Source organism: Ixodes scapularis, unplaced genomic scaffold (genome assembly GCF_016920785.2).
Source record: "Ixodes scapularis isolate PalLabHiFi unplaced genomic scaffold, ASM1692078v2 PGA_scaffold4__175_contigs__length_147842914, whole genome shotgun sequence".
NCBI lineage: Eukaryota > Metazoa > Arthropoda > Arachnida > Ixodida > Ixodidae > Ixodes > Ixodes scapularis.
The window spans coordinates 12,066,655-12,210,833 of NW_024609879.1; the positions used below are offsets into that span (position 1 = coordinate 12,066,655).

The window sequence follows — 144,179 nt, forward strand, 5'->3', positions numbered from 1 at the left end:
ATGAAGGTTCTACCAGGTTCTACAAAATTCTCTATAGACTATTGCAAGCAAGTCATCTGGCCGCAGTCATGTTTCTGCTTATGCGGGCAAGTGCGTGCAATTACAAGGGTGCCAAAGGGCAAAGCTACGTTCACGCGCACGTCATCAAACTTGGCGAAGCCAAGACTGAAAGCAATAGTTCTCTTTTATCCTCGCAATTCCACCACGACCGAGACGCTTCTAAACCAGTGGCGGTTCGTGCGTGTAAGGTCATGAATATTTCAACCGGATATTGTTTCATAACCCCTTCAAATTGTACAACCGAAGGCCCTAGTTGAATCTCCAACTGTACTTTTCTTGTGACGTTTATGCTTCCTTGCCCTGGTGACGTGGACAAAACTGACAGGCTTGTAAAGACGGTACGACCGGGAGTTGCTTGGGACGTAAGCGGCAGTTCATGTTTGTAAACTGTAAATTGGTCTATTGAAACGGAAGCAGGGAGCTTATGTTCGACAAATGTTTCGTTACTCCTAAAAATAAACGGAAGTGGCGGAAGTGACGATATCGCGTTTGATTGGTTAGAGGTTCAAATGACGAAAGTTACCTATTTTCGCCATTTGACCGTCCAACCAATCAAACGCGATATCGTCGCTTCCGTTTCTTTTTAGGAGAAATGAAACATGTGTCGAACATAGCCCCCTTAAACTACAATCAGAAGCATGCTTGCAGAGTACTTACAAATAAAACAGCGATCTCATGTAATCCGTGATAGATGCATAATCCGATTCGGGCAGCACAGAACAATCCACAAACACAGTGTCGAAGATGAAGGCGGTCGCTCACATTCAGCGGAGGTTTCGCGGTCGCCGATGAGCACCTCTGTCGCGATAGATGCGTAATCCGATTCGGGCAGCACAAAGCAACACAAACACAATGCCGGGGTTGAAGGCGGTCGATCACATTCAACGGAAGTCTCGCGGCCGCCGATGAGCAGCTCTTTGTTGAAACGCGTCCAACAGATACAGCACAATAATTCCATGGACTCCGACGAAATAAACGAGCATTTCCGAAAAGCTGGCATGGATGTATTCCGACCGTTCACGACGAAAAATCACGGCCGCGACTCAAACGCACGAAAAACAGGAATACACTGACGGGCGCCCCCCTTTTTGTAAACCGGACCTACGTCGCCCCTACAACTCGCCATAGCTTGGCATACTGCAAAGACTACGGCCCCAGTAGCCTATCAGCGCGTCAGAGCGAATCACGTGCCAAATTTTCGTCCAAGCGTCCTTGTCCTACGGAGAGCGGTCACGCGTTTCGCGCCACCCCTCTGATTTGCTAGAAGTGGCCTTCGCACTCGCTCACAGGAACACGAAGACACAAAAGAAGGTTTCGAGGCTTATCAGAAAACGAGGTCAGAGGGGGTTGGACAAAGCCGCTAATCTCCCTCTGCTGCTTTGTGTTGCCACCTGCCCTGCCCAGGGAAGGTCGCGAAATCGGACTCGCCGGGGCTTGCTTTGCGTAGTACAACCTTGAGCGCCTCAAACTGCCACTCCTGTAGACGCGCGTGATCTGGTGCGGACCGCGAGATCACAAGATAAATACAAAAAAACATTTTTAACGCCGCCGAAGACGCGGCTTCACGTGTACCAAAGAAAAACCGGAAAAAAAGCGTCGGGAAGCTAGATATTTTGGTGTCATTACGCAGAGATAAGAGTCGCGTCCCGGGGGGTGCCATTAATCCGGCACTTTCGATTGTCTTGCGAAATTGTTTCTTCAGAGCTACACTCCAAAATAAAGTATCAGTGAAGGTGTTATAAGTAGTGCGAAACCCAGTCAGGTGAGTTTGTAATATCCGAAATGAGGGCGCCACAGTTTGTTCAAGTCTTCAGCTTAAAATGGCTTTCTCAGGTTAAAAGTAAGCAGATTCTATTTCGGTTAATCTTGCTTTGTATTGTTTTTTTTAACGTCCGATTTTAGGTAGTCAAGCAATAGAAATACCTCGCCGGCATAGCCGACTCTTGACAGTCAACCAAAAACGGCGCCACGTACGGTATGTCAGGACAGCGTCGGCGCGACCCACCCCATTTTTCAGATATTGGCTAGACCAAAATAATATCGACACAATCTTTCCGATTAAATACCATAACAGCTCAATAGTGTGTGCTGCCTAGGTTGTATATTTACACGTCTTCATTCTTTTTTTTTTGCGAGCGGAGATGTTTTTTTTTTGTTTTGTTTTTTTATAATCAAGGTTGAACCGATAAAGCTGATGCACGCGCGAAACGTAATTTTAGGCTCGTGTCGAACGAAGAGCTCAATAGGAGTTGCGAAAACTTTTCTCTGGCGCTTCCTAATCATACGCGACTCCGTGTGGCGATTAATTATACTCGATGTTTGCACCGCCGTACATCAACAACAGTTTCACCAAAGCAATAAATATTGCTTTGTATTGTAATAAAGCAATAAATATTGCTTGCATTGTAAACGGGTGATAGGACCACGTCAAGCAGAGATCTGCCTTTTGTCCTGTTACCCTTGACCTAGTGTCTAAATAAAAACCAATTCAATTCAATTCAATATGAACGGCTATGAAATCATGGGTGTATTTGACAGCATCACCATTACGCCCCTTTCACACCGTGTGGATGAAGGGCGTAAATGTCGCCCATACGCCCTTTTTACACAATTTCAGACACCATCGCTGCAAGTGGGGCGTAAAGAGGGCGTGTAAAGGGTGTAAAACGTCAGCACACCCTTTATACACCCACCGATATTCAGAAATCGTGTAAAAAGCGTGTAAAAAGGGTGTTTTTCCTAACATACACCCTTCTTACACCCTTTTTACACGATTATGGGTGTTACAATGTTTAGTGTGTACGTTGAACAGACTGGGAAAAAGGTCGAATTCTAAGGAATCAGATATAAATAGATTAGTGATGCGCTTTTAAAACTTTTATATTTAGTGTATCCCTTTCCTTTGTGCTACGTACGCGGACCGTACGAGCCATCGGTACGAGCCATGTTCCCCGACCGACGGAGAGCAACCCGACACCCCCGATTTCGCAAGCGGGGCCCCGGCGGAGTTTCCCTCTCCCGTCTCTCTCCTGGCTGAAACATAAGCAGCAGCGGATCACCGACGCTCTTCGGCACGCAGAAGATGCTCTGTGCTGGTTTTGACTTGACGCCTTTCTTTCGCTATAATAAACACAGTTAACCGCACCTTGACTCAGCCACCGTCACTCATAAAGTAGTCACTTCAATGGCGACGAGAACAACGATATCGAAGCCCTCATCCAGATGCCCAACATCTGACAAGGCAAGTCCCGACGGTATGTGATTTCTTCTCGGAAAGAACTCTAAAGTGAAAGAAAGATGGCGACTATCGGCACCGCCCCAGCGTACGACGCGGAAGTGGAGCCATGGGCGAACTACGCAGAACGCTTGGAGCAGTTCTTCGTCGGTAATCGGATTATCGACGACAAGCAGAAGACCGGGATCTTTCTGTCTTGCGTAGGACCGAAGACCTACGGGTTACTTCGAAGTTTATTGACTCCCATAAAGCCAAGCACAAAGACCTTCGAGGAGCTCCTGGGGACCCTCAACCAACACTTCTCACCGAGACCATCCGAAATAATGGAACGGTATAAGTTCAATAGCCGCTCCCAGCAAGAGGAGGAAACTATTTCGGAATTTCTGGCAGCTCTCCGGAAACTCACCGAGTTCTGCAACTTCGGCGACACCCTCGACGTCATGATCCGGGATCCACTGGTCTGTGGTGTGCGCGATGTAGGAGTGCAGAAGAGACTGCTGGCAGAGTCAGCGCTGACCTTGGAAAAAGCAACGCGCATAGCACTGGCGGTGGAGACCGCTAGCAAGAATGCTTCGGACTTGAGAGGAGAAGGCTCGGACCATCCCCAAGTCAACAAGGTGAACGAACGAGCTGTGAAGAATAAGCATGTGGGACGCTTTCCGCGAAACAAAGCACCCCAGTCTCAAGGGCATCAGCACAAGAAGTGCGGACGATGTGGCAACAACGACCACGACCCAAAAAAGTGTCCTTTTATGTCAACTGCCTGCTTTAAATGCGGAAAAACGGGACATCTTGCAAGGGTGTGCAAGTCGCGCTCTCAGGCAAGTGGTTCGGCACGCCATGGTCAGGCCAACGTCATCGCTGCAGCACAATCGGACCCCGCAGAGGAATTGGATCTTCGCGCGATCAACAGCGTCAGTGAGCTGCCGATGCACAAGCCATGGACCATTCCGCTGAATTGGAACGGAATTCCTGTGAACATGGAGGTCGACACCGGTTCCCCAGTATCAGTCATTTCGGTGAGTGTTTACCAACAACACCATCAGTCATGGCCTAAAATGACCTCTTGCCAGACGAAGCTATCGTGCTACCTGGGATCCCTACCAGTTAAAGGAGTTCTCCACATGACAGTGGAACACGAAGGACAGTGTGCAAAGGCGTCAGTCTACGTCTTGGACTGCAATGGACCGAGTCTGTGCGGCCGCGACGTAATTGGAGCGCTACATCTACTCCAGAAGATCAACTTCGCCGAGGCGGAAGACCGGGTCTCCGAACTCAAGACGAAGTTTGGCGAGTTGTTCAAGCCTGGAATAGGCCCAATGGAGGGACCACCAGTGCACCTGCACCTTCGCCAAGACGCAAGACCGAGATTCTTCAAGGCAAGATCTCTTCCCTATGCGCTGCGAGACAAGGTTTCAGCTGAGCTCGACCGTCTTTGCCAAGAAGGAATCCTGTCGCCGGTGACACATTCTGAATGGGCGACTCCCATCGTGCCGGTGATGAAAAAAGACGGTTCCGTGAGAATCTGTGGGGACTTTAAGGTCACACTAAACCCTGCCTGTGACATTGAACAGTACCCTCTCCCAAGAATCGAGGACTTGTTCGCATCACTGAATGGCGGAGAATGCTTCTCGAAATTGGACCTGAAGGATGCGTACCAACAGGTTCCCCTCGACGAGTCGTCAAAGAAGGTGGCAGTAATAAACACGCATCGTGGACTCTACTGCTACAACAGACTGCCCTATGGAATCGCCTCGGCCCCGGCGATATTTCAGCGCAGGATGGAAGCACTCCTACGCGACCTTCCGGGGACGCAGGTGTTCCTCGATGACATTCTGGTGGCAGAACGCGAGGAAGAATTCGGGCGAAACTTGGAGAAAGTACTCCAAAAACTGCACAGCAGCGGTGTTCGTCTTCGAGAAGACAAGTGCGAATTACGGAGGCAAGAGGTAACCTACCTTGGACACCGAATTGACCGTGATGGGCTACATCCTGAAGAACAGAAGCTAAAGGCTATCAAAGAAGCGCCAACACCAAGAAATGTGCAAGAGCTAAGGTCGTTCCTTGGAGTCTTCACGTATTATAGGAGCTTCATTCCCCGCATGTCAACCATGCTCAACCCCTTGTACGACCTACTCAAACTGAATGCGAAGTGGCACTGGGACACGGCCCAAGAAACAGCGTTTCAGGAAGCAAAGAACGCAATCCAGAACTGCGGATTTTTGGCTCATTTCAACCCATCGAAAGAAGTACTGCTGGAGTGCGATGCATCGCCGTATGGAGTGGCAGCGGTGCTTTCTCACCTGATCGATGGCATCGCGAGGCCGATTGCGTTCCGCTCCAGGACCTTATCGCCCGCTGAAAAGAACTACTCGCATCTCGAAAAAGAAGCTCTTTCCTTGATCTTTGGTGTCACCAAATTCAGAAATTATCTCCTGGGGAGACAATTCACACTGGTGACAGACCACAAACCCCTTGTTGGACTCTTCAGGGAAGACAAAGCTATCCCAGCAACAGCGGCTAGCAGGATCCAGAGGTGGGCTCTGACACTTGGTGGATACATGTACAACATACGCCACAGGGCTGGGAAGTGCAACGGTAACGCCGACATGCTAAGCCGGCTTCCACTGAATGATGGAAGTCAATCACCGACAAGCCCAGAGCAAGTGGCCTTCGTAAAGCAACTGGAAACAGGACCACTTTCGGTGAAACAATTCGCGGATTTGACAGCTGCGGACCCGGAGTTGAGTAAACTTCGAACGACTATCCTGGAAGGATGGCCAAATCAGCCACAAGATCCCACTCTCGAACCCTTCTGGACCCGTAGAGCGGAGATGTCGGTGGAGGAAGGACTTGTGGTGTGGGGGAGAAGAGTAGTAATTCCACGAAAGGCAAGGCGAGCGGTGCTGCTGGAGCTACACGACGCCCACTCTGGCATGGCTGCGATGAAGTCCCTGGCCAGATCGCTCTGTTGGTGGCCAAACATGGATCGCGACATCGAGAACATGGCCCGCGACTGTCATCAGTGCCAGCAAGCGCAACCTATGCCGCCCTCAAGGGAGCCACTGTCGTGGCCAGCAGCGACCATACCCTGGTCAAGAATCCATATCGACTATGCGGGGCCAGTCGACGGACAAATGCTGCTAATTGTAGTAGACAGCTACTCTAAGTGGATTGAGGCTGTTCCGGTGAAGAGTGCTACTTCAGAAAAGACCGTAGAAGTAATGCGAGGACTATTTGCTCGTTTTGGAGTACCATACTGTATCGTTTCGGACAATGGCACTCCCTTCACCGGACAGCCCTTTAAAGATTTCACATCCCAGAACGGCGTGCGTCACGTTCGAACTGCACCATATCACCCACAGTCGAATGGACTCGCCGAACGGGCTGTGCGAACGGTGAAGTCGGCGCTGAAAAAGATTTCCGGCAAAGACTTACAGACAAAGCTGGACCGCTGGTCGCTTTCATACCGGCGAACACCCAACAGCACGTCAGGAAAATCTCCGGCAGAACTCTTGGTAGGACGTCAGATACGTTCGAGATTGGACCTCATTAACCCCGCGCGGCTGGAGAAAAAGGAAGAACAACAACCTCAGATCACCGCTGACAAACGACTTCAACCAGGAAGAACCGTGTTTATCCACAACTACGGATCGGGTTCCCGTTGGATTCCGGGAGTCGTAAAAGAGACGAAGGGAGCGCGCATGGCAATCGTTACTACACCAGACGGCGATGTTGTTCGACACGCCGACCAGATCAGGCTGAAGATTCCGGAAATGGAAACACCAACTTCTGAGGACGACACATGGATGGACGACGTCGGCATTCCCGAGGCGCCAAACATGCCAGCGCCAAGAGGGTCAACTCGTCCGAGACGGAAACCTTCGCGCTTTCAAGCCGCTTAATGTAGACCAAGGGTGGAGGAGTGCTACGTACGCGGACCGTACGAGCCATCGGTACGAGCCATGTTCCCCGACCGACGGAGAGCAACCCGACACCCCCGATTTCGCAAGCGGGGCCCCGGCGGAGTTTCCCTCTCCCGTCTCTCTCCTGGCTGAAACATAAGCAGCAGCGGATCACCGACGCTCTTCGGCACGCAGAAGATGCTCTGTGCTGGTTTTGACTTGACGCCTTTCTTTCGCTATAATAAACACAGTTAACCGCACCTTGACTCAGCCACCGTCACTCATAAAGTAGTCACTTCACTTTGTAACTAGTATCTCCTTTCCCTCTTTGAGAACGGTGTAACCTTGGGGGGCGGTTTTTTCGTTGAGCCATTCTATGTTGCTTGATGAAAGATGTCCTGTTTCCGTCCTCGTCCTCTTTGTTTTATTCTTGCAAGTTTCGTATCTATTAACCAACATGCTCGTTTTAAATTTTAAGAAAACGGTCATTACCAAAACGTTGTCGTGGACCTGTTCCGGTCGCTCAGAATGAAAAAAATTGCGGTGGCTTAGCTCGGCTATGCCAGGATATACGTAGCGTGAGCTTATGCACACAAATGAGAGGCGCTACCAAGCGGCTCCGGCGCAGCGTCAGACTTGGCTATTGCGCAACGGAGATGCACAGCTGGGCACGCGGCGGCACCAGTACGTCTGCCGCGGCTATGACGTCACTCCTCTGGAATGTGCAGACCGGCGAGGCGCGCGCGGTGGCGGAGGAGAGCGCGGCGGCGGCGGCTCCGGCGCGCCAGCTGTGCGCCGTGTGACGTCACTGCTCCTCGCGCTTGCGCAGCACGGCTCTTTGGGAGCCACGCGAAACTGCTCAACCTCGGCCGCTGCAGCTAACGCTACAAAAATGTCGGCCACGTCTGCGAGATGTAAAAAGATGCAGACCACAGAAGATCACATTTTGTAAACCGTACCTTCGTGGTCCCCTACCCATCGCCATCGCCACTTGACAAAACGGCGAAGACTACGTCTCCAGTGAACCCATCAGCGCGTTAGAGCGAGCCATGAGAATACAAAAGAATTTGGGAAGGCTCAACAAAAGGCGAGGTCGAAGAGAGATGAACAGTGCAGCCAATTTCTCCCTGAGGCTTTGTGTCCTTCCTGGCTGGAAGTGAAGAAATTTCATTTGGCCTACATTTTTTTTTTAAACTCGGTTTCTAGTTATTCACTACATCGAAATACTTCGCCAGCATAGCCGATTCACAAAGGATACTCTCGAAACTCAAACAAAAAGGGCGGCGGGAACCCAATATTAGGATGGCGTCGACGCGAAACATTATATACATCACAAATATCGGCTGGGTCAAACTGATATTGGCACAATCTTTCCGATTTGACGCCAATATCGGCGCAATACTGCGTGCTGCCTGGGAACGTGATGGACGGCTAATTGGTGTCCCCGTTCCCATGACTGACGAAACGTACATCGACAACAGGGTTGGGCAGTATCGCGATACCCTATTGAAAAAGGCCAATATGAACTCGGCTTATTGGAAATATTGTATTCCAACGAAGATGATGGAAACCAATAAAAACTTATTGTTATCCGATTAACCCAATACGCACGATGGGAATTCATATCGGAGCACAATATCCCGATATAGTATGCGGTTATTGGTATACAACAGGATACTGGAGCACAATATCCCGATATAACTTGCGGTTATTGGTATACAACACGATATCGGAGCACAATACCCCGATATACTACACGGTTATTGGAATAGAATACGACATCGCGTGCATATTGGTGACCGACATGGACATACTGTACGGCCACACGATATACAAATATTGGTCGTCGATCATGGGACCAAAGGAGAATACAATATGATATCGCGTGCATATATCTCAGAACGCGGGTACCAAGTTACCAACATGCATTACGTTGGCATATCCACACGGCAATACGCGAAAAATATATTGGGTGTGGATACACACATAACATAAACGTTCTGCGTTGCGAACACATTAACATTGATCGACAGTGCAAGTATGTACAGCTGTTAGTACGACACACAGTACACACAGCCTCGCGCGCTTGAAACTAGACAACCACCAAACCATTCAGAATAACTAGCCGGAACACCCGCCGCGACCTACCTTTTAATGTGAAAACCCAATAACGACGTGCTCATTGGAGCGATCGTTTTCCAACAAATGTTTATTGCAGTTGTAATGCAACAAAAGTTGATCGCCAAACGATAAACCCAACGTACCGGGATACAATTCGATGTTGCAACACACCATCGCAATACAACAAGAAATTATCGGTGTTGGGACACGACCACCACATCGGATACGATATCAATACGAAGTTACCGACGGTGAGAAATACAACATCATGACACGATATACTAGTTACCGGTGTTGGGACCGAAATCGAACGCTATACGTGACAATGTCGGTACGCACGATAAAATAATGAGGGTGAATAGGTTTGACAGGTCACGCGCATGTAGTTTCTTCTTACGCGCACATTTAGCGATATTGACCCACCTTTCTGGGTAATCCTACGTGGTACACAAAATCCACGACGACATGCGAGCACATTTCACCCACCACTTTTCGTCGCCTGTTTCGCGAGATTCACACAGTGTCCAAAAAACGACGTGAAAAATACGTGCACTTGCGCCATCAAACGATACGTTATAGCCTCGTTTCTCGAGAAAACAGTTTCCATCGCCAACACGCGCGCGCGCGCGCGCGCAAGCAGTTTGGACTTTGAACTGTTCGAACTTCGAAGGGAGCGAGCAGCGAGCCGCGAACCCGGCTGGCCCGGCGCGATGCCGGCGTGCTGGCGAGCCTGCGAGCCGCCAAGACGAGCATGCGCAGTGCGCAGCGGGCGGCTGGCGGGCGGCAGGCGGGCGGGCGTCGGTTGCGCCACTGTCACCACTGTGTCTGTGTCAACGCCTGTGTGTTGCGCGACCCGGCCAGCCTGGCCAGCCGGCGTGGTTGGCGTTCTTCGCACTCTGTACTCGTGGGCATCGAGCGAAACCTACACACTTTCAATTGCTCCGAAAGGTACGTATACACGACTCTATCACTTGCAGCATTGAGTGCTTTGGCGTACGCGGATCAAAGTAAACACCGAAGGACAGAAAGGAGACGTGAAGTTTTTAAATCGAGGCCTTTTTGAACGCCTGTGTCCCCTGTTGAAAACCTCTAGCTGTGCTCTGTTGCAGGCGTCATTTCGACTCCGTGTGCTCCAATGTAACGTCAGTCACTGTTCACACTCGGCTAGCTTTGCCAGTTTGTTATCTCATGTGCGAAATAGACGTAGAAACCTACGCCGCGTCTCTTTCGCATACTCAGCCTCCAGCCCCCTTCCTTCCGGCGTGCTTTCTGCCGCGCCCGTTCGGCGCATTGGATTCGCGGGCGCGTCAGGCTCGTTCGAAGAGGCGTTGTTTGAAGCTGACGCGTCGCCGAGGTGTTACCGGAGCTTCTCTTTAGGAAAGTCGCAATCGACGCTCGGCGGCTCGGCTCTGAGCTTGTACTTTCCTCCTCCCGGGTATACCATGAGTGCCGATGAACGAATTTGAAAAAGCGCTAGCGAGTGACTTTGTGACGCCGCCCAACTGTCCTTCTATCAACGGCGCAGAGCAAATGATGTACAGAAAAAAAACAACAAAAAAAACACGTTTTTTAATATTTTGTTGGCCATGTTTCACCTCAACATAAAGTGAATCGCGGCTGTACGTTGGTTGACTCATTACTGTGCCTAGATTGTAACGGAACCTTTTTGGTGTGATCTTATTCTGATATCGTTATATCTCGCCTTTTCATCTTGGCTGCACACCTCTGGACGACATTCTACACATTGCACTCCTTGTGGACATGTCGCTGGTGCTTGAGACTAATTGGAAGTCACTGTTTGCTCACTCCTTGGTGCACACATTTTATGTTCAACATCAGTTATCTGAAGGAGGCTCCATGAAACCCTGGAATTTGTTTAGAGGTACCTCTACATACTGTGTTAGAGTGCTGTTTTGTGCGTTGTAGGTTCGCACAAAACCAAATTGCACCTTGTAATATACCCTTTGACTGTTTACTACAATTAAAGTTGCAATGAAACATTGGCCACGAGAGGTGACTCGGCCAACGTGTCCAACAAATTCCTCACATAATTTTCTCCATGGGTCATTTTGGATGTTGACAAATTTTCTTGTGAATAATGAGTGTTATGCACATACGTTTCTTCTATTTTTCAGACAAGTACTTCAGTTAGATAAACCCCAGCAAAAGCAGCAAGAGAGTCTTGTAGGGTCACACCAAGGATAACGGCATTCCTGCTCGAGTCCCGGGTCTTCTCACCATACTTCACTGAGCATAATGGTACATTCCCTTTCCTTAACTTTGTGGGAGCCAAGGGTGAAAGACGACGCAGAGGGCACGTGACAGGCGGTCGGCGGAGAAAGAAGTCACGAGCTGGCGCGAGACAGTGCGTGCTGAGCGAGGCTGGAGCTGGGCAGGAACATCGGAGCCGGGCTGCCTGGCTTGGAGCGGTCCACCAGCGAGGTTCAAACCGGACCGGTAGAAACGGCGAGTCCTGGCCATCTAGCCTAGGCCACGACGATCCCGGGGTGGTTCCGCAGCGAGACTCGGGCAGTGATAGCCCGGGACAGCCAGCCTACGCAGCGCTGGCATGGGAAGGACGATCCGCAGGCCTGGACACTGACTCCGACTGTGAGCTCTTATCGACGGACGACAACAAGGGTCGGCGTGCCTGAACTGCTGGCTCTGAACGACGGGCAACCGTGAGGTAGTAAACTTATTCGCTGTCTTCTCGGTGCTGTATGTCACTCCCTGGGTGACGGGCGGAGCGCATACCGATTGGGCGGTGATTATTAGTAGCTAAGCGAACTCCATAAAGAAACCAGTATTAAAATGGCACATCCAACGTGGGGCTCGTTCGGTATGCCTCTGCTTCTAGTCGTCCCCAGGGAGTCTCACGGATTCGTTGAGCGGGTTGTTCACTAACGCCAACGATGCCCGTTGAGACAAATATGTTGGAATTTTGGCGACTTGTCTCATGGCAGAGCTCAGCAGGTGTCTCCTCGAATCAAGTACCTAAAGGGCTCGAAGAACGAGGTTGAATACACGCTTTCTCGGGTACCCTAGAATAGTGGTTGGCAGGAGACGGGGAGCGCGGTTAAGATGTAAGAAAGTCGTCTCCAGAGGCAGAGGAGAGTCACGGCGTGTTCGCTGGAAGGCAGGATAACGAGTGGCAGGAGGGGAAACAGCCAGGACTCATTGCAGATTTAGGATTTAGGCTTGGGGGGATGCGTTTGGCAAGTAAGCGCTTGTCGAGGCCTGGAGTGCAGATGGGTTTTTGACAGTGGGTGTTGGAAAAATTGTGGAAATGGCAGTTGACACCGGGAACACTGGCAGAGAGATTGTGAGCGGGTGTCGGGTAAACTGGCGGAAATTGCGGTTGGCACCTGGAACGCTGGCAGGCGAGTTAATAGGGAGTTTTAGAATAGCGCACGCTAAAGCCTTGCGTACGCAAAGAATAGCGTCGTCGCCACTGCGCATGCTCCGAACGCAAACCAGGTTTTGCGCATTGCGTGCGCAATTTTAGCGCACGCTATTTCTCGGAAATAGCGTGCGTACGCAAAGAGTCTTTGCGCTTCTCCAAGGAGGATTTGTGATGGGAAGTTGGCTAAAGCCAAGACGAGCACAGTTGAAAAAAATGGCGGCTTCCAGGATTATGTCGGCGGCTGCTTTGGCGGCGTCGTGAGTGCGACGTCGGCGGCATCCTCGCGACTGCAATTTTCAATACGGGACGACATTGTACTCGGTTTGGCAGAGATCACCGGCAACTTGATGCTTGCGACGCGCGAACATTTCACGGCGAAGGAACGATGTGCAAAGGTCAGTACACGAGACCTCTCTTGCCGAGGCGACGCAAGCGGACACGACCGGTCAACCGCTCGCGTCGCGTTCTCATGTTTAAACAAATTAAAATGCTACTCTGGACCAGAAAACTCGTTTTCTTTTAAAGTTGCATCATTTCGTGTGTGAAATAAAAATTTGACTATCTTGGTGGCGTCGCAAGCGCGAGATGCTTAGGCTTTTGCGTCGCGGCGGAGAAACGCTATTCTAAAACTCCCCTGCGTCGCGTGCGCTAATAGAAGCGCTAAATTTAGCGCTGGCGTGCGCTAAAATTGCGTACGTTATTCTAAAACTCCCTAATGAGCACTATGATTTGTAACTGCTGGGCCAAGACAGCTAGTTTCTTCGCGTCAGTCCAACAGTCGACAAAAGGCGGAGGGACGACTCTCCCTTGAGGGGGGTCGTTCCAAGAAAGCTACGAATTGATTTAGATGACTCTTTCTCGACTTCGCTCTGGCCGGTCGTGGCACTGACAGCAAGACTTTTAATAAGTTATGTCGCGTCACAGCCTGGCCGGGGATGCGACGGTAGACATTTAGGTGGCTTGTAGCTGTCCAGCTTGCCTTGAGGTGTGAACGGTTGAAGCGGGCTTGCTCGCTGAGCGTGAACGGTGGAAGCAAGCCTAAGGCCCACATCAGACGGGGCAATTTCCCCCAGCAACTTAACGTCGCAACACCAGCAATACGGGCCGCCTGCGTTCACACGCTGCAACCGAATTGCTACGACTTGCCATCATCATCATGAAATTGGATTTTTCTTGCACTATATAGACGCACAACTACGTGCTAAAAACGTGTTTTTATATCTTTGACTGGCATTAATACTCACTCATGTTTCTGAAAAAGTTTATTTCCAAAAACGATCCATTTGAAACCAGGACCAAGTCTTCAGCTGTCATCCTCACCACCACAGGGGTGTCACGTGAAAATATTGCGTCCCTGATTGGCTGCTGCCGCTTCAAACTTTTCCAGTTTGTTCGAGTTGCGTGTCTGTTTTAAGCCGAACCTGATCTCAGAAATTCGTGCTGATCTGGGAAAACCTAGGGAACTACCCGCCAGCAACCTCAAAATTGCTAGAAAAGTTGCCCCTTCTGAAGCGGGTTTTAGGGAACTGAAATCAAGGGCAGTGGAGCTCTGGGTTAAAACCCACCTGGAGATGTTTCTTTTATTTTTGCCTTTTTTTTAGTATACAGTATATATATATATATATATATATATATATATATATATTTATATTTATAAATAATACTTTTTTTTAAGTTTTAACGTATAGACGCATAATTTACACACTAATTCACATTCAGAAGTGCTTTTATTCACACACTGTTGCTCCCTAGTGCTTGCAATAGCTTCTTGCTAAGCTATTGCAAGCTCTGCAATGGGAGGGGCATCTTCCCACGCTTTGCAGGCTGTAAAGCTGTGGCTTGCACAGCTCTAGCAGGTCGCACCTCGCACACTGGCTCCATCATCAAGCATAGGGGCCGCATGAGTCGCGCCACACCGTAAGGCTATATACGGTCGGATCACAGCACCTGGGACCATTCGTCGCTGCATTCAGCTGTGGTATGGTGGCATGGTCAGGGCATGAAGCAGGGGTACAACTTGGAAATGCTCTACTTCATCACATTTGAAGCACATTTTTTTTATTACTTTTGTGTCGAGTTGTCAGCATTTTAAGGGTGAGGAAGCAAGCAGCAGCGAGAGCAAGGAAAAAATTGAAAGCCGCTCTTATTGAGAATTTATTACAAGCACTAGGAAGCCGAGGAGTATTCTTAAAACGCTTCTAAAGCTGAATTAGCGTATAAATTATGTGCTAGTGCCTCAAAAATAAAAAAAAAAACCATTTAAGTATAATTAATAAGGATAAAAATATACACCAGGAGGACTTCAACCAGAACAACACAGTCTGTAAATTTGAAATTTGACACCATAAACCGCTTGGCCACCACCCAATTTTATTTTTAGGTCGTTTATCGAGGTATATGAATTTCGTTTGCAGCTGTCGGCTGCAAGAGAGACAGCCTTATTTTCATTTACTTTACTATTCCCACCAAATATGGCAAGTGACCAAGAATAGAACCTCATTTGTCGGCCGAGGCACTGTGCTTGCATCAAGGCAAACTAGCCTGGCTTGGTAGGCTTATATTTTGTTTCATCACCCGTTTAGGATTCTGCTGTCGCTCATCAAAAGAAAAAAAAAACTGACTAAGTCTGACTTATTCTGGTGTGCAGGTACCCTTGGCAGTAAACTCTGCTAATTGGGGCAAAATATATATTATACATTTTTTAGCAAATATGCATTGTTTGAGCAAAATGAGCTACACTATTTGACTAAGGTTAAACAGAACGAGCCTCTCCACCTCGGTCTGTTTCCATCTTTCGCAGACACTATTTCCTGGTTTTTGTGGTTTGTATCAGACTTTTGTGTCTCTGACCGGCCAAAGCATCTGTGTTAGACTCAGACTGGTTTCTTTAGGATATGTGCAGGTATTCTTCGCAGCAAATGGCTGCCAATCATGAACACGAGTTTGTTCTCGGCCACCAAGAGCAAGTATTTTCAAGGTGAGCTATTGCCTGCCTATATCTTATTTATTTATTTATTTGGTGATACTGCCAGCATTCTGTGGAACGCCCAGGCAGGAGGTGTACAAAAACAATATTCAAAGACAAGCGGAAGTAGTACAAACAAGATGACAGCGCCACTACTCAACAAAGTGCGAGAGTAGTGCTTCAATAAAAGCATCTAATGATCTCAAATCAAAACACTTTCAAGAAGCTTATTCCACTCACACGTGGTTTTAGGAAAAAAGGATGCTTTGAACATAGTGGTTCCACACAATGGTTCGACAAGTCTTAATTGGTGTTTGCCTCTCATGGGCCATGTTTCGTTAAATGAAGTGTAATCACAGAGACGCAGTCGCAAATTACCCTGTATCATATTATAAAGAAACTTCAGCCGTCCTGTTTTTCTCTGGGATGCTAAATCACTCAATCCCGATCTTGGGTACAAATCTGAAACTGATGACATAAAACCATAATGGTTGTACACAAACTGCAATGCTTTTTTTTTTTTTTTGCACAGTCTCTAACATATTGATTGACAGCTTTGTATGAGGGTCCCATACAATACATGCATATTCTAGCATTGGTCTTGTGATGGTTTTATAAGCAGTCAGTTTAGTTTCAGGTGAACACAGGTTAATATTTCGTCTTAAAAACCAGAGCTTCCGCATTGCTTTACGAGCTATAAACTCAATATGTGCACTCCATGACAAATCAGAGGTAATTAAAGCTCCGAGGTATTGATATTGGTTAACAGTATCGAGTGGTACTCATTTGATAGAATATGTAAAAAAACAAAGGGTTGTTCTTCCGCGTCAAGGCCATTTGAACACACTTTTTACAGTTTAGAACCATATTCCATTTTATGCACAATGCATGAACCAAAGATAGACATGAATTTAATTCTTCTTGATCAGACGGGTTGTTTACCTTAGCAAATAAAACACAATCGTGAGCAAAAAATCGGCTTTGTACATTGGCGTGGTGTATCTTTAAATCGTTAATAAAAATTAAAAACAAAAGTGGCCCAAGGACCGAGCCCAGGGGCTCGCCCAAGAAAACGGGTGACTCGGGGGAAAAAACAGTCAACACTAACACACTGCGTTTAGTGTTTCATTCCCCTTGGATGCCATTTCCTATGTGTAGTGGTCTTGCATTAGTATTTTTTGTCTCCGTTCTGCAAAAACACCCAAGTTTAATTAAGACCGGGTTCTTTCTTATACATGCAGGTCTTGGTGGCAAGCACCAGCCAATCAAGGCCAAAAGTTTGCTCTTTGCCGCTCATCGCAAGTGTTTTCAAGGTGAGTGATTGATGCCTATTTGAGTTTTGTGTTTTATTCCTCACAGACACTCTATTTCCGGTCTTTATATTGGTCTTGTGTCAGGCTTCTGTGTCTCTGTCTGGCCAAAGCATCTGTATTATACTAAGACTGGGTTCTTTAGGATATGTGCAGGTATCCTTCGCAGCAAATGGCTGCCAATCAGAAACACGAGTTTGTTCTCGGCCACCAAGAGCAAGTATTTTCAAGGCAAGCTATTGCCCGCCTATATCAGTGATGTGATGGCTGCGCCAATTGCGCGAAACTGCACCAAGGGGCTAACCCTGCTACATTTTGTCAAAATATGGGTAATCTGCGCCGAGCCTGCGCCAAAGGGCCAATTTTGGTCGCCTTTCAAAACCGAAACTAAACTAAGTACCGTAACTGAGCATGCATGAGCTAGGCGGCACAAACGGCCGCCCGACACAAAATATCCTGAATCAATCGTCCATGGTTTTTTTTAATGGTCTTTTCCCGCCATGCCGTCTCTTCTTTCACGCTCTCGTCATCTCGTGAACAATAGTCTCGTCTCGCGATTTTTTTTTTTTTAACGAGAGATGTTGGCGTGTGTGTGTGCTGCAACGCTAGCGTGCTGGGTACCAGTCATGACGTGGCACTGTGAAACGAAACTATGTTTTGGCGCGGCGGGAGTTGCCTTTTGAGCTGAAGCTCTCGCTCCTGAAATCAACGGCCACACGACATTGCAGATATGGAGCTTCCTAAACTGAAACATAAGGACCGCCGCATGTTCATCAACATTCATGTTCTTGTTTAAAACATATGCTGCTTACCTAGGTTTCTCTTGGTGGGCTTTCTTTCGAGAGGGACCCCGGTACGTGAAAAATGTGTTCTGAAGAAAAGTTGAAGTGATCTAAAGCAAAGAAGGGAATGTCCGCACGCTGAACTCGCAGAGAACGCTTGTTTGTCTCGAGTTCAGTCGTTGCACAAAGCGACCCTGGCTCGCGATGTCTTGCATCAATGCGCTCAGGTTCTTTTTTTTTCTGTGTTTAGCTTGTACCTCGCCTGCCCACCTTGCAAGCACGCGGCGCTGGACTCTTTTTTGTCGCATGCTGGGCAGTCACATTTTGCATAGATTTTTGGCAACCAGTTGGGACGGAGCGGAGAGGCATGCTTTCGGTTTCGATTAAACGGCCGTTTCGCTCGCGCGACAAAGCACGTGCACCTGCAAGCCTGCGGGAGTTGCCCTCACGTGCATGCAAACCAACGATGCGAACATAATTGCACGACAGAGGCACCAGCCGGGACGCTTGCAATTCAGTGTTTTACATTTAATTACTTTTGACGAAAATCTGGCACGTCGGTAATCAGTAAAACGATGGCAAGCGGTTTTTCGGAATTGCTTGGCAATGCCTTCAGCACTGTACACTTGTGGGATGTCGCAATGTCTCTTTGGAGACATTAAAAATGGACATTCAATACTACCCTAAGCTAAAGCGAAGCTTGCTCCAGCTTTGCAGAATGTTTCGAAAACCAAAAAGAAATGTGTCATGTCATTGGCATTTCAGTTACATCTTGAAAGACTCCCAGGTGGCCAAACTTGACCATAATTGGTTTATTTCGGCGAGCAAGATTCCCTTCGCGTGTCCAGCATTTAAAACAAATATTTTTATTTTTATTAGAATATCTGCTTTAAAAGCTACTTTTGCTGCTCCAAGACACTGTTTTGGCTGCTCCGAAAGGTGCTCCAAAACGGCTTAGGCCAATCACATCACTACTATATGAGTTTCAGCATTTGTCAAGGAGCGCAAAAATCAAAGCCCGGGGGTTGGCCATTGCAAAAATGTTGACTCGGAAGCGCATAGGGAGGAAGCTTTACAAAAGTATCCACCTGCCTCTACGAGTGAAACCGAAACTAAGAATGTGGGTTCCATTTGAAAAAAAAAAAACATTGTCAGCCCGAATTAACTTGGGGGCGGCACGAAGCAAACAAGCCACGTTACAAGTAGGCTTGGTTCAGGCTTTTGTAGGGGTGGTCGATGACTCTGTGTTTTCTAAAAAGTTATCTTTTTCTAAAAGTGTGGTGGTCGAATATTCGGGGATGGGCATTGAGTCGGGATGTTAAGGCAAAAATTTCATCCACATGCCGGGATTTATGTGCCTTGTCCCCCTAGCGAGGGGGGCAAGGCCTTCAAAATTTTAGGTTCGCAAAATTGGTGCGTCAGTATTGACGTCTTATTTTACATCAGGCCTCTCATTTTAAAACTCACTATAAATGACATGTCTAAAATTCGTTTGGGTGTACTTCCTTCCAGCAAGTATATGGTTCTGTCTTAAAAGGTCTAATCTGATGTTGACTGCACCTCAGGTCTCCACCGACAATTCATCAGGACGAGACCCAACCGGGACATTAGGGATGAGTGGCTTAAGCAAGGAAGGCTACATATACGACAGCTTCTTGCGGACAAGAACCGAAAATAGATAGACGGTGGATGTTTCATTAGCTATGCCTTTTGGCATGCACATTCTGTTTGTTATGATCGAAGATTCCTGCAGAGTTCAATTTCAACTATTGTAAAAAACCGAGCATGCGCTCAGATCGCAGAAGCGCCTACCCTCTGATTCGAAACGATCCGCAAATAAGCAAAGGGCATACCGGACACCCATACACCTGTTTTGAGCCATGCTCAAAATATTAAAAGAGCACATCCAAGCGCCAGGTGCTTTGGCGTCTTTGCCACAATAGCACCGGTTGCAGAGCTGACAGACCCGTGACTGGCACAAGCCATGGCATGGCCTTTGGGAACCAGGGAATCGAGATTTAAAAAGTAGCACAGAAATTGGAGGCGGGTGGTGAAGGTGGGCAGAGTTAACAGAAAACAAGGATGAAGGAAGTTCGTCGCATGAGGCATCTATGTCCCGTGCATATAATTTTGAGAGTGCTGTAGTTGGCTACTCAAAAAAATTGTTACTTGGATGTAACTAATCGCAAATCTCTTGCAGTTTCCACGACCCACAAGCCAGCAGGCGCCAGTTCATTCTTGTTCAAAGGTGAGGATTCTAGATTTTCTAGATTGCTCTGAAGCAGCAATACTGAAACCAGACAAGCGGTACGGCATATTTAATTGACGGAGCCCAGAACGACTGGGGACGCTTTCACTGAAGCTTGTTTTGCTGCACTACACGCTTGTATTGCAGCAAAACAAGCTTCAGTGAAAGCGTCCCCAGTCGTTCTGAGCTCCGTCAATTGTTGCTGTAGGCGGCAAAACATGTGCCAAGTTTTGTCACAAGAGGCATATTATGCCACGCACATGTAATTTTGATTTTATCCGGCTTAGTGTGCTGTAGGTGGCTCGTCAAAGAAATTGGTACTTGGATGCAACTAATCGCAAATCTTTCTGGCAGTTTCCAAGGCCTAAGAGCCAGCAGGTCCCAGTTTGCTTTTCCTCAGAGGTGAGAATCCCAGATTCCCGAAGCAGTAATACTGAAGCCAGACGACCGGTACAGCATTTTTAAATGACGAAGCTCAGAACGACTGGGGGCTCCTTCATTGAAGCTTATTTTTCTGTAAGACACGCGACCGCAATTGACGTATGCCTAGTTACGTCGCAAGAGGTTATCTATGTCTCGCGCATGTAATTTTTTTAATCTTTCCGACTTAGTGTACTTGAAGGTGACAGCGCAGGAAAAATCGAACTCACACCAGACACTCAGGAAGACAAGCACACGCGCTGAACTTACAAATCTTGTGTATTCAACTGCTTCATTTTTCTCTTCAGCGTCTGGGTTGACTTTTCAGAACGTGATAAGTAGAAGAAGTAGCACGAAATACAAAGGAAAATTCTAAAGAGAAGGCAAAAGAACAGTAAAAGAGAAGACAAATGAAGAAACGGAAAAAATATCTATACGAAACACATTTACAAATTGTCCCTCTCTCTCATCGCTATCATTTAGATAGGAATTGGAGCTCTTTGGTCGACAGCGCTATAGAAGGACTACTTACACACTTGTCCTTCAGCTGTGCTATCCTTTCCGCTTCCATTATTTCTCTAGTCAATGCGTCTCTACTCCTACCTATTACAGAACAATTTTCAAAATGTGCTATAGAGCCACAATCGCGACAATGGATTCCCAAGTGTCCAGCTACGACTTGGTGGGTGTTATAAAAATGCTCTCTTAAACGATATTAGTCAAATATTAGTCTCTAATGTTCTTTCTTGTTGTAAATCCTGTATAGATCCACCAGAAATCACTCATGAGCTCTCCACAGAAGGTTCCTTACGGTTCCTGGACCTCAGATTAATTTTTTCGGAGCATCATGTATGTTGGTCATACAAACCGAGAGGGAAGAAACCTCTTAATTTTCAGGCAGCACACTCCAAGCTTGTTAAGCGAGGCATTGTTAAATTATGTCTCACCAGTGTGCTTAATAAGCCTTGTATTCATTCACTTAAGGTTAGCTTTGATGCTCAAATCGCCAGGTTAAAGTCAACAGGATATCCTAGTGCATTACTTACAGCCGTTGCAGAGGATTTATTAAAGAGAATAAGATGGGGCGAACGACCTAAACGCAATACAGAAAAGAAAAGGACGGCCGTTGTTCTATATATACATAAAGTTTCGCACAGTCTAAAAAAGATAGGTAACTGCATTAACATTAATGTTGATTTTTCAGCACCAAATAAGCTTCTAAGCCTGTGCAGGAAGGTAAATGACGGCACACCGGGAAGTTGGTTGTTTGAAAAAGCACCAAAAGAGCTTTGTAAATTGTACTGAAGGAGTCGTATATTCTGTCCCACTCTCATGTGGTAGAGAGTATGTAGGCTAGACTGGAAGGTGTTTGAATCATCGTTTAAGAGAGCATTTTTATAACACCCACCGAGTCGTAGCTGGACACTTGGGAATCCATTGTCGCGATTGTGGCTGTATAGCACATTTTGAAAATTGTTCTGTAATAGGTAGGAGTAGAGAGGCATTGACTAGAGAAATAATGGAAGCGGAAAGGATAGCACAGCTGAAGGACAAGTGTGTAAGTAGTCCTTCTATAGCGCTGTCGACCAAAGAGCTCCAATTTCTATCTAAATGATAGCGATGAGGGAGAGGGACAATTTGGAAAAGTGTTTCGTTTAGATATTTTTTCCGTTTCTTCATTTGTCTTCTCTTTTACTGTTCTTTTGCCTTCTCTTTAGAATTTTCCTTTGTATTTCGTGCTACTTCTTCTACTTATCACGTTCTAAAAAGTCAACCCGTACGTTGAAGAGAAAAATGAAGCAGTCGAATACACAAGAGTTGTAAGTTCAGCGCGTGTGCTTGTCTTCCTGAGTGTCTGGTGTGAGATTAATTTTGCTGCGCTGTCACCGCCAAGTATGGTTCACCAACTCGCCCAAGCTTCCATCCTATCGACTTAGTGTACTTTACGGGGCTACTCAATGTAATTGCTACTTGAACGCAACTAATCGCAAATCTCTCTCCCAGTTTGTCCCAGTTTCCACGGCCTACAAGCAAGCAAGCACCAGTTCGTTTTTCCTCAAAGGTGAGCATTCCAGATACTTTAATTAGGTGCACGGTGTAAGATAATACTCTTCAGGTGAGGACAGCGCGCTCTTGGCCACGGCCCGATGAAGTTCGCTCTTCACACTCTCTCACTTTGGTTTCAAGCAACGCCAGCAGGTGACTCGTCGACCCGTGGGCACGTTCAAGACGGCTCGTGCCGCCTTATGTACCACACGCACAGAGCTCCAGCGAGGTTGTCACACGTGCAGAAAGACCATGGTGTACCGGGGTGTCATGACAACGAGATAATCTTTTTTTGCTGTCACACAGTTCCGCCGTTTGGCCGCCGGTGACACTGTCAGTCGCGGGCACGGTGGCAGCCGAATGATGCAGTCTTTCGGATGCCCATCGAACGAACACTATTTGATTCCTCGCGCCGCGCGTTCAGCCCCGGCGTGTCCTCACCTAAAGAGTGTATCTTTCACCGTGGTTAGGTGCAAAGCAGGAACTGTGAAGCCAGACGAGCGGATAGGTGTATTTAATTGACCGAGCTCTGAATGACCCGTGGCAGTGGAATGGAAGCTTATCTTTCCGCAATCAAACACAGACATAATTTTGAATCTATCCAGCTTAGTGAAGATTTGCTACTTGTTGCAAACTAATCCCAAATTTTTATTTTGCAGTTTCTATATGGCTACAGCTAGCAGGTGCTGTTTTCATTGAAAGGTGAGGATTTCACGTTCTGTTTTCAAACAGCAAGTTTTTGAATGAGGGTCCTAAACAATTAACTTTCTTTTGCAGTAAATGCCAGATCCTCCAGTTCAGGAATATGTTAAATATATTTGCTATGGATAAGCCCAGTGTTTTGCTTTTTTATTCATAATTTGACAACAGCAACCTTTTTTTATTTTATCACTCAGAAATACACACAAGAAGAGACTGCGTTGCGGAGAAATGCTGCGCTGAACGTGATTTTCCAACTCGTGTATAGTTTTATTGGTAGCCGATATAATATATTGGATTCCAATATCCATAATACGCTAAGTACACTGGAATCGTAAACCCTTATTGGATCCCCATAGACACATGGGGATCTAATAAGGGTTTATACGGTATTGGATTCCAATGTTTTGAGCGTATTATGGATATTGGAATCCCATAACAAACCCTTATTGTAATACAATACAATAAATGTAATGTTTTCCAATACACTGTCCATATCGTATTGCAATACAATAAAAAGATATTGTTTACCAATATCCATAATACGTTGTTTATATTGGGGTTTTCCAATAGGGTACAAGCTTGTCGGAATAGTATATCGAATACTTTTTGCGTCTTTTTATTTCTGTGTCGCGATAAATTTTTTTCAGTAGGTGTCTATATTTAAGCTTCGGAATACACTTTTCGTGTATTTGTTGTATCGATATATAAAATCAAGGGCCAATCTGTCTCGTTAAATTTTTTTAGGAATAATTGACCTCCACACAAAAGCTCAAGCGACAGTTTGCTTTGTACATGCGCTTCAACGGGGTGGCCCGTACTGTGAATAGGAACTTGATGCTATGCTCGAAAGCTTACCATAATTTGTATCGAACATTGAATGCCGAATGTACAAATCTGACTCAAATTGAGGCACGACTCCACTTCCTCAAGGAAGGCGTGAGGGCCGACGCTGGGCCAATCGCGAGGACGGATAAGCAGCCTTGGCTGCCTATCCTTCGTCACCTTTGGCCAGTGCCGGCCCTCGCACCTTCCTTGACAAAGTGGAAGAGCGCCTCAATTGAAGCGTGGTTTGTGAATTCGGCGGTAAGTATCTGTAGGATTCGTGAACCCCTTCCCTATTCTGCGAAGATAACATGTACTCCGCGGTGCTTCACTTGGTCCACTATTCTGTTGGTTCAAAACGTTGAAGCCAGTGTGGGCACAAGTTTTACCAGCGTACATTGAACTCCCTATGCCCATAATTTCGATTAGGATAAATGTATGCCTTTATGCCGACAAGAAACGTGTTTATTTTAGGGCGACGTATTGAAAGGACTACAAAAAAGGCACTTAAATCGAACTAGAGGGACCCGATCTCTTGGGGTGCAAGATGTCTGAGAACTGTGCTCCAATCTCAACGGAATGTCCAACTATAGTGAAGACACGCTTAGATGCCACAGCTCTATGTAAAAATCAAGCTCCCAATTCTATGCTCAAATTACTTGATGCTGAAGAACGCCCCTTTTTGATTCAAGTTAGATCTCACGGTTAGTACGCGATATTTTTTTTTACTTGAGGGTTTACTTTTTGTATTCGAAGTGCAAACAGCGCCTACTGAACCTACGCTTTACTACACTCTAAAAAAAAGGGGGAGCGCGGCTTAGTCCCCTCGGGTGCTAACGGGGAGGGGAGAAAGAGTGGCAACCCTCCATTAGTCTCTCGCACTAACACCGTTGGGACTAACCGTTACAGCATTTTAATTGCAACTAGAGGACCAACTGTTAGGCCCTTGCAATTGGTCCCCTGGGACCAACTGTTACACCGTTTAAATTGAACCCCGAGGACGAGCAGTTAGGCCCTTGCACTTGGACCCGTGCGACTAACTGTTACACCGTTTCAAATAAACCCCGAGGACCAACTGGTATGCACTTGCACTTGGACTCCTGGGTCTAAACGTTTTGCCGTTGGATTTAGACCCCTGGGACTAAAGGTTTATCCTTTACATTTTGTCCCGATCCACAAATCTTCGAAACGAAATTGTGCAGTTCAGGTTAAATGTAGCTTTATTGCCTCGTATATACACATCGCTTTTAAGGACGACTGAAGTCGAAGTTCCTGAGTGGTAGAATCCACGATAAGGCCGAATCTCGAAGAGTGCACTTGCGTCGACGACGGCTAGAACAGTTGGACGTCTGTCCGAACCGGTCGTTGTCCAAGCACCGTTTATTGGGGCACCGGGAGCTTCTTGCCAGTTTGCGAGGAATTAGGACTATTACTAACAGGGGCAGCGTAAAATACCCGATCGCTCAACGAAAGTATGAGATATAACACACGCATAATAAAATAACAAATAGGTTAAAAAAGTGCTACAATGGTTTACATCTAACATGCGATCTGTTGACAGCAGACCAGCGCAATATTAGAATTTTAGTAGACCGTTCGCTGCGAATTACAGAACCAGCGCGTGCGTGCTCAAACTATGCGTCAAAGTGACGGCACGATCTCCCGCCATTAAGGCGAAAGTCTAGTGTAGAATTACAGTGTACTAGAATATTTGGGAAGTGTTGGGACCGGAACGGCTCGGCAACGGGAGCTCGTGAGGGCGCGTGTATTGACAGTTCGTGGCGGCGCTGTAGTCGAGTTATCCGGAAAAAATCGCGCAGCTCGCCTTTTTATTTTTTTTTCGCTTTGAGCGGTGCACGTGTCGGTACCACCATTTTATACACTCCGTCTCACCTTATGTTGTACCGCAGCGAAGGCTAGAAGCGCGAGCTCATAACGTTGGCCGCTGCCCTTGGTGCACGAGAGCTTGTGCCGCCGAGATGTGCCCTAAAGCAAGGAGCTCGCGCATGTAGCCTTTCCTGCGGTAGAACACAAGGTGAAACAGAGTGTAGGTAGGGTTCTGTGTTTTCGGATAAAATAAGAAAAACTCGGAAAAACACCCGCCGGTAAAATTTTGGTCCATTCGGATTTATTCGATAAACTCCGAATTCCAATGTACCAAACTCTTCTTTCCCCCCGCCCCCCTCCCCCTACACACACACACACACACAAAAGCATATTACAATTAATGATTTAATCAGCGGCCCGTAGAGTCAATGATCCTGGGACAAATGTCACCACACTTTTGTTTCAAATTTCGGTCAGGACAACAGGTCATTGCACTTTCGGGTCACGACAAAAGTCACTGTTTATGTTTTCAGTTTGGGTCATACTCTTTGTGCTTTAGATGAAGGAGAGGTTGTGTTTTTGTAACAGTGAAAGCTATGGACCATAGAGATTGCATGAAGTGGGGAAGAGGGACAGTTGAAACTTCTCTGTTACATACTTTTCCTCTCTGCTTCGCGCGGCCGCGTGGTAGGTTGATGGAATAGTATGGAATGAACCCAAGCTTCCCAGCGACTACCTCCAGGAGTTTATTCATTTAAGGTATCGACATTTATTGAAGCAACACTTGTGCCCAACTTTTGTTGTAGGAGAAATTAGTATTGCCAGTAATATAATTGCAGAAACGCCAAATACAACTGAAGAAAATATTAGTGAATACAATCGTGTTTTTCTTTTTCTCCAGCATACGTTTACACCCGGATATAATTTATTTATATTTGATAAAAAAACACTGCAAAATTAAACTCCGTATTTTGGAGAATCGGGAATCCAACAAAAATAAACTCCGATAAACTGCGAATTTTCGTCAAAAAATAAACTCCGAAAAACACCCTCCGAATTTGACGAAAAATAAACTCCGAAAACACGGAACCCTAAGTATAAGGCACATGAAAAAATCGGTATTTTCCAATCTTTTTTTTTTTTTTTAATGCCGTAGGCAAAGGGCTAATGAACGGTTTGGTGGGCCATGTTGCAATTGCAGCTTTAAAGGGAGCCATTATTCAAGGCATGCATGCGAACAAACAACGAGCTTTGCGCGAAAGCGTCAAGGCGCTCGTTTTTGTTGTGTTTGTACGTCCCTTCTCGTTTTCTTCCTCAAGCTTCAATATCTCTACCAACCCGCTCGTTCTATTCTGAGATATTCATCGCTCAAATTGTGCCTTTCTTCGCTTAATTAAAAAACCGCGCGCTGAAAGTGCGAATGAGGTTGTGCTGATATTGACGCGTAAAAGAATGACACAGTTGTTTCTATCCCCTCGTCACTAACTCGACAGCGTGCCTTCGGTGGACTCGCCGGCGCCACACATTAAGACGACCAAGTCACTATTGTACGTATTATTTTCATAATGCGGTTCCTGAATCAAGTGAAGAAAGGTAAACATTTACGATAAATTTCGCGAACCTCGCTGCTTTTTCGCGAATTGTCGAAATTCGGTTTGCCTTTATTAATGACTCATTTTAAAACTGGAATTGCACCATTGCCAATTAAGCCGTTAATAAACAAGGTAGCTAACAGATTTTGGTTAATTATTCAACAATGCAATGGTTATTCACCCATTTATTGTCCACGTAGCCCTAAAGATATAACGAAAGACGGCATCCACATATCTTCCACATCCTTTTTTTCTTGTAAAATCTGTAAAGTTCTGTAAAGAATAAAACAAAAACACCCTGTATGTCTGCGTGAACCAGATACGCCCCCTGAGGAAAAATGGGTCTTTCCCTTCGAATACCCAGCTCAGGCGAGACTTACCTGTTCGTCAGAAGGCAGCTGTCGGTTATATGTATTGTTATGAGCGTGTAGGTTTCAGATGGTTTACCCTCAAGAGGATAATGCTCTGCATATTGTAACCATGTATGCGCTGCACATTGTAACCATTATTTCAATGCCGTGCTGTAAACTATTACAGCTTTTTCCTTGTCTGATCTACGTGTGCTCATGCTTTCTGCTCAAAATGATGTGGAATTGTTGCTTGTTTTCTTTGAATCTTATAAAGCATTAAGGGCCGCCCACACTAGCGAGAAAACGCGCGTGGCACGCCGATCGCGGCAAGTAACAAAATGTCGCCGAAGCACAGTCAGCGCCACGAGCGCGTGCAGACACACGCCCTTTATCTTGCCGCTTAACCGATTTATCGGCGCGCCGAGCGCGTTTTCTCGCTAGTGTGGGTGGCCCTTTACTTGTTCAGCCCACATTGTCTCAGATTTCGGACTTAAGTTCAATGTTAAAACGCGTGATAAAATTGTCACGGCCTATAAGCCATTTCTTACAAGTGAGCGTCGGGTGGTCCTCGAATGGTTGTGGAAGCCCTATTGGAAAAACGTACAAGAAACAAACCTGCTGCTTGTACAGTTCTGGTATGACACCAACATAATTTCTTGTTATTATGTATGCAGCTAGTTTGGTTTGGCGTTCTGCATAACTGGAGATACCGGCACCGCTATGGCTCCGGGTCTGTCTATACTGGCAGTCAGTTTGCTTGCCGATATGATTCGGTGTGGCTGTTAGGATTTTGCGTCCGATGACGTAGCGACCGCCATCTTTCCAACAAAAACGCTTATACCACAAGACCACCGGTATAACCAAATCATACATGCAGAAAGACGACCGACATATTCCAACAAAAACGAACATCGTTCACCACCGGTATCGTTACATACACAATGAATGTCGAAAAAGAACATGAGCCGCGTTTACATGAATGCAACTTAGTCGCATTGAATCCAGTTGCCGCATACAATATGCGGTCATGCAAACGGCATAATGCGCAAAGCGCGTCGCATTTTGGAACGGGGAGGATAATCGCAAGGCGCTCGCTGCGGGAGCGAGTGAATAGCTGAGAACATGGCGGCGGCCAACCTCGTAGGCGGCGCAGAGAGAGGTCCCGCAATTTTTTTCCCGAGAACAAACGCAAGCTTTTATTGCGATCATAAGTAAGCGGAATATAGCAGAGCTGCTCGGTGAGGGCGGCTCCGTCCAAACCATTGCGAAGTACGACTTGCGCGTCCGAAGGGGTCACAAAGGCTTCGGTGCAAGCACGAACGACACCGAGAGCTGCGAGCACTGTAGAGCACTGCATGGTAGCGCAGAACGAGCAGCTCCTACCTCGGTGCCGTTCCTGGCTGCGCAAGAGCCTCTCGGACTCGGGGTCCGATTGGTCCGGACGCGATCGGCGACGTCTGGCGCGGCGAAACGCGGAGGCTTCCTCAAAGCGTGCGCACACACGTCGCCTCTCGTTCAGAGTGAACCGGTGGCCCAGCCTGGAGTCCTAAACGCCTTGGTCTTGATGCTTATTCCGTCTCGCAACTTCTTCCACAGCACCGAAGACAGCGGGCACGATCTTTACTTTCGCCGAATGCGTCGAAAGGCCTCCACGTGCGATGCACCGGAAAACGCGGTGCGGCTGGTGCCGGAACGGAACTGCACAACTTCGAGCTTTGAGTCAGCGTGCACGGCAACAAACCGATCGTGACACCAAGCCGCGGATACCGCATCGCCGGTCGACAGCAGCAAACGGCCCGTTGCTCGTATCGTGGGCCGAGACTCGTACTCGGCCAACTTGGCGTCTTTTCGTGGTCCCTCGCGTCATCGCAACCAGCCACAAACCCGACAAACCCACCAGCCCGAAACCGTAGCAAACGTAGCCTGCGTTGGAGAAAAGCGAAACCGAAACGTAAAGCTTCCGCCCGGTGGCTTCCGCTGCCGCGCCTTTTCTAACTTCTCGGCTTCCACTTCCGGTTGTCGCGGAGATGACGAACAATGGCGAAGATAGAGTGGTGTGTGGGGTCGTTGGCTCATTTACGGTTACGGGACAGATGTTTCGCGGTCCGTTTCTACTGCGTCTCTGGTTCTAAACTCGACGGCGCCTCTCATAGTTCAACCAGGTGTGGTCGGCCTGGGTCAGCGGGGCCGGCTCGCCTCGTCCGATTGCCGGACCGCCGGCGACTTCCGAAATCTTTAGGCCTAGGATCCGAAGGTCTCCGTGAAACGGTAAGCGAATCTCGTCCCGTTTTCGTTCTACTTTTAAATTACGTTAGGTGTGTTCGTGACAATTTTGAACTAGAATAATTGTTCTTCATTGCGGTTTGTCATTTACCGAAAATGTAAATCGAGCAATGAACGAGGAGCCATGCGTGAAAACGATGTCTGTACGATGTTAACTTCTACCTGGGCGGCTAAAAAAAAAAAAAAAAGTCAAGACTGGTTACGGTTGGATGCGAGGCTGCTCCCAATGCAATGGTAAGCACTTAATGCGCCTTTCTGGACGGCATGTAAGCAATATAGCGATCAACGAGACGAGTGACGGCGAGAAGCTACGAGTGCCGGCGACGAGCGACGAAGATTTCTCACTGCCGCTGCTTGCGTCCCTCGGTTTTTGGGTTTCGAGAAAACGTCGCTCATCGCCTTGGTCGCTTGCACCAATCGCTTTCATAATGTCTGTCTCGTCGCGCGGCTGACTACCGTATTTATTCGAATATAAGTCGACCTTTTTTTTTTTTTTTTTTTTTCGGAAATCGTGATTAAAGAATTTCGACCTCCATTCGCGACCAAATTTTGCGACCCTACCGGAGGCATGAAGCTATCGAGTCACCAAGCCGGCTTGCCGTAGAGCCGCGCCGCTTCTTGTTTCAAAAAGCTTTTGGTAAACAACAGAAATGGCCCGCCCGCGGTGGCTGGTGCCGCTATCGCGCGCACCGCTCGTACGTCGGATTTCGCCATCGCGCCTCTAGTGTTCCCCTTGCTGGGCAATGGGGAAGGAGAGGAACGCGATGCGCAATGCACTTTGCCCTCCATCCTCGCTAAAAAAAAAAAAGATGTTGTTTTTGTTAGTTGCTTGAGGCGGCTCGGCTCGCGTGTTGCTCATGGCGACACGGCGGCTTTGCTTGCGTCTTTGTAGCTTCTTTCCTCGCTTCGCACCTTTTTTCGTTTCTTGTCATTTTACAACGGTGTCAGTGAAGTATTGTTGCGAATTTGCGAGGATGTCTACGAAGCTGACGAAGCTTCGGACGACGATGACATGCCCAGAAGTTCTGACGGTGATTAAGTTTTTGGCATCACCCCGTGATTTAGCTGAGAGTGATGTAAATAAAGGTTTGTTTCTTTCTTTTGCTCAAAATGTCCCCTGTGTTAAAAATACAAAAAAAAGGTCGACCTATATTTGAATTATTTTTTTTTTAATTTTATTCTCGGTGGGTCCAATAAATATGGTTCGACCTATTTTCGAGTAAATACAGTAACTTTAATTCTTATTTTGGGTTACGTCGGACGCAACTCGAATGGTTGACAGTTAGTTACGTTGGGCGTAACTCTAATTTTTATTTCGGGTTCCGTCTGAGGTAACGTTAGACACTGCGTTACACTTAAGCAAAATAGGGGCTGCTGGTTCATCATATAAACCAACCATTTGTGTTTAATTAAAACGCATCACTGGCCTAAAAAAATACTGCTATCCTAGAGTTTATGCTATAGGAATGTAGCGCTTCAGATAAATTTGTTAATTTTTACTTTTAGTCCCTGCCCCGCCAGATACAACATCAGCCTAAAGCAATGTTCCGGATCTCTTTCCAAGACCACAGGCGGGTCGTCATTCAATCCAGGAGTCGGCGGCGTCTCATGGGCGTGTTGCTGGTGCTTCTTACTGGATGGTGCTACCGAGGGAAAAGTGGTCGTGCTTGGGAAAGGCAAGTATGGCCGCCGTAAGTATACATATTGTTTTTACCTTTGCTCGAACCTACTTTAAAGAAATGCACAGTTCGCATGTGTGCATCTCTCAATGCTTCTACAGTCGGCTGTTATTATTTGGAGTGCTCCAACTCTGTCAGCGCTAGTTTCTCTAGATCATGCAAATGGGATGCAACACTAAACCACATATGCTCTCGCAACAAACAGTGCTGTGCCGAAGCGCTGTGGAATTTACTCTAGCTTTATAATGCAGCACAAAATAAATGACGCCAAGTATAGCTACTTTTGTGACTCCGTTTTACCAAAAGCTCTGCCGAAACAAACTTGCCGCCTTATAGGTAGTGCAAAAGAACCTCGCGTGCCTAACCCGAAGAAGGAAATTTTTTTCATAGGTCAATTTTTTCTTACACGAATACCTTCAGCCTCCTTGAAATGTTAACATCATGTGACACACGGAAGTACAGTAAACCCCTTAATGTTGGCGAACCTTTAATTTTCGCGGCCTTTAATTTTGTGGAATTCAGTGGCTTCGATTATGTCCTCTGTGACCGATTCGAGAAGAAATAGGGGCCACGAAGATAAGGGGGTTTTACTGTACGTCGGAGGAAAGAGGAAGTCACTTTTGTTTGTATGCAAGAGTAAAACCAACAACAACAATTATGGTGTTGACACTTTGTGAGCCTATCTGTGTCTATTGGATGATATCAATTTTGTTTTAGTTCGTTAAACCTTGTTGCCTGTACATTGTGGGATGTCGTCTTCAACACGAGCAGTGGTTTTCCTCTGAAGCAGGCAGCATGGATGCGTGCCGCAGCACAACATAGTTCATTTGCAGGTGGTACCGCAGGTTGAAGGATGGTTGGCACAATATGGCGGAATCACAATTCAATGTTCTACCTCGGGCGTAGACAAGATTTGCTTATTCTAAATTATTTTGTCTAAAAATCTGGGATTTGCGATGAATGTACCCGCATGGTTGGAAGGGCCAGACAATCCTTGTGAGCGCTTTGTTTTCTAGCCTCTCAGTCCTGAACCCACTCACGCACCACATGTGTAAATGTTCCGATAGGTGGGATCACTTATTTGGAAAATGGTGAATGGCAACTGTTATCTTTATCAGAATTCTGTATTATGGTCAAAGTTGGACTGCATATTTGCAATACTTTTTCTCACTTAAAAATATGTCATACTAAAAATATGTAGAATAGCCGATGACAAAAAGAGAATGGCTGGGCGTCCTCCAGTACGTTCGTGTGCTTTTCACCCCACTTTGGACAGATGTGCTCGCTCCAGGCTCATGAGGCGCTGAAACGTCATCGAAGGTAGCAGACGGGCTGGTGGTGGAACAACGGAGACTTCTCCCTGCCTTTCTCATGCTGTCAGTCAGCGTGTACTTCTATACTCTAACTTAGCTTAACCTGCACAGAGCTGAGGAGAATAGGCTTTGCGAGTGCCCTTAATGCATATGCATTTGTACAGCTGAGGCACTTTCTGAATCAAGAACAATGTGTATCTTACCTTTAAAAACACATCATTTTGGGGGTGCAAAAGGAATTATTTTTGTTTGTATTGTCTTATTACGCATCGCAGGCACGTAGCCAGGGGGAGGCCCATAGGGCCCGGGCCCCCCCCCCCCCCCCCCGAAATCTTGAATTTTGCATGAGTCATCCTCTTCCCCCTCCCCCTCATACAGCATTTTGTCATGAATGGGCCCCCCCTGAAACAAAATCCTGGCTACGTGCCTGACGCATCGACTCCTTCAACTTAATGCGGAGTCGACCTACGCTGTTGAAAAATTTAATGCCTGCCAGGTAATTGTTTTGCATTTAGTTAATATATCAGTATTCAGTTAGGTATCCCAAGTCATTAGTCGCTGAGATGCACTCTCTCTGTAAGTCAGTCATGTTTAACATTCATAAAACTGCTTGTCAAATAATGGCACTGTCGAGGACATGTACTCGGCTCGAGCAATCGCTGTGCACAAGCTGGTCGTGTGGATACAGGCAGCAAACATCCCGGTTGAAACGTCCTTCCTCGCAATGTAGCTCAAGACTAGGTCAGGGTCCCACTCACAAACGTCTATACTTTGCAGCTCTTTAAGCTGGACCATTTTTGACACTACAGGCCATTGCAGCAAAAACAGTGTGACACATGATTATAAGCTCGACGTACCGTGGCATCTAACTAGAAGGTCACATGGCTTGCAGCTTCTGCCGTGGTTAACTTTAAACTGAGATAGTTTGGAATAATGCTCTCGGTTTTTAGTGTTGCCCGGCACGGTTAACAATTTGGTGATATAGTGCTGCAATGAAAAATCTGCATTCGTGACTGTATCACCTTATGAATGCATACTAGCTATTAAACTCTCCATTCTGCAGAGAAATGAAATGCACTTTGCTTCCAATTGCAGCTACTTCTGGAACTTCATGGTATGAAGCACCTTATGGCTGCAAGCTCTGACCGATATTGTTCTCTGGTCTGCGCAGGCCCATTGCAGGGAGTCACTCCGAGAGCCTCACCAGTGTTCCTGCCCGTGGTCGTTCTAAATTTTTTTGTTGTGGGTATGCATCCTTTCTGTCTTTCCCTTAATTGTACTCGGGCGTTTTCTTTTCATTATCGCAGATTTGCCTCAAAATTGGTTCAGCACACAAATGGACGCTGTACAACTGTATCCCACATATGTTGTTCAAGATAACTTTTCGTTGCGAAAGTTAGATTTTTTTTATGAAGGTTAGTCTTTTTTTGTTTTTATTTAGAAATTTATGCGAGTTTCCATGGGCAACACTAAAACGTTATGCCAGGAGCAAGGGCAAGTTTACTTCTCTGATTTGTTCTCAACTGATTGCAAGAAATTTCGTTAATGTTCTGAAACCTTCTTTCAGCGCTTGCTTTGCAGCATAAAAAAAAATTATACATAGGACATACTTTGTTTTTTAAACTGCTTTCTTATTCTGCAGGTCTGCCTGCCATAGATGTCGCACTACTGGAGAGTAGGCGAATTCGATTGTTGGTTTTGCCATTGCTTTTTTTTTAGCCGTTGTCTTAATAGTTCTTGTAAATTTAGAGATTTTCCTAAAAAGTAAGCCGGGAAGAATATTTAGTTTGATTAGGTAGCTGAAAATAATGACTTAGTGCCCCTTTGTCAGTAAAATAGATACTGTGTGCCGCTGTTAGTGTCAAGCCTAGATCCTCGCTTTTTTGGCATTTTGCTCAGAGCAGTACCCATTTTTATTCATTAGCCTCTTGGTGCACCAACTAAACTCTTTCTATCCAGGAGCAAGTGAGTGTACCAGACACCTGCCCTCTGCTGGTACACTCTACCCTCACGTTCAGCGAGTGTATGGACTGGAGTTGTATCCCCAGTCGACACTCGCTGAGCACGAGGGTAGAAAAATCTTTCCATTGCAGCAGAGCCATTATGGGGAGAGTCTGGCAGTCTATGATTTCGCTGCCGTAACGTCTCCCTTCCGAGGGAGCTAATCAGTCCGCGGCACAGAGCAAGAGGTGTGAGCGCGTGCGCATGAACTCTAGGCTGCTCCCAGCTGAGCGGGGAGGGCCGCCATTTTCATTCATTCGCCCGGCATGGGATCGATATTCAAATTTCAGATCTTTCCTTTTATTTGGCAGGCTCCGGCAATAAAATGATATAGTGTTATTCCTCGGTGGCTTAAAAACCTAAAGAAAGAAGTTCCTTCATGTTTGAACGCAAACTTTTATTCAGGAAAAAAAAAAAAAAAGAAATAAGCCCGTAGCAGACGACGCATAGCCTCAACAGTGCTCCGTGCCGACAGCTTTGTGTCAAAATGGCGGTCGTCTCGTCTTTGCTGCCTTCTCTCTCCCTCCTTCGGCGCTCTTCTCTCTTTCCTCCTCTCCGGCGCCTTCGTCACCACACCCACTGGCTAAACTCTCCCACTATACGGCTCTGCATTGCAGTAGTAGTTTTATTTATAGTCTTTACAGTTGAATGTGAATATTTGACAGAAATCTCACAGGTTGGGGGAAAGAGGGTTAAATGAATGCATTTGATCATTCGCCTTAATTCGGTACCCATCATTTTAACGCCTACGTGGCCTTGTCCTGGGGGGTGACTATGACTAAAATAAAAGGATCTATGTGCTGATCACGAAAGAATATGCTAGCCATTCTAATGTAGCTCTGCCAAGTACTTGATTGTGATTTGTTTTTATTTTCAGCTATTGGGTGCCTCAAGATCTGGAGATCCTAGTGGCCACAAGCTTGGACTCAATCTTCTTCTGTGGTCTGGCCAGGACCATGGGGGAGGTAGTCCGAGCAACAAGAGCATCGCAGTATCTCCCTGCCTGTGACTTTCGATCAGCGTCACGACGGGGGAGTCCTCGTGCCACCAGGTGTTAGGTATGCCACTTGAAATAAGCATTCTTCTTACCTATTAATAGAACAGCAAAAGCACTACGAAGCCTAAAATGCAAAAAAAAACATATTTAAATCTTGGGTTGGATGGAGTTCCAATTACAAAAAGGAGTCTGCAGACATGATTAACATGTGAACTTAAAGCCCGCGGATGTAGGTTCGACGGTGTCACAGAAATAACTTCCCGCAGATGGCTTCGCTAATGCTATACCCTAACAAATTCTTAAAATAATCATTGTGTTACATTGGTGTCATCAATCTTATGTACCTACCCCACCCAGCAGTCGGGAGATGTGAAATATAAAAAAATGTGAACTTGCACATTGTCAGCTCTGCAAAAATAATATATTGAACCGAGCATAGCACGTTCAACTTAAGAAAGCAATTCAGTGCAGGCCTCGTTTTGAGGTTCACATATGTGTTATTGCCCTTCATAATGAAGTAAAACCTGTTTAAGCTGTAGCCCACTACAGGCTTTCTATTTGTGTTAAAAAGTGTTATGGCGTTTTAAACAGCTCGCTCTAAATATTTTCTTGAAATACGTAGGTTTATGGAAATTATTACGTGGACGTTTGCAGACAGTCATGGTGAGACCAATCTTTAGTGCCAAGTGTGCCACTTATTCAGAGTTGGTTGAGTCTGTAAATATTGTAGGTCTCAAATTATATTTTTATGGTATGCGATGGGCACAATCATCCGTAATGACTAGCTCTACCTAGGGGAACTTTATATGTTTCCTACGGCAAGATGGTTTCGCAAAACTAAGTATTTAGTTTATTCAACTCTTGCGCTAACCTTATCTCTAGAAACTTTTTATATTCTTTACGATGCTGAGATAGGATTCTGGAAGTAGTTTTTCTAGAACTACGCTAGCCATTTCCAGTTCATCATTTTTCTCGCAAAGCATTCGAGAGAGCCAAACCCTGTAATATACGGATGGAACTCGCAGAATGATGCGACTGGCAGTTTGAAACATTCGGCACTGTAACAGTAATAATGACATGTCACTTGCCTATGTAATGCTCATTGTCGCAGATCAAACTGCTTTTTCCGTCTACACTAATTTTCAGTGGACTCATTCAGCGAACTCGCACCCGAGACTGCAGCGCTGGGTTCTGCGAAGTAATTTGCATGAATATAGATGCAACAGGTTTCTTTGAGTGTGCGGCTAACACGTATTCTTCATATTGAATCTGCTAACTGTATTCATGACCATGTCCATAATTGTATCCACATTCCAGCTTATTTTTATTTTGACACTTGAGTTTTCTTCAGTACTTTTCTCAACATCTGTGCTTGTTGAGCCGTACTCAAGTCCATACATCTTGTCTTTCGCAATTACATTAATATATAAAACTGTTGATGCCGAGTGAGAATTCAAGGTACCAAATCTGTCTTGTGAGTTAAATAAGAACCAATAAAAAGCTTTACAAAGAAAGTTTTGATAAAGGATGCTGTATGGTCATTAGAATAGCACATGCCATGCTAAAAAAAATACAAATTCTTGTTAGGTATGCAAGGATGACAGTGCTGTGCTGTTTCTGATGTGTCACAAAAAAATCAGTGCCATACTGTGTTCCTTATGGAAGTACAAACTGTTGAATTCGAAGCCCAGAAGTTTCATTCAAGAATGTTCCTCAATACAAATGTATTAAAAGATCTGAGCCACTGACTTATACATGACTATGTGGCGAACATTCATTTTCATGTGCATTATAGTTTACAAGGTCTAGTCTGCATTGATTTATTGCATTCATGCTGAAACTGGGAGGGGTTCTCTGGGTATGAATAAAGAGATATAAATTCTTGAAATCAAAACATTTGAGAACGGACAAAAGGAAGGATCTGAGAACGGTATCTTAGGTTTTCTTTTCTTTTTCTTACAGTATGTTCACTTTATTTCACCTGATGCATTTAGTTTTTAGCGCAGCTCTTTGGACCCGTTTCCACGTTTCGCTGCGTCGCTGTCGGCCTAAACGCCCAACTGAACTTGGTAGGAAATTGAATTAATGTTGCGGTCATGTGACGTTAATATTTCCGCTAAGTCTAGCTGAGAAACTGAATTTTTTATGGATGACGTGACACGGTCATGCGACGTCATTTTCCCCGCTACTTTTAGCGGGAAAACTGCATTTGTGTTGAGGTTATGTGACGTCAATTTCCGCGCTAAATTTAGTGGGAAACGTAACCCGCTAAATTTAGTGGGGCAATTTTCCCGCTAAATTCAGGGAAATTTCCCGCTAAATGGGAGGGAGCAGAAGAGGAGGAGGGGAGGGGGAGGAGCCTCCCATCCTCCTCTTCAAGATCTGTGCTCATATTTCATCTCACGTCTCATATTTCATCTCATGTTTATTCAACTTTTATATTGCAGGTGCACTTGCAGCACAAATCTGGGTTGTGCTGATCCTCTACGCACAAGTTAGGAACTCCTGAGTGGCAAGAGTGGGAGTTCGGTCTGACAGCTCAAGGGACACCATTGTTCAGTATTGAATTTTTAATTATCTTTTGAGCAAAGTTAAGCTTTGCTGCTTGCAGTTCTTCTAAAAATAAATACCTGCAACCAAATTTACCAGGTCACAACATTTTGCCTCTGCTCTTAGTGCTCCTGGTGAGCCTCGGATAAGAGCTTACTGGTGTGCAAACATCATGCTTGTTTGAAACCACTCACTGATGTAGACTAGCTGACATCCAGCATTCCAATGAAACGCTGGATGTCCACAAGTCTTTCTTGAACAATGCGAGCGGGAAAGGAACCATACAATCGTATCGTATTGGGGGATATTCTACACAGTGTTTTTTTGTATGTTATACTGACTTTTTTAAAGAAGCCATAAAAGCTACATTTACGCGGTCTGTGCACGTGAGTTGCATGGCCAGGGCGGCATAGTATAAAAGGCTAATTTGTAATGATCAGTCGGCTTATTACAGAGATGTGCCAGACTTCTATTAGAAAACTGGATGGAGGTTCATTGTAGCGTAGTTTTATCCCGCAAGCCTAAATATCCCGTTCGTTTTCCACAAAGATATAACTAAACGTGAGAAAACACAAAAAGAAACCTCCTACCAATAGTGACATCGTAAGAAGACCTTTCGGCCGCCAAGCGTTTGTCGCTTAAGGGCCGCACGTCCAGTCGCAAGTTTTCTAGGTATATTCTCCCGCATTGGCACCAGTCGTGACACATTTTACTGCCCTTTTAAAAAATGACATGTGCGTGCATAGCTTCGATAGGCGCTGAAGATGCGTGAGCAAAGATTTCGAAAGCTGCTTTTGTGATGTCGCTCTCTAGGGAAGGGCTTTCACAGCGCTTTAAAAATGACTCTATGCAGCCTCGATTCATCAAATTACCAAATAGTTTTGATATTTGAGATTCTGGAGGTCAAATGAAGTTTTAAAAGTGTTTTCTCAAATACAAAACCGCTTCAGCCTCTCTTGAAGTACAAGAATTTTTGATCAGTGAAAATAGACCCATGGTTCCAATTAGAAACTTGCTAACCGTCATCAAAACACACTAAATCAACTTTCTTTGTGAAGATATAAGACAAGAGAAGCATTTTATGGCATTCTAAAAAAATGGTCAATTTGGACGCGTTTCCAGACTTCGGTTTCTTACCAGAGCGCATCTTTGCACCTGCGGTCCTGCTGCCCGGTGGCCGCAGTGCGAAGCCACCCCCTCGCCTCCCTCGTAGGATGGAGGGAAGCAAGGCGCACGTGTGTTTCGCGTCTAAGCCCCTGGGGAACAGGACTGTGGGCGTAGAGATGAGCTCTGATAAGAAACTGAAACCTAGAAACTCGTCCAAATAAAGCGTTTTTACAGAATGCGTAAAATGCTACCCCTGCATTATATCCTTCTAGAAAGTTGATTTTGTGGTTTTCAATGACTCGGCAAGTTTCTAATTAAAACCATATTTTCATTTTCAATAATTAAAAAGTTATTTAACAAATTGTATTTAATTATCTGACTGATTGTTACGATTAGGCCCCTATACTATGTACGCCTGGCCATATAACTCTCCTGCACAAACCGCATTAATTTAGCTTTCACGACCTTTCTAAACATATATGTAAAGCTTAAAACTAAATCGCCCTGTACAACAGCGACAAGGCGAAGCCAGCATGTTGGAGCCATATGGCTCCACCATGCTGGTATTGCCTTTTCGCTGGTATAGGATGTCCCATATTACGTCATGCATGTATGGTTCCGTCCGCCTACATGGTTCCGCCATAATCCACTACGCAGGTATAGGATGTCCCATAATACGACACGCTTGTATGGTTCCGCCCACCTGTATCGTTCCGACGTAATCCACTATACTGGAGCCGCGGTTTCGCTTGTATAGGATGTCCCATATTACGGTTATGCTTGTATGAGCCTTTTCCATCATCTTTCCATCGTCGAAATTTTCCAACAGGGAGCCATGAAGAAAGGAAAGATTCTCACCTCTTTGCGACCGTCGCTTGGCTGGTTCGTCGTATAAATGAGCACAAGAATGAGTGACAAGTGAGGCGACCTGATGAAGGTGAAGAAAAAGAAGACGGGCAGAAAACAAGACTAACAAGTTAACCTGGGGTATTAAAAACATACTAAAACAATCTCGGACTTTAGTATGTGCTGTTTCGTTTTATTATGAAATAAGATAGGAAAAATAAAAAAAACTGCTTCCGAGTTTTAGATATTCCTTTCAAATATCTAATGTTCGGCCTTTGCGACCAAGGAAATGGGCATTTCATTTAAAATGCTCACCATCCGACAAACCGAAAGTCGCAGTTATTTCTGCGCTGAAACAACTTGCAATCCGTTTCTTCAAAGTCGCAATTCTTTTTATGTAAAGGAAGGGTAATGTAGCTTGTAACGTCCAATACATTGAAGCATCATGTTGCTAACGATTGTGCCGGAGCGTAATTGATGCCGCACTACGGCCGCTGGCAGGCCGTAGCTGTATCAGAAATCCTATGTGCACTCCACCAATGCGGCACCAAAGATTAATATTTTCGCGCGTACAGCGGCGCATGCGCACACCTTCTGGATAACGCGCCGGTGTCGACACCTGTCGCGATTAATAACACGCGCTTCAGGCGAGCCCCTCCGGTCCCAACACTACCCAAGTATTCTAGTACACTGTAGTAGAATCGAATAAATGTCTCCGTTAGTGTCAGTCCTTACACGCAGCGAAGCGCTGATGTAGCACTGCTCACATGTCGTGAGCTACTTTTCGTCTACCATGAGCAACAGTTTGGCGGTGCGATACAAAGCTGGTGGTCGCTCCTGTCAGCACGCGCTTAGCGCAAGGTCAGCGCTATGCTTGTAGCGCTCCGCTGCATGTGTGGACAGGCCTTTATGTTCAAGCTAGAGTTGCGCCATATTTGTGGGTGATGTCTAGAGCGCACGCTGTGAACGAGCTCACATCAATAGGCTGCTAAGACCGGCAATCTTGAGGGTGCGGAATGCCCGTTAAGGTGTATCCGCACGACGGACCAAATTGCTGTTTCGGTCCGCGGGCCGCGCATCACGTGATCTTACGTCACCGCTTTTCGAGGTCCGCCGGCGGTCCGCGGCCCGCGCTTGTGAGAAATGCCAAGCGACATTTCTCGCGCGGACCTTGGCGGCGGACCGCAGCGTTTTCAGTATAATTGAAGTGCTAAGTCTGGCAACAAGCTGACTTTTGTTGTTTGAATTGGAATCCAAATCCAAAGTCGTGTTCTTTTGGCGCCAACTGTTGAAGACGAAGAAGACGGACCTTTTCTTGTACGACGATGGCGGCATGGTGCGACGATGCAACTTTTTACTTCATCGCGCTCGTGGAGCAATTCCCCGCTCTGTGGGACAATAGATGCATGCCCTTTTCGGTTCACTTAAGTCCTCCTCGTCCTCAATAGTCAACGCCAGGGCCACCGCGGCCAAATGTCTCTTTCGCTCAACCTCCATCTTGGCTCCTTACAAATAGCCTCAAAGCAGCTCGCTGCATGCGTTTGGCGGAGCTGTGAGGTCGAGGGTTAGTGAGTGAGTGAGTGAGTGAGTGAGTGAGTGAGTGAGTGAGTGAGTGAGTGAGTGAGTGAGTGAGTGAGTGAGTGAGTGATTTATTTGCACTTAAATTGGTGCGCACACGGCGGCGTGCCAGGCAAAGCAGATAGGCAAAAAACCCTTACGCGTGTGCGTCTGCCAGCCTGCGCCGTGTGCGTTGGGAGTTATAGCACTACCCAGGCTTTAGAAGCGTTAAAATTATGATGGAAGTGATGATGGAGGTGGTGGTGATGACGATGATGTTTCTGATGACGATGGCGACGGTGATGATTATGATTCAAGAGGAAGAAGGGGTGAGGGAGTGAAGATCATGATGGCAGCTGACGCAAAGGCATTAGTCTAGCGAATACCTTGCAAAGTTCCCGGGATTCATCGTGTGATGTGGGCAGAGGGCTACGAGAAGCTAATGGTATGGTCAAAAAGTCTCTAATGGCGGCAGGCAGCAGGGATTCGGTGTGACGAACAGTCCTGCCTCAAAGAAGTTCGGGCTGACCTGATCTTCTACCGAGACGTACGGCTGCCGATAGGCTAGTCCCCGAAAGAGGACTCTTTCGGGGACCAGCCAATCGGTCCGCGGCCCGGTCCGTCGTGTGGATACACCTTTACAAAAGAACTGTGGAAGCTCGCCATCAGCACGCGCTCAGCAGTCGTGCACACAGCTATGGCCGCAAGTGAATACTTCCTACAGACTCCCTACGGGAGCCAGAGTTGCGCGTTCATGCATGGCATGTGGATACAGCTCCTCACGTGACTGAATTCGACGAATAGCAGCGCCGCGCGTTCGAGGCGCGCGGCGCGCTCAAAAGCCGGGGAACGTATGCCGGGGCGCGTGCGACGTCTACTTTGCTGCACGACACTTGATACGGCTCCTCACTTGATCGGATAGCGGCGAATAGTGGCGAGGGCGGCGCGCGACACGTGGAATCAAACGCGCAACTCTGGCTCCCGTAGGGAGCCTATAAAGGAACTCTAGGTCAAGCGATCCTGCCAGGGTTTGCAAAACACAAAAAATAAGCCATCGGTAGAACTGGCGTTTCGCTCAATACGATTGAATATGAGGTCTCTGTGCTGCATAAAAAAAAATCAGCAACCATGGTGCCAAAAAAAAAAAGAGCATGGCGCGCGCTTTGCAAGCTAGAGAACGCACTGGAAATAAAACACTTCCTGAAGCCTCAATTAATGGATACACCATAAACAGAAGTGGTTCGACATATCTTAATGGAGTTCCCTTGTGACTTAAGAACAGATCAAGTGCAGTCCTTTAGCACCGCGAATCCAAACCGGATCCCGCCATGATTGGAGACGACACAAGAAGAAAAAAACGGCGACCAGCCTCCGACGAAGGCTGTATTTCAACTTTCAACTTACTATACACCAACTCAACTCTGTGACGTCACGGCTTGGTAGTGGCACGTCGGGCGCACTTCCGGTCTGGGGCTGTGGGCAAAAGTCCCCATGCCAGAGGTGTATCCCTGCGTTGTTTTGAAAGGAACCAGACAAAAACCTGCGTTCTCGTCAAAATGCCGGGAGTGGAGCCGTACCAAAAGAGTCGAGAAAGGTTTGAAGGTCAGTTTTCACGTGCTCGGTTTCTCCGAGAATCCGGATATCTGCCGTGAAAAAGGAAAAAGCAGACGCCGTCGCACAACGATTGCTTGGGCGGGAAGCACTTTGGGTTGAATTCACGGATACTTCGACCGACCGCTCAGTATGCAACATCACATCTTGCGCCATCTATGGCAAAATAGGGGCGGCCCGGCGGCAGTGTTGATTGTAGCGCCATGTATTGAGGCGGCGGAGAAAGGGATCCTATGCTTGAGCGCAGAGTGGGCGCCCAGATAAAACATGAATGTTAACGGCTGTTATACACCTTTTCCGCGTAGTCGTCGCCATCTTGCGTGTTGCAGCGACAGCCGCGCCGTCTGGCGTACGGTTGTTGTGCGCCCATTTTGGTATGCTGAGAGCAGCGTTGTTCCTAGCTCCCGCGTTGTCCCCATTGGCAACGTGCATCGTATCTTCATTGTTTTCCCTTTAGTGAGTTCTTAATTTGTTTGTTATTGAAAGTGTGAATTATTCTTGTGTTCTGGCGTGTTTATTCGCCTTCATGGCGCCCGTTTTTGCGCCAACAGCGCCGAGAGGTTCGTCGCCAGCGTCGCCGGTAATCGAAATCGGAGGCATGCTCACTTTTCCTGAGGACGTTTACCAGTGTTTACTCTTCGCGTGTTGTTGTTTGTGAAGAATGACAGCCTTCTGTGAATGGCTAACGGAGGGTTTCTATGCGCGAGCGAGGGCGACCCTGGGCATAGAAGTATCATCGTTTAATCGTAGAAATACTCACAATGGGAGTTGGCGACGCGGGCCGAACGGTTTATTGTAATAATAATAATAATAATAATGTTTATTTTCCGTCTCTACTTCGTATGACGCCCAGATGCGTCGGAACTATTCAGGAGATGGGGGTGAAAGGGGGGGGGGGATGACGACGACGATTTTGCGCCCACTTTTCGTATTGTTTCCATTAACATATTCTAACGGGCGTCGCTACCGAGCAACACACAAAATTATAGTGCACATCCTCGTAGGAATGAACGGAATGAAAAACAAAACTTGAGTAGCCAATAACAATCATTACACCCAGGGTCTTACATTTGCACAAGCTGCAAAATTCGTTCTACATTTGACTTGTCGAGGCCTATTACTGCACTTGTCGATGTCCGTTTCTATACTGCCTATTTGCTTTTTTTATGTGCTGATATTGCATCGCTTCCCCGCTGATATCAGCGGGGAAGCGATGCAAAGTGTATACATTACAGCCGCATTCTTTTTGCGACTTCTTGTGTTCGGTGCACAATTTGTCGCGCGCTATCTTCTGTTTTCGGAAATTGCTGCTGCAGCCAACGACTGCGCAGTGGCAGCCCGATGGCCAAATATACGCGGACGTGATACATCGACGTATTAACCCACCTTATTACGACTCACTTCGCTGTCAAGGGCTTCAAAACCCATTTAACGCGCACCACTTCAGCATCTTGCCAGCCGGCTACGCCTGCTCCCGTATACCGGAAGTGTTAGAACCGGAAGAACTATTCCCGCTGTACGCCGAGTCGCCGAGTCGAGGCTACGCACGTTACGCGCTGGGTCGAGGTTAGACGGAAAAGGTGACGTCGTCGAGACTCCACCCTCTCCATTTTACTCTTACCCTTTGTACCTTTTCTTTTTTTCGCTATTCCGTCGCTTTTTTTTTTTCGCTTCTTCGCTCGCTCAGACGCCGAAAGCGCGTTACAATAGCCAAGGTTACGGGCGGGCCGGCCTGGATGGGCTCCCAAGTAATGTTCTTCTTAAACGTTCTGTAAATTTCCAAGGCCGATTTAGTCTGCGTGCCTGCTTACCATCTTTCCCTCTCAGTTTATTTAGCTCTCTTCTTAACATTTATTTTCTGATCCGCTTCCCTGCTATTGTTCACATATTTAGATCTAGGTTTTCTAGTCCGCGTTCTCCATTTCGTATCGACGGTTTTCACATGTAAAAAGCTAAGAACTCTTCGTGCCCATTGTTCTGCATCTATTGATCTCAGACTATCCTCAAATTCTATCATGCTGCTAGCTTCCTTGTCCTCGGCAAGGAAGCCAGCAATACAGCGTATCCGAAATGCACAGCTCCATCTTGTGGAGCGCCGAAGGACATGCTCCGTCTCACCGGTTGCCTCCGGCGCTGGCGAAGGCCAGTGCGCGAAAGCCAGGCGCCCATGCCTGTCCCTTTGCCCGCACTCAATGCCAAATTTCGAGCTCGAGTCTTTGTTCGCCATATTGGTTGCAGCGAGAAACCAGTGACCGGCGGGGCGACCAGCAGTAGGCGTCGATTGTTTCCGACAAGGCTATGAAATTGACAAACAGCATAGAAATCTCGACGCAACAAGGATGGGAGCGCACAGATTGTTGCCAGACGTTCGAACAATTTCGCATGTGATTCATTAGAAAACGTAACACAAATTTAGCTAATATAAAACTCAGCGCGCAATAGAATCATAATATTTAAAGTCAGAGGTATATGGGAAAAAGGGATGGTGCCAGGGCTGTCCTTTGGCAGCGAGGTACATGAAGTCAGAGATTCAATCAAAACTGGAAATTCGCCGAAAAATTGTGGGCAGTTTGGCAGTGGCAGCGCATGGGAAGGCACCAAGTGAGGAAGTACGGAAGAACATACAACTTTCTAGCGCGGCTGGAAGCAGGGGGGACAGAGGAAGATATCAACTTCCTTTCGCCTGACTGTGACTCAGTCTCAAACCTGTCTCCCTGTAGGTTCGGTTTCGCGGTAAGGCAAACAAAGCTTGTCCAGAGAAAAATTTACGCCACACTGACCACAAAAAAAAAAAAAAAATTAATAATAAGAAAAACGCGTTTTTTTTTTTTTTGTACCTATTTTTAATGTTTCTTTTAGCGATATTCCACGCAGCCGTGAGGTAGTTACAGAAATGAATAAAGAGGGGGGGGGGGGGGGAATTGGCTTAGTGGAGTGGGGTGAGGAATCAGGTATTTTGCGTTTTCAGGCAGGGCGGCGCGATCTGCCGCCGCTTATAGACCGTTCCATTAGGGTCATAGCAGAGAGGGTAAAAAGAGAAAAAAATGCCCTCCCCCTCTCGCCCGCAAGTCGTCTGCTCCGCCGAGTGGGCAGTACCTAGCATCCGGCTGGCGCACAAACTCTGTTTAAAATCGCGTCATTTTGGAAATTTCAAGCGCGGATGCGCAGATTTCGGTATGCCAGTGTTTGTGTATTACTATGCTAGATAAAAAAGACTAACAGAGTCCAATTGCGCTGTTATATGCGTGCAAATAAAAAAAATAGGGAAAACTGTGTCAGACTGGCCGGTCTCTCCGGCGAAAAGTGTATCCGGTGGCTGTACCTTTTTTTACTATACAAAGTTTGTACTGGTGTAGGCCTTTAGCCACCATGAGTGGATGTCTGAAATAATGAATAAAAACGTGCTCTTCTGCCGCAATACCCGCCGTAGTTGAGGGTAGTACTGCCGGCTGACTCAACTGCTATTTAAGTAACGGATATGTTATCCGTTACTTAAGATATGTCAGTTGATCATTTACCGAACTAGAACAACAGAGAGCTCAATGCTGAATTTGGAGTAGCCATAACTATTCTAAGAACTCGATCCACTTCACAACGGCAGCCACGAGCGAGAGTTCGATGTTCCGAACAGCCCGCCGATACAGCCCAAAGATGGAGAATGGCAACCTCCCGTTTTGTTGTCTGCTAGCGGGGTCGGGCGCGTGCCCTCTCTCTCGTTTTACCCCGCCGAACCCGCTGAATTGACCGTTTTCAGAGTTTGGTCACGATCGTGGCGCGCCCTCGCGGGAATCGCTCGAAACACTTTTGGTGGCTCCGGGAACGTCTCTCCGTCGTCCGCGCCAGGCCTGGCTTGTCTCCCGGTCCATGTGTTTGCGTGTGCTCTCTGGTGGTGTTGTTCCGTCCTTCACCAATCTGAACGTGTCTTTCTGTCGTCGCTTCGCGTGCATATTTTCTTCGAAATGGCTGAGAACGACCTGGTGGATTAACAAAAGTCAATGTCTAGGATACAGAGGACCTCGTTCGTTTTTATACCTTCAAGGATGGATAGACCGCCGACGCCGCATCGGTTCTTACCATCGACTCGGAGCCACTTCATCGTCACTTCGGTGTCGCCTCTTGCAAGCAGCTAAAAAAGGGGTCTGCTTTCAAAGCAGAGTCGCAGAGTGTTATGTAAGGAAAGTAATGGTGAGCAGCTTGGATATTGACTTAACCATCCACCTTGTGCGGAGCTTGTGAGCTCCGTTTATGAGGCCCGGCCACTACAAACGGCTGATTTTACTCTCGTTGATCGTTATGTTATTCAAGCTTATCGCGTCCGTCACTTCGCCGTCTTGTGTGCCACGCGAGGGCACGGGACATTGCCGTGTTCGGGAATGTGTAAACAAACTCGGACGGTACGAAATCCGGGCCGTCTTGATATCGCGAAGGATTGCCTGCACCGCCAAAAAGCAAGGAACGGTATGTTAGAAACAATCCATCTTTGAATTCGGCACGTTTAAGAACCTTCGACAAAGTGGGCCCAGCAAACAGTGGGGTTCACGGTTGGCTGCCAAGAAATTTCATCAAGAGTCTGTCTCCGTAAGGCTTAAATTCGTTTCGCTCGCTTTAAATGTTTTGTCAGATTTTTTTTTTTTTTTTTTTAACATGGCAAGACGCGAATGTGTATAGCGCACGCCTGAAGAACGGAAAGCGTTATGTTGTTATTTTTCAATTGAGTACCGGGCACGCATGATTACGTCACACAACCTCGTTTGCGCGTTTACTATTAACAAAAAATGTTCAGAGTGCAGGCGAGCTGGTGTAAGTTTAACATGATGGAAAACTTGATATATGAATACATGAAAGCTTGATGGAACATCGAGGACAGGGACGGAAAGAGTATTTCTTTCAAGAAGTCCTGTGTCCGTCCCCGTCCTTGATGGTTTATCCTTTTATGTATTCGTATCTATTCAGCAACACGCTCATTTTCAATTATTAAACCTGAGACTGAGGTAGGAAAAGGAAAACGCAAATAAAAAAGGGGGGCAACGTCTCAAAAGACGTTGCCTGTTCATTTTCTGTGTCCTTTTGCGTTTTCCTTTTCCTACCCCAATTTCAGGTATATCATCATGTTCACGTTTACTGTATTTTAGTTAAAAGCAGAATGTCCCGCCGTCACATTGATGATCCAGCCACCTGACAAGGGGGACTCTCGTCATAGGCTTTTGAAAGCAGGGCAAAAAGGGCGGGGTGTTTGACATCGAATGCTTTCGTGCACCACCCGCCAAAGGCTACAAGAACTTTATAAAATTTGACATTTTAACAATGTTTGCTTCTATTTGTGCAACCTTCTGCTGCGCGGTGGTGAGGCATGACGACTATGAAGCCAAGCCGCGAGAATACCGGAGGAGTCAAGCATAACCAGCACTGTCTGAGCGACCGAGCGGGCGAGAGAGCCATCAAAAATGGCGCCTTTCCCTTTCCTTTCCTCTCTCAGAGCCGGCGCATTCGCCCAGCAATCTCTGAAAAAGGTCAATTTCCCGGATGTATAGAGAGGGCGCCGCTGTCGAACAAAATGGTGCCGCCCAGAGAGCGCTAAATGGAATGGTCGATAGAGGGCAAAGCCGTTAACATCCATCCGTTTATTTGCAAGCGATACCTGCCTGTCGACGCACTGCGGAGGTTGATAAATTATATTGGGGTGACCATTTTCGCTTTCTGTGTATTCGCTACGACTTGTCTCTGTGTGCCGAGACCGCTATGTTCCGGCCGCCGATCACTTGTGCTAATTGTTTTAGTGTGAACTGTACATGCGGCCAAGCTTATGTAGAGGAAACGGACAGATGTATCGACGACAGGGCAAGTGAACACGCACTGCCAGTCACAGAGAGTGTGAAGCTCCCAAATACATCTTTTTTCAGAACTGGGATCTACCTAACTTTAAACAAAACGAACAAAGAAAGGAAAAACACTTTCCCAGGAAGAAAAAAAGTATTTCTTTATTTTTATCGCCACAGAGATTTTGAATTAGAAGTGTTTCCGAAAGACGTTCCGTTTTTTAAACGGCGGCCTTAAAATAAAAGTAATTTAAAATCATTAAAAGCAACGTGAATATGGCGAAAATTTGTTTTTCTTGAGGAGAGTTTTTGTTTCTTTGTTTTTATGTTGGTGCGTTATTTAGGGGTTCTATCTTGGTGAAAAAGAGAGGAAGAGCGTTATCGGCTGTTGATTAGACATGAGATCACATCTTGCGCATAATCAACGATTGATAAAGTTTTGACTGGTTCACGAGTCAGGAATTGGATAAAATATTGTTGGAATGTATTATCAACATATAAATCGCGAGATAGGTCTTGTGACCTATGATGCGTTTGCCCTTAGTACTCGTTCATCCACCGGTCAATGTCAGCTTCTATACGGCAGCAGGACGACATTCGAATGCAAACGAAGCGCGGGTTGTCAGTAACTTATAACGTGAAAAAGCAGACGGTAACAATTGCAGCCTGCCTCCGATCTCACTTCGTCGCGGCGCCCTTATTGTAGCAGATGGTAGGAGACGATGAACCATTTCCCTGTATGCTAGCAGACAACGTACGGTGTTTTCTTGTTTTGTTTCGGACTGCGAATGGCTCTTCGTAGCAGAAAAACAGCGTACTTCACTCGCATTAGTAGACGAGCACTCTAGGAACGATTTTTCACTCGCCTCACGAGAGGCAAATTAGATCTCACCATCCCGGCGACCCAGCACTTAAAAGTTTTTCAGGGGTGCGTTCCTTTCCCCTCCTGACTTTGGAAGAGCTAAGATTATTGGGAGATTAAGAAACAGGAGAGAACGAAAAATATATCGATAGACTGATTGATAGACTGACATTTTCGGTGTCCCTGAGGACACTAAAAATATCAGTCTATCAATCAGGTTGGCAGCAGCGACGGCACAGGGCTGCGACGCTGAAAACTGCTCATCTTTACAGATAGCCGATTTCTACTCCAGCGTATCCGTTGGCATCTCCCCCTGACAAGCGACAAGCCCGTGGCCTCCGTGACTGCGCTCTTCAAACCAACCTGCCATTGGACGCCGCCGCCGGACGTCCAGCTGCTCTTCCCTACAAAAGAAGAGTGCATCTGGTCCTCTAGTCAGTTGGCAGCAGCGACGGCACAGGGCTGCGACGCTGAAAACTGCTCATCTTTACAGATAGCCGATTTCTACTCCAGCGTATCCGTTGGCATCTCCCCCTGACAAGCGACAAGCCCGTGGCCTCCGTGACTGCGCTCTTCAAACCAACCTGCCATTGGACGCCGCCGCCGGACGTCAGCTGCTCTTTCCTACAAAAGAAGAGTGCATCTGGTCCTCTAGTCAGTTGGCAGCAGCGACGGCACAGGGCTGCGACGCTGAAAACTGCTCATCTTTACAGATAGCCGATTTCTACTCCAGCGTATCCGTTGGCATCTCCCCCTGACAAGCGACAAGCCCGTGGCCTCCGTGACTGCGCTCTTCAAACCAACCTGCCATTGGACGCCGCCGCCGGACGTCCAGCTGCTCTTCCCTACAAAAGAAGAGTGCATCTGGTCCTCTAGTCAGTTGGCAGCAGCGACGGCACAGGGCTGCGACGCTGAAAACTGCTCATCTTTACAGATAGCCGATTTCTACTCCAGCGTATCCGTTGGCATCTCCCCCTGACAAGCGACAAGCCCGTGGCCTCCGTGACTGCGCTCTTCAAACCAACCTGCCATTGGACGCCGCCGCCGGACGTCAGCTGCTCTTTCCTACAAAAGAAGAGTGCATCTGGTCCTCTAGTCAGTTGGCAGCAGCGACGGCACAGGGCTGCGACGCTGAAAACTGCTCATCTTTACAGGTGTGCATTTATTGTTTTGTTACTTACATCAATGAGGTGTTACCGTCGCTGCTGCCACAGCTACTATTGCTTCAGTTCAGACTGTCTGCTTTTTTTTATTTTGTTGGCTAGTGATTTAACATGTCGAAGGAAATTTCAAAGCTACTGAACGACCTGAGGGAGGAACTTCAGCAGGAGTGGAAGGCCTTTAGGGTGACACTGAAGAGAGACATTAGAGGTGACATTCGGCAACTGCGGACTGATATCAAAGAAGCCAAAGAGAGTATGGACTTCATGAACCATGAATTTGAAGACACGAAAAAAAAAAATTAAGGAAGATCTAGACGAACATGTCGCACTTAAAAGACAAAATGCTGAACTGTCACAGCGGTGCGACGAAATGAAACGACAGTTGCAGAACTGCCAGGAACGACTGACCGAAACAGAACAATACTCAAGAAACGCAAACTTGGAAATCAAAGGGACCGTGAAACGTGACAGTGAGGGGCTTCTAGATTTGATGGGAAAGCTAGGCGAGTTCATCGGTGAACCGATCGTTCAAGCGGAGATCGCGGCGTGCCACCGGGTGCCGACCCGCGATGTTGGAAAGTCTGACATCGCACTGCAGTTTACGAACCACGCAAAGCGCGACGCCGTTCTTTATAAAGCTAAAAAGAAGCGTCTCTCAAACGCCGGTATAGGCCTTGACACAGACGCACCTATATTTGTTAATGAACATCTTTGCCCCACTTTGAAGCGTGTTCTTGGAAAAGCGATCGAAAAAAAACGTCAGTGCAACTGGAGTTACGTGTGGGTACGAAACGGCAAGATTTTTGCTCGTCAAACGGAAAACTTTCCCCTTGTTCAAATTATCAATGAGGATGACGTCGAGAAGATTCGATAGGTTGTCATTGCTACTTTACAGCATTTTTTTTCTTTATATTTTATGGAATACATCGAGCTTGTTTTGCCCGATAACGTAAATCAGTGCCTACTATCTAGAGATGCTACTCATGTCTTTCGTTTAAATGCTCGTTCTGTAAAAAATAAACATGATTCAATCGTATCATTTTTGAATCGTTGCCGCGTATCGTTTGATATTTCAATGTTCACGGAAACCTGGTATCAGCAGGACGCTGACATGCTTATCTTGCCGTGCTATACTTCGTTTCAGCTTCGGTCCGAGCGTGGCCGATGTTATGAGCCGAAGGGCCAATCAAACAGCGCGAAAAGCGCAGCGTCATGGCGTGCTCTCTGCGCTTGATAGGACTATCCGGCGTAGGAGCACGCACAGAGAGACGGCGGATACCGGCTGGTTCTATCAACTGCAGAGAGCACGCCATGACGTTGTGCCTCTTCCGCTGTTTGATTGGCCCTTCGGCTCATAACATCGGCCGCGCTCGGACCGACGCTGAAACGAAGTATACAAGCATTTCTTTCTGAACCGCAAAGATAGGCGCGGCATGAAATAAGACACCACGTCTTATTTCATGTGAAAAGTTCTATTGCGTGTGAATTACTTGAGGGTTTTTCTTTAATTACAAGCGACTATGAAGTATTAGGCATAAAATGTGGAAGTAACATTGTGACTGTTTTGCACCGCCCACCTTCGGCGGATTTAGGGAATTTTATTTCGTTTCTTGAGAACTTTGTGGAATACATATCAGTAAATAACTACCGCCTGATCCTCGGGGGCGATTTCAATGTAAATATATTAGATGATTCCCTTGAAACAAGAACGCTCAGTAATACGTTAAATTCTATGGGATTTCATAACGTTATTTCATAGGCGACCAGAATTATATTATCTACGCCAAACGCCATTGAGCTATTCATAACAAATGTTTCAACCAAAGTAATAGTGGCCGGTACCATTAGCTGTGACATCAGTGATCACGTTCCAATTTTTTTGTCGTTATTTAAACATCAATTTTTAAAGGATAATACGAAGTCCACGGTCACTTTTCGACAAATGTCAGATAAATGTTTATTGGCATTTAGGAACGCAATCTTAAACTATGCTTGGATGCCTGTTTTCTCTGAGTTAGATGGAAATAATGCATACAGTAAATTTCTAAACATCTTCAAAGAGCTCTATAACACACATTTTCCGTTCAGAACTATAACTGTAAAGAAGAAAATAAGAAAACTTTGGGTTACCCCAGTGCACATAAAAATGATGTAAAAGAAAGATCGCTTATACAAGGCATTTTTAAGATCAAGAGACCAAGGCAAGTTATCTAGTTTCAAAAAACTTAGGAATGAATTAACGTCCGAGCTCAGAAAAGAAAAATCGTCGTACTATAAGCAAGTATTCAAAGATGTCCCTAAGCAACGCCCAGATGTTGTTGGGAAAAATATTAAAGCGCCCATGAAACGATTTTTGGGTTGGGATAAATCATTTTAGATTGGGATTTTACTAATAGCACATCGTTCAGTGGACCAAAAGAAAAAAAGTGAAAGCCGTTTACAACTCCCTGTAACGCCGAATTGGAGCGCAGCTCTTGAGGAGGAGGAGGGAAGGGTACGGGGGGGTGGGTCAAGTGACCTCGGGGGGCGGGGGTCACGTGACCTTGGGGGTCACGTGACCTTGTGGGAGTCACGTGACCTTGGGGCGTCACGTGACGTCGGGGGGGTCACGTGACCTGGGGCCACGTGACGATACCGATGACGTCATCAGTAGCGTCACTGATGACGCCATCAGTGATGATGATGACGATGCGGATGCCGGTGACGTCATCAGTGATGATGACGATGACGATGCGGATGCCGGTGACGTCATCAGTGGCTATGACGTCAACGGGGGTCACGTGACCTCGGGGGGTATCCCCAGGTCACGTGACCCCAGGGGGGGTCACTTGACCTGGGTAACCATCGTGACCCTCGTGAGGGTAACCCTAGTAACCCTTGTGAGGGCAACTCTCGTGACCCTCGTGAGGGTAACTCTCGTGACACTCGTGAGGGTAACTCTTGTGACCCTCGTGAGGGTAACTCTCATAACCCTCGTGACCCTCGTGAGGGTAACCCTCGTGAAGGTTACCCTCACGAGGGTTACTAACCCTCGTAACCCTCGTGAGGGTTACGAGGGTAAGTAACCCTCGTGAGGGTAACTCTCATAACTCTCGTGACCCTCGTGAGGGTAACCCTCGTGAAGGTTACCCTCACGAGGGTTACTGATCCTCGTAACCCTCAAAAGGGTTACCTTCACGAGGGTTACCCTCACGAGGGTTACTAACCCTCGTAAACCTCGTGAGGGTTACAAGGGTAAGTAACCCTCGTGAGGGTTACAAGGGTAAGTAACCCTCGTGAGGGTAACCCTCGTGAAGGTAACCCTTTTGAGGGTAACTAACCCTCGTAACCCTCGTGAGGGTAACAAGGGTAAGTAACCCTCGTGGCCCTCGTGATCCTCGTGAGGGTAACCCTCATGAGATTAACCCTCGTAACCCTCGTAACCCTCACGAGGGTTACGAGGGTTGCGGTTACGCCGACGCCGACGCCGACGCCGACGGCGACGCCGCTCAAGCCGGGAACGGGCCCCTAAGAGCTGCGCTCTAAAAAGGTAGAAAGTCAAAAGCCTGACTTTCACTGCGAAAATTTGAAAAAAGAGCGGACTATTTCGTACCTCCTCCCCTTCGCAACCTCTCTGCCTTTTCACTGTGATACATCCGCGGTCCCAAAAGCGCGTTATCGGGTCCAAACTGACGTCACACGCAACCGGACCTCACTTATTCTCTTCACCCCTAAGCTGACATTGTGGTGGAAGCCACGCGCTTGCCGGACCAATCAGCCACCTCCCTTTCATCACCTGACTTCATTCTCTGCAGCCACATTTGCCACGCTCACGTGGCAAGTGTGGCTGGCCCAACGAGCACGTAGCTTCAACAGCACTGTCAGCTTCGGAATGAACGGGGTGGGGAAAGCAACTTTTGTCTGAATTTTGAGCGACGGACTAATCTTCTAGGGGAAGAATGGATGTGTCCGGGATTACACAAACGAGAGTGCGAGCAAGAGGGGACTCCCCCTTTTCGTCTTCTTTAACTGTTTGGTGGAATGCGCGATTTATGAGTTGAGGAGGAAAGCGAAACAGGAAAAAGTTGGAAAAGCGTTTCATGACCCCTTTAAGGAAGTCTTAAATCGCAATCAGGTTTTCTCTGGTATAGGTGAATTAATTATAGATGGTCAAGCTATGTCGGGTACGACTTTGGCGGAATGTTTTAATAACTACTTTTCATGTACACACGAGACTGCCTACAATGACGACGCAATTTCGTTTGCCAAACGTGTCGATGAAAGTTTTTTTCTGAATCCCACCGACGAACAAGAGGTATTTAACATGTTTTTAGGGCTTGAGAACAGCAAGAGTATTGATATAAATGAGATACAAATAAAACCAGTGAAATTTGTAATGGACGTCATCGCGCCATGCCTCGTACACATATGTAATTTATCTTTATCGTTCGGACATTTTCCTGCAAGTATAAAGTTGGCGAAAGTCGCAGTTATATTTAAAGGTGGTAATAAGCATATTATAAGTAATTATAGGCCTATTTCTGTGCTGCCTGTTTTTTCCAAGGTACTTGAAAAAATAATTTTTACGCGCCTTGACAACTTTTTTGCAAAACACTGTGTGTTTACCGACTCCCAGTTCGGTTTTCGTAAAGGTAAGTCTACAGAAGCAGCATTGTTATTTCAAAAAGAAATTATTTTACAAATGATAGAAAGAAGGCTCATTACTTTAGGCATCTTTATTTATTTCAGCAAAGCATTTGATGTCCTAAACCACAAAATTTTACTTCAGAAATTGAATCGTTACGGTGTCCGTGGCACGCCACTTGCTTTACTTGAATCCTACTTAAGTAATCGTAAACAGTCTGTTACTATCGATGGTCATTGTTCTTCTTTCCGAAATATTCGCGCTGGTGTACCACAAGGAAGTATATTGGGACGCCTTTTATTCAATGTCTATATTAATGACATTGTAAACATCGATGACGAAGCACAGTTCATTATGTACGCGGATGACACCAGCTTGTTTCTATCTGGGGAAGAAGCTGATGTATTAGCATGTAAAGCAAATTCTATTTTAAGTAAGTTTTTTGTGTGGTCTGAAACAAATGGGCTCAAGATAAACAGAACGAAAACCAAAGCAATTTTCTTTAGATCAACAAATAAGCCTGTTTCTATAAATAATACAATCAATCTTGGTACTTCCTGAATTGAACTTGTAAACCAGCATAAAACCTTGGGTGTAATTTTTTCAGAGCACATGACGTGGGATAACCATATAAATTATATACTTGTAAAACTTTCACAGGTGGTTGGTATTATGGATCGCTGCCGTAATATCCCAGTCCCGCTTAAACTATTGCCATTTTCTGTGGGCCACTACGACCAAAACAAACCTTAATAACATATTATTGCTCCAAAAGAAAATTTTACGTTATATTGGAGATGTTTCTTATTATGTCCACAAAGAACCATTATTTTCCAGATTTCACATACTGCATATAGAATCCATGTACAAGTACCGTTTGCTTTATACAGTTTGTTTTTCCTCCCGAGCTCTTGTAGAATTTTTGTATGCAATTTCACATCTTAGAAAGCATGAATGTGTTGTTAGCACGCGTCACACAGTTTCATGGGTCCTCCCTCGGTCTCGTACAAATTATAATTTTCAGTCCTTACATTATAATATACCTCTTCTGTTAAACAAGTGTATCAATAACAACATAAATATATATACAATAAGTAAGAGAGCCCTTCGTTTGTACTTTTCTAGCACTGTAAAATTTTAATGTGTCATTCATTTGTTGCTGCTGCCAATGTAAAGGGATCCCATACCTAGTCAAGCTGTTTTTAACAGTGTTTTGTATGGGCTTTCCCACCAGAGTTTCTGAAAGATAAACTTGATTTGATTTGATTTGATTTGATTTGACACCAAAAATGTGGTGTCCTCAGGGACACGGCAGAGAAAAAGAACAGGACCATTCCAGTCAACGTTCCAAATCAGACTTTAATAATGAAAAATATATGCCCTTCATCATAACATCGCACGTCATCAACAGTTGTATCAGCGAACCTTTTTTTAATAGGAGGTTTTAATTCTTACGTAAGGTGCCCGACGCGGCGGATAACTTAAAAAAAAGGAATGTGCGTTCAAAAGTTTCGCAGCTTGTTGTTACACCTTTCAGTTGTTATTTATATTTCGGCCTTTCTAAGTCTACGAATATGCATGCGAAATTAGCATGCATGCACCATTTTTTAATGTTTTCGTTTGATAGAATACAAATATAAAATTTTCATCAGTAAGGGAGAACACCGAAAATAATCTTACGAGAAAGAGGCTAAACCCTCGTTGACTCGATTATTTGTCTTTATTTCACAATATGTAGAAAGGGACCAAAAGACCTTGCCTCTGCTTCGAAAACCAATGGCGAATCTATAGCGAGCGCGCTCTGAAATGACCTTTGAGTCTTTTGCACGAACATGCACTTGTAATGACAAATCTATTCACATCGAAAGCTATTAAGCTGGTGGGAAAAATAGCTATGCGTCAAATCGCACACAAAACATTGATGCTTGTGAAGATACTTATTCGTTACCGTTATTTAAGTACCTATCATAATATCGCATAATAGTATGCGACAACACAAAACAATACAAAGCGCACAAACGTGATTACGTACCTTGTGCGCGAAGAAAGCGAATGCCAATTACGCAGTTTTCACACAAAAATATACGCACCACGCCACCTTTAAAATGAATTTAACTAAATTCAAACACATGATTGTTTCCACGGGATATGCAAAAAGGTGCCTTCAAATATTTATTTTTGTATATTCCGGCTATGCACGAACTCATCTCTGTTACGTCACGGCGCGGTGGTGCCGCGTCGGGCGCACTTCCGGTATGGGGCTGTCGGCGGATGTCCCAATGCGAGACGTGTATTCCCGCGTTGTTTTGAAAGGAACCTGACAAAGAACTACCCTCTCGTCAAAATGCCGCGACTTCAGCTGTATCAAAAGGGTCAAGAAAGGTTTGAAAGTCAGTTTTCATGTGCTCGGTTCGTTCGAGAACCTGGATATGTGCCGTGGAATTGGAGAACCAGACGCCTGCCGGACCACGATTGCTTCGGCGGGAATCACTTTGGGATGAATTCAATGATAATTGTAACCATCACAGTTATTTGTTTCGTTCCAAAATAAAAGCCGGAAAGCCATCAAGTTGTAGGACCACCTGCGGATTGCGTTCAGTGCGTATTCGAGTTCGAACGGCCGCCTGATCGTTCGAACTGTCGTCTGTTTTTTCAAATGCTTCGGTTTGTCGTCTGCTCTTTTAGACGACACCGGCCCGTAGACCGAATGTTGGCACGGTATTGCGATAACAAGTAAGTGCAGGCCTCAAAATAATTAGGTTTGAGGGTTGGTAAGCAGACTCGATGTAAACAGTAGATACAAGGAGATGTTGATCATTGCAACCAGTGGCCATCACCGACTTGTTATACCTGATTCACTTGGTCCGATTCTGCCTGCGATCTTCAGTATCGACGTCGACCATCTCAGCTATGGTTCACGCTGTCGCAGCCGGAGTGACTTCGCGACTGATAAATCCGAGTGAAATCTCATCACGCGAATCAGGCTTTAGCGTACATTCTGTGGCGTCCACACGAAATGAATCGCTGCATGTCACATCGTTTACCCGAAGTTTTGCAGTGTAACAAGCCTCGGTAATTTCGCAAAGTCCGCTCAAGTAGTCAGGCATTGCCAAGAAGACGTAGAATCAACAATTGAAACGCGAAAAAGGGCAGGTGGACTCATACAGACGCCGACAACATCGTATTTGAAACGTTTGTTTATGGGCGACGGCGAGCTTCTTGTCCACGCTTCGTCGCGCATGCCCGGCACCGGTGGCGTCCGTAAGGGGCGCTCCGGTTTGTTTGTAAACATGAGTTGGTGTATTGAAGTAAATATAACTGAGACGAAGGAGTTCTCTAGCCTTGTTTACGCTCCATCATGCTAAGTGGCTAATCATAATTTCCTAAAGCAAACCTCATAACCAAATTTTTATTTTTTTACGTTTATGGGTGAAAAAATTAAGTGTAAAGTTCGTAAGCAACACAAACGTATACAAGAACGGAGTGAACACAGAAAAAAAATGGATTACAAGTCTAAACTAGCGCCGCAAAATGTCGAACATTCGTGAGGCGTTCAGGGAGATGTGGTCAGGAAAGCGATCCTGTTGCAGATCAGAGGCAGAATATAAACCATTATTTAGATTATTTTACAGTTACGAGGTGTTCTCACTTCATTCAAAATTAAACGCCGGTGGTTATATCTTCCCTATAAAGGTGACGTGCACAGTTTTTTTGTTTTTTTTTACATTGAGTCATTTGTGAGTCTGCCACCACGATTCAATGAAATATCAGTTATTTAGCAAAAAAAAGAAAACTATCGCGCTATCTGTTGATATCTCTGTACACAACACAGCTACCCGCCAACATTCGGATGGTTTATCAAACATTAGCAGATTTATTATTTATGTCATTCAGAAACAAAATGGGGTCTCACGACTCAGCCTTGAAGTATTCCCAAGTGACGTCAGCTAGATGGTATTGAAAGCCATTCGAGATTGACTACTCTTTTCTTAAAGATAAGTGCTTATGATTCCATCTTCAAACTTTGTCGTAAGTTTTATAATTTTGGAGCTTAGAAATTAAAGCCAAGTGATATGTTTTTAGGCCTCATGCATTTTAGGAACAATTAAATGCTCTCAAGCCCCCTGTCATCATTCGGAAACGCAGAGTCAAAGATAATTGGTAGAGGTTATTTCTTTATTTATTTATTTATGCACATACCTACATCGCCCAGGGGGCATTATTGAAGGGGGTTACACGAAAGAAAATACATGAGAAACAAGTGAAATAACAAGAAAGGCTAAAATAACATAGAAGTTCCAGATACCTATTGGAAACAAAAGTTTTGTAAAACTGAGAAGAACATGTTTTAACGAGAATTGACAATTGAGCTGTCCAGACGATTCCACTCGGAAATAGTATGGGGAAAAAAGAGTGGGCAAAAACATCCGTTCGGTAGTTAATTTCTCGAACTTCATATGGTGATCCGTTCTTTTTGATACGTAATTCGGTGCCTGCATATACATACATTTATCGATTCCGGGTTGGTCGTTATAAATAGCGTAAAATAGCTTTAACCGTAGAAATGTTCTTCGTTGGCAAAGGAGACTCCAATTAAGTAGGCTTTTTAAGTTAGTGATGCTCAAACGAAAATCATAGTTACTGGTTGCAAAACGGGCTGCACGGTTCTGGATACGTTCCACTTTATAAATTAAATTTTGAAAATGAGGGTCCCCATATTGCACATGCGTATTCCAAAATTGGTCGCACATTTGTTGTATAGAGCGCCTCCTTAAAGGACACTGGCGCAGTTTTGAAATTGCGTTTAATGAAGTTTAGAACACCGCTCGCTTTATTAGTCACGTGGTCTATGTGCTTATTCCAGGTCAGATTCTTAATTCTTAACGCGATCAAGGAAGTGATGACCCAGATGATAGTTCGGTAAATGAGGCTTACGCTTTCTGGTAAAACTAATAAAGCAACACTTTTTTTTGTTTAAACTCATTTTCCACTTGTCACACCACGCTAAGAAAAGATCCAAGTCATACTGGAGGGCCGCAACATCTGATGCATTTAGGACACTACGATACATGACACAGTCGTCTGCATAAAGCTTTATACTAGACGTTATTCTGTTTGTGATATCATTTATATAGACGAGAAAGAGCAATAGCCACAAGACCGAACCTTGAGGGACCCCTGTGGTTACGTTGACGTAAGATGACATTACACCGTTAATAATGACACACTGTTTTCTGTCTGATAAGTAATGCTCTAGCCACCCAAGAACATACGTAGGTAACCCCAGAAAGGACAATTTATGTAAAAGAAGAGCATGATAAACGGCATCAAAATCTTTCTGAAAATCGAAAAATGCAGAATCAACTTGTAAACCTTTGTCGTAAGAAGTCAAAATGTCGTGGGTGAACTCACTGAACTGGGTGACACAAGAAAGGCCAGACCTAAAACCATGTTGGTGAGGTGTGAAAAATTTGTTAGCTTGAAGATGCTTCATAATGTTAGAATAAATAATATGTTCCGAGGTTTTACAGCATACACTGGTGAGAAAAATAGGCCTATAGTTCATGACACTGTCTTTAGTACCGGATTTGAGTATTGGAACAACATTGGCAGTCTTCCATTCACAAGGGAGTTCACGGGCTTCTAAGGACTTATTAAACAGTATAACCAAAAAAGGGGGTCAATGCACGGGCACAATTCTTCAAAACATGGTTAGAAATACCGTCTGGTCCGGGCGCAGCCCCCTGATTTAGACAGTGAAGTAAAGAAAAAACACCGTTTTCTGAGATAACAATTTTGGGCATAACCTCAGAGATAAGACTCCGCCGCGGCTGGCATAGCCCAGTTAAATGGTTGTGAAAAGACCGAATCAAAATACGCGTTGAAACATGTCGCCTTTTCGAGATCGTCAGAGACAGTGCCCTGTCCGTCAGAGATCGCGGGAATACCAGCGTTGTCTTTTCTATTAGATTTTACATACTCCCACTCTTCTTTTGGATTACTCACCAATTTTTCTTTAAGGGAAATAAAAAGAAAATGATGTTGCTTCTTTCATTTGTATCTTTAAATAAGAGCCTGTCCTCTCGAGCCGATCGCGTACGTCACCGTGCTGTGTTTTGCGGCAACGTTGATACAGCCGACGTTTCTTATTGATAAGTGAGCGCAGCTCTTTATTTACCCAAGGCTTATCAACTCTACGTTTTCCGGTGATAATTTTGGACGGTACATGACGATCAACTAATTAAGCAAGCTCGCTCTTGAAAAGATTCCACAAAACTTTAAACACAAAACTTCACGGCACTGTGCAGTAGTTGTGGGATTCTGAAAAGTATTGAGAAGGGGGGGCGCCCTTAACAAAATGCTGTATGAGGGGGACGCAGGAGAGGAGGCACGAGCAAAATGGAGAAAATGGAAGAGATCGGGGGTGGGAGAGGGGGGGGCAAGGTCCCCGCCCTCCTTTCCTTCTGGATACGTGCCTGGTCTAGGCACTGATCCGTAAGAAACACTGCACGTGCCAGGTGCCCAAATCTTCGAATTCGCAGGACTGCTCGACAACGCCGGCTGTGCACACAACACCCACGTGGCATGTCGCCTCTGTTGAGGTTGAGAGGTCAGCCTCCGGTTAATTAGCACTTCAGATGGACGGATCATCTCCCGAGGACGGAATAAGATACCTGGAGCTTACTAGGAATTTTTAGTTGGGCAAGTTGTTACACCTTAGATTCGAAAAGCGCCTAAGAACAAAGACAACCGGAAGATTTGGACGAACATACATACACTCTCAAACAAAGCATACTCTCATGATCAAACTTCTCGGGAGATGAATTCAAATTCCGTATCTGATAAAAAGGTTGTCGTTGAGATTTTGGGAAAGTATAAAACAAAACCGGATAGAGAAATATTTGGGGCTTCTAAAAAAGGGTGATGGGCAATGGGGCGTGCGTCAGCACATTGTCAATCCTTTGATCAGTTAAGGAATTTGAATTCAACTCGTAAGGAGATTTATTGAAAGCGAATGGTTCGCTTAAGAGTGTATATATGCTCGTCGTTTTCGAATAAATACTTAGTTAACGTTAGCGCATTCCTTCTTCAAATTATTTCTTTTTTTTTTCTTCTTTTTCGGATCTTTTCGAATTCAGGATGCAAAAGGTATGGTTTCATACGCCGAATAAAGATGCCTGCGCTAAGGATGGTATCTCAAGTCGGAAAACTTTGACCGCGCTCCTGACCTTGAGCCTCCGTCTATTAGATGCACGACAAAGTAAATTAGTGTTCTGAAAAAAAGAAGACATTAGCTTTCTGCAACACCTATCTGCTGAACGATACAAGTTAAGTTCTGCAAAAAGCATAATCACAGCCAAGGCCACCCCGACATTCCAGATCAGAAGAAAAGGCCTCAGGTCGTTAAGTTTGAGAACTATTTCCGAAGCAGCCACGACACAGCTCTCCCGACGGCATAGAGTCTTGAAATCTCTCTGTGAGCGAGACTTCGTGTAGACTACTGCCTCTACTCTACATGTCAACGTGTCCTTGACTTCCACAAAGAAAACAGGCGACCGTCTTATTTCAGGCCCCGTGAGGTATGTCAGCTGCAGCTTATCAGCTTCGACGTAACCTTTTTTCAGAAGCCCTTGTTGTAGAGCTTCAAAGCTCTCAGGGTCTATTGTTGAAATGAGGAACGTGTCTTTTTTATTGTTCTCAATATTTATGGCGTTTGCATTATCCCCGTCATTACTAGCCACGAAGCAATTTGAGCCTGTCTAGATGAAATCCTGAGACCGGATGAGGTTCTCGTAGCCAACGTAATCGACGATGTGGAGAAGATGAAGGTAATTAATTAACAACACAAATACGATACTATTTTTTTAGACGGCATCGATTCCCGATATGAATGTAGAGGTTCAGCCTGAAATGGCAAAGAAGTTAGAGGTGAGTTGATTTGACCATTGAAAATGTGGGCATAATCAAAACCGACAATTTCATGGCGCAAAAAACGAGTCGGGACGACTAAGTCGCAAGAATAACGCTTTGGAAACGAAAGCCTTGCAGCAGAAGCGATGCCGAAATAGGGGATAAAAAAGAGAACGTACCCGGCGTGTCGTTGAGCAAACTCTTGTTGATCGAAATAATTACCTCGACAAAGGCCACAAGCGATACACGCAGCCCGATTCACACTTCCCGTGAAAATGGCAAGAAGAAAACAGCTTTCTCTCAAAACACGTTCGGGCCTTGGAACAAAAAAGGGTATTCAACCGGCTGCAGCCACATTGCTGCAAGCAGATTCCCGTGTCCAGTACGCACATAATGCTAGCTTTCCTTAACTATATAATTTATCTCCCAATGTAACTTTCGATTCATTGAGCTTGACGTGTGCTAAGCGATGCTTCCGTAGTTTTATTCTGACGTCAAAGTTTTGGTAGTGAGCGAGAAACTGTCTGTCCCAGGTGATAAATATTTGACTTCTATTGAGAGGTTGTGTCTTGGGGAGACATGAGTGCCCATATTTGCCACGTTTAGTGCAGGATCTTTTATAGCGAGTACGTAATAATTATTCCGTAGCGTAAAATCGGAGAATTTTAGATCGTTCAGCAGGATGTTCAAAAACTCACTCGTAACTCGCATTGGATGTCCACGCTTCGGTTGAATAGCGCTCATTTGAAGTTATCGCTGGCTTTAGTAAATTCTGGCACAAACGGAACTCTCTTGTTTATGCCACTCAATAGAGGTGTGAACGTCACTCTTTCAACATGTGTGAACGCTTTCATAAAATACTTCGAAAACATGCTCGGGAATAATTCTTTTAAAACAAAATCATTACGTTCAATAAAAAGAAAAAAAAAAACAGAACGTAATTTCTCCTAAAGGCATTGCATTTTTTTTTTTTAAATCACATGAGGTAAGCTGGGCTGTCCCGTCAGTCCAAAGTATAAGTCTATCTGGCAAAAAATCCTCAAACGACTTGCACATACTCGCGTTTTGCACAAGGCATTGCTGCGGCACAAAGATGTCCAGGGGCTCGTTTTCTGTGTTAAAGGATGGGAAGAAGTCGTTGAATAGGTTCGATAAAATGAAGGGTTTTATGTTAAAGATATTATTTGATTCGAGTGCACTTATTCCTCTTGTCTGGAACGTAGCTGCGATGACCGTCACCAGTTGAACTGTTCGTGGCCTCGAAACACTCTTGGTGAACGTGTCAAAGGGCTCCAAAGACGGCACGACTTCCAGGGGAGGAGACACTAAAGCGTTGCTGAACTGTACCAAAAGTTTCTAATATCTGATGATGCCTAGAATATTATGATATGGATTGTATCAGCGCAAAAGATTTCTCACTCATGCGCTTGGACGGCACGAAGTAGACTCCCCATGTGAATTCGATGAAACTATAGTCGAAGACTGTTTCAAAATTCAGTGAGAGGAAAAGAAAGGCCGGGGAGAAGGAAGCAGGCGGAATGCTGTAGCGGGGAAATGTTTCCTCCTCTCCTCTCCAGCAGTCCAACTTCTTTCTCCTCTCCATCCTTCCCTTCCCTTGCCCTAAACTCTTCACCTGTCACGGACTATAAGTCTTCACTGCACCTAGCATATAGGAGGATTCCCTGTGCCCCACACTATTTTTCGGTTCAACTTGCGATGAACCGCCGAGGACGCTACGATCCATCGGAGCCAATCCAGTTCCGAATGAATGTCACGTGACCTTCAGCAAGGAAACAACGACCACTGATTTCTATTGTAGTAGGCTGGACCGCGGATCGGGAACCCGCCGGTGGCGCCACCGGCGGCCATTACATGACACCGGGCAATACACGCAAGTTTTTTGAAAAACACACGAATGTGGAATATTTAAGCTTGTATGCTCTACTTGAGGGCGAGTATATTACGGTGTGATGCGATCATTATATCGAGCGTTAAAAGGTTGAATCTGCATTTTCGAGCGTTGGAATGCCAATTAAAAATCAAACGTGCCAGAGCACCTACGGCTGAGCTGGCAAACTTGCTCTCGTAGTAAGGTAAACAAAGGAACTTTCCATTAATAACACCGACCTCGGAGAAGCCCAAAAGTTGATGAATGTAGAAACAGTTCAATGTTGACAGCGGCTTTCGGGAGTGAGCGAATTCCGAGTAGCAAAGCCCTCAAGCTTGTCGTCTTCTAAACCCAACTAGCCGAAACCGCCACCGACTCCGCGGTAGTTCTAGGTAACTCTCGTCTTATTGAGTTGCACTGCATTTATCGCCCAGCGGAGACACTCTCGACCACAAAACATTTATTTATAAGAGCTGTGGGGGCTGTCAGCTTTAATGTTTTTACGCATGCTATCCGACAGGCTTGCCGAAAAGCAGCCACACTGTTCCAGTGCCGACAACAGCTTAGAAACGGGGGAAACGGCGCTTTTTCTCGTTTTTCCCACAGAGTCCCATGCATGTGATGGTGTCAATTAATGGCAGCCGGTGGCGACACTCAGCCCTAGTTGCCGAGGACGCGGTCCGCAATCCAGCCTTCTAGAATAGACATCAGTGGCAAGGACGCACGAAGCCGTTAGTCACGTGCTACGTTCACAGCCTTAGATTGGCTCGGACAGCTCGTGGCGTCCGGTGCGGTCCATCGGAAGGTGAAACGAAGTATAGACCAGTGTCCGCGCCAATTCCAGGGCGCCGCCATGTTTATCTACGCTCGCGCCACCACGCGGAGAGAACTGGCAGGCAGGAGGGGGGGGCTGCGTCGGCTGCGTTGCTTTGGGGAGCTGGATGCGGCAGGCTGTCCGAATGCACCGGCACATCGTGAACGATGTCTTCACGAGAAGCCTCCGCGACCCGTTCTACAACAGATAAGATATCGTGAACATTCGAGAACCCATCTCGATCAAGAAAACAAGAGAAAACCTTTCTTGTCTTAAATGTTCTCGGTGTCTGCTGACCCTTGACATCCGCGTTTCAGTCCGGGTTCATTGCGTAGTAAATATTTCGCTACCGCTTTCTTGTAGCTTTCAAGTGCTTGATTGTTGGCTTCTTGTATACATTACATTCGTGGCACGTTTGAGACCGATTTTCGCGATCTGCTTGCCTTTCTGCGGCAGCGCGGCTCTGCCGAGCCGAAATAAGTGGGAGGCGTTCACTTGATCGAACGCCGTTTTAGCGAATGAAAACGAGACCACGAAGTTACATCGAATCACTAGCGAATGGGTCTAGTTACATAGACAGCTCGGATTAGCTTTCTTTTGTAATGTGGCGCCTTGTCTGCCGCTGCGAAGCGACGTAAACGAGGGCTCCAAGTACCTTAGCACGCGTCCCGTCCCCCCCCCCCCCCCCACACACACACACAAACACACACTGCGAGCGTCTGGGTTCGAAACTATTAATTGCCAGTTCTAAAGGATGGTACTTACTTGAAGTGGGAGCTGGAATTCCACGAAGTACCAGGAGACACTTACTATCGGGCAACGAAGCACGGTGCCTGTGGGGACTGAGTCTCGGAACGCTACTGATTAATATTGTGACAGGCGATCAGTTATGATAACAGACGAAACTTCGACTCGTTTGTTCAGAAGTTCGCGGTGATATTTTATTAGCCCTCGTTATAGCACACCAAGGATCTTAGGCAGTGAAATTCACATCACGCAGGCTCGTCCGTCGTAGTCAAATGAGCGCAGTCGACGACGAAATGTAATGAGCTACTAAGCTTCACAAGGTAAATGCCCGCGAGAAAGAGTTTTGTGGCAGTCCAAAACACCGATCCAGCAGACGCACGTACGTACGTTTACTCCGAGCTCCATGAACCCGACGGCGCAAGATCAAAGGGATCAAAGAGCACCGCCGCCATCGCCACCCGGTTTTCTCTGCACTTCGCGCGACAACGGCACTGCAACGGAGGGCACTCACCTCGGCGTTAACAATCTGCGAAATAGATTAATTTCCCACTCTTGAAGCCATTCCAAATGATAAATGAAAATATCTCGGCGTTGTAGAACATCTGACGACACAACTGTGCCGAGCGCCTGCTCGGCGTCGTTGTGGCTCGTGCAGGCCTGCTTATTTGTAGTTGAGACGATGATTCCACATCTTTCGTGCCACTCGTGGTGCCTGCGATAACTTCGAAGGGCAGGGGAATCTTCTCACGAGGACGTTGAAGACACTCAACACCGGAGCCACCAAAGCAATCGCACAAACCGTCGCCATGTTTGCTTCTTCGTCACTCGCGGCGCGATCAACTCGTCGCGAGATGTTTTCTGGCTCGGCTAGATGGAAACCAACAGCGGCAAAGTGGCGTATGGACACACTGCTCTCACATTACGGGCACTATACTCACATACCGCGGTAAACAGGACCGATGCCGGCGAAACTGCAGTCGGCACACCAGCGAAGAAGCCTTCAACGGGAAGCGGCGGTGCAGGCCGACGCAGCCCCCCCTCCCCGTGAGCGTCTGGGTTCGAGATTATTGTTCGCTTTTGCTCCTTGCGGTCGAGGCTAAAAAGAGCACTTCCGGACAAAGGTCTATAGCACTCGGAGTCATTGAGTCGGTTGGCTTACTTTCGACCGCTTATTTTTGAGGACACGCCCAGTGAGCTGCTTTCGTTATTGATGCTGGGCGCTTTCCTTGTGTTTTAAGGGTAGGCACTTAGGCGCCGTTTCTCATATTAAGGGTGCGCCTAGAAGCTCCCTCGCAATTGTTGCTATGATAAGGTTTAGATGTACACACATTCTTTGTTACCGGGAGTGCCGCGATGTGCCTATAAATAATAGGAACGCTGCTAGAAACGTCATCTTGACCGAAAGGGTACGATTAACGATCAGCTAAAATCTAGAAGCTTCATAAAATCGTTTGTTTGGGAAAACAAAATTTATATTACATTTTTCATTCTGCCTTTATAGTTAGAAGGTTTGGCCAGCTTACATATCGCGTAGTGAGATATATAAGAATAAGGAAATTGCCGCATTTGACTTTTGAACGGTTTAGTAACAGTTCAAGGAACCATAAAGCGATATAAGTTTCGTGTTTTACTAAATCCTTATCGCTTAGTTGTACAAAACGAAACGTGTAAAAAAGTAAGGAGCGAGATACTTTTAAGACAAAGATCCCCATGTGAATGACGCTCGACCTTTCCTGTCGGCCTGTCGGCGTCCTCAAGTAGTCATTTATTTTTGCAGTAAACCTTCCTCAAAAAGAGCATATGTTTTTGTTGTTGTTGACCTGAAATACGAATTTATTTACCCTCGTAACGTCAAAAACGATAACGAGAGGACGCGCTTTCACTTGTGCCAATCGTGTGACGATCTTAATTTGACGTTGCGCTATGCGTCACTGTGATGCCCGAGTCCCACTAGAGAGACGAACAGAAACAAACGACAGCGACAAGCCTCGAACACGAGCAGCATGCTGGCAATGGCAACTTTGGCAGGCGTTTACTCGTTCGGAACTCGTGAAGTAAGCAGGATGTGATTGCGAGTCTGCCAAACGTACCCTCGAGTGCATGATGCTCGTGTTTGAGCATAACCTCTTTTATGCTACAAAGCCTGTCAGATCGCGAAAGACTGTGCTTTGGGGCTTTGGCTGTCGTTAGTTTTTGTTTGTCACTGTAGCAAAAAGTAAGTATAATTTTTTTTTTTGCTGCTCTGGGGCACGGCTGTCGTAGGTCTCAGCGGGATAATTGCTGCATCTGCTCAAGTAAAAATGCGCGGAGTGGCAGCTCCACTCAGGGCTAGAACTCCGTGAAGGTTGCCTCGAATACACGCACGTGACGTTTATTTGAATCGTTCAAGTGAACGTCCAAGTCCTCTTCATAGTCCATTTATAGGTCCTTTGTTTGCGGGAATAGGCAGGTATACCAGCGTAGTGCGTGTCGTCGGTATCTCTTGACGAGAAACTCTCGCCGCCGCTTCATTGTCTCCATCGGATTGAAGTGTCGGCTGGGGTGGAACTTCGAGGGCGTCTTTACTGGGTTCCAGGAGTGTCCGAAGAATTGATGATTATACGTCGTAGAGTTGTAATAGACGGCTCTACTCAATTCGTTCCCCAAAAGGTTACATACTCTTCGTACAATCATTACTTAGAAATATCAACAACGAAAACCGCAACATTGTAGGCGGCAGTCAAGATTGCTCCATTGTCGTCACGTCCATGATGAACCGCCTGGAACATTTACGGCATGTAGCAGGAGGCAGGGCGTAAGCGGCGTCGTCTCCTCCACCAGCTCCGGCAGTTTTAGGTAACAGCTGGCTTCAGGACCAAACCTTTCAAACCGCTTATACGAGGCGCGTCGAAACTTCGTGCGGTCGCGACGTACGGGAGGTCAGGCGGTGGACAAGCATCCCATTATGAAGATTCCAAAAGATACTCTTTATTGCTACTTGTTAAATTTTCTATCGCCGTCGCGTTAGAATAGGGAAGGGGGGGGGGGGAGGGGGGAGGGGGCACGCTGAATACATAATTTGCACGTAGCAGGCGATGCGGAGGTTATCAATGCGGCCTTTATATGAGCGCTTCTTCGAACAAAACAGCAGATCGAATCGGTGAGAGCGTCGACCACCACCGTCAACTATAAAAAGTTACAAGAGAACGACGAGGGGACAAGACTGGCCTTCTAAACATAAGATAGAGATTGAGTCTCAGGCTGGCTATTCACACGAAGAGGTCTACATTAGAAAAAAGAAAAAAAAATAGGTCTTGCGGGAACATTTTTTAGCGAGACAACCGGTAGTGGGGGAGGAGTGGAGCACTTAAGCGCCTTGCAGCGACGCCTCTCCTGTGCAGTGCGGTCGGTCGGCAGTAGATGGGTCGCTGTCGCTGTTCCTGCGAATCCGCGGAGCCAGCTGCAGTCTCGCGGAGTGTAATTGGATTTTTTTTTAGCTTTTAGTGGGGGTTAGAAAGCGCTGGCGCAATCGCCAAATTCAGATTTCTTCAATTTCGTTTGTTTCGGTTTCAACGTTTACGTGATTGTTGCTTTTCGATGCCGTTTTCGCCTAATTTTGAGGTGCAAATTTATTTTTTCTAGAATATACCAAATGAAACAACGATACTGAGCCACTTGAACAGCTAGGAATTGGTTTCGAGCCTAAAACGAGCAGTTTTACGAACACCAGACGCGCCTGATTACGTCCATCGTTAATTTCGGCCAGGTTTAGAGGTGAAATTACTGCGCTGATGCACAGGAAGGATTACCATCGCCCACGGCCGTACCCGCGGACACTAGTTCTTAGAAATGTAAATAAATGAATCTTCCCCTTAGCACCCGTTCGTTGCCTGCCGCCGTCTTTTTTGGCCCGTGCACCGAGTGGCACGGAAGGTCGATAGTTCGCGCTGAAGTCAGATCTGTTATCGCTGACTTTATATTGGAACAGGCAAATGCATGAGTGCTTAGTGAACAAGCGGATCGACAACATGATTAACAATGTGCTGAGCCACGGAGAACAGACGAACTGACAAGATTCCTGCTCAATGTTGGGTTTTTGTGTGCCAACTTTCTCTGAACTTCGCAGGCTGGAAAGGTTTTATGTAACGACGTGGATAATATAAATAAAAAAATCTCGGTCAGTTTTTTTTTTTTTTTTTAATTAAGTTCTCAATAAATAATTTCATAAAAAAGACTAGGCAGACTAGACAATATAATTTATATAAACTACTCATTAAATGGATGCTGAACCGAAATCTGGATTCCACAAAACACGGCGGCAAAAGCGTGCAGCGGGACGCTACAAACACCAAAACATCACTCATACAGCGATATCTCGAACGGATGACCGTATTTAAAAAAGAAAGAGGCGCATTTGGCAGGAATGTTGACGTCATGTTTCTCCATGAAGGAAAGGGAACGGCCTCGCGACTTCTGCGCATCGCCGCCTTGAGGGAGCGAAGTGAAAAGAGGAGGTAACTAGGTATCTTGACGGTCACGCGCCTCGTCGGCCTGCTTCAATCTCGAACTCTTTTTTCCAAAAACACGGCCGTCCATTCGAGATATCGCCCTACGTGTAGTGTTGTAGGGATTGTAGCGTCCCACCTACAGCTCCTGCATTGTTTTGTTCTGAAATCCATATTTCGGTTCGCGAACCCTTTAACAACATTTCAAAATTTCGCCGTTATGATATTGACTGTTTATTATATCTACATTTGATTACGCCGTTCTCAAGGTACGAGATAAGTGACAAGCATGTCAAAGTAGGTTTGACATTCATCTACCGTAAAGTTTGCAAAATGAAATAGAAGGCCGCAAAAGAAGCGATCTTTGGGAAGTTTGGCGGCGAGCGCCAGGCGCTATCTTGCGGACCTCAAAAGCAATTGATCTGACTCGTATGAAGCGATGCGCTTTTCAGATTTCGGCGTCGCCAGCTACTGAAAGTAAATCCCCATTCGCCGTCCACAACTCTGCACTTGGGGGATTTTCATGTAGGCGAATTCTTTTCGGTGTCACGCATTGTACACCCCAGGCACTCTTAAGCTCTCTGTGACAGTTTCTTACGCGGGGAGTCCCAGCCATTGTGTTGAAATGAATTAAGTTAATTGAACTGGTTTTCTTAAGAAAATAATTTAAAAAATTGAAAAACTGCAGCCTTGTACGAGTTGCACTTTCTTATAAATCATTGATAAAAAGATTAAGCAACTGCATATATCTAAAAAGAAAACAGTTAAGACCGTCAGAAAAATGTTTAAGTGTGATAATGCAAAAAATCAAATTGCGCCATGTTTTCGTGTGATTATATCTAGCATCAGAAACATATCTTAATTAGTCGTTTGCTTAAATTGTCCAGGATTTGCCACGTATAGTCAAAAACAAGAGTTTTCAACCCCTTTACCAGATTTGTACCACTTAACAAAAAGTTACCTCTCTTTGTCGTCTTGCATTCTTCCCAGAATATGTACCCAGCGGTAGTATATTTAACAAGGCATGTCAGCCAACATCGGGAGCTGTTGCCTGAGCAACGACCGCGAAATTTCAAGCGCTACTAGGAGAAGACCGCTGCTATGAACCACGACTAAGCCGGTCGTGCAGTGAACTCATTCGAGGCACGCAGTGCATGCGACGACCCACACGTGCAAATCAAATACTAGGCGGCCGTCCCTTCTGTTCATTGTCCTGAGTGCTCCTGTTCACTTAGCAGGTTACGCCACCGTCAAGGTTATATCTTACCCAAACCTGTTCCTCGAGGTTTCGGTGATGTGATGCACTGTGGCATATGTCTTGAGGAAACCGAGGGCTTCTCAAAACGCCCTTATGCTGGTGCAGAACGGCAGAACCCGCCGTTCCGCTTCTGCTACCGAGGACCTTCAAGGCGTTCGTTACACATCGTTCGTGTGCCGGCGTTTCTCGGGCGGTCCAGTTGACAGGTGCCATTTCTTTCGCGTATAAACGCGTAAATGTGGAGCGCAGTTGGAACTAACGAACCGAGAGCCGACCTAACCGAGCAGACTGCAGGCTCAGCGGTTCAGAGCCATTGGGCCTACTGGATAACTGGAGCCATGAGTAGGTTAAACGATTAGGAGCGTAAGTTATGTGCGAAATGTACTTTAAACACGTTATTTTGCAGTTAAAACGATGTAAAAATTGTTTTCGCAATTAATCACTTTGTTTGTTTTTTTTTCGAAATCCCGTAGCTTGTGTCGAGCGCTGCCGATGCGAGTACGCTTTGGCAAACTCAGGGTACTTGAAATGCCATTTAGGTTAAATGCCATTTCAGCTGCCGTGCTGCAGGGCCTAAATGACATTTACACTGAATGTCATATGGCGTAAATGCAATTTTAGCTGCCGTCTGACAGGTATTAGACGCGCCACAGAGAAAATAGAAAAGAGTACAAGCCCCAGCGGCGACCCCCGAGGGTCCCCGGACGTGACACCATATCTAAGCGAGTATTTGCGTTTACTCGAACAAGGCAAGCTCTGTGCTATAAACAATTTTGTAGCCATAGGTGTAATGACCAAGATACACTATATTGTGATAGTTTGACAGCAAAATGCGGTGGTCAACAACATCAAAAGTCCCACTAAGGTTAAAAAAATGCAGCATACACCTGTCCCTTACTTCACACGGCCTTCGAGACCGCAGACATAAAAATAACCAAATGTGTTGTTGTAGAGCTTTCCGATATGAATCCCTGTTGGACTGGCACTAATACAGTTTTTAAAGAAAATTGCAGTTTTATTTACTGCCATCACAAATAACTTCGATGAAGCGTACAGTAGCGATAGCGGTCGGTCATTGCGGATGTCCTCTGTGTTACCTGATTTGAGCAAAGGAATAACTACGGCAACTCTTCACGCCTCAGGAAACATACCTGACTACAACGAGTTGCTAAAGATAGGTGCAAGCACAGGGGGGTGTATTCAGAAGAACTCGAACAACTATGTCTGGTGAGCATTTTTACCTTCTCCAACAAGCCTTCAATCCCTCAATTGACAGCGCCGAGGACTACGCTACCCGGTTTTGGCTCCTAATGAAAGACCTACGCCCCGCTGCTACAAGACTTCCTTCCACACGGAGTACCTTCGTCAGCCCTCATCTGGCAAAGTGTACAGATGTTGGGCATGGCGGTGTCAAAGCGCCCCTCCAACCTCCTTTCGATGGCCCTTTTACGGTAGTTTGTCGTGACGCCAAAACGTTCACTGTGCTAATAAAAAAACACAGAAAAACAAGTGTTGTCCATTGACCGGGTCAAGCCCGCCCACTTGGACTCACACAGTGCAACCTCTGCCGTCTGCCTCACAATACCTCAAGTGGAAAAACCGGCGTTCATTTTACGGAAACCGCAAACAAGCCCACTCCGCTTAACGTCAGAAAAGAAAGACGACCACTTGGTCACTGCGCTTCCTCTCTAAGAGGGAGGGGGAATATTGTAGTGAGTGGCCAGATCGAAGTGGACGAAGAAGAGCAGATCTCAAAACTTAAGGTTTTACGAACCAATCTCGTCGGGGCTGCTGGTTCTCACTGGAGTATTTTAAAATAATGTATTAAGTATTTATGTAGCCTCAACGCTACATCTCAATAGCAGCTACAAATTATTTATGATCAATTGAATATTGTGTTTGGCAAATGCGCCGATTGTGCGCCTTTAATAATATTAATAACATTAATAAGAATAAGCAATCCAGAAGTAAGAATCGGCTTTATTTGGTTCCTAGGAACGACCTTTGTGTCGTAGTACTAGCACACCTAAGCACTTTCTATACCTAACACACGTGAAGTGGTAAATGCTTAACCCAATAAAAAATAGGACAAGAAAGAAACACTTTTACATTGACGTAGAGTTGCACATCGAAAATGCTACCAGGGAAGAGATATGTGTCAGAAGAGACAGCGACACCTTCCCATTCAGAAAATATAAGAACAGCCTCAACGGCAAGCGTCCACTGACCACCACTACTACTACTACTACTGCTACCACTCCTCCTCCTACTATTACTACTACTACTACTGCTACTGCTCCTGCTCCTGCTACTTCTACTGATACTACTACTAATACTAATAATAATATTATTAATAATAATCTTTAGTTTTGATTGGTATCCAAATACAGCACAGGGCCTAAATAGGGGTACACCCGTCATCATCAAGAAGAAATGCAGGCAACAAAGCAAGCTTGTAACCATGTAAAAAGAATTGACTCAAGCCTTTGTCGAAAAACAATCAGGTCGCTAAACCGCCTACGACTAATAGATCCAGCTCGTTGAATTCAAGGTGCATTCTTCCAAGTTGTAACGTGTCACTTACAGGAGAAGAGTGAATGGGAATTCGGAATTGACTGGACAGCAAGAGGGCATGAAAAGAGACAGTAATTAACAAAAGTGGTGAGTCAACAGCACTGTTCACAGCCTTATTTAAAAACGTGTGGGATTAAAAGCCATATAGAACTGCCCCTGAAATTCATTTGCAAACGTTATCATCAATGTTATAACTCCACAGCTTAGAAATTCAATATCACATGCCATGTTCTTAGGCTTTCTGCATTTAAGGGACAATTAAGTACTCAGAAGTTTCCTACCAACGTTCGGAAATGCAGAGTCAAGCATATTTGCTGGAGGTTATATGACAAGGCTTCACGCTTGTTATGCCCTTTTTTTTTTTTTGTTCCTACGTCTCGCGGTTACTACCAACGTCATTCACAAGCTCGCCTGCGTGTTTTTCGTTTCTTCATTTAAAGTATCTTTCCTTGGTATCTATGGTTCTGTAACCATAGTGGTGAACCCTAAAAGGTATCCCCCAACACCACTGATGATTTGGCAATGGAATTGTCACTCATACCGTGGCAAGCAAAATTAACTATCACTGTTTGCAAACGTACATTCGCCGGCCGTTATCGCTCTTCAGGAAACTGGCACATATTAGATAACGCTCAGGGGGTACACCACGTTTATCACCGATCCTGCCTCACGAACGGCCACTTTGGTCCAGACAACTCAGAGAGCGCAGTCACACACCCTCCCCACAACCTTGGACTATGTTTTCGTAGAACTTATCCCAAAAAAGAAGACACAAGCCAGCCTTTTCATCCTCAACATATATAGCCCCCCATCGTCACCCCTCAATGGAATTGACCGCCTCTTCAAGACCGTTAGACAAAGAACAAAAGGGCACGGACTGGTGATCATTGGTGATTTCAACGCGCATCACACAATATGGGGTTACCATAGGGACAACAAAAAAAGGAAGGCAACTGCATGAAGCCAGTAGACAAAACAATCTTCACTTGTGTAATTACCCAGATGCCCCCACGCGGATGTGTAATAGTGTCTCACGAGACACTACTCCGGACCTTACGCTTACTTATAAACTCAAAGATCCAACCTAGGAATGCCTCACAGAAACATGGGAAGTGACCATTATATCATACAGCTACAGCTCCCCCATCATGAGGCAGCAGCACAAAGAATAGGCACTGCCCGTCTCACCGATTGGAGAAAATTCCGGGAAATAACACCCACCAGTCCCATCCGCGCGATTGAAGAATGGACAGCACAAATGTTGGAGGTAGCTAAACAGCACACTAAGGAATTACCGTTAACCCAAGACTGCCCCGCAATTGACGCACACCTCTTACACCTATGGGAGGCCCGACGAAGGCTAACAAAACGCTAGAAAAAACGGAGAACCAATCGAAAACTTTGCCTTCGTATAACCCAGATAACACTAGAAGCGGCAACATATGCCATACACCTCAGCCAACAGAACTGGTCGCAGTTCTGCACGAAGCTACAAGGTACCCTCGGCACCCGGCGCACGTGGCACCTGCTTCGGTCCCTTAGGGGCAACAAAGAATCCAGATCGACCGCAGCCCATCACCTCAGACGGCTTATTCATAATTATCAAGGCACAGAAGAAGAGCTCCTCGAGGAGCTCAAGAAACCGTGGCATGGTACGAGCGACAAGACCCAGCCTCCCTCCCAACCGTACATGGGTACTTTCAATCCCGAAATGGACGCCCCCTTCACGCTTGTGGAGATAGAAGCAGCGGTTTAAAACTTAACCAGGAACACCACGCCAGGCAAAGACAAGGTTCACAATAAGTTGATCCGGAACCTCAACGTCACTGCGTTGGAGGCCCTCCTAAATTATATGAACGAACATTGGACTGCCGACACGCTGCCCCCCCAGTGGAACCATGCTGACATCGCCCTAATACCAAAAACTGGAAAACCGCTTGCTCCAGGTAACCTCCGACCCATCTCCCTGACGTCATGTGTGGGAAAGCTCCTGGAACATATGGTGCAAAACCGCCTCTCTCCATATATCGAAGACAACGGCCATTTCCCGACAACCACGTACGGCTTCCGACCCCATCTCTCCACCCAAGATGTCCTCTTGCAACTAAAAGAAGAAATCATCGATCGGCTCACCAGCACACACAAGCGTTGCATCCTTGCGCTGGACATCAAGGGTGCTTTTGACAACATCTCCCACCAAGCCATCCTTCAAGGACTAACCTCTATCGATTGCGGAGAACGAACCTACGACTATATCACGGCTTTCCTCACCGGTCGCACTGCAACTATCGGCATCGGACATCTCCGCTCGAACACATTTAAGACCATCTCCAAAGGCACCCCTCAAGGCTCCGTAATATCACAGCTTCTATTTAACATCGCTATGAAGGACCTTCCACCAATTTTACAAAATATCCCGCATCTAAGGTACGCAATCTACGCAGATGACCTCACTCTATGGACCCCTACGAGATCCATGGGCGAGCATCAGGACGCCATGCAAAGCGCCATCGAAGAAATATATCAGTATCTCAGCGCCAGCGGCCTTGAGTGTGCCCCCGAAAAATCCGCCCTCCTTACTCTCTGCACAAAGACAGCGTACCAATGTAAACGAAGCATCTCGAATCCGGTGATCACTATAGCAGGAAAACCTGTCCCCAACGTTCCCCACCTCCGTGTTCTTGGCCTCACGATCCCCAAAAACGAATCTGGTTTCCACATCATTGCACCGCCTCAACGGACACTCTCCCAACTCATGCACCTAATACACCGTGTATCAAATCGTAGATTTGGCATGCAAGAATCTGACACATTACGGATAGTACAAGCCATACTCATTAGCCGGGTCGCCGATGGCACGCCATATTTGTCCCTCAAAACAACCGAAAAATCAAAACTTAATATTGCCCTGCGCGAAGCATACAAGACCGCCTTAGGACTACCTCCCAAAACTTCAACGAAGAATTTGTTGCTACTAGGAATTCACAACACCTGGTAAGAGTTACAAGAAGCACATCACATCTCCCAGTTAGAACGCCTTAAATTAACACTTACCGGACGAGCCACACTGAGAAAGTTAGGCTACGCGACACCCTCCTTGCAAGACCACAAAGACGCGTACCTCTACACCTAAGAAAAGCCATTCGTGTAGCCCAGATTCCGAAGAACATGCATCCGGTTTACAATAAGGCTCGGCGCGTCGCTAGAGCACGAACCATGAACAGCAAATACGGCGATAGCCCAACTGCAAGCTACACCGACGCGTCCCCGTATCCGCATAAGCCAGCCCATGCTGTATGTGTAACCAACGCAGCAGGGCAAGAAATGACCGCCCTCACAGTCCGCACAACATCTACAGAAGCCGCCGAAGAAATTGCCATCGCCCTAGCCGCAACGACAGGCGACGATATAATCAAGGTGCTCACAGACTCTCAGGCAGCGTGTCGGAATTACCTACGGGGACGCATCTCGAAAACAGCGCTTCGCATCCTCAAGACCATCCCCCGGCTCCCCGACGTACACCTAGTCTGGGTACCCGGATACGAACACCTCGAAGGTAATGAGGCGGCACATGCCGCTGCCCGCGCGCATACACACCGGGCCATTACCCAAGTGGGAACAACCTCACTTGTTGCCCCCACGACCGACCTGCTCATCAACTATGCCGACATACTAGCCCACTGCCGTCACAACTGAAGAAAATACCCGGCACCGCACCCAAGATTATCAAGAGATGAAGCCACACCCTCCGAAGACTGCAGACCAACACATATCCCCACAGCACCCTTCTTCACGCCATCTATCCCGCTCAATACCCCGTCACTTGTAATTTTTGTCCTTCTCCCGGCAACCTTTACCATCAGGTATGGGAATGCCAACGGACCCCGGACCTCACTCCCAAAACCCAGCCCATCCTAGGAGCAGTGGATGGCCTGTCTGACCAGCCCGGACCCTGGGATCCAGCAAGACTTGGTAACAAGGGCCCGGATAGCCAGCCGTAGCCAGGGTATCCCGGACGAAGGATGCCCTGCACCGGGCGGGTGCCCTGATATCTGCACCTGATGCTCGATAAATAAAGGTTTATTCATCATCATCATCACTTGGTATGCCTAGGATTTAATCAGATACCTGCTGCGTACTAGGACTGGTCTTATGCGACGATAAAAGATCCCTGCGCTATGGACGGTATCTCAAGTAGATAACCTTCGACCGCGCTGCTCAGATTGAGCCCCCGCCCCATGAGCCACACGCAGGAGTAAATTAATGTTTTGAAGTAACGAAGAAATGAGCTTTCTGCAACACCTCTATGCTAAACGATAGAACTTAAGTTCTGCAAAAAACACAATCACAGACAAGGCCATCCCGGCAATCCACATTAAAAAAAAAGGTCGGAGATCGCTAAGTTTGACAACTATTTCTGAAGCACGCCCGACACCGACCTCTCGGCCATGTGGGCTCTTGGAATCGCTCTGTGAGCGAGACTTCGTGTAGAGTCCTGCCTCTAGCCCACGGGTCAACGTGTCCTTAATGTCGTCAAAGAACACAGAGGACCGCCTTATTTCAGGCCCCGTGAGGTATGTCAGCACCGGCTCATCAGCTTCGACGTAACCTTTTTTAAGAAGCTCCCGTCGTAGGGCTTCGGAGCTCTCCGGTTCCAGCGTTGAAATGAAGAACGTGTCCTTTTTATCGTTCCCAATTTTTATGACCTTTCCATTACTGCTGTCGTGACTGGCCACGAAGCAATCTGAACCTGCCTTGACGGAATCTTCATACCGGATGGCGCTCTCGTAGTCATCATAATCCAATATCTGGACAAGATGAAGGTGATTGAGGAAACAAATACGATATCTTTTCTGGACAGCATCCTCTACCGATATGAACTGCAGAGTTGCGCTCTGAAACGGCAGAGAAGTAAGAAGTGACGTGATCCGACCTTTGAAAATTGTAGATGTAATAAAGAGCGACAACATTAAGACGCAAAGAACCATTCGGGACGACTGAGTCCCAAGAATAACGCTGTCGACACGAACACTTTGCTGCAGGAGCGATGCCAAAATAGGAGCTAAAAAAGTGAAGGTGTCCGGAGTGTCCTTGAAGAAAATCTTGTTGATCAAAATAATTACCGCGAGAAAGGCCCCAAGGGATATGAGCAGCCCGATCCACACTTCCCATGAATATGGCAAGAAGAACACAGCTTCTTTCAAAACACGTTCCGGCCTTGGGACAAAAAAGGAGTAACCAACCTGGTGTAAATACTGTGCAGCCACATTGCTGCAAGCAGATTCCCGTGTCTTGTACTCGCTTAGCACTAGCGTTCCTGAACTAAATAATTGATCTATCGGCGTAACTTCGAAATTACTGAGCTTGACGTGTGCTAAGCGATGTTTCAGTAGTTCAATTGTGACGTCGAGATCAGGGTACTCACCACGAAAATTTCGGTCCCGGGTGATAAATATCTGGCTTCCATTTAGAGGTAGTTGTTTGAGGACACATGAGCGCCAATATTTGCCGCGTTTAGTGCAAGATCGTTTATAGCGAGTACGACATAAGGTTTTTGGGCCGCAAAATTGCAAGTTTTTTTTTATCGTTGAGCACGATTTTCAAGGACTGAACTCGGAACTCGTCTTGAATGTGCGCGCTGCCGTTAATCAGAATTAATTTGAAGGTACCACTGGCTCCGGGAAATTCTGGCATAAACGGAGCTCTCTTGTGTATGCCACTCAATAGACGTTTGAACGTCACCCCTTCAGAAATTATGAACACTCGCATGTAATATGCCGAAAACATGCTTCGCAATAAATCTCTTAGAACAAGATCACTACACACAAAATATAAGATCGGAACATAAGTTCCCCTAAAAAGACAGCAAATTTCGAAATCGCATGAGTTACGCTGAATAATTCCGTCAGTCCAGATTGTGACTGTATATGCCAAGGAATTCACAAAAGTTTTGAACATCGTCGCGTTTTCCACAAGGCAATGCTGCGGCACAAATATGTCCAGGGGCTTGTTTTCGGGGTTGAAGGATGACAAGAAGTCGTCGAATAGGTCCGATGAAATGAAGGATTTCATGGTCAAGACCTCATTCGGTTCGCCTGCAGTTATTCCTCTTGTCAGCAACGTAGCCGTGATGAATGTCACCAGGAAAACAGCTGGTTGTCTAAAAACACTTTTGAAGAGCGGGATAAAAAATTCCAGAGACGGCATGCCTTCCATGGAATAAGAAACTATTGTGTTTCTGAACTGTACCCTAAGTTCCTAATATACAATAATACGTACAATACTATGTTATGAATCGTATCAGTAATACAATTTTCTCACTGATGCTCTTGGACGTAGACGTTCGCTGACTGGGTGTTTGAAGCAACTAAATCTTCAACCAACCTGCCATATAGGAGGACTCCCTGTGCTCTTTACTTCCACTCTCAGTCACTGACGTGATTGGTTTATTGCGTACCGCTTCTTTTCGAGGACACGCCCGATAAGCTGCTTTCTTTATTGATCTGGGCGTTTTCTCTGTCCTTCTACAGTAGGCTGTTAGGCTCCATTTGGAACATTAAGGGTGCTTCTAAAAGCTCCCTCGCCGTTGTTGCTATTATAATTTCTAGATGTACATACGGTCAACATTAATGAGAGCACCACAATGTGTATAAAATTGATAAAATTTCTGCAGAAGACGCCAGCTCTACCGAAAGGTTACGATTTACGATCAGCTAAAAGCTAGAAGCTGCATAAAGTTGTTCGTTCCGAAAAGGAAAACTTAGTTCACATTTTATATTTTCCATCAATAATTTCATAGCAGGCGCAGCTATGGCGTACTGAGAAATATATAAGAATTAGGAACTTATTGCATTTGCACTTTGCATATTTCAGAAGCCGTTTCCAGAACCATAAAGCGATAGGTTTCGTGTTTTACAAAACTCTTATCGCCTAGTGGCACAGAAGAAAAAAAAAAACGTTAAAAGCGTAAGGAACCTGCTAAGCTATGTTTCCTATTTGATAAAACAGAGCAATCTTAACGTAAAAAGCTACTGTTAAATTGAACTCACCTGCGTAATTGTTACAAAATACTTGAGCGCATATTATCCGGTGACCTCTGAGTACTTTGAGAATTTACACTGTTTTAACTAAAACTAGCACTAATTCTGGCGGAAGCTATCGATAGTCCGACACCGACAAAAACTATACACGATTTTGTGACTTCGCTCAATGAGAGGGGACAGACGGATTTAATGTGCCTCAACCTTCCAAAGACTTTCGATCGTGTCTCACATGCACTACTCATTAAAAAGTCAGTAGACGCCCGCATAAATTTACAGATATTGAAGTGGATCAGAACCTACCTCACGAATCCTACGCTTCGTAACTCGATAACAAAAAATCTAAGGAACATGCGGTTTGCGCCCTCCTTCGTTTGACAAATGTCCCCAAAACGTATATTTTTTTGTCAAAATTAAAAATGTGTTCCTTTTAGCCTGCCCGATTTGAGATGAAACCACCCATACTTATATATATACAGGGTCCGATTGAGAAACGTAAACCCTACTTTTCGGCCCGCGTAATAAAACTACGCATCACAGAACGCTCAAACTCTGCCAAAAAATAATCCTTGCGGTCCAAGCAAGAAGCCAAAGTTTCAGCCCGATTGGATAAATTAATCAAAAGTTATAAGTGATTTTCTGAAAATATTAATGGGAAAATGGAGCCCATTTTTGTCTGTTTTCGGTTTCTGGTGTCATAGAGCCCCATGTGTTCGAAAACTCCGTCGGCGGCCATTTTCACATTTGAAATTTTCAGAAAATCACTTATAACTTTTGTTTACATTATCGGATCGGGCTGAAACTTTGGCATCTCGTTTGGACCGCTAGGGTTACATTCTGGCAGAGTTTCAGCGTTCTGCGATGCCTAGTGTTTTACGCGGGCCAAAAATTAGGGTTTACTTTTCTCGATCGGACCCTATATATATGTCCACATTGTCGATTAGAAGAGTGACGTAGTGGTTTAGGTCACGTCGTCACTTGCGCCATCGGCGCATTCATGAAAAGCATATTGAAGTGAATCTTAAAATATACTCCACACGTTCATATATACGTTAAACATAGTTAACTCTAATATCTGCTAATGGCAATTGCACGCGCTTGTATTTTGAACGGATGTGTATATTTTTCTTTCGGAAGTACCGGTTCCAGTGAGCACTCGAGGATCAGTCGTCGGAGAGCGCGTTGCATCATGGGAGACGTGACATGACACGGGCAAAGCTGACTGGGTAATGGCGTAGTTTCGAACTCCACCACGTGGTGTCGTCAACGCGTTAAAACCTACCCGTTCAAGTTGCCTCTCCCCATTCCTGCAGTAGTTGAATAGGCCGGGAGAGAAGGGGAATCCGGTTGAACAGAACTCACAGGGAGCTTGCCGCTGCACTTCCGCGGAGAAGCGCAGCTTTTAAAGGGGCACTCAAGCGGTTTTTGGAGAAGCTACTTTTTGGTGCGATGGCGTTAAGGAACTGTCAGTGAATGAGTACCTTCTGTTTTAGAAGGCAGAACCGCCTATTAATCACGCAGGAATAAAATACGTGCGGACTATTTTCTGTACTTGCGAGGACCAATGAAATTATCGTTTGTTTGAAAATTTTCTCGGTTTTCGTAAAGTTTCGCTGAAGAAACAATTTTCAGTTTATTTAAATATGTTGTGCATGATAATTTCACAAGACGTAAAATATTTCTAGTTTAGAATACGCGATACTGCAATTATCGTTTCACAAACAAGGGACTACGTTTTCTTCCTGCCTTCCTCCGGGGGGGTTAATTCCCGTTCCCTGCGGATGCGCGGAAGCGCACGTATCTCCGCGCGTTGCCGGCCGGTCGTGCCGATCGCGGGCCGGCCGGCTCCTTCTATCCGCAAACATGGCGTCGGTGGTGATCGTCGGCGTGGACAGCGTGGTGAAAGCTCATCGTTCCGCGCAAAAGCGCTATATATCCTTGACTGAATTTTCGTCGTGTGTCGCTATGATAACCCAGCACGTACTAGAAGGGAAGATCCACCTACTCGTGCGGCGATGTCGTGGCGGCACTCTCAAGACAGCAGAAACGCCCGTGCCATCGTGTTTGTTTACTTCGGCTACAGTGGTGCTTTCTAAGCATTTGTGTCCTCGAACATTGCCCGGGTTTCTTATTTGGCGCATTTCACGCGTGTGCTCAAGTTCATGGTATTACCGTATAAAGGATGCGAATTTTCACGCGTTTTCATCACCGGAGGAAAGTGATTAGTGTTAGCAATCCTGAACGCTCGCAACGTCTATCTGATCACGAAATCATATTTCTACGTTGCTATATTGCCGCTATATTACATTGTATTTTATAATCGTAGAAAAGGCGTGTGGCAATATTTGTACTATTGCAATGTCGTGTATTAGAGTCGTGATCGTCCAAGAAGGCAGACTGCATCTTTTTATTTTATTTTTTTCATCCACTGTATCCTGCAAGCTTATCATGAAAAAATAATAAAGCTTCAGGCTATAGAAAACTGTCTGTCTATATTCTGTTACGGCATTGAGTTGCAGTGCGTCCCCTTTTTAGAGGGGCCGCTCAAACAGCTGACGGCGGCGTATAGAAGCGGTCGCCGTGCTGACGACCCGCTGCGCTTGTTGTAGTGGTTGCAGGTGTGTGGTGCGCGCACCGTAGAGCGATCGTTCCGGTCGCTCTGGTTACAACGGACGCAGTCGTAGGTACGCGCTCGTTGCACATGTCTGAGCCAGCCCTCCCCCCGTCCTCCCGAGGCGAAAGTCAACGTGGCGACATCGTTTGACATCACGTACCAGAAGGAACGCTGCGATGTCAAACGTTGGTTTGGTTACGACTTGCCCAAACCGCAAATCGAAGAACGCCCGAAAAGGTCTACGTTTCGTCGTCCTCGGAACCCGAACATGACTCCGAAGCGCTGCTATCGTCCACATCGCACGTCGGAGTGGCGTCATAGAAAATCTTCCCCAGGTAGGCTGTCCGCCGAAAAATTTCAACCTCTAACGGCGTCAAGTCCTCGAGCGTAGAGAACTCCGCCATGATCGAAGCTCGAATGGCGAAGAGGTTCGGCCGATGTGGCTACCTCGGGATCACTGCACAACGGAAGGTCGTCCAACGCCATTGGCCCGAGCTCCTTTTGATAAGCGTGCGAGGACCAATGAGAGTGGTTTCGTTTTCGGATAAATTCGAGGTTTGGCGGCCTTCAAGTACATTTTTATTAAAGAAATAATCACCGTATGACTATACTTTTTGGTTTCTAAGGATACTTAGAGCGTCTAAATTCAGCTGTCATCATCAAAACACGAACTCAAAAACCACTTGAATGCCGCTTTAACTTCGAATTGACGGAACGACATATGGTTTTTATTTGGGTGCCTTGGGCCAGACCATCATTTGTACAGGGTTGTTTGTTTCCTCAATTCACGTACGCTTTTGTGGTCAAATTTGTAATTTTCACGAAAAAATACGTTTTGGAGTATAGGGTATCCCAAGTCACCAGGCTCGATATAAAATGGACCGTAAAATTCGACGCCTGCACATAGCAATCTAAACCTCTCTTCAAAGGTGTATTTGAAGCGTCGGTTTTTTTTGTTTTTTTTTCTTGTAAAATAACAAAACATTGCTCCCTTTGTGTAATGCATAGGGGCAACACTTGCCAGGGTCAATTGCGGACGGCAACACGGGCGACCGAATCGAGGAGCGGGGTGCGTTTGGCTTGCGTATTGATAGATGGCGTCGGGAGCAGCGTCCGAAGGTGTAGCCCACCAGCAAAAGCAACCAGACGAAATCCGTTGGCAGCAAAAGCGCCATCGTTATGCAAACGCGTTTTCTCCATTAAGTTTTGATTTCATTGTCGGCATTTATTTTTTAACTAAAGATAACTGCAAAACGATTATGTTCATTTTAATAAACCACGGTGGTCGCGAGCAGCCTCGGTAAGGAGGTAGCGCCATCTATCAATACGAGCGCCAAACGCGCACTGCTATCAATACGAGCGCCACCCACCATAGATCGTGGAAAGTTTCTTGACCCTATATATTTACAGAAAGAGAACTACACTTAGTAAATTTAAGAGAAAAAACTGGTCTGTGAAATACGCCTTTGACGAAAAGGGTTGATTGCAACGCGCAGACGTCGATCTTTACGGCCCGTATTAGATCGAGCCCGGTGACTTGGGACACCCTATATATTTCAGCACAAATGACTTGATTCGAGACACAAAGAGAATCCATTGAGCCTCGCAGGGCACAGCTGCACGCCAGTTACAGAAAGAACGCCGCGTCTCGGTGGCTCTGAAAAGGCAAGCACACAGCGCAGCCCCTCTATTATCCTCCAAAGCGCTGTATCAATTTGTGTCGCAGATCGCACTTCTCTGTAGCGAAGTGAGTCACCGGATGCAAGCTCGATAAGGAAGCGTGTCTCCGTGCTTAAATCTCGACGCCCAAACGAGCAGCGAAAGCAGTTCAGCGTGTTCAGCAGTGACGATGCAAAGTTATTTCGATCGAATGTGAATTTGATTATCTGCTCTTGAATCGCGTGACCTTCATCATCACAATCGCATTTGTTACAGCCAACACCTCTTCACTTAATTTTAATCGTGTTTGTCCAAACTGCGTGTGAAATAAACATCCGAGATGTTATTTTTTTTTCACAAACACGATAGATATTCATTACAATGGGGTACTGCAAATAGGGAAATAATCCTCAGGATGGCGTACTCGATCGCGGCGGACGTCAGGGCACGGGTACACAAACTGAATTAGTGGCATAAACAACTGAAATTACAAAGTTTGTAACTATTCAGATGAGTTGTTTTATCTTAAAACCCCAAACCTTCGAGTTAGCACGTTGAAAATTAAATAAATTCGGCTCATAGTCTGACAACTATTCTGGCATTATTAACGACAGATTAAAAATCTTAAATTAAAATACTGTCCGATAAACTGAAAAATGCCCGATAAATTGAAAAATGTATTTAAAAAAAAAAGATTTCGAAATTTACCTAAATGAGCCAGTTATTGTGTCCGCAAACTTGTGTCCTGACGTTCGCTTCGGTTGATTATGTTATCCTGCAGGAATAATTTCTTTATTACGAGTGTACTTTTTGACTTCAGTTTCGCCATTTTAGAAAAAAACAAAAACACAATGGATATTGTATAAACATAAGTAGGCAGAGGTGCTTTTGGTTCAGTCATTTTCCGCCGAGTCAACTCACTGCAGTAGTCATTACCAGGCTCATACAATGCACGGAGTGCAAAGCATACATATATCTTGAAAATCTTTTTCGCATTTGGTGTATTTTATTAGAATAAATGAAATGCTACACATACGAATATGAATACATTAAGTTCCACCAGTAAGCTAAGTAGAAATTTCCTGGCGTTTGAGACTTTTGACTTCAGACCAGGGGTATCCAAACCCCGGCTCGCGGGCCACACCCGGCCCGCCGAAGTCTTCCGACCGGTTCGCGGGGGGCCGCCGTCCTTCCAATGAAGCGCGGCCCGCTTCCAGCAGACGCGCTGCTACCGGGGCAAAAGGAAGCGCCCGTCAGGGTTGGGCAGTATCGCGATACATTTGTATCGCGACAGTATTTCAGAAATACATTTTCTATCTGTATTTCTGTATCACAATATATATCTTTAGCAGTATCTGTATTCCGGTATCAAAATACATCTGGAATGTTTCTTTGCATCACAATAAAAGCAGGATGAAATGCACTCCGTTACCTTTCTTCATAAATGCCCCCCCCCCTTTTCTTCAATAAAAAAAATCCGAGACTTTTTCTTTTTCTGAGGGTTTTAGAGTTAAGGAGGTGCTGAGGGCTTTAGTTTCAAGGAGGTACCATGCTGACCAAGGTTCGTTCCGATTCTCTGAACGATTTTTCCATGCGTCCTCTTCTCTCTTCTGAGAAGTGTTGCGTAGTCGGGGACTTGAACCAGGTAGTGTGTCAGGAGTGCAGTCTTAGCATCTTCTGCCGCAGGTCCCTAGGTAAATATTTCATGAGTCATTGCTTGCCGGCAACCGATGCCCACTGCGAACCGTCTCGCTTGCCTTAGCGTACACAGTACACCCAGCCGGCAAAGCTGAGTCAGTCCGTTGCAGCAGGAGCCTGGCGGCCGGTGGTTGATTTGAAATAGTAGGTTAGCTCACGCAGTGAAGTTCAACATATATCCGAATTCATCTGCGCCCATAATATTGGACGGCTCAAGGGTACGTCATCAGTCGATATGATCGTGACCCGCTGCTCTGGTGATCCGATACCCAGAAAGGAGGCCAGACGCGGCCTCGCTATGCCGACCCAGGAGTTAGCACACTTACGACTCGTCACGAGCGCGCTATTTCTCGAAGAGCTCACCGCACCTGTGCCGGCAATCTCAGGTCTCATGACACGAGGGTCCCTGTTTGGATGACGCCAGGCGAAACTTGAGGACTCTTATTCAGGAGTCGTAGCGTCGGCGGGTCGGCAGGAAGGACCCTCACAACAGGGATGCCACCGTATCGTGTTTACAACCGTAACAGAAGTTGCTTCAGGTGGTTCACTATCGTCGAAAATTTTAAATGCAACTGCCTGCATAATCTTCAACAAGGTCACCAACAAAGAGAATATGTATTGTCACGCATTGTGTTGTCTCGTTCCTACCCTTCGTCCCTGTCGTGAAGCGCTATTATGTTCTCCAAGTTTCAGTACCAACTCGCCCAAGAATCCGCATTGCTCAAGATGCTCAAGCGCATGTTCGCCCATAGCTCTGACTGCATCGCCGCAGAATGTTGTCCGCAAGCATGGTGCGCTATCTGTGGCTTAGCGTAACTGTAGTTAAATGTGCCCGTGTAGCATGGGTATAAGACCGTGTCTTTGCACAGGTAAAGATACCACGCATATTAAGGACATGAAAATACTAAATTCGGGTTTTGTGTACCTCTGTACATCGTAATTTTTTTCGTTTAGTTACCAATGGTTTTGTGCAACGCGACATTCAAAACAGTGCTGCGTTAGTTCTATTAGATTTATACATTCCACAGTGTAAAAATTACCAGAGGTCGCACGGTAACTTTGCTTCGTGTTTCCAGCCTTGTGTCTTCGAAAACCTAAGGTTCGTATCTGTACCTATTCAATGAAATATATATATAAATAAATATATATATATATTTATTTATTTATTTATTGATATATTTATTTAGATATATATATCTTCCAAAACACACAGCCACGCCCAAATAGTGACTGGACGTCAAAGACCCATCGCTGCAACGGCCTGAACTTGTACATATTGTCAAGAATCACAAATTAAGAGGGAATGAAAACTGAAGCAAAATAAGTGTTTATTGGGCCGAACTTGTGCCCAAAATAAAGTAGACAAAGGCTTGCACCCCAGGCATCAATGGCGGCGAGACAGCAGGATCGAACGCTTGGGCGAGACCGACTGTGTCTCGCCACGAGGAGCCCCTTATGTACACGCATTGGAATCTGGAACAATCGGCGTAGAGTGTTCGGCTTGTAGAACATTCGGAACTCACACAAGCAACATGGTTCTCTAATTTACCAGAACATGAAACTGAAATAATAAATAAAAGAGAGATAACCCTCAGGAATCGGACCTTGGGCTTCCGCACAAAAGTCAAGCGCGGTATCCACTCGGCTGCGCACGCGCTTGCTCGCCGACCCGCGTGGCATTGCTCTCCCCTTTAAAAAGACATCGTCTCGACGACAAGTGAAAGAAGAAACAGAGCGAGGTAAACAAAAGAATAGCAAAATAAGGAGTCTGTCAAAACACAGTTGTATTAAGCGTTGCACGGGATCACAGTTCGCAGTCTTATCGCGCGTAGTAAGGCTTCAGGCGCACGACGTGGACGACTTCAGGTCAACGTGGCTGGCGTGATGCTGTTTCTGTGCCGTCGGGCTTCACCTTGTAGTTCAGCTCCCCGAGGCGACGAAGTCCCTTGTATGGTCCAGTGTGCCTTTTCAGCAGCTGCTCACTGAGGCCGCGGCGACGGATGGGCGTCCACACCCGTAGACAGTCTCCGGGCTGGAAGTGGACGTCCCTGCGACGAAGGTTGTAGCGGCACGCGTCGACGCGTTGCTGGTCTTGAATAAGGAGTCCGGTGAGCTGGCAGTCTTCTTCGGCCCGATGAGCAACCACCTGGGCCGGTTTTCTCGAAGCGATGGTAAACCCATTTGGTAAACCACGGTGCCTAGGAAGGGAAAACTACTTATGTACTGTAATAAGCGGCTGGATATAGAAGAACAATAATTATTTTTTTATTGGGCAGTAAGATGCGCCATCTATCGATAAAACAAGCCAGTCATTTTGTTTATCCTCTTTTTCCGCTGACTGTTATCGATCTAATATGGTATTTTAAGTCAAAATATAGAAATGTTGCACTTGAAGACCAATTTATTTGCTTCAGATTGTACGAAGAAATTTTAGCTACTATGCTAGAGTTTGTCGACGAATATTCGAAAATGTAAGAAACATTTCCTTCAATATGTTTCGCCATAAACAACGCATAACTTTCCCGTGTGCCTTCAAGTCTGGCAACGCCGGTGCTGTAGTCTCGTTTTTGTTCCTTGCAACGCACGTTCCTGCGATTCCTGCTGATCTCAACTGTTTGCCCTCTCTTCCGTTTGCCTAACCAATCCACCGGTGACGAGAAGCTAAGCTTCTCGCCACCGTTGAATAGACCGATCTCACCAGCCAGTTTTACCACGCCACCGCTGCCGCAATGCATCGAGGGAACTTTAGTCTTTCAGCACGGGCGGCAACCTCGCTGGAGCTCTGCACGTGCAGGGCACGAACAGTCTTGTGCACTGCCGATTGCCTCCTGTGAACTAAAGTTATGGGTGCCTCGCACATGCTTCGAACGCTTGGTGAGATCGGTCTATTGCTGGCCACCGGGGATATGTAGAAACTTCGATGCTGTCGGCATACTGTTGGCGCAGTGCGAACAAAAAAACAGTACAATTTCCCAGCTGTTCACTAGGAACAAAGACTTTATCTAGGATAACCCCCTTTCTCCGCAAAGTAATCACTACACACGAGTTGGCGTGCATAGTGCAACAAATTAAACGTGTTAGTATAAATATATACCAACAATCGTTCGCAAAACATTTTTTTACTCACCATTAAAACACTTGCAAGGCTTATGTACCGCCATATGTCTTGGATCCCGGACTGCTGAAGAGTGATGCGTTCGCGGAATGCTGCCGTCGGTTAGTTTAGTAGTCCCTCTGAACTACCGCTTTGCTTGACGTGCTAATAGGTTGATGGTGCGTCATTAATATAACAGCCGGGTCGAAATGTATGTTCAGCAGAACCAAGAAGAACTACTAGCCCTCATTAAGTGACGTCGAGTCCATTTTGCTTGTAGGTACTCCTCCTCCCTCGGCGCCCCCGCTCTCCCAGTCACGTGACCTAAAATTCCCCCTTCTAGGGACAATAGTTAACTTTAACCCACGGTTCGCTTTCAAGAAAACGGGCCCTGGTCGCAGTCGCTCTCATCATCAGCTGGCTCAGGAGGCAGCATCGCGTCTAGTATGGTCGTTACCTTGTGACCATATACCAGCTGGAAAGGTGTAATTTTAGTGGTTATCTTGTACTGCCGTGTTGCAAGCGAACGTGACGTAGGGCAACACCTCGTCACAGGCCTTGTGTTCCACGCCGACCTACATAGAGATCATGCGGGCAATTATCTTGTTGAATCGATCCATCAGCCCACTGGTCTGCTAGTGGTACGCAGTGGTACGACGGTGGATGGTGTGAATGAGCCGAAGGATTTCTTGTGTCAGCTGTGCCATCAACGATGATCCGCGATCTGTAATTATAAATTTGGGAACGCCGTGACGGAGGACGATGGACTCGATGAAAAACTTGGCGACTTCAACAATAATCTCTGAAGGAAGGGCTTTCGTTTCTGTGTACCGCGTTTGATAATCTACTGAGACGATTATTCAACGGTTTCTCAGGGTCTACGGTGGAAAAGGACCAAGTAGATTCATTCGGATCTGCTGAAACTGTGCAGTAGGTGGAGGAATTGGCTGCAAGAGAAGCGCTGGATTCGTAGGCTGTTTGTTGCGTCGCTGGCACTCGTGGCAAGATCGGGTATAGAGGCGGACGGTTTCGGGGTGCTTGAGTCAGTAATACTTTTCAGAAATGCGAGCCAGTGTCCAGCTGTAACCAGGGTATCCGGACGTCCGGTCGTCGTGACATGTTTGAGAAATATGCTCTCAAAGGTCCGTCGGGATTACAAGCAGCCACGGCGAGTTATTGTCCCTAAAGTTCTCCTCATAGAGCACACGTTGTCGAATGGCAAAGGTCGCCAAGGCTCTTTAGAAAACACCTGGCACGGTACTCCCGCGCCCTTCCTGGGGCCCTAAGCTGGACACTTGGCGAAAAGGTCGGCGAGAAATCTGGCGGCCCTGATTGGCCGACGCCGCACTTGACCTTGACGCCGGCCAATCATAGCCGCCAGATTTCTCGCCGTCTTTCTCGCCAAGTGTAAAGATTAGGGCCCCTGGTGATCGATTAATGCGCGCGGCTCAAGAAAGTCTCGTTGACGACGCGCCATGTCGTCGGTGTTCAGTGCTTCTAGGGAGCACTCGTCGTCACCGTCCTCGCTGCTGTCGGAAGCTGTTTCGCCAGGGGCAGTCGGCGTCGCTGTGCTTGCGGCCTGACTTATCGCAGAATTGGAACATAGCTGCTTATTGTACGCTACGGGAAAACAAAAATAAGTATTTGGAGAATGTTAATCGTATGTGTGTACGGTCATATTTTATTACTGCTCTTCTATCAAATACGAGTGGGCTCCTGGACCCGTCTGTCACTGCCCGGGTGTTCGGTCGCCAAGGAGGCCACCGAGAGCGACCGCCCCATGTGGAGAATTGACGAGCCGCGGGCTGAGTGGTAATGGCCGAGTGGCGTTTTGAGGCGAACGCAAACTTGCCCGTTCGAGGCAAAATCCGTGCAACCATGAATAAAAAAAAAAAAAAAAAAGCCGAGAGCAGGGCCAAGCAGGGCGCGCTTTCCAGGAACAGGGATGCACGCGGGAGCGGCTTGTTCGGGGAACCGGCTCCTCGACGGGGGATGGCCCCCAAGAAGCAATCCACACTGTGTTTCTCTCCGCCCGGCGATAGGAGAGGGTGGTGTGTGCAAGCGAGGGAGGCCAGCCGCCAGTATAGCCATTTTCTTTCTGCTCGTGGGCGGTTCCGGTTAGCCCAAGAGCCGCCGCGGATTATCGGAGCGGACCAATTTCCTCCAAAAAGGTGAGCATGCATGGCCTTGAGGGCTCACCCCTTGGTCTGTTTTGATCACTGCAGTATCTTCCTTAGTTCCGCAGGTGATCCCCAGTTCGGCGTTGGCCACCTTTAGCACCGCTCGAGCGCCATCGTGTTCGGCGCATTCAAGGAGATGGTGGCCGGTGTCGACTTACTCGCTGCAAAGCCTGGCAGTCGGGGTCAGCGTCCCACCACATGTTGTGCCTGCGCACCGGGATTATGCCACTGTGGGTCCTGAGACTGTGGATGACGGCCGCTGTCCGGACTTGTTCCTTGCGCCTCTTCGTCCGTTCGACTTCAGAAGCATCCAGCGAGCGAAAAATACGCCGAAGACGTCGGCGCGACGTCATCATGGACGAAACCGTGACTGTGCTCGGGATTTCTCAACAGCGGCGGATGCTGCTTGCGAGGTCGTGGTTTTCGCTAAACGTGCTTACTGAGACTGTGTATGTGTCCGTGAGTTGCACCTGCTCGGTTTTATTAGCTGAACTGCCGAACATCAGGAATATACTCAGCGGCATTGTGAGTACTTTGACTGATCTTTTTCTTTGTGATAAAGAAGTCAGTTGTCCCTGTTTGATGTGATCGCTTTCGTCTACAGCTCCTTGCGCCGGGTTTGAACAAGCGTTGCTCTTTATCACCTTTTTGAGTAATAATATGCCTGTAAAACTAAATGCCTGCAAAAATTTTCAATAATGTTTTGAACTGCATTTTCGTCTATAGTTCACAGTCATTTGAGCGTCTAGAGGGTTGATGGGCTAAAGGGTCATACGGGTCGAAGGGCTGTGGGTCTAAAGGATTTTTCTATCGGGTATCCCTGAAAGGGTTTTTCTGAAGGGTATTTTTGAAGGGTTTTTAAGGCCTGTGAGCTCCCGTAATCCTTCAAGGCTGACGAGCCCTTTAGAAATATTTTCAATAGGGTTGAGACATCCGTTATACAATAACAAATCAGTAGTGATGCAATGTTGGGTGTCGATGTGTCTTTATAAGGGCGGAGGTAATGTTTTCTAAAGTACCAATGCATGTTTTTTTAAAGTACCAAGTGTTCACGAGCCAACGCGCTGAGAAGGTGGAGCTCGGAAAGGGTCGTTATGGAATGCGGGTCGTAGGAGAGAGCAGCCTCCGAATGGCTACGTTCCTTTCATAAAATATAAGCTGTAGGTCCCGTGCCAGGCTTGACTCATCCACCCAAGCTCACGTAGTTACGCCAATGACAACCTCCCGGATAAGAGAAAGAGGGTCTCCAGGTGTGCCCTGGAAACTTGAATGCAAGTAAGCGTTGAGGAGAGAGAGGAACATATCCCAGTTCGTCACACGACGCGGGCGGCGTAGGCGGCGCATGTGACCTGGCCGCAGACCTACATGGAGGGGATAGTGACCACTGCACCAACAGTACGGTTCTCGACTGCGGCTGATGGGGAGATGGCCAAGTCACCAATAAATGTCGGGAGAAGAGGGAAAAATAAGGACAGGCATCACGACATGCTGGCACGTCTGGGGCGTTTAAAGGGTCCATGAAACGAATTTTGGGCTTGAATAAATAAATTCATATTGGGATTTTACTAATAGCACATCGTTCAGTGGGTCAAAAAAAAAAAGGTAGAAAGTCAGAAGCTTGACGTTCAGTGCGAAAATGAGAAAACACAGCGCACTATTTCGTACCTCCTTCCTTTCGTAAGCTCTTTGCCTTTTCACTGTGATACATCCGCTGAACCCGCAGCGCGTCACCGAGCCCTCGCAGCGCGTCATCGGGTCCAAACGAACGTCACACGACACCGGAGCGCCCCTCTTCCCTTCACCCCTAAGCTGACATTGTGGTAGAAGGTACGCTATTGCCGGACCAATCAGCCGCCTCCCTTTCATCACCTGACATCATTCTCTACACGTGGATATGCGCGAGAGAGGGTGATCACGTGGCAAAAGTGTGGCTGGACCAAGGAGCACGTAGCTTTCACAGCACTGTCAGCTTCGGGGTGAACGGGGTGGGAAAGCAGCTTTTGTCTGAATTTTGAGCGACGGGAGAATGGCTGTGTCCGGATTACACTAGGAGAGTCCGAGCAAGAAGGCACTTTCCTTTTCCGTCTTTTTCAACTGTTTGGTAGGATGCGTGATTTATGAGTTGAGGAATAAAGCTAAACAGGAGAAAATTGGAAAAGCGTTTCATGACTCCTTTAATAGCATAAATTGAGTGCCCGCACAAGTGTCCACCGGAAGTTGGTGTCCTGCATTGGTAGAAAGAAGCTAGGGTAGCCCCAAGCCATATGTGGAGACTAAAAAACACAGGCCACCAATACCGGGCAGCCAAAATATGTTTGGCGCACATAGCGCAGTCAGCCTAGGCGGAGGCAAGCCACTCTAGCACCATAGGGTCGCCTCTAACGCCATACTAAAATAACGTCCCTTTGAGGCCGGCGTACAAGTACAGGAACCACTTACTGGAATGGGATGAACTACGCAGCCAGGGGATCGGGCATCTGAGGGTACGTAGTGTATGCATACTCTCCTGCCTTGCCATGGGTTACTGAGGAAGCGGTTCAGCACCATCGTATTGTACAGACTTTTCGTTAAAACAAGTCATTATAACACTCCCCCTCTTTTCGGGGGTGGTGACGTAGACCGGCGTAAGGCCGCATGTTTTCTTAAACCTTTAGTCTAATGGCATAAATTGTACTGGATTTTATGATCCAAGTGTTTGGGGAATGTACTAGTTAAACAACTGATGTTTTATTTCATCTGAATTTTGCTACTGACTACTGTCCTATTCTTGAGACGCGAGCGTCAAACACTTGTGTTTCATATATTGCTTGTACTAAAAAAAAGTTGAAACATGTACACATTTCAAATGAATACTAAATTTATTTACTATATTCACAAAGTCGCTTAGTTGCTCTTGTTAATGTATTCTCTTTAGGTTTTAAGTAGCTGCAGTTTAGTTGATTTTTTTATTCTGCGTTGGAGAGAAATCGTTAAACTTGAGACTTGAGTTTTCTACGGACCTGGTCTTTTATGGGATTTGAAGAGACATTTCTGGTAGCGTTTGTATATTTATGTTCAAGCATCTTGCGGTCGGGTCACCGGTGCGCCGTATTTGTCGTAGTAGCCGCACGTGCCTCTTACGCACCTCTAGAAAATAAAACATATATTTTTGTAAAGTTTAATGTTCAAGTATAAGAGGTATTCAAACTTAGCACAGAGGGAAAGTCTTGACAAACCCGACCTTCGTACTTGCTTCTCATACCGTATTTAATTGTTCCGCATTATGATATTCGAATTTACTTCTATGGGGCTATATATTAAAAGATGTGAAACCCTTGGGGTATAAATTAGCGTATCATAAAAAAAATCATTCTTTGGTTGCCATATATTGAAAAAAATTTGCAATTCAATTTCACAAGTAATTTATCTATTAGAAGTCTACCACTTAATATTCTTTATAATAAATGTTTAGTCAGTAAATTTGTACACTGCTAAGAGAGAAGTATAATATTACATGCAAGACACATTCTTTACTTCCTATTCAGGAAAATTGCTCTTGATTTTGAAAGCACTGAGCTCTACATTTCTGAATCACAGACCCATTGACTAAGGCTCTTTCATTCTTTGCATTTTATCCAGAAGGAATACGCACATCAGATGAAAGGTGGAGCATTTATTTTAAGGTCATGCGCAACTTGCATGATTATGACGAAGTAAATTAAAAAAGTGAGTCATTTAGCCTCAAATTCTAAAAGCACTAAGGTATTTTTTGGTTCGCCAGCCTTAGCACTAATATTTTTTTTTTTTAAACAGGCAATGAACAACGCACAATGAGAAAGTTATATTCGTGTTTGTATGTGGCTTTTGTTTTTAATGCGTTAGCATTAAAAAGCTCTTTTTGACGAAAACCCACCGGTGCCTTTCGTTTGTCAACATCGGGGAGATAGAAAAAAAGGGGAAGAGGGTGAAGCTTGCGACGCTCCCATTGGTCGGAAGGGCTAATGTCAGCACGAGTCAACCTCTCCATCTCTCCCCGGCGCTGACAAATTGTCAGACAGCACCGGGTTATCGCCAAAACGAGCTCTTTCGTTTTCGTCAAATATACGCGAAGAGCTGGCGAGAAGCCAGAGAGGAGAAGGCTCCGCGCAACATATCCTATGAAACAAAGCGTCAGGGCTGAATGAGACGGCACCATCAGACTAAGTCAACGCAAGACACAAATTGCAAACAAGTGTGCGTTACCGCTTGGTTTCTATAGTCGGTTGCAAGCTAAGAAAAAACCGGAAATGCCTCTCAAAGGAAAATGTAATCCTACGCCGAGAAACGCCAGCCAATCGTTTTCATGACGTCACGATTCCGTGGACCAATCGCGATCTTTTTGAAAAAAAAAAAAGAAAAGCCCAACATGGCTGCTCGTATTAGCAACGCGACGCTAGTTTCTCGTGACAATTATTCAGCTTTTTTGCACCGTGTTTTACGTGCCCGAGGTTACGCCACGAAATCTTAATGGTATCGGCTTGCGTTTGCAGCAGTTTTTGCGCGACAACGTGAGAATCCAGCGACGCTATCGCCAACGAAAATTTCGAAGCGGGCGCGAGGCTTAGCACTGCTGAGAGGTATGTTAGACGGTATGTTAGACAGTATCTTGGACAGAAAATGAATTGGGAAGACGGTACATTGGACATTACTTTCTTTCTTTACTAGACAGCTATTTCGTTGACAAAAACGTATTCTAAATTATTTAAATGTCCTGAATGAATTAAATAAATATTGTAGTAGTTTAAGAAACGTTTCCTGGAGTAAGAAAAAGCAACGTTGCTAGCGAACTACTTTCTCGACGGCGGACGCACTTCAGATGGGCGCAATGCGCTTGTGGGTGGAGCTTAAAGATTGTTCTTAGGTTGCATCCGACTATAGTCAAGTTTCGGCACAACGATCACGCAATCGGCGTGTCCAGTCTGTGCCTAGCGTTAGCCTTATCTGATGACGTCATGTCATTCAGCACTACGGCTGTTATCTAGGAGGTGTTGCGTCGCGGCGCGGTAGAATGCGGGCGTGCTCAGCTGCCGCTCTGCCGTCGCCGGTAGTTCTTCGCTCTGGGTGTCGGCGTCGGGCTGTGACGCTTGTGGGCAGTTAGAACTATGGATCCGGTTTCTGCCCGCGTGATAAGGATGCGGTTTCTTCCACGACCGCTATGAATGTGGTTCTTTCCGTGGAGATATGGGCGACCCTATCTAAGGTCGCCGACGCACTTTGAAAGCGAGAGTACAGGAAAGAGTTAAAACAAATTACAAGAAGATATTTGTGAATTTTATTAGAATGCGTGGGAATGAGAAAATTCACACATGTCCCTCTTTGGGAAACGCTAACGCCGACCCCGGAACGAGGCCGAAAAGAGGCCGCAAAAAAATAAAAGAAACGGAAGAGAAGGCTTGAAAAAAGAAAGGAAAAAGTGAAGGGGTCGGCGTTAGCTTTTTCCAAAGGGGTGTCCTGTGTAGCGTTTCCGAGGCTCATACCAACGCATTCACTGATCTTCCTGTAACTTTAAATGCATTTTTATTTTGTTGAATTATTTTGTATTTTCTTTTCAGTAGATTAGCGAGACTAAGATTCATGTAATTACCCTGCTGTTTCAAACGCTACTTGTGTATGTTGTGCTCTGATGGTTTATTGGGATATTATTGTGTAAGGACAAACTAGACCCGTAAATTATCCGCTATATAGCAAGGCCTTCATATTAGCAGGCCTAACATCGAAGAGAGGTGACTGCAGCTATACCAGACAACACGGAGAACGTAAGACCTTGATTTTACTAAGCCACACTTTGGCTGAAATGTTTAATGTCATGTATTGTCAATGATAATGCCAAAATCGACAAATAATCTCTAGATATAAATATTGTTTCCCTACTTATTTACGCTGGCTGTGGACGGAGGAGAGCTTCTCAGTACTTTTACGAAAGGTTGTGCACACTATATTACACACAAAAGCGAAACGATAGTTGGATTATGCAAATGTCAGTTTCATGGTAATATTACACGTTTTCAGTGTATGCATGCCTTAGATTTATTAGGCTAGTCTAAAATTTTATTTGCATGGCACATTGAAAAAGTCTATGTTTAAATACTCGAGAATAGGCGCAGGGCTCCGAGTACGACCAACTAATCTCGTAATGAAACGTGTTCCGAGAGACGAGAGTATTTATTTATCCTACCTAGAGACGCCAATAACACCACTGACTCGTTTAGATGACGGTCGCTAATAACAAGCATTCACGTGTGATTCAGTTTAGGGCGCACTTTACTTTTAATGCTTGCTGCACATTAACTGAAAAATCTTGTGGACGTGTCTTTATTCCGATTAGCAACAATTTTTTATTAGCACATGCATTATGCATGTATTGCATTATAAAACGAAAAATAAAAAAAAAGTCCGGATCTAGTGGAAACATCAAAAAATCATTTCCGCGCGCTGGTTGAGGAAATGTACTTCCGACGGAAAGTCTTGCGAAGCGAATTAGAAACCTCCCATAGAATGGGGACTAGCAATTGAAACTTTGTTCATTATATTGGACGAAAATCTAAGCGCCTACAGAAACATTATCAATGTTGTCGTCATTGAAAACCGAAATCCAATGTTTTGGACATCGAGTGGCACCGTCTGTGAAGTGGAGGAAATATCAGTCGTTCGGCGGGAGTGGTAATGACATTCTAAACGGTGGCGTTCACTTTAAGTGCGTTCTACGGCGGCGGACGCACAAGTATTTTTTCGTCAATTCGCTCTTGGTTTTTATACTTTTTCCGTTTGAATATTACCTAAAAGTATATAGTCTTTTCAACTAGACGTGTACCACGTCTAACTGAAGGAACAGTCTTCAGTTGTTTTTGTTTTGGTATGATTCCTTTGAAATTGCGATGTCCAATAAACTTGGGCAAGTTAATGAATGCCCAGTTTTCTTGCGCGATGTAACATTCGGTTGCTCAGGTGTGTGGTGAAAAAGGGTGCATTATTTTAGAGTCTTGCACGCGGGATGATATTTTTGCGGGGATCGGTTTAGACAATAGATAACGCATCAGCGAAGCGATGATGACAAAATACTTGATATAATTGCGCAAAGCCAAACGTCTGACATCGAGTTTTCAGACGGTGATGATGACACCATTGGATACGACGCTAGGTTGGTCTTTGCTGAAGATGACCCCCTTCCTGCAGAGGACAGAAGTAATGACGAAGAGCCACCATTACTCGTGCTACGAAAAATAGAGTATTTCTCTGTCTGGGTATCCTAAAATCAAAATGTATTGGATGAAAAAGTAAGGATGTCAGCACCCCTACAGCAATTGAACTTGGCGATCTACGAACTGGCTACTTCCGTACTATTGCCTGTGGATCAATTCTATGGTACAGGGTGGGTTTATGTTTACAGTCGACGTTCTGTTTATTCAAGCTTGGATTGCCGTCAATGGTAACTAGGACGTCCATTGCATAACGCGCCAAAGTTCTATAGACCTCCTAACTTCGGAAGTGTTTCTTATTACTTTCTAACATCCCGCTAGGGACATCCTATAATTGGGCGATTCTATGCAGATTATAACATTGGGAAAGTCAGTGGACATCGCAGCTCTGGTGGAGTTAAGGGACATCATACTTTTTTTCTATCCTGTGAGCTAAAGTCACATGGATGTGAGCTAGATTGATAGCATAGAAAGTTATGCACTGTTTTTGCAATTATAAGAACCCCGATCCTGCCCACGCCGGCTTCCTATTTGACAATCTGATGGATACTTAATACCATCATTCTTTGGCGCCTCTATTAGCTGCAGCGCCACCGGTACAATTAAACACTGTAAATTGTATTTCCTTATAAGGGTTAATGAAAAAAAGTAGGATATTTGGTTACACAAAAAGTAAACAAAGCGTTGTTAGTTGAACATCAACAAGAGAATGTCGTTAACCAAGACAAATGTCTTCATTTTTTTTATTAAATAAGTTTTGCTTGGACATACACACACAAAAAAAAAAATAACGTGATCGTTTGTACGGGCCACGCCACGGACTTCATATTACCCCACTTTTTTGAGAATGCAACAAATCAGCAAGTGCTGTTACTGATTTTTTGTTTTAATCTGATACATTAAGATTGTTTGCTTAGCTTCTTCGATCCCACAGCCAAATCAGGTATTGTCACCGGGGCGCACAAAGGTTGTTTATTGATGGCAGCGATATAAACTGAACTTACCACTGAAATATATATTGGGCAATACATTTTTCAGTCGTAAGTTCTCGACTCGTCGAGCCGTCGTCTCGTCTCGACTGAAACGACCTGACGTCGTTTCAGTCGAGCTCCCCCTCGACTGAAACGACTTTCAGTAGTGTCAGTCGAGGGGGAGCTGCGAAGTAAGCATGCTTACTTCGCAGCTCGCTGATAACAGCAACATTTTTCGGAAGGTCCGTGTAAAGGTAAAAATATAATCATTTTGTAAACCATGTATTCAGAAATGCCTCAGAGATGCTAAGATTCCCATTTGTAATTTGCAGAATTTACAAGCTCCCTTGAGTCTGCGCTTCAACGAAGTGGGCGCTTCCGCGGTATTTTGTATATATATATATATATATATATATATATATATATTTACATCTTGCGCAGAAAGAAGTCGCGTTTAATTCTGCTTGTCAATTTATAGTACGGGTTTTACGGAGTCACTTTTGGGTTGGGCAGTTTATTTGAAACTACAAAACACTTGCCTTCTTATAGCTGTCCTGCTTACTCGGTATTGACTGCAGAGAAGACGCTATGCGTGTTATACGTCACTCGTGTCTCTCGTTACGTTAACGTGATTACAGTCATCAAGCTGGTGATAAAGCGGAGCAGGGCATCTACCTACAGCACTCATTGATGCCCTGCATGTAGATGCCCTGCAGAGCAGGGCATCTACATGCAACGTCTCTAGGGTGTAAGCACATTGTTTCGTAAGGGTAATTCTGCAGAGCATGTAGCAGGACAAGTATTTCTAACTCAAGACATGACTAAGAGTTGTGAAGAACCTCAAAATCTTTTATAAAAAAAAACACTTAGCACAAACTCTATAGGGTCAGGGCTCTTATTTCGGATGTGATGAAGGGTGCCACAAGCTTCCTCGTGAGGAACTGGTAAGTATATGCGAACAAATGATCCCGTTTAGTGAGGAATGGAATTGCTGCTGGGAGGTCGTGTGACCTCAATGTTTCCGCTAAATCTAGCGGAGAAACTGAATTTGTTACTTTGTTTTACATGACGTGACACCAAGTCATGTGACGTCATTTTAGAGCGCAGCTCTTAGGCGCCCGCTCCCGACTTGAGCGGCGTCAGCGTCGCCGTCGCCGTCGGCGTAACGGCGAAAACCCTCGTAACCCTAGTGAGGGTTACGAGGGTTACTCTCACGAGGGTTACCTTCACGAGGATCACGAGGGCTACGAGGGTTAGTTACCCTCAAAAGGGTTACCCTCACGAGGGTCACGAGGGTTATGAGAGTTACTCTTACGAGGGTCACGAGAGTTACCCTCACGAGGGTCACGAGAGTTACCCTCATGAGTGTCACGAGAGTTACCCTCACGAGGGTCACGAGAGTTGCCCTCACAAGGGTCACGTGACCCCCCGGGGTCACGTGACCTGGGGATACCCCCCCGAGGTCACGTCATCGCCACTGATGACGTCATCAGTGCCGTTACTGATGACATCACCGGCATCCGCATCGTCATCGTCATCATCAGTGATGACGTCATCAGTGACGTCACTGATGACGTCACTGGCATCCGCATCGTCATCTGCGATGACATGATCAGTGACGTCACTGATGACGTCGCCGACATCCGCATCGTCATCATCAATGATGACGTCATCAGTGACGTCACTGATGACGTCATCGGCATCGTCGCGTGACCCTCAGGTCACGTGACCTCCCTACATCACGTGACACCCACGTGACTCCCACGAGGTCACGTGACCCCCAAGGTCACGTGACCCGAGGTCGCTTAACCTCCCCCCCAGTACCCTTCCCTCCTCCTCCTCAAGAGCTTTGCTCTAATTCGGCGTTACAGGGAGTTAGTTGTAAACGGCTTTAATTTTTTTTCGCTAAATTTAGCAGGGATTTCAATGAGTGCTGAGGTCCCGTGGCGTCAATTTTTCCGCTAACTTTTGCGCCATTGTGTCGACGACGACGCCGACGCCAAAGGCGCGAAACTCGCAAACGGACGCCTAAGACCTGCTCTCTAAAATGGTTTATCGCACTCTTTCCGCCTTCTCTCCAGCCCTTGGATTGGCTACATGAGGCCATTCAGTTCACTTGCACGGTGAACTTCATTGTATTAACTCATAGAGAACTCGCTGTCCAAATGACGCTAAATAAATTTACGCTTCTGAATGCCACATACGTGCAACATTACGACATAGATATGAAAGATATGATCCCCAGGCTACTGAAGCTTCCCTGCCGATTGCAGAAACGTCAACTATTTCTAGGGGAATAATTTAAACATTAGGTTTTTTTATACATTGAAATTGACAACGAGGACACATTCAATTCCTCTTCTTTTTTGCGGGTGTAATGTGTTGAAAGTTATTACGTGGAAGCGGGCATCCTGACAAAGAGAAAGAAAAAGCGAGATTCCAAGGAACAGGTAGCACGATATGGACGATGAATGCCTCACTATGAGCGGAGGATGCAGGAGAAAGGCGATTTAAATCTTTGTATATAAACAATGCTACTGACATTATCAACCAACGATCAGTCAGCAATTCCTAGAACATGGTGCCGAAACCAGGGGGTACAGACCGGGAACGTCCCTCAAAGAACTAGTTAGTTGCTCAGCGATCGGACGCCATACACTGACGTTAGAACGATCTGGCTTAGCTTCGAGCCAACGATCACGTGAACATCCCGTTCATCTGCGCAGCTTAACTTGAACTATCATCAATGTGATACGAAGAATAACTAAACGCGTGGCTCGCAGAGTACAAAACACACGCATCATGCGAAATGTGACCACGGTCCTTCATCCTGCAGATGTTGCAGAAATGAAATCGATGCTGCGGACGCTGGACGGCAGCTACAAAGTGCTCATGAAACAGAACACCGAATTGGAGCCATTGATTCATCGCGGATTGAGACCCTAAAGCGGAATACCTGTTCGTTATATACGGGTTGTTCAGGTTGTTCCGCAGCGAGACTCGGGCAGTGATAGCCCGGGACAGCCAGCCCTCGCAGCGTTGGCATGGGAAGGGCGATCCGCAGGCCTGGGTAGCTAAACTCGTCGAGCACAACTTTGTGTCCGAAAGTTGCGGAACGCGCTAATTGGACTCTTGCGACGCTGACGTCAAGCCGAGCGAGGTGTCAATCATTCAAGCTCTCTCGGTGCTCAAATTCCAGCGAGAATGTAAAAAACAAAGTCGTGGCGAGCTCCATCGAAGCGCGTGCGAGCAACACCGTGGTGCCAGCCGATTGAACGGCTGCACTGATGACGTCTCGCCCGAGTGTCCCTACATCCCTACGCCGCGTTAGAGTCAATGATGCGTAGATTGTACCTAGGCGGCCGGTAAATACTCTGAACTTTCTCGTCGCAAGATCGTCGTTTGTGGAAGTTATTGGTGACGACAAAGTGACGTTTCACAACTTTGGGAAGGGGTTATTTGAGGCCAAAATCTTCGCTTCGGAATCGAGGCGAAGATTGGACTTTGTGATGTTGTGGAGCCGTGCGCGGTGTACGCGGGCGGCTTCATAGAGCTCATCTTCCGCCACTGTCAACAACGCCACCGGTGTCACCCACAGGCGGTTTGTGTAGAGACGTCGGAAATGTCTGAGAGATGAGGAGAAACAGGGGATAAAAAAAAAAAAGGCCGAAGAAAGGGAAATAAAAAAATTGAAGACATTTACAAATCTTTGTAATGCGAAATTAGAGCTCAGCTCTTGAGGAGGAATAAGGGAGAGTACGGAGAGGAGGGTATGCCCCTCCTCCTCCCCTCCCCTCCTCCTCCCACTCAGTTTCTCCGCTAAATTTAGCAGGGAAAAGGACATCACATGACAATCTAGCGGAGTAGTGAATTGGCGTTGAAGTCACGTAGCTGGGAATTGAATTGATGTTGAGGTCATGTGACGTCAATTTCGCGCTAAATTTGGTGGGGCGGTTACGCCGACGGCGACAGCCACGCCGCGAAACCCGGAAACGGGCGCCTAAGAGCTGCGCTCTAAAAAAAGAATTAAGGTACGACCGACCGACCGACCGACCCCCACCCCCCCCACCCCCCCCCCCCCACCCACCCACCCACCCACCCACCCACGCACGCACGCACGCACGCACGCACGCACGCACGCACGCACGCACGCACGCACGCACGCACACACAAATTGGAGTCTCAAGAAGGGCCGTAGAAATTGTTCGGGGGAGAGACAGAGAGAAGAGGTGATGAAGAAGGGGGATATTCTTTTCCCCTAATATTTTATTATAAATCTCTGAAATGCTATGGTGGTTCGGGGCTGGGGCGATACCCCCCCTCCCCCTTCCACCCTTATGCCCCTTGCCCCCTCTTTCGACGCAACTAGGGGGGGGGGGGCTAAATCCCCCCCCTCCCCATCCTCCTGTTTCGACGACCCTGCTTTGAGGTGTTCCAATGAGCAATGACGAGGAACAGCACAGCCTGGAATTTTCGAAATAACGATTCAAGAGATTCTGGAATTAAAACGGCTCGCGTTCCATGAACTCAAGAGTGGCCATGACAGACTTTCAATCGAAAGACTCGTGCCAGGGCACGTATATTTATTTATTTATTTATTTATTTTACATTGTACCTACATCGTCCTGTGGGCATTATTGTAGGGGGTTTTTAGAAAACATTATAACAAGTGGAAAAAGAAAACATCATTATCATCAATGGACACAATGTCTTCCGGGAGGTCGTTCCACTCTCTCGCGGTTTTGACAAAAAATGAATTCGCAAAACTGTCAGTCCTGTAAGTGGGAACAGCAACCTTTTTAGAATGATCAGAACGGGAAGAAAAGTAGGATGGCTCCATAAGATAAGTGGCTTTATCAATTCCTGTTTTGTTGTGAAGGACACGGTGGAAAAATTTTAGTCTTAGTTCTTTTCGTCTACATTCGAGTGTTTCCCATCCCAGCATGGCTTTCATATCTGTAACACTAGCATAAGGGTCATAGTTGTTCAGTACAAAACGCGTGTTCGGGCGCGTTCAGTGAAGTCATTTTATAGTTGATACCTTTGACGATGGAGTCAGGATTATCAGTTGTGAACGACAAATTTGATGGTGCGTGTTCAAATCGACGATGTCATGTTTAGTGTCCTTGCGTTCTTGAAGCATCACCGCCAATATTGATAACTTGACATTACTTTTATTTCCTTATTTCCGTTGATAAACATACTTAATCCCAAACTGACTAATCTTCGAATGTCTACCATTAAATGATTTTATCGCGCCGATGAAGGGACAACTGCCCGGAGGCGAAATTCGCCCGAAAGTGGACAACGGTAGTCGGCTGGTTGTGACCTAGCCACGTCGAGCAACACTTTGGCCAGATTCGACAGGCCGAGATAAATCAAAACAACGTAGGGACGCTTTTTAGTAAATTCTGCTTTATCGGAGGAAATAAGAACGATACCAGACTATCGACTTCGACGGTTTTGATTTTAAAATGCAATTTCCAAGCATCCATCGTGCTTTTTAGAGACCATCAAACATGACGGACGCAGCTGATAATCTTTGTTGTGACGTCACACGTATGAGCCACGGTAGTCTCCGCGCGCTCTCTAGTGCTGCTCTTGTTCGGTGCCTAGGGAGGCGCAGGGATTTTTGGTCCCCTCAACGAAAAACGTCACGAAGACAGACGGATCTGCGGGTTTGTAAGAAAAGAAAACTTCGCAGCAATCTTTCGGCTCCTCCCCCCACTATGTCATAACGCAAAAAATATTTTTGTTGACGAGTTTAGCGACCCTGGACACGAACACCGACTGCGAGCTCTGCTTGACGGGTGACAAGAAGGATCGGCGTGCCTGGACTGCCGGCTCTCGACAGCGGACAGCCGGGAGGTACAGTAAACCCGTTCGCTGTCTTCTCGTTGTGTTATGTCACTCCCCGGGTGACGGGCGGAGCGCATACCGATCGGGCGGCGACTAGAGAGTTTTAGTAGACCGTTTTCATTTTCCGCTCCGCTCTGGGGGTGCCAAACTGCACATGTGTGGCCTGCATCGCCGGAATGGAAAGCGGAGGTCAAAAAACGGGTTTTAGTAGAGCGTTTTTCTTCAGCGTAAGAGCGTTTTGAGCGGATTCGAAAAATTTGCTTGCGTAGCCCCACAAGTGGACGTTTATAGTACTAGTAAGACAAAAAAAACATAAACGTTAAAACCAAGAGAGTGAAAGGGAGCGAGATTGTAGAGGTAGTAAAAACGAAGGCGACAATAATAAACACAAAGGAGTAGGCAAACACCTGAAAAAATATTAAGCTATAAAATATAAATGTAATCGTTCCACCTTGTGTGCGAGTGAAGCCGAAGGCATAAGCATGAGCATGTTGTTCTAAATGATACCTGCACTGCACGAGCGCGCCTGCTGGTCAAGGACGCTGAAAGGCCGGCACTCGGTCTTGTAGCTTCTGCTCCACTCGAATTAAAAATGAAACAGATTTACTTATTCGAAGTAGAAAAATGAAAGAAAAGGACGACGTTTGCGCATGGCGAGTACATCCTTTTGCGTAGTACGATTACAGTATTGCTCAAGGCTAGCAAGGCATCTGCACGATGAATCCCCGCTTTTCTCAAGGAATTAGACTTCTACTAACGAGATTAAGCTGGCGAGACATCGAATCTATGATTCGTATCCCTCGTGCCATCAAGCGCCGAAGCTTCCTTTCCGAACGCGGTTTGCTGGATATTTCCAACGTAGAAGAGAAACCCTTTAGGAGGCTATCCTGTTTAAAGAAGGACCTGGCTGCTCTGCATGCGGGCCTCCAAATACCAGCACGCGACAGATCGGCGCAGGGTGTTGCCAATCTGGCGAGACGCTTTGCATGGTTCTTCCTCGACTGGCCTATCCCAACCGTCTGTTCGTACTTGGATGAGCGTTTGGACGGAACTTGTCGGCGTTCTTCAGTACTGTCAACCTCATCGTAGGTCACATCAACGAGAGGTTCGGCCACCTGCTCGCTGACATGAACAAACATCGGTGATTTAAAGGTTAAAAGCGCAACACAACAAGGACAATAAAGACACGAAGACGACAGGACGGGCGCCCGTCCTGTCGTCTTCGTGTCTTTATTGTTCTTGTTGTGTTGCGCTTTTTAACCTTTATATCAGTATGAACCAACTCGGCCAAACACAAGTTTTAATTAAACATGTGTGGTTGACCCTGGCGAAACTGGAGCTGTGTTCACAGGGGTGCTATGTTGCGCTTTTGCACTCCCAGGAGACTTGGAAGAGGAAAGTGACGTCAACGACACAGCAAATGCAGATTGGATGTTGACAGAAGAAAACGAAATCAACATCCAATCTGAGTTTGCTGTGTCGTTGACGTCACTTCCCTCTCCCTAGTCTCCTGGGAGTGCAAAAAGCGCAACATAGACCCCCAGGTGAGACCCTGCATGGTTTGTGTAAATTTCGCGTTTCCATTGTTTCTAGCACAGCTGCTCTGTCTAGTAAAAAGTTACTTTTTTCTATACGCCAAAGGTGTGCATGAGCAGTGTCAGGACAAGTCACGACGAGCGCGTTTTTAATCTGCGAGTTTTACTAGGCCACTTTTATGAGCCCTCTATGTTCTACTTTACGCTCTGCAAGAAGCATCGTTCCCACCGCGCATGCGTGGCCCGCTCTGAGTTGTAGGGTATTGTTAGCGGAGCGAGCGTGCGCTCCGCTTCACAAGTTGTAGAGCGGACTGCCCTCAGCGTCCTTAGCGTGATCGCTTAGATCTCAAGATGGCTGCACTAACTCAATACGGGTCGATGTTTTTCACCGTGACCTCAGCTTGAAAGAGGTCGAATCAAGAAGTAAAGTGTACGCCCCGCGCGTGAAAAGTAAACCAGCCGATTTGAGTTCTTTGTAACACAAAACAGCATAATCAAACGAAGTGAACGAGTATCATTTTGCAGCCAGCACGGCGTCGGCAAAGTTGTCGCGTTTTTGTGGTCGTCCTATGGCTATGCAGCCAGATGTACGGGTGCGCGTGCTTCAACGCCTATTATACATGTGCACGCGCCCTCCTGTCGAAAATGCCACTGAAAGCTGACCACGAGCATAGCGCTCCCAAGCTGCACCAAAGAAACCATTACCCTCTCAGCTTTATTTATTCACACTCGCTCGAAACCTTTGAATTGCTTAACTTTCCTCAGGAAATGTTCGCCTTGGATTTCCTTGGTAGATTTAGAAAATAATAGAAACTTGAATGCAGCCTTTTTAAAAGTACAACCCACGGTGCCGCTTGTCTTCGAGGCCGCCTTATTTTGGCCAAGTGTCTAGGAAGCAAGAGAGCTACGTCATTGTTTGTCCCGGATGCGAGTCTAAATGTATTAGACACGAATGCTGCGTCAATACTGAATATGAAATCGGTCCTAGTCACAAGTCTCGCACTAAAAGCGATGCCCAAAATATGGCGGCCGAATATGTTACCCGGTGGTGTTTCGAAAAGAGTTACCAATAACGGGTCGAAAGAATATTCCACGTCAATTTTTTGTCGGGTGAAAACCAGACAGGCATAAACAATGCAAAATTTAGCAAACACAACTCTGGACTTCTAAGCAATAGTGGTAGATTAGAACAGTTTTCAAAAATTTTGTGTTGAATTCCGACGTAGCGGGCCTCGCATGCACAGTTTGACGGCCTCAAAGCTTAGCAGAATTTAGGAACAAATATATATATATATATATATATATATATATATATTAATTTACGATACCCAGTATTTTACAACCATACAATGGAAATACGCTTTATCTTAGATGAGTAACAAGTCCCATATCACATGTTTTGGTAGCGTTTAAATACTGCCGTGTTGTAAGAGTGTTTTTTTTTCTTTTTTATTAGGCCGTCAAGGACAAGGAAACACCCCTGGACAGCTGTTGGGGTTTTGTTGACCGCACAGCATGCCCCTATGCCGTCCATCAAAAATTCAGAAGAGGACCACAAGAGGGTGCTCGTCGTGAAGCACCAGGCAGTGATGTGCGCAGACGTCATAATTTGACGGCTGGACGAAACCTACAAAGACCATGGCATTTTTTTGTTTGTTTATTATTAGAATGCATAAAATTATCACAGTAAATCATATTCAAGCTTTTGTACTGAGCGAAATACCTGTCCAACTAGGCTGAAAGGCATCTAAAAATATTTTAATAAAAAACGTTTACTAATGACTCCCATTTTACTTCTCAGATGTGCGTGTGAATATTGCATCTAACCTAATTACAGTGTTACTGTTGAATTTAGCAGTGTAAAAGTAGCCTACGGTGCGTGGCCTTCTGTTGCAAGAAAAGACCGTAGCACAAGTGAGGCTCAACACTAGGCAGGAGCTTAAGCTGAAAAACGCACTTTCAAAAACACACGAAGAAATAAAAAGAAGTGTAGGCGAGTAAAATGGTTTCATGTCACCCCCCAAGGCAGATATATGCACTGCGCTCCACTGTTAATACGAAAACGAAAAAATCGCTCTTATTTGCAGTTTATTTCTTTGGCAGCTATTAAAAGAGTTGAAAATTTGTCGCTCAGATTAGTGCCCCAAACGAGCGCTTTATTCCACACCAATAGGCTGGTGTCAGCCCCTCGAATTTAAGGTGAAAAATAAAAACAGGATATTAATTGGGCCTGCTAACAGTGTCGCGTATTGTACATAAACACCAAGGTACCCTATCACAAACCGAAGCATACGAAGAAGAAAGGACTCATTTCATTGGGGGAAAAAAGTAGAGATATAATAGGAGCACCCACTTTCGCTAATTTTCACTGTCTTGATGCCTAAAGTAATCAAACAAAATATCTGTCCGTTTGCCGACTGCTTTAGTCTTTGGTCTTTAGCCATTAATTTGTGGCTCTGGAGAGCCGCGGCACCGCGGAAAGGCAGCAGCCCGTACCACCGAGGCCCGCGGTGCCGCGTCTGGGGAACATGGTACTGTGATGAGTACAGGGTGTCCCAAAAGAAAATTTACACGGTCTCTTTTACCGCAACCATAAACTAGGCATCGCCGAACGCTTATTCTCCGCCCGAAGGTAGAGCTAGAGGTCACAACAACATGGCCAAGTTTCAGCCCGATCCGATAACTTAATCAAAAGTTATAAATGATTTTCTGAAAATTTCAATGGGAAAATGGCGGCCGACGGACTTTTCAAACACATGGGGCTTTATAGCACCAGAAACCGAAAACGGGGAAAAATGGGCTTCATTTTTCCATTGAAATTTTCAGAAAATTACTTATAACTTTCGATTAAGTTATCGGATCAGGCTGAAACTTTGGCATATGGTTGTGACCTCTAGCTCTACCTTTGGGCAGAGAGTGAGCGTTCGGCGATGCCTAGATTATTTTTGCGGTAAAAAAGGCCGTGTAAATATTATTTTGTGACAACCTGTATATACGTGCAAGATGACGACGACATAGGTTGTTGGTATTGGGGAGGATGGCAGTCCGATTCGCAGAAGTCCAGACTTCGTGGAGGCGGGTTGGGCGGGTGAGCAGCGAGCCATGAGGATCTTGCACGCCGTTCGATCAGTGCATGAAGGAACACCAGGAACATGACGGCGCTGTTGCTCACTGAGGTTCACTGGGGTCAAAGCATCATGCTCCAAGGAGGTTGCTGAGCCAAAGTAGAAGCTACCGCCTCCGAGAAACCGAGGCCCAGGGCTCGGATAGAGGCACCACGTCGCCCGGTATGTCATCCTCTCAACGTCGTTGTCGTCATCTCGCGTAAAAGAAAATCGAGACCTCCCACTGATCAGGGGCCGTGAAAGGATTGCGGCCAGCGATTTCTATAAGCAGCCAGAGGTTCTTGACCACCGTGAAACGTTTTCTGGAGGACGCCGTTTCAAACAAACTCTGCGGAGCCATCTTAGTGCAGCGAGGTTCATAACGGTCAAGCGCGCTCCCAAGCATGATTTCAAATGACGAGCACTCATTTCGAATTCCTTTTCAGAAAAACACCATCTAATGTACGTTTACGGAGAGTGGAACGTGATTCTCAAAATGGCGACGAAAGCGGAGCTGACGCTTCACGCTCAAGTCCCACAGCGGGTCGCGAATGCGCGATGGCGACTCCGCTTTCCATAAAACGGAGCGAGAAAGCGAAAACGGTCTACTAAAACTCTCCATTATTAGTAGAGCGACCTTCATAAAGAACCCCACAAGCTTCGAACTCTTCAAGCGGTGACCCCCTCCAAACATACGCAGGGACTGAAAAGGTTTTTTAACCAAGTGGACTGCAACGGTGCGAGTTCTTTGAGGACTTGACATTTCCTTCAATACATATTTCACTGTGCTAACAAATATCGTAATCAAGACTCTTCCCTCAGATACCGTGGTCTTCTTCTTCCGGCGAGCTAATCACTCAGAACGGACAACCATATTTTAAGACTGAGTAAATTCGACTGCGTTGAAGTCTCTACCCACATTAGGAGATCACCGACAGCCGTCAACGTTCGGTACTTCGAGCATTGCGACGCCGTCAACGAGACCAACGGAACAAACTGCGGACGTCCGAACAGCACAACGACTTCAGGAATACCAGATGACAGCCTTGCTGGACTACATACTGATTGAGATCGGGAGGACAGAACGAGCGGAAGTGAACGACGATAGCCTGCAAAAAATGAATAGCCAAAAGGAGCAACTTAAACAACCTCACTTAATAACCTCTGTAATTATGTATGCCAAGGCACAAAACACCATGCGCTTCCTTTGCGGATCTACAAACCCCCCCCCCCTCCCCCTTTCTGCGAAAAGAAGAAAATCTATCTTCAAATAGTATTTCCTTTTTTCAACTTTCAACTTTACTACAACGGCATATGGGCACTTTCTTGTTTTGCGGGGGGGGGGGGGGGGGGGGGGGGGAGGTTATAATTTGCAATGGGATTATACATATGTAGAAGGGGTTGAGACCCAGTCAATCCGCACACTTGCGGCTATTTGTCTGAGCTCCATACATCATTTGTTTAGTACTTTGTACTTGGTGATATTAAATAAAGTTTGATATTATATAGAAGCGGGCATCCCGACAAAGAAAAAGAAGAAGCGGGATCCTGAGAACAAAAAGCACGTTGTGGAAGGATCAAGGCCTGGTTATGTGCGAAACATGCCGGACACTTTCAATATAAATACTTGTACATAAACTTTGTTGTTGACATTGCTCACCTAATGACCAGACAGCTGTTCTTACAACAGCTTCCGGGAACGCCGTTACTTTATCTGGCCTTCTTACACCGTGCCCAGATGATTTGCGTATTAAAAAGATAGCGTCGTCATCTCTGTCTATGCGCCAAACCCAAAGCGCGTTTTTGATAGGCGTATGGTGACAGTATTATTTTTTGCACACAGAAAGTATTTGAGTACACTATTCTAAAACTCGCTAATCCTATGTGATGCACGAATCACAGCTTGGTATTGCCTGGCTCCGCCAGCTTCGGCTCATGCTATGAAGAGGGTATTTGAACAAATTATATAAAAAATTACTCCTTTTCTTCGGGTGCTACGTTTCTTATACATTAAAATTTCGAGATCGCTGGCCAGCTGAGATACGTTTTTGTTTTTGCCTGCTGAGTACATTGATTAATATTTATTTTAAGGGCGATCGTTTTTATTCGTATTTAGTGGAGTGTGCAGTCATGGTACCCTCTCTGTTCAAATAACCGAAGGCTCTCTTCGGTAGTGTGGCGCACCGGAGAGCTGCCTTTAAGCTGGTAGTTCCTGCCTCGTGCTTGAGATGAAGCTGTGCGGCTTTCTAAATTTTCTGGCGTAGATGTGCACTTTCACGAAGAACAGGTGTTGCTGTTGGCATTGATTCTTCAGGTATTTCGCACCTTTTAGCGACACAAACTTTTTATCAACACTGCGCGAAGTGCAAGCTGTATGGACATTACCTCGAGCGTGTTACCTACCCCGCTCACTCGTTCCCGCCGCTTTGTGGCGACAGTCTGCAGCGGCTCATTTCCAGAAAAGTGTTCCCACATCCAATTTTGTTCAGTTCGTCCACGGCAGTCGCCGAACCCCGAAGGAGAGGATTTATTCGGACAGATGCCTCTAAAGTGATGCAGCTTTTTCAGTGGTCAGGATAGACTCTCTTCTGCCAGTTTTGTTATATTGTCACGGATGCTTGTTCCGGTCTTATCTTCTATAAATATTTACTGTTCTGGAAAGTTTCAGGCTATGCTCGGTTTTCATCATATGTTCTGGTGGAGGTGCTGGGTACTTTACTCATAGCCCCTCACTCGGTGTGCACCCTGGCGCTCCTCAGCTGAGTTGCCCGATGACGGGACACGAGTGGCGGACTATCACCCCTTTTAAAACTCCGGCGAGCCGTAAACCATGTCCTATCCCGAGAACGAACCTCCGAAATACACCACGAAGAACTTGAAATCCGAGCCAGTCGCCGCTACCAGGAAGAGCCACCGGAATTCGGTCTCCTGCCAGACAAACCGAAGCTGACTAAGCAAGCAATGAAAAACCTGTAGCAGCAAACCGCGTCCGCTCCCACCATTTTTCGCATGCCCGTGGCATCTCACACTCCGACACCCTTTCACGCAAGATGTACGAAGACATCCAGGACTGGATTGAACAATATTACTGTGTCGGCCGCAACAATGGGTGGTCAGACAACCAGCTCCTGCAGAAGCTACATTTCATGTAGAAGCCACTGCCAGGCACAGGTCTGAGAACCATAAATCCTCTTTAACGTTGTGGGAAGTTTGCACAATGGAGCTCAAGCGCATGTTCGTCAGCCAACATTGACGAGAGAGAGCCGCGTTCCTGATTTTCTCCAGGACACGGCCCCAACGAGAGTGTCACCACGTTCATGGAGGATGTTTTGCGTATGATCGAGCGCCCACGCTGACCCTGATGCTACAAAAGACAAAAAGCTAAGAATCTCATATCTCTCATGCGAGGGATAACTCCTTCGGCAGCCTTGTCCGCAACCCCCCGACAACAGTCGAAGGGTTTATATCAGCGAGGCTTCCAACATTGAATGTGCACTCCACGCCCGAGACTGTCAAAATCCACAACATTCCGGCTTCTCGACACTCGAGTCGTCCAGTGGCAACTTCGACGCCAGCCTGCCCGGCATCCGCAACATCATCCCCGATGTTGTCCGGGAGGAAATCGGGAAGCTACTTTTTGACATTATTTGCCCGGCTTTTATTTTGATTACAGAGAATATTTCGGACCAAGTTTGTCACAGGAAGGCGGTAGGCCTCCCGAGTAACGATGTGAAATAAGGGGACCGCTGACCGAGCGATAGGGCCACGCTCTGGTGGAGAGTATTACCAGTGAAGAGAGACGGAGGCGTGTGTCGGATATGTAAATGACGTTTAATTTGACAGGGGATTAGTAGATAATTAGGCGCTATATAGTATGCAAAAATCACGTAGCCATCAAACGGCAGAGAGCACAGGTACACACAGTATAACGGTTTACAATTTCATGCTCGGGGTTGCCTAGACAGTACTAGAAAAATACTAAGTTTAAGAGAGTCCAAATGGTAAACAACAATAGGAGAATAGGTGAGTGCAAAGAAAAAGTCTCATCTGGCGTAGAGGTGCTGGCGTCTCCCTCCGCGGTCCGTCCGAGGTGGAGAAATTCCGGCGGGTGGCTTGGCACACCGTGGGCGCGGCTCACTGGCCCCGCACGCCCACCTTTTGCGGTCGCACACTCACTGGAAGCTTCGTCCGGTGCCTGGCGTGGGGCCGTCGACAGGGTCTCGCCGCATCCCTCGACGTCGCGATGCGTCCGTCTGCCTTAGAGTTCTCTCTCGCACTGTCAGTCCTGGCGACCCCGCGGTTCCGGCACTCTCTTTGTTCCCACGGTAGGTTGTTGCCCCCTCGGTCTGACCCCTGACCCTAAAGCAGGGTTCTTCTAAACACTAAGACCCGCCAGGCAATGCGAGCGCTGACGAAAAAACACATTCCAACAGCGAGCCGCCAGCTCGCCTCGTAAATCTGGGGCTGCAGAGACGGGTGTACCCCCCAAAACCACTCTACGTTGTGTATACCAAGAAACACCGAACATGCGGTCGCTTCAACGAAGCGCTCCCTGCGTAACCTGACACGCGCCTGGCCGCGAGCTCATCCGCCGAAGGCGGTCGTCTACTTCCTTGGCCATTATTCTTCCGCAGGCGTCAGCACGACCCCCGTCGGTTTCTAGAACAGCCGGTTTCTGTGACACGACCCCCCACTTAAAAATATTCACTCGTGAATATAGGAAACAGCACAAGAAAACGGCCCACACCACACATGCTACGGAACTAGTAGCTCTACTAAATGAAACGGCATATCTGCACTCTACCGTAAAAGAAACACTTGCAGCCAAGAGTAACACAGCATTCTGCGAGGCTCTCCCCCCCCCCCCCCCCCCAAAAAAAAAAAAAAATCGTGGCACATATTTTGTAGCACAAAGTTTGCCGGTGATAAATACTATGCACACAGAACTAATACTTGTTTAACACACACGAAAAAAAAAAGAAATATTGCGAAACGGGACAAAACGTTGTAATACATATACTCGATCGTTTGGCAGGCTTCTTCTCGAGGAGCATATCAGCCTGGGCGCCTAAAGCCGACTCAGGTAATCTGCTCCCACATTTTCGCTGCCTTTAATGTGTTGCACGCGAAAGTCGTACTCTTGCAGCTGGAGGCTCCAGCGCATAACGCGAGCGTTGGCATGACGTGTACGATTAATATACAGAAGGGGTTGATGATCCGTCTGAAGCACGAACGGTCTGCCATATAGGTAGGTGTGGAATTTCTGTATGGCCCATACCAACGCCAGTCTTTCACGTTCAACTGTCGCGTAGGCAGTCTCTCTCAGCAGTAGCTTTCTGCCTGCGTATGCTACTGGGTGTAACACCCCACCGTCCTCCTGAAGCAAGACCGCTCCAATGCTGTGATCAGAGGCGTCCGTCCTCAAGATGAATGGTTTTTCGAGGTCGGGTAACTTGAGAATAGGGGCACGGGCTAGCATCTGTTTCAGCTTGTTGAACGCCCTCTCGTGCTTATCCCCCCAGTCCACCCGATTGCTGCCGCCCTTCCGAGTTAGGTCTGTCAGGGGGCGGAAACCTCGGCGTAACCGGGAACAAATTCCTGGTAGTATCCGGCCAGTCCCAGAAACGAACGAACTTGCCGCTTGGTCTCGGGCCTTTTTGCAGTTAGGATCTTGTCGACAAGTCCCTCCAGTGGAGCCTTTTGGCCTTTGCCCACCTGGTGTCCGAAAAAGGCCACCTCCTCCTGCCCCACCTCGCATTTGGTCGGCCTCACCGTCAGTCCGGCGTCCCTGATTCTCCCCAACACCCGCCAGAGCGCAGACAGGTGTTCCTCCCACGTCTCGGTGGCAATCAAAACATCGTCGTAGTAGTACCTCACTTCTGGCACTTCGTCTAGCAGTCTTCGCATGAGTTTCGTGAAAACCGCAGGGGCAGTCTTGGTGCCGAAGGGCATAAAGCGGAACTGGTACAGCCCGGTTTCAGTGGAGAAAGCGGTTTTGTCTTTCGACTCCTCGGTCAGAGGGATCTGCCAGTATCCTTTGCAGAAATCCAGTTTGGTGAAATATCTTTTCGACCCCACATCAGCGAAGAGTGTGTCGACCCGGGGGATCGGCTCGGCGTCGGAGACCAGCACGTTGTTTACTCCTCGAAAGTCGACACACAGCCGGTGCGTGCCGTCCGACTTCTTCACGACGAGTACGGGGGAGTTGTAAGCCGAGTTAGATCTCTCAATGATGCCCATTTCGGTCATCTTTTCCACTTCTTTCTTGATCGTCTGACGCACGGCAAAAGGCAGCGGGTATTGCCTGACGTTGATTGGCGCGGTTGTTTTCAGCTCCAACCTGCCGTCGGCCAAATCTGTGCGTCCAGGCAGGTCCGAAAACACAGTGTCGAACTCAGCAATTAGCCGTTTGGCTTGTCTTTTCTGCGCCTCTGTCAGTCCGTCAGAAATCATCACGTCGAGGCTGTCTTCTTTCTTTTGGAGGTTCAGTAGTGGCATACCGCATTCCTCTTCCCTGTCAATGGTGATCACCGCACACTGGCTCACCTCCGGTTGTTTGGTCTGGACTTCCCGTTCTTCATATTTCTTTAGCATGTTCAAGTGAAACAGCTTTGAAGCGTGTCCCAAGTTCACGGCATAATCCAGGTCCCCCTTCCTTGCAACAACATGGTAAGGTCCTTTCCACTGCATCAGCAGTTTTTTGCGATCCGTTGGTAACAGGATGAGGACCTTATCCCCCACCTGCAGTGTGCGGTTGCGAGCTTTCTTGTTGTAGTGTTGCTTGTAGCGGGCACTCGACCTTTCCAGCTCCTCGTGGGCCACTCGGCAAGTATTCTCAAGACGGTTTCGAAGCTCGAAGACGTACTGGTACGTTGTCCGGAGCTCAGGTTCTAGGGACTCGTTGGTCCACAATTCTCTCAGAACAGAAAGGGGACCCCGCACCTGTCGTCCGTAGAGCAACTCGAACGGATAAAAGCGAAGACTGGCCTGGGGCACCTCCCGGTAAGCGAAGAGAAGGGGGCCGAGGTACCTATCCCAATCCTTTGGTTTCTCCTGGCTCATCCGCTTGAGCATCATCTTCAACGTTCCATTGAATTTTTCCACCAGCCCGTTAGCCATCGGATGGTACGGCGTCGTGTGCAGCTGGCGCATCGACAGCAGTCGACTCACTTCGCGCATGAGATCGGAACAAAAATTCGCACCGCGGTCGCTGAGAATTTTTCTCGGGACCCCCGCCGAGCAAACATCTCTACCAAGGCCTCCGCCACCCGTTCGGTGGTTATGTCGGGAAGCGCCACGGCGTCCGGGTAGCGGGTTGCATAGTCCACCATTGTCAGAATGTATCTGTTTTCCTTCGTCGTTGCCGGTGCGAGGGGTCCCACGATATCGACAGCCACCCGCTGGAAGGGGGTGTCGATAGTCGGCATCGTTTCGAGTGGCGCTCACGACACCTTGCCCTTAGGAGTTGTCCTTTGACATTGGTCGCACGAGTTGACGAACCGCTTCACATCGCCTTGAACTCCCGGCCAGTAGAACTCCCCAAGGATGCGGTGGCTTGTTTTCTCCACGCCTTGATGCCCCGCCAGTATTCCGTCGTGAGCCATGCTCAGGACAGTGTCCCGGAGGCCCCGGGGAACGACCAACTGGTGGTATTCTCGCTCGCCCGGCGTCCGGAAAACCCGGAAAAGCAACCCCCTCTGCATGACGTACTCATACGTGTTGCCACTTTTCCGCCATCTCCAGACCTTCCCCACGCGTTCAAAACAGCTCCTCAGGGTATTGTCTTTCCTCTGATCCTCCGCCAGTTTCTCGGGCTTCTCAGGTTCGCCGCCGATCAGCGGGACCCGAAGGGGAGTACTCGTCTTTTTCTTCTGCTTGTTGCTCCTTGTCTCCACAGCTGCGGTGACGGGGGATGCTTCCTCTTCCTCTCCACTCCCCCTGGGTGGCTCTCCTGCATTCTCTGCCTTGGGCAGGTTCCAACTCTGATCGGGGTCTCCCGGGGCGCGAACGTTCGGGATGTTTGCGAGGATGACATCATAAAGCGGGTTCTCCATGCACTTGGCGATTAGGTCCCCCGTGAAAAAGGGCGTGTCCACGTGCACCCTTGCCTCAGGCAGGATTCGCACAGTGCCGTCTACTAGATAGACGGGACTCGACTCTCCCGTCAGATCGGCCTCAGTGATCAAACTTCTGCGCACCACCACAGTATTACAGCCCGTGTCCCTTAGGACGCTAACTGTCTTGCCTTGTATTTTCCCTGCCGTGACCGGCATATTCGTCATCAGCGGCCCCGGCTCCGACACCGCGTTCAGGACGGGTACTTTCGTCCCATCCTTAAGCTCCACGTAGCCCCCTTGAATACAACTTGCGGTTGTATTTCGCGACTCTAGGGTCTCCCTGAGACAGGAAACCTTGTTCTTCTCATGGGGCCTACTCCAACACTGGCTTGCTGCGTGTCCTGTCTCTCCGCATTGTCGGCACGCGATGGGCTTCTTGGTGGAAAAGCCGGCCCTGCAGTCAGCCGCCAGATGTCCAGTTTTATCACATAGGAAGCATCTCCTTGGCGGGCGCGAGCTCCCCGAAGGCCTTGCACCTTGCTTGGCCCGTGTCGCTTCGTCAGCCCCACCACCCTTGCCGTGAGTCTCCTGCTGTTGTGCCTCTAAGTACCGGTCAGCCAGCTCTGCCATGTCGCCCAGTTCCTTACCCTTCCTTTCCCGGAGGAACAAAGACAATTTTGGGGGGGCTCCGCGAATAAACTGCTCGGTGAGCAACAGGTTTCTTAAGGCGTCAAAATCCTTCGCCGTCTCTGACAGATCGACCCACCGATCGAGAAGGCTGGCCAACCTGGCAGCAAACTGGGTACCCGTCTCCCCTTTTTCCGGCTTCGCGTCCCTGAACTTCTCCCGGAAGCCCTCGGCTGTCAGGCGGAACCTCTGAAGGCGCGCTTTTTTAACTTTGTCGTAGTCAGCCGAGTCTTCCGGGATCAGTCGCGAAAACACCCGGAGCGCCTCTCCGGTGAGGCAGACGCTAAGTGCGATGGCCCACTGCTCCCGTGGCCATCGCTGTTCCGTGGCCAGCCTCTCAAATCTCAGAAGGTACGCGTCCAAATCGTCCCTCTCTTCATTGAATGCTGGCAACCAGCGCTGGGGGCTCTTTCCCAGAGTTTGCCTGGCCCCCTCGGTTCCTCCACCTGGTGCTGGCGGAGGCGTCGCCGCGTTCTGGGCTTCTCGTAGTTTGATCTGGGCCTCTTCGAGCTTTACTCTCAGCTCCAGCGATCGAAACTCGGCATCTTCTCGGGCTCGAGCCTCTTCCTTGGCTGAATTTCTTTCTTCAGCCCTTGCTTCTCTCTCTAGGGCCTTTTCTCTTTCGCCCCTCGCCCGCTCGGAGTCTACCCATTCCTTGAGGGCTGAACCTTCGAGCCCGAGCTGCTTTCCGTACGAAATAAGGTCGCCTATCTCCATGTTTCTGTCGCACCAGGCAATCCGTTACGCGACAAGGCTCCCTTCAACAATCCAGAAATCACTATCCGTTCTAAAGAAGCTGTTTCTATGCTCGGCTCTCTCTCTCGTTATGGAAACCTCTCCACCGTGGTCAGCAAGTCCTGTCGCGGACGCCAATTTATGTCACAGGAATGCGGTAGGCCTCCCGAGTAACGATGTGAAAGAAGGGGACCGCTGACCGAGCGATAGGGCCACGCTCTGGTGGAGAGTATTACCAGTGAAGAGAGACGGAGGCGTGTGTCGGATATGTAAATGACGTTTAATTTGACAGGGCTTTAGTAGATAATTAGGCGCTATATAGTATGCGAAAATCACGTAGCCATCAAACGGCAGATAGCACAGGTACACACAGTATAACGGTTTACAATTTCATGCTCGGGGTTGCCTAGACAGTACTAGAAAAATACTAAGTTTAAGAGAGTCCAAATGGTAAACAACAATAGGAGAATAGGTGAGTGCAAAGAAAAAGTCTCATCTGGCGTAGAGGTGCTGGCGTCTCCCTGCGCGGTCCGTCCGAGGTGGAGAAATTCCGGCGGGTGGCTTGGCACACCGTGGGCGCGGCTCACTGGCCCCGCACGCCCACCTTTTGCGGTCGCACACTCACTGGAAGCTTCGTCCGGTGCCTGGCGTGGGGCCGTCGACAGGGTCTCGCCGCATCCTTCGACGTCGCGATGCGTCCGTCTGCCTTAGAGTTCTCTCTCGCACTGTCAGTCCTGGCGACCCCGCGGTTCCCGCACTCTCTTTGTTCCCACGGTAGGTTGTTGCCCCCTCGGTCTGACCCCTGACCCTAAAGCAGGGTTCTTCTAAACACTAAGACCCGCCAGGCAATGCGAGCGCTGACGAAAAAACACATTCCAACAGCGAGCCGCCAGCTCGCCTCGTAAATCTGGGGCTGCAGAGACGGGTGTACCCCCCAAAACCACTCTACGTTGTGTATACCAAGAAACACCGAACATGCGGTCGCTTCAACGAAGCGCTCCCTGCGTAACCTGACACGCGCCTGGCCGCGAGCTCATCCGCCGAAGGCGGTCGTCTACTTCCTTGGCCATTATTCTTCCGCAGGCGTCAGCACGACCCCCGTCGGTTTCTAGAACAGCCGGTTTCTGTGACAAAGTTCGACGGGCATTTTAACCGGAGACTTCTGCGAGCGAAGCGGCATCTCACGAACCGGGTGCGACTTACGCCACAGTGGCACGGTGATCGCCACCGTCTGCCCCTTAGTATTCAATGCCAATTCAGTGAGACACCCCAACGCTGAAGCATTCCCGACATCGGGTGTAGGTCTGCGCTAAACACAGTACACCGAGGAAAATGGAGGTGTTGCGAAGGGCCGACCGAAAACCACGCTGCTACCACTGCATTAGGCCGACCTCGTCTACCGGAGCTACCCGTACCAATGAATTGGCCTGCGCGGGTTCGTGCCGAACGACCCTCGACCACGTCTCGAGGAGCGACCGCGGGACATTGAGCATGATTTTCGGTGGCCTTTGTCCCTGGTGTCAACGTTACCCCGAAGCTCCTGATCCCCATCACCTCGACGGGAGGTAAGCACGACAAACCAGGTGAGCGGCAATGCAATGACAGTTGATTCGGTGCCGGTTGTCGTCCAAGGGCGATACTTAATAATTTGCTTACACCAATTATCTGTGCTCACTCTACAAAGCACACCATTTTTAACTTTGAGGGATAATGCCGCTGAGTGACTTGAAGAAGTAGAATGGTTGGTTGTTCTCAAAAATAGACACCAAGCATCACCCGTCTTCACTTTGCCACACAAGATGTAAGCAAGTTGCAGTGGTCGCGGGATGCAGAAGAAATCGCCAGTACGGAATCGAAGTGAAATTGCTTGGATAGCAAGCAAACATCTGTGCCAGCCATCAAGTTAACGGTACAGCAAAAGGCATAGTCGCGTAAGCACTACATGCCCCAGCTTGCTGCATAGACACACAAAACTACCAGGAAAATTTCCGGATTAAAAGCCACCTCTGCAGCTTCAGTGCATCAGATGTCAGTGGCGGCACATGACGTATGATTACAAGACGGCATCAGTCAGTCAAAGTTGCCACTTGACCAAACTGAACACCGGTGTGCTAAGAGCGTCATTAACCAACAAGGAGAACAGGTACTACGACTGAACGCCTGACACGTGAGTGTCGCAGAATGTACTCGTTATAGAAGCATTTGGTAAGAATCAATCATTATGTAATCAAGTGGAAATAAACATATTTGACTCACAGACCAAATAAACATATTTCAGCATGATTTATGCCTTTAGAGTCTCTACACCAACAAGTGCACTCACTGCATGCGCTGGCCCTTTTAAGGACACTCGCATCTCTGACCCTTCAACATTAATTAATGGTACATACCAGACATGCAGACTTGTTGCATGGGGCTGCACTCGTTCCACCTCTCCTGAACATGTGGTGCATCCAAAAACCAACTTCAGGGATGGGAATATGTTATTTATTCATTTATTCCCTCCAGGGGCCTTCGTAGGCATTGCGAAGAGAATACTTAAAGCTACACACGTGATAATAACATCAAAGCACACTGACAAGAATGAGCACAAAAAGGGCCCAGCTACTGAAAGTAAGTACTATTCTCGTAAGCAATAATTATTGCTGTAACTTGTTAATTGCAAAAATAAACACACCTCTGAGCATCTCGCTTAATAGTATGTGTTGATGCATTGTTATATAGCAGGCCACTTTCTATACGGGTGACACGATAGACTCTTTGCAAAATCCTAGCAAGCAACACAACTGCCACCATTTATTTTTTTATTTTTTTGCGGCGTAAAGCACATGAGTGGGTTCCAGTTTACGTCGAACGCTAATGCAGTATTCAAGTCCAGTAGGCGCTGAGCCGAGTTCAAGGTGATGGCTGACATAACATACTTGTAGAACAAATACCCAAAGTATGAAGGCTTTGGGTAACTAATGTAGTAGGTACTGTAGTTCGCTTCATCACAATTTGGCAAACGGGGAGGGCTACAGTCTCGGCGAGTCAGTATGCACGTTGGACAGAGAGACACATGTCAACATATCATCAGAGTGCTCGTCTGCACAAATTTCCGACACACCTTCACTCCGTCTCTCTGATTGACTCGAGGGGGCTGTAGAGGTTGCGCTTTCCCAAGTTACGGTGAAACGAAGTATACGCAGCCGACACTTTTGAAAAAAGTCAGAAGAGACTGAAAGGAATGGTAGTCAAAATGTTTCGAAGAAACTGCTCTTCGAGCGAGGGATGAACACAAATACGAGTCGCCTTGTCCAGGTAATTAAAACAAGTAAATAATTGGCCGACTAATACAATGCACTCTTGATGAAAAAAAAAGTATTGCTGCAATAAATCCTACGAAAAAGAAAAAAAAAGTGCAGTTAATCTTCGATTTCTGAGTTGCGTCACATTTGACGAATTTCTGATATGTCTGGTTTTAACGGTGGACCTCTAACAAGTGGGGCTGCATTTTTTTTTAATTCTAGATGTTAGAATGATGGATTAGACAACCTTCTAAGAGGAGTATGATTATGCACATGGAAGTTGCTCTGGACTATTAATACCGATTGGAAAGGTAAAGAGTTTACTAATACTAATTTCTGAGGGATATCGGATGCAACATTTTGTGCCCCGATCAATCAAGAATGTGTAGACTTGCTGTGTTCTGAGTTCCTAAAGTACAAATAAACTGTTTTATGGACATAACGTATGAGTTCGCGTGCGCGTCGATTAAACGCGCCCTGCAAGGGCTAATGGAATAAAACAGCGCGAAGATAGAAATAGAAAGAGACAAACCAGAAAGGACGGAGCGCTGACTCGCAACTACGGCTTCTTTACTCAACGAAAAAGGGAAAGACAAAGAGAAAGAAAAAAAGATAAAAATATACAGAAAAAGAAGACGAAAAAAGACATTACTGTACGCAATCGCACGCGTACTTTTCACCGATGGTAGCTGACGACGGCACGTGCTGGACCCTCATTGTCAACTTCAGGAATTCCAGCTCCTTGCCTGACAACGCCACTGATGCTGCGCTGATACACTTTTTTGCTCTACTCTGGATGTGGAAGGCCTCCAGCACCTCGCGTGTCACTTTGTCCCTGTGTCGTCCCAAGATGGTGGTGGCACTAAAAAACGGCTCGCACAGGCACTCTTCGCAGTGAACCGATAGGTGTCCTCCCACAGTCGCTCCGAGGGAGTACCTGTGTTCGCGGAGCCTTTCATTCAGGCACCGTACCGTTTGTCCCACGTAGGTGCAGCCGCACGAGAGGGGGATACTGTAGGCTACTCCCGTGGCACATGGGACGAACGGCCTGGCGTGCTTCTTGCTACACTTGTTTCTTGCGATTCCCAATGCCTTCGCCTAAACTCTGGGGCAGATGTGGCTCATTTTTTTGTGGTGCGGAGAAAACCACTGCGATTCCATATCGTTTTCCAACATTTTTTAAATTGTGAGAAATCCTGTGTAGGTACGGGATAACTACAGGTCGCTTGCGTTCTACATCCCGTTCTTTCCACAGTTTCTGTGGCATCGGAGGAGAAGATAAGTGTTAGCGTGCATAGATTGATAAGTGTTCAACGTGTACCAGCACTCACGCACCTCGCCGCACTTGGGAACAGCGAGGTAAGCCACCATTATGGAAGTTAGCCAAGAAACTAAAGGAACCCCACACCCAACTATCAAAGCAAAAATGAAAAAAGGATCCACTAGTTACTCTAGCACTGAAGTGAACCCAATTAGGGAGCAAAACAAAACTAACCCCTGTCCTGTTTCAGGGTGCCACGGAAAATGTTAGGACAAGTCAACATAGCGCTTCCGTCCACGTTACTTTACGTCACGACCGCTTAAAGAACCTGTGCAACGATTTTAACGTTGAAAAAATTGGCATCTTCAACTTTTGAGATTGTTCACCTTGTCACAATGGACAAAAACACGCCTCTTTCCTTCAAAATGTTGCAATTCAGCCATGTAATCACGAGGCAAACATTAGAATATTCCCCGACCTGCAGCCGCGAGCGGCAGCCATGAGAACAACGCGGCAAGACGTCAATGGGGGTCTTGTAAAAAGGTAGCAAGTTGTGCGAATGCCTGTTCGATAAAAAGTAAATTTTCTATAAATTTTCTTGTTCCAACATAAATATAAACGCGTCAAAAACCTGGTATCATCGTCAAAACGTTTGTTGTACGAAGTTTTAGTGGCGCCGCCTATCCTAGGTTCACAAAACCGTCAGCTCTATCTGCTACCGCGAACAGCCGCCAGACGTTGAGGGGGTTGCGGGACAGAGCCAGACGGGGATGGCCGGACCCGGACGAGACTTTCCTCCTTTCACCACATTGTTCGCGCTGCGCCCGCCAGCACGTGGTCAAGCGGTCGCGAGCGGATGAGTTCTCGCTGCTCATTGATGGCTCTAGAGAGAGAGCTCCACCGGAACTCCGCCATGGACGTCACACCGCACGTGACTCGGAAGATGGTGAAGGAGTTGAGAGGTTCCGAAAACGTCAATCTTTGTCCATTTTTTAAAATAAAAATTAGGACATGCAGGCAGAAGTGTTTTTTTTTTTTGTTGTTATTTACTACAAAAAGGTCGAGACTCCAACTCCCAAATTATTTAAGCAAAGCAATGAAAGTGTTGCGAAGCTCTTTTAAGGTAGCTTTGATATCGATTCCAACAGAAACGTTTTCCTAGCTTACGTTATGTTACGACCGCTTACGACCGCTCACAACAGCCTACGACGCAAGTCACCAGGACATCCCTGCATCAAATGAATTGTTGCGACCGGTTGATGGAGTAGTTTTGCACCCGACATATAAAACGCGAATGCCCCGGTGACTCATCACATAACGTAACAAATAGAAAGCTAACGCCCCTGTGTGAATTGACCATTACACGGTCGTAGATAGGCGTAACGTAACACAACGTAAGAAAATGGCGCTGTGTGAGGGGGCCTTATAAAGCCGTACTTCGGTGATTTTTATCTACCCATTCTAAAAATGATTTGTGAAAGTCCGGTTGCTTCAATATTGAGTTTTCTTGAAGATTCACTAGGACTTCACGAGCACTTGAACATAAAATCGAGCGGATGTGCTTCACGGTTTTGATTCGAACATCCCTGTGAATGCAGTTGTACGCTACATTCACCCCTAAACTGAAAGTGCGGTGGAAACTGTATTCGTTGTCTGAGTTAATATATCGGTGATGCACTAGTGATTAAATCCTCCTCGAATGCCCCTGAGTGGAAAGGTGAGTTTTGGCGGCGTAAGGCAGGCACTTTAATGATTTAGCAAGTATGTAACTTCTGCACCTTGTTCCAGCTTAAGTCCAGATGCAGCCGACGCTTCGAGCTAATCGGAACAATAAGCAGCGTCAAACGCGCAAGTCACTGGGCCTTTTCTATTTATGATTTGGTGTAGTGATGATAGGACACCTGCATCAACATGACGAACACCGTGATGGTGAGCTTTTGATGCTGTCTGACTGGTCCCATGAATCATCTCGTTAGCGTGAGCTGCGTCTTAATTTCAGGTGAAAGAAGGTATAGCGTCCTGTCACCTCTGCGCTGGAACAAGTATAATAAAAAAATTATATATTTATCAATGCACATCTCGCTTAATATTGACACCAACATCTTGGGGGACGCTTAAGCTTCGCCTTTAAGAGTGAAACTTTGTAGCAAAAGTACAGCGTCCTGTTAGCTTAATGGTGGACGGAGTATAATAGAAAATATACGTATTTATCAATGCACATCTCGCTTAATATTGACACCAAAATCTTGGGGGACTCTTAAGCTTCGCCTTTAAGAGTTAAACGTTGTAGCGAAACATATAAACGTATAAGCTCGCTCTCGGTCCTAAGCCTTGCAAAAGTGTCTGGCGTGGCCTATACAGTAGCGTGTCTGGCTCGCAAACGAATGGTCGTAGGTTAGAATCCCACATAAAATTCACGAAATATTTTTAAGGCAAATTATTAACTTTATAGAGTTGAATCACTTAAGACATGCGGCGACTATAAATTAGCACTACACGTTTTGCTTTTAATCACTTACTTTCCACACGTGACGTCACGTTCCACGTGAACGTTATTGGTTGTTTGTAATTCACGCGCGAGGTCATGTGGCTGTAACATCATGATCCTATCAACCAATCAGGTTGTTTTACACTCCGCTTTTTATCGCTATGCGCTCGCTAAAATGCCATCTTATTTTTTTCTTGTCGCACTTGCCGGAGAACTCAAGAGCTCTTCACGATTAGCAAACACTCTCTTCCTGCGCTTGAATGATTGTGATGCGATGCGTAAGGCACTATTTTGTACGTCAAACGCGGCAGCACTAATGAAATAAGAAACAGCAAATTCGAAAGAAGGCCCTTGAGAAGGCAATGTCGAGGAGGTCGACGTAGTTGAAAACCCGCGCGTGGAAATATCGATCAAGATTGATATTCCATGTGCCGTGAAATTTGAGAACAGAAGAGGAATTTTCTAGAAAGTTGGCAGTGCGCTAGCCGCTAACTAGCCAATTGAGCTCGTGTTCTTTGATATTGCATGAGGCCGTATATATTATCATTTTCCTGAAGTCCGTCGTTGAATGAATGCAAACGTAGGTTCAATAAAGACCCAGTCATAGTTTTTCCTCCAGCTCCCTGTGTAATCGTATCAGCAGAAACGTGGGAAAAGCAATGTCCAGATAAATACTGAGCTCACACAAACTGTTTTTTTTTTCACTTCCGGTGCCAATATATCATATAATCATGTAATTCTAGCAAATTTATTACATGCAATATTGATTGTCTGTGGTGGTGGGAAAGCTTGTTTCTAAGTGTCTGTAATTCCGGCAATTATTGAAAATAATAAACTAAGCAACGATATATTTTTAGGCACTTAAGTTTCGGTAATTAACCTTTCATGGGCGGTTGTAAATATACTTTCAACCACTCTTTATCTTTGCTGGGCTCAAGGGAAGGTGAATTCCAAGGTTCCCACCATTGTACTGTTTCGCCAGCTAGCGAAATCTTGTAAAATTTTTTTGCATGTGCTAGTACCATATGGCGGTTAAAAAACAAAGCTAAACTTTTCCGGAACATTCCCGCGCAATGCGGTTTGAGGCCTTTGTATTTGTTAGGCAGGCTTCTGGTATCTGCTGACGATCAGAGCTTTAGAAACAATGCAACCTTCGAGCTTACAAATTAGGTATTCTGAACAATCGACTGAATATGAATAGTTGAAAGCACATGTGCCGCAAACAACCGTGTCCGTATTTCTCTAAGTGGAAAGTATTGTCGCCGTGGCATAGGAGAAACTCACTCCCACGCAGTTTTCGGAGCTTGAGTTTTTGAAAGAAACAGGCATTTTAATTTTTAAACGGCTTTGAGAACGAAGAGAAAACATTGAGTTGCAAAAACGTGATCTTAAGCTCCTGTTATTACTTTCTTACAAAAATAAGAGTAATTGTTTGACTATATTTGAGCAGCGACTGGGCCATGAAATGCAGGCTGCCTACCTTAACATTCCTTTCGTGCTTTGTGAAAAAAAAACAACGAAACTTGGCACATAACTCTTATTAAAATACTTTTAATCAAAGAGGAAAAACAAAATACTCCATGTCAACCACAACTCTAAAAAAGTCGCCCATGAGAGGGACGAAGTAGATGAACAGTAACGCGCTTACGTATTGTTACGTAAATCAAGACCGTTTATAAACCCCAGCTTTCGGCGCCCAACGTTCGTCGCCATTTTCCATTTTTCTCACGCTCTATTTGCGTAATCCTTTTCGTCGTCTTCTCATTCGTAGCAACCACATTACACTCCTCCCGATAACACAAGGACCTTAGACCGAGGTGCTACAGAAATATACAGTCGGGTTTAGAGGGAACCAGCGGATCAAAATAAACTACGTGAACTTTCCGGCTCAGCAGATGCCGAACCCTGTAAAAGATGTTGTTTAGTCGCTTGACTAGTCCCTAGAATCCCTCCCCAATTGGTCTGAAGTTTCGGGCAACGACCTTTGACACAGCATGGCTGGTGCAGCCATACTTTTTCTCCAGGCTAGAATAGGTGACCCGTAAAGCTTCGGTTGTAGCGGGTTCTTGAACTTTCTCGCTCAGGTGCCAATGTCTTCATGCAAAATTGCGAACACAGTTCAGTTTTGTCCGCAGGTGGCGTGATTAGTCGGAGTAGAGATGTCTGCGTGTCGTCTCACGCGATGGAAGCACCGGCGTGCCAAAACTGATGTTCGCAGACAGCCTTAGCTAACGGCCCAATAACAACATCCCCGGTGTGTAGCTTGTCGCAGTGTCAACGGATGACCGGTAGGAAAGTCGAAAGAATGGAATTCGAGTGTCCCAGTTGTCCTGGTGCTAAGGAAGAGCTAAATGTAACTCTTGAGTGAGTGGTCGAGCTTTTTTGCCATGCCATTTGACTGACAATGTAAGGGCATATTTCACATCTTCCCAACTCCAAATATCTCCCACATGCTCTTGAACTCTTGCGACTCAAAGGTCCGTCACTGATCAGAATGAATTTCCCGTGGTCTTGGAACAATGTCTTCCATCAAGATCCTGGTTACAAGGTCGGCTTCATACGCTCGTACTGAAAATGCTTCTTGCCACTTGGAAAGTAGTCAAAAATGATTATTACATACCAATTTCTCTTTGTCGTTTTCGGTAATGGACCTACAACATCAATGCCTTCTCTTTCAAACAGGACATTTACGTTGAAAGTTATCATTCTTCCTCGTCTTCGTGATGGTGTTTTTTTACGCGACGCACAATGGACGCATTTTTACACTATTCACGCACATCTCGAGTTGGTCCGACCCAAAAAAACCTATTCCTAAATTACCCAAGCATCAAGGAGAATGCAGGGATTTGTGTTCCACGCGCCACACGCGCACGTCTTTCCCGTATAAAAAATTCGAAGTAAATAACCAAAACAAAGCGCTGAGGAACGCGCGTGCCAGATGCAATTTGTTTTAGAAATTTGCTTTATAAAAGTTACTACTGCTGAGGATGGCACGTGCGGTGCGTGGAACACCAATCCCTGTATTCTCCTTGATGCTTGGGTAATTTAGCAATACATCTATAAAATCTTCCTCAGACTCGTTGTAGCGTCTTGAATATTCAAAGATGTCCATCATAAATTTTACGCAAGATGGTGTCGACACGGACTCTACGCAAAATGAGCTGAAACGCGCTGTTTCTGTCGTTTTGCTCTCCCAACAACGATGCATCGCTCCATCCTGTAGGATGAGGGAATCTTATTGTGGCCAGCGGGCTTTCACGACGCTCTTGTATGGTGAAACCCATGTTCCACTTTGGTACTCTTCCCACCCGCGTCCACTGCAGAATAGGTTGCGAATTGCTGTCGTTTTCTTGAAGCACATGCAGGACATCTGTAGTCCGGTTGGTAGGGTATTGGTCACCTTGCTGCTGTTCTACCAACGCAGAGAACGTAGTCGTTTGGGAAGACGACAACGGTTGGCAGTCTAATGGATGGCGCTGCTCGCTCTTCAGGCACGGGCGACAGTTGCCAGACAGGCAAGGTCACCGCGATTGTGAGTAGGGGTTTATAATATCCCTTACCAGGTCTATACTCAATCCTGAACTCGTATCGTGCCAGCCGCTCTAACCATCTGGGTACCTTGCCTTCCGAGTTCTTCAAGTTTAAAAGCCAAGTAAGTGATGCACGAACAGCCCTTAGAAGGAACTGCGTGCCGTACGGGTAATGGTAGAGATGGGTCACGCGCCTTTTCCAACTGCCAAGAGTTCCCTTCTTTTAACGCAGAAGTTCTGTTTCGTACTTCTTAGGACTTTTCTATAATAAGCAATTACGTTTTCTGAGCCAACCTGGACCTGGGACAACACAGCACCCAAACCGACGTTGCTCACGTTGGTGTCGGAGACGAACCTGCAGTCTGGTCCGGAAACTCCAGAAACTGGATGGGCCCTAAGGACGTTCTTGAATGTAAGGAAAGCACCATGTGCGTGTATACTTAATTCGAACACCGTATGTCTTTATAAAGCATAGAGCGCTTCGGCAATTCAGGCGGAACCTTTCACAAATTGCCGGAAGTAGGTGCACCAGCCATGAAAGCTTTCAACGTCGCGCTGATTTTGAGGTTGAGGCCAGTGTTGGTGCACTTTGTTTTCTCAGGATCCGACTCCATGCATTTTTTAGAGACGCAATGACCCAGATAGTTCACTCGTTTTCAGTATAAAACAATATCTCTCCATTTAGCTTGAAGGTCGCCATCCTCAGATGGTATTTCCTGTAAGTTTATAATCAAGTGCGATATAGTCGCCAAAATGAAAAACTGAAATAATAAGCTCACAGTCCCAACCGCATTCGTCGAAGTACGGCGCCTGCACCCGTGAAGAGCGATTTTCCTGCATAACTTTAGATATTAAAATGAATAAAATAAAATAAAATAAAGTCACTTTTATTTAGCCACAAACTATATATTTCTGACGAGGACGTTGAAAAAGAAAACTGCGTGTTTTCTGCTTGACAGGTTTCAACGCCCCCTTCAAGGCTAGAGCTGTGGATTTTCAAAATTGATATACATATACATATGCACCTACCTTACCTACAGGCAAGAACATATAAACAGGCATTTTTTGAGTAGCAATAATTTGTACTGAAAACAAGGTATACATATACACACACACTTGTGTATGTGGGTATAATTATGCACAAACCTGAAGTTTATTAATCATGAAAAACCAAGAGTGTTAGGAGAACAATAAGCTTTAAAAGTACTTGTTGTTGGGCTAGTTGGTGGTGATTGTTCTGAACCATGGTTAAAACCGCCCATGTTTGACATCTCCCTTGTGTTCGTCTTTTTCGTCCTTTTAACCAGGATTCGAAACAGGTAGCTTTTGTCTGACTACTTCAAAACCCAAGAGAGTTCTGGGATAAGAATGCGCCAAGGGTGCCAGCGACCCGATTGATCTTACCGGTTTCTTTCTGATTTTGCAATATCTGTAGTAATTTTAGTGTTTTCTTTTACCGGTTGTTTGTAAGTCAAGATTAGTTTATTTGAATGCACCTCCCATACATTCGTTATTTTTTGTTTTAACAAAAGGAAGGGAATAGTGATTCCGAGTACCGTCTTCGATCGTCCTGGCACCTTTTTGTTTGTAAAAGGCGCAAGTTGTTTAGATTACTTTTTGTAGTCGTCCATCATACAAAATAGGAAAACCAGAAGGTGGAATAAAAAAGTAAATTGTAAAGAATTTTTTTAATGTTAAATGAAGGTAGATGCCTGTATTTATTCATTATTCCCACGACTCTAAAACGTTTCTGACAAACATAGTTTACATGAACACTCCAAGGCATTAGTTGGAAAGCCATTACTCTTACAGTTTTAATATTATGAACATATATTATTGTCCTGGACCCCAAAGCTAAATTTGAAGTGAAACACGAGACCCTGTATACTGGAATAAAACTGCCTTCGCTTCAGCCGTGCTTATAACCAGTGAGCTAATATTTGTTCTATTTTCAAATTTAACTAGAAAATGATTCATTTTAAAAACAAGCCCAAACTTTCTAATATCAGTGAAATATGCTTGTGTCATCAGAGTAAATAATAATTTTAGTCGAAGGTTCAATGTTTAAAATATAATTAACGTACTTGAGAAAAAAAAAGGCCGTTGCGTAGTGAATATGTAGTAGCTAATTAGGATACTGGAACCGGTGTTCTAAATAGGATATATGGGATTATGCAATAACTCGAATACCGTAGCATGTAATTTATCTAGACATAGTTTTATGTTTTATTTTCAATCCAATGCTACGCTGAAATATATAATTATTCTCAATTTTAAAAGCTTACTCTCAAATATTTTAGTACCATCTTTCAGTACCAATAAAGCTGTTTCTGTCGATTTATGCCTTCAAAATCTAAATCGAGCTTCAGTAAAAAAAACGACTGTTTTTCAAAAGAAGTAAAAAGCAAAAAAATACAATATTTTCCTTTGTGTTTAGAAAACACTGAAAGAATAGAAATGGGGCAGTACCTAATATTGTCGTTTCAATCACCACGTTTAAATGTAGCAGATACTTTAGGAAACTGCATTTTTCGGGAAATTTATCAAGGAACAGCAAAATAGTGTTGGACAAATGCGTTATGCAGGGTAGTAAAATAACAACTACAAATTCTATTGGTCCGAGTAAGAGATTACCGCAGTCATGACTAGGACTACTATTCATGTTTATAACTACAAAGATAACCTCGGCAGTATCAGTAGGGTATAAAATGGTTAATTTTTTGCAAGGGAAATTATCTTTTGTGGTACTGTTATACGTCCTAGTTTCAACTCTCAAAAGATCAGTATTAAACTTGTTCGCATGCTCTATAAATTGTAACGAACAAAGCGCTACTCTGCTTTATACGGGAGTTTACATAAACCGTTTTCGAGTAACGGTTGCCAAGTTAAAATTTGACGTGGTTGCGATGGGCGATAAAAAATAAACTATTTAGTTTAAGCATAACTGCAAAACACAGCACAGTCAAGAAGAAAGGACAACATTTGGCACGAACACCTTGATTTCTAGTCCTTTAAATTGAGCAAATGAAGTCGTGTGCTACCTTGACCCAAATCATCTACGTCAAAAAACAACATGGCGGCACCCACGAACAAGACGGCCTCTGCAAGGAGTTTACGAACCCCAACCCGACGGTAGTATACATGCCGGGAGTTATGCAAAACCCGAGTGGAACTTGTTCCCCCTTTCTGACCTTTTTTTGACACATATTTCTTCCACCGTGATCGCAACCACTGCATAATGGCACAAAAGCCAACACTGTGGTAACTGGAAGCTTAAAAAAAATTAATTTTGACGATGTAATTGACGTATACTTCTTTTCACCTCAGAGAGGAGGTCCAACACTTTTATACTTTCAAAAAATAGCGGTTCGACTTTTTTTTTGTGTCAAAAATATCGGAAACACGCATTACTTCGTCCGTCAAACCAATAGCACTTGCCGAAGCAAATATGTAAACACGAGTGTTGATATACTGCCAATTGCTATCACGTGCAAACGTGGGGATAAAAACGTGCCGGGCAAGTACGCAGTTGCAGGATTTCCTAATTAAGGTTCGGATATTTACCCCGTGTAAGCGATTGCACACTAGTCACGATCTGAGTGCTCGTCAAGACACTTATTGTTAATAGCCGAAATCGAATGCCTGGGCTGCGCTTCGCTCATGTTCAGTCAATGAACCGTATTTACCTGTCGTTATCATAGGGTAACCTCAAGGACTACTTTAAAATTGCAATTCTCGTGATTGCATCATCATCAAGTTTTGCTAGAGACTAATGCTTCAAATTCCGTTTTTGTTCTCCAAACGACACCTTGACAAAGAAGTGTGTTCTTGAGTGGTACTGCCTGAAACTTTGAGTGAGCCACACTAGTTCCTCCAAGATTACTTAAAGCGGAAAACAGTTCAACCGATTTTTTTAGAAACTCCTTAAGTCCAGGAATAGGAAATGCTGGGTGCCATTAGAGCCAAAAAACAGCGCTACTAAAATTGATGTGCTTGCTGCTCACCAGTTTCGTAGTGCTTTTGAAACATATCTGCAGCCATCTGGTTTTCAAATCCTATTAAATAAGTGTAAATTTATCAAGAAAAGCGTAAAAATATTGTTAACAGAACTAACTAAAATATACGTGTATTACACTCAGAAAATTTATAAAAGTAAACTAAAAACAAAACTTCAAAACCATAGCAAAGTTTTAATCATGAACCGTGTGAACTTGGCCCATTCTAAGCGCGATTTTTGTGTGTGTTTCTAGAAAAAAGTCTAGAGTGGAACGGTAAAAATTAAAAACAAAATACTTCAACGCGCGATCTTGCTAATTCTGCATTCCGTTTGGAAAACATCTCTAGAAAACAAGATTGCGTTTCAAATTTCGCCTTATTGCTTGAACAATCGGCATTACCCAAAAAGTATGGTTTCCTCAAGCAGCTACCAGATCTCTGGAACGTCGGACGATGCGAACATAGAAATGATTACATGGAAAGCTATACATTTTATTTTCTTCAGTAATACTATTTCGAAGACCACACACTACATTAGGTTTACATAGTAAGTGCGAACAATTGGCTGATTGTTGATAAAATACGCAGTTTTGTTCTTATATATATCGAAACTATTGCATCTCAATACGATAGTTTTACAGGCCTCATAATTTGGGCACGTGAATAAAAAAAAAAGAAACATCTTCCTTAAATTTGCGATTGAAAAAAAAAAAACAGTTTTTGCAAGTCTGATTATGCTTGTCCCTTAATCACTTAATCACTCAAAAGAAATGAAGTACAAATATTTACTAGGTACTTACCTTTCCAGGCCCACAGTCAGCTCCATCCGGTAAAAAATGTTCAGCGCCGCAGGCGGGTTCATCGTCGTCTAGGGAGCGAGGACTACAGCATTCAAAACGACAGTTTTCATTAAACTGTTATTTAAAAAAAAACAGAAAAAAAACACCGTCAGTTTTTGAAACTGGTGTTTATTTGATACGAATTACCATTCTTTAGTTCGCCTTTTTACATTGTGAGGCGTTTGTTTGTGCCATCAGCGATGTTCTGTTAGAATTGAAAACAAAATGAAAAACAAATACTGATCGACCTATAGTGTATCATGTCGCAAACAGGAACGATGAAGAAAAAACACTGAATACGATTAACGCAAGGACCCATTTCGCTCCCAACGTGAGGCGATGAAGGAATTCCTCAGCAGAAAGTATATGAAACAACTGGTAAGGTATATATTTTTAAAACCTAAGACGGAAGCTACAGAGAAGGTAGAAACAGAAGGCGTCTCAAACATGGAGGACTCTGTTGGGAGTACGGCCAAGTGACGGCAAATTCCTTGTTCTCATTTAAGAGTTTTCATTCTAAATTAGCCAAAAGAGGAATAGTCATTTCTCTGCTGGATTGTGCCCTCAAAAATATTTGTTTTTATAAGGCACCAGTTTCAGTGGATAACCAATTGCTTTGGCTAAAGGAAACGGGCTCCAGTGACTGTACGTTGAAAGGGCCAGTGAAGAGACTGGTACTAAAGTTCAGTCGGATGGCAAAGAGGCAATAGACAGAGTGACAGGGCAGTGTATGATCCGTATTTTCATGGGGCATCCTTAAACTTGATGTGTATCGCGGGGTAGTTCGGCATAAAAGTGCTCTTCACGACTGACTTTAGGGTAGTCAACGTGACGCCCTCTTTGAAAAGAAAAATTGGTTGTCAGAAAAAAAGAATGACATAAATGCTTCAGCCGACATTTGTGAAGACGTTGTTTATGATATTCCGATGACGTGCGGTGTTTCGTATGCAGGCAAACCAAGTGGATTTTCAATGATCGGTTGAGTGAACACAAGAAAGCAGTAAAATATAATTTGTCTAACTACGAAATAATTTTATATTTTGAAGAATGTGGAAGTTGTGCGGCTGAGTAGGATAGTACAGCGTGTTATTCAAAGGAAACAAATGCATGAAAAGAGTTCTCAAGGAAACCATTAGGAGAGCCTTTGCTGGAAACTGTATAGACCAGCCATTAATGGCAGTCGATGGTGTAACAAGAACGTTTTTGCAGTTGTAATCTGCAAGTGATATTTTTTTCAGTCACTGGGGGGAAGTGATTTTGGCCATTGCTTAGTTCTAGACTTGCGGAAAGGTGGGCGCATGTATATGGAAAATGTGTTTTTTTGTTGGGCCCGTGAAAAATTTGACCCCTTCTTGTAGTCTTGTGTAAACTGTGGTGAAGCATTGGTGCAAATGGAGGGCGGTGTGGAGGTAACGGGCATAAAATAAGTGTCCTGAATAAAATTTAGTAGCTATGCTTCAGACGTCTTGTGTTTTCCCTGCTCTTCATAGCCTCCGTCTTGGGTCTTGGATCTTGGGTAACTTTAACCAGCTCGCCTGTCTTATTACATTATCCGGTAATGTATTCTCGATCACTACTCATCTATACCTGATTTTGGTTTCATGTAGGCCCTGCATAACGATATTCTTCAGAACATTTACTCAGCTGATCGCTCGTAAAAAGACTCAGCAAGATAATCCGGCGACGCTGAAAGTGAATTAGAAACCAGAATGGTCTTGGAGTTCTACGGTGTTCCAAGGACATAGAGCGGCAACAATCATTCATTCCTTGGCGCTAGCTTTAAAAAAGGGACATCTTTATACCCTTAAATGCTACGTACGATTGGATTGTGTCCCTGTATGTAGATGGGTAGCATCTCGAAAAAATTAATTGCATGACAGCCTTAGTGCACAGACTGAAATGGGACGTTGGCCTGTTGGTGCCCATTCATGGCCGATTCACATCACAGACTAATCCCCGGACAGACTGATCACGTGACGACACGTCCGCGGTTTGTCCGTCTGCCAAGAGCATCCACACAAAGGAGACGACGAGCGGCAGCGAAGATGGCCAAACCTGTTCGCAGCCCCAGAGTGCCGCAAAACTCCTACATCCCACGATCGCGCTTTGACACCGCTGTCTATGAGCGAAATCGACGCTTGCTACCCCCCGAAAAAAAATCGTGCGCCTCTGTTACGTGGAGACGAAGAAAGAACCAAGCATCGGCTTAGCACGAAGCGCCGCCAGCTTTACTGAATGTGCAAGGCATGGCAGTGCGACAACCATGATCCTGCTGAAAGAGCCTTCGGCGTAGATGGGACGAAGTCCTGGGCTGGCGGAGGGGCATTTGGAGATGCCCGCATGCAATCCGCGCTCGCCCACAATACTTTAGTATGCCACAGCCACAGTAAATGTCTTTCCATATGAAAAGTTGATTAAACGTGCCGAAAATTTTGCGACGTGCTATGCAAGAGGCGATTTACCACAAGATTTCTTACACAAGTCCGGTGGAGCACGGAAATTTGCGCCACGTCAGCCAGAAAACACTTCTGCAGCTTCTTTCGCGCGTGGACCAAAAAATCGCGAGAAAAAAAAAACGAACGAGCGACCGCACAAAACAAACTAATGTGGCTTTTCTTTAATCGTTCAAAACACATACTAAAAACAAACAAAAACGTTGTAGTAAAATGGATGGTTGGGCTAGTCGGTACATGTTTAACTTGTGAAGTGCGTAAAAACGAGGACACTAGGAAGACGGGACACAACCAAACGCTAACTTACTACTGAATGTTTATTCAAAAACATTTATTATTTGTACACAAATTCAGGCTCCAGACACAAAATGAAAAACTCTTTCTCAGCTGAGTGCACTGACTATGCACCTACGCAGCTATCCTCGTCCAGTCTTGTTTCTTTAGTTTTCCACCTATTTCTGTTTTGTCAAGATTAGGCGCGCACGGACACCTATCACAGTAAATTGCTAGAATACCTAATGGGGAAGTTTTAACAGATAGGGTGTGCTCGCGTTCCCTATCTTTGATGCACCTCCCTGTTTGCCCTATATACGCTTCCTTTCAAGTCATAGGTATTTCGTGAAGAACTGACGCTGCGCATTCAATGTACTACGCGGCGTGTTTCTTGGCGCAAGCCTCACTTTTCTCTTTTTAATTTTTAACTCTTGAGCTGCACACGTTCCCTCGCAGAGAGAGCTCCACCTGAGGAAAAAAATAGGTGCATTGCAGAAGCAGTGGATGCATTGGGACGCAAGCCAGGAATACAGCAGAAGCCATTCAAGACTGGGCACGTGGTTTTCTTCTTAGAGGGCCACAACCTCAAGCGTCTCATGGCGGACAGAAAAGGTGGCTCCGGAAGGTCTCTTCGGGGACAAGTCAAGGGCAGCCATCGGGAACAATTTCAGGCGGGGGAAAAAAGTGTCCCCACGCAAGATCAAAGTGACAACCAAGGAATTGTGTGAACGCGTGGAACTGACCAGCCAAGCGAAAAAGGTGAAACAGGCCAAGAAGTTACGCTAAGCGTGTTTTTCACCACAAAAACGCACAAGGTAGAATGTCCGTTTAAGGCCATCGTGATCGAAAGAGACTCTTGGAAAAGGAAAGTGAGAGGATACCTCATCAGGCACCTAGCCATCCTTCTCCTTAGGGACCTTTTGCTAGTCCGGAACACAGAGGTGATCTCTAAGCTTTTTTCTGGTAGGACTCAGAACTATAGAGGAGGTTTTTCAGCTTACGTTGTAGATCTGTCCTATTCAGTGCCGCATGGTCAACTGTTCCTCGCCGTTAGGAGTTGCGTTGAAGAAAATGGCGAGACTTTCTCCAGGAGTTCTAGCGGTGTGAGCGTGGTGTCCTTTATGGAAATGATAACTTTGTATTTATCCTCAAACGTTGTGTCCTTCGATCCTTTGTATCCTTGTTTTGACTTGTTTGTCCAAAAGCAAGAGGTATGCATCGGGTCACGAGTCGCGCCAGTGTTGTCTGACGTATTCTTAGCTGAATGTGACAAAGGAATATACGAGGGCTTAGACACGGGAGTGAACCCCAAGGTTTTCCGCTACGTGGATAATTTTTTGGTGCTTGAGCCACATCTTCATGTCACAAAATGAGCTGTCGGCCTAGTTGGTTTTGCATATTTAGAATGTAGAGCAAAAACAACGGAGGAAGGGGACAGGGATAGGGAAGAACGCTTCTCACAACTAGGTATTTACTGTATGTCTCGTGAAAGAGGAAAACGAAGTGACAAATGTGATGAAACTCAAAAAAAGAAGAAAACAATGTGGAAAAAGCAATCTACAGTAATGATCGTGAAAGAGGCGAACGAAGGAACAAATTCGATGAAACTCAGATAAAGAAAAGCATGCCAACATCTTATTCGTCCTTTTTTTTTCTGAGTTTCACCGCATTTGTCATTTCGTTCGCCTCTTTCACGATCATTAGTGTAGATCGGTTTTTCTACAATATTTTCTTTTTTTTGAGTTTTAACACGTTTGCCACTTCTTTTACCTCTTTCACGATACATACAGTAAATACCTAGCTGTGACTAGCGTTCTTTCCTATCCCTGTCTCCTTCTTGTGTTGTCTTTGAGCTACAATGTAAATATACTCATGTCTGTAGCGACGACATAATCATTATAACGATAGATGTTTTTTTCCTCTAAATCACATGGCCTCCCCTTCACCCACCAAAATATGGTAAAAACAGCTGTAGTTTTGGATTTAAACATGCACTTCGACTAGGACCACGTATGTTGAAAGTACCAGCCGCGCTCGAAGAAAGGCGTTTTGCCTTTTTTGTCTGCCCACTCGAAATTATTCAAACGAGGCATTGTGTCGTCGTTGGTGAGAGCCTCCCTAGACAAGTCGTGTAGGGATAACATGGGAGAATCCTTTCTTGATCAGATGTGACACCTTAAAAAGGCAGGCGATTCAGAAAAAAACTGTGAGTGCGCAGGAGAGCTAGTGGATGTTGATCATAATGTAGAAAAGCCGAGACTGTGGTAAAAGCAAGGAAACGGAGTCGAAGAAGAAAGACAGGGGAAAAGAACGTCTCAAATGTACCAGGCGTTCTTTTCCCCTGTCTTTCTTCTTCGACTCCGTTTCCTTGCTTTTACCACAGTCTCAGCTCTTCTACATTATGAGGCTATTCAGAGCGTTTTCCGAAAGAAGTTGCAGAAACCCCTGTTTAAAAAAGAAAAAGAGTGGAAGCGGCCGACCAGAGCAAAAAACGACAAGACCGGTGGTAAATCTCGTACGTCCGCGGCCTAAAAAGAGTCGCCGCACGCTTTGAGATGCCCGTGGCGTTTCCTCCGCCGTCAAAATTGTCCAGTCTTTGCTCAAAAGTTAACAAAAGAAAACAAAAAAAAAACTGAGGCTTGCGCCAAGAAACACGCCGCGCAGTACATTAAATCGGAAAAGCGTATATAGGTCAAACGGGCAGGTGCATCAACGATAGGGCCCGCGACCACGCGCTATTTGTTAGAAGTGCCCCATCGGGTAATCTAGCAATTCAATGTTATAGGTGTCTGTGTGTGCCGAATCCTGATAAAACAAAAATAGTAGAAAAACAAAAAAAATCTGAAACAGAATTGTTTGGGGCCTGCTGCATTAGAATAAAGAGTGAAAATAGCTGCGTTAGTGCACTTAACTAAGAAAGAATTTTCCTTTTTGCGTCGGGAGCGTGAATGCGTGTACAAACAGTAAGTGTGTTTCAATAAACGTAAACGTTCAGTTGTAAGTTAGCGCTTGGTCTTGTCGCTTCTTCCTCGTGTCCTCGTTTTTTATGTGCTTCACAAGTTAAAAACGTTGTGCCGTTTCCAGATTAAAGTGTTTTCAAATCATTCACAGACCAAAACTTTGGTAGTGAAAAACAGCTCGTCTTTTTAGTCCGGAAGTGCGCACACGTGGCATGGATCGAAGGAAGCAGTGACGTGGCGGTCACGTGAGACATGGTCGGCAGACGAAAATGGCGATTCCGTCCGTCATGTGAATCGGCACTCAGGAGGTTGGAACGGAATGGGGTTCATATCGAATCACGCTCCTGCACAAATGAAAATGTTGTGAGCTTACTTTACCTATGCTTTAAACAAAGATCGTCACAAATCTTCGGTATCAAATATTAGATGCTGTTTAGTCGTTTAAAATATTTGTGAAGTCCCAGATTTATGATATTGTAGTGAGTGCGCAGGCGAGCTGGTGGAAATTAACCATTCTGATGTTAGCCTGAGACTGAGGCAGGAAAAGAGGAAGTTTCAAAGTAGAAGAAAAAGGAACAGTCGAGGATACGTCTCTAACACAGCTGTGTTAGAGACGTATCCTCGACTGTTCCTTTTTCTTCTACTTTGAAACTTCCTCTTTTCCTGCCTCAGTCTCAGGCTAACTTCAGAATGGCCAGATTTATATTTTGGTTTCGTCTGTGTGCAGCCAGTGCCTGGAGCGCGGACTTCAGAGTTTTAAACTCAACTTTCG

At 46.1% G+C, this 144,179-nt stretch overlaps 1 protein-coding gene and 1 pseudogene across 1 annotated transcript in view; one reads left to right on the plus strand and one right to left on the minus strand.

The window, feature by feature from the left end:
* The first annotated feature begins 3,357 nt into the window (after window positions 1-3,357).
* LOC121837667 lies at window positions 3,358-78,695 on the plus strand (annotated as a pseudogene).
* Window positions 78,696-97,212: 18,517 nt separating this feature from the next.
* LOC115310331 (disintegrin and metalloproteinase domain-containing protein 17-like) overlaps window positions 97,213-144,179 on the minus strand; it is a 260,003-nt gene continuing 213,036 nt past the window's right edge. The window contains exons 13-14 of the mRNA XM_040210410.1: window positions 137,683-137,796; window positions 97,213-97,284 (exon numbers count right to left, since the gene is read on the minus strand). Coding sequence (XP_040066344.1) covers window positions 97,213-97,284; window positions 137,683-137,796 — 186 coding nt within the window. The remainder of the gene's footprint in view (window positions 97,285-137,682; window positions 137,797-144,179) is intronic.